This window comes from Bufo gargarizans, chromosome 5, assembly GCF_014858855.1.
Source record: "Bufo gargarizans isolate SCDJY-AF-19 chromosome 5, ASM1485885v1, whole genome shotgun sequence".
Lineage (NCBI taxonomy): Eukaryota > Metazoa > Chordata > Amphibia > Anura > Bufonidae > Bufo > Bufo gargarizans.
This window is the reverse complement of record NC_058084.1, coordinates 15734029-15878207: the sequence shown is the minus strand read 5'-3', so window position 1 is coordinate 15878207 and position 144179 is coordinate 15734029. Positions and strand designations below refer to the sequence as shown.

The 144179-nt window shown below is 47.3% G+C and overlaps 1 protein-coding gene across 5 annotated transcripts; it reads left to right on the top strand.

The window, feature by feature from the left end:
* Positions 1 to 52947: 52947 nt before the first annotated feature.
* PTP4A3 (protein tyrosine phosphatase 4A3) lies at positions 52948 to 118364 on the top strand. 5 transcript variants are annotated; one of them, XM_044293778.1, is made up of 7 exons: positions 52956 to 53039; positions 77019 to 77052; positions 104734 to 105380; positions 111457 to 111549; positions 114905 to 115035; positions 115972 to 116046; positions 116727 to 118364. In XM_044293778.1, exons 3-7 carry the CDS (start codon positions 105276 to 105278, stop codon positions 116842 to 116844), a joined length of 522 nt encoding a protein of 173 aa, XP_044149713.1. In that variant the 5' UTR covers positions 52956 to 53039; positions 77019 to 77052; positions 104734 to 105275; the 3' UTR covers positions 116845 to 118364. The 5 variants fall into 5 exon arrangements, with proteins under 5 accessions (XP_044149715.1, XP_044149713.1, XP_044149712.1 ...); XM_044293780.1 differs by lacking the exon at positions 77019 to 77052 and having other exon boundaries at positions 52948 to 53039; XM_044293777.1 differs by lacking the exons at positions 52956 to 53039; positions 77019 to 77052 and adding an exon at positions 85419 to 85610.
* The last annotated feature ends 25815 nt before the right edge of the window (positions 118365 to 144179 follow it).

Genomic DNA, 144179 nt, shown 5'->3' with positions numbered 1-144179 from the left:
TATAACTACTATAATACTGCTCCTATGTACAAGAATATAACTACTATAATACTGCTCCCTATGTACAAGAATATAACTACTATAATACTGCTCCTATGTACAAGAATATAACTACTATAATACTGCTCCTATGTACAAGAATATAACTACTATAATACTGCCTCCTGTGTACAAGAATATAACTACTATAATACTGCTCCTATGTACAAGAATATAACTACTATAATACTGCTCCTATGTACAAGAATATAACTACTATAGGGGGCGGAGCCGAGCCACGCTGCTGAATGGCCGCACGAGCTTGAGCTCCTCCAGCATTCCGGCTCATTTACCCTATAAAAGCTTGGATTTTACCTGATTATGGGGAAACCTGGCAAAGAAAAGACAAGAGGAAGCTCAGAGTCTACCCCACAGCGCTCCAGACAGCCTGAAATGGAGAAATTTCTCCGGAAAACGCCGAGAGTTGCCGCACAGAAAGGCGCCAATATGGCGGCGTCTATTGCACAGGACTCTGATGCAGGAGAGCTATCCGATGCGGGCAGCGGCTCCGATACTTCAGACAGGAGGCCCAGAGATTCGCCTCTGTCGGAGCGGACCCTTCGTCGGGTCCTTGAATCGGCCCTTACCCCTCTTAAGCAGGACTTGGCGGACATCAAGGACGATATGAAGCACTTAGGCCAGAGAGTGGTCACGCTGGAGGGTACGCAGGACGCCATTTTAACCTATGAAGGTAAAGCGTCAGAAGTGCTAGCGTCCCATAAAGCCCTACTAAATGAGGCATTCCTGAAATTGGAGGACCAGGAGAACCGGAGTCGCCGGCGCAACATACGCATACGCGGCCTACCTGAATCTATTGCAGCAGAGGCCTTACCGACTGTGGCGCGTGAGTTGTTCTCCTCCATGCTGGGGCCAGATAGAGCGGCGGGGATCGTGGTGGAACGCATACACAGGGCGCTGCGCCCTAGGCCTAAACCACAAGAGCCACCACGTGACGTGATTTGCGGCCTATTAAGCTATATTGATACCGCAGCCCTCTTAAAAAGGCAACGTGAGATGGAGGTGTTGGAGTATGAAAACGCGCAGCTACAGATGTTCCAGGATCTGGCGCCATCCACCCTGGCTAAGCGACGCCTATTCAAGCCTCTCCTAGAAGTTCTTAGGAAGACATCGACTCCGTTCCGGTGGCTTTATCCGTTTGGACTGGCTGTCTCCAGGAATGGGAAGCTGCTTACAGTGCGGTCACCTGCGGACCTGGAATCAGTTTGGAGATCCCTGGATGTCCCTCCGGTGGAGATTCCCTCGTGGCTACCAGCCGACCAAGATGGCCCCTTACCTGTCCCGCCGCGAGTGTCTCCTTGGCAGACGGCCTCCGCAAGCAAGTCGGATCGCATGAGTCGCAGCAAGATGGACAGGGCCCTTACTTGAGCCCAGACCAAGGTGCCGTTGTTTATTTTTGCCTGTTAGCAAGGGCTGCCGTTAACGTGCCTTGCCTTCTGTTCATATGTGAGAGATGACTGTCTCCCGGCTTCACAGCCTAGTGTTTACATGGAAGGTTGAGGCCTTCTTTTTGGTTCGCTTTGCTTTTCACAAAGTATGATGTTTTTGGGCCTAGAGTTTTTACAACAAATCACGTTTTAATCGGGACTCTTTTCTCATGTTTTGGGACTATGCCTCTCAGTGGGCATTTTTTCTTTCCCCCCCAACTGCAGGGGAATGGCCGGATCGTTTCCGGTGCTGGAAGTATTTTATGTTTTTGGTCTCTGTTTTTGTAGACCTAGAGGTGTCTCACTTGCCCCCTCGCCACTCCAACCCTGTCTTGGATGGTGATAGGTGAACACCTACCTTTCCTTTAGATGTATATTGCATCTGAGCTGGTTTTTTACCGGCCCACTATGTTGTTGGTTATTTCTCTTAATTTATTTTATTTTACATGTTTTCCCTTTTCCTCCTTCCCTCATCCTGCTCGTATATGCTATACTCTGTTAGACATTTCTATGGGTAATTTGTGCTTTCTCTGCCTAGTACGGATTGTATCATGTCATCAATTGTAGTCGCCTCCCTGAATGCGCACGGGCTGAACGAGCCATGCAAAAGGTCTCACACCCTGTCCCTTCTCCTGAAGGATAGGGTCTCGGTGATCTTCCTCCAGGAGACGCATTTTAGAACGAATAAAATCCCTCGGCTTCCTCCTAAGAGGTTTGCTCAGTGGTTCCATAGTACACATGATTCCACTAGTAGAGGAGTTAGTATAGCTATACACAAAAACCTCCCCTTTAAACATGCAGATACTTCAGCGGACCCTGAGGGCAGGTACATTTTTGTAAAGGGTGTAATTGGTGACTCGCCGGTTACATTCGCCAATCTCTATGCGCCTAATAGAGGCCAAGTACCATGGCTCGTTCAGACCCTGGCCTCCTTATCTGCTTTCACTGATGGGTTGTTGGTTCTGGGGGGCGACTTCAATGTGGCTCTAGAACCAGCTGTTGACACATCATTGGGGAGACCGTCTGTGTCCTACAGGCTCTTGAGAAGGCTTAAAACTTCCCTGAGGAAATTGAAGGTCCTTGATGTTTGGCGTACTATGAACCCTAATGGCCGTGATTATACCTTTTATTCACATGCTAAGATGTCATTCCATAGGTTAGATTATCTGTTCCTGTCTGACTCACATATACGCAATGTCTCTGAGGCCCGGATTGGTAGTATCACGTTGTCCGACCATGCGCCTGTCATCATTAATTTCTCCCTGTCCGGATCAAAGAGAAAGGAGCGCATTTGGCGTCTGAACGACACTCTGATTTTGGATCCTTCCCACGCTCGCAAAATCAGGGCCTCGCTTGCTGAGTTTTTTGTGCTTAATGACACAACGGAGTCACCTCCTTCCCCTTCCACTTTATGGGAGACACATAAGGTAGTTATACGGGGGGAACTAATAGCGTTAGGGGCTTATGTGAAAAAGCGAAGGACACAGGCCTTGGATGCTTTGCTTGCGAAAATTGCTCGCCTGGAATCCTCTCACAAGGAATCTCAGGCTAAGGCCATTCTGACGGAACTCACTGAGGCTAGAGTACATTTGAAAAATCTTTTAAATGTCACCTCTGCTAAGCTGATCCTACGCTCCCGATTTAAAGCCTATGCACATGGGGATAGAGGAAACAGACTGATGTCGGCGATTGCTAAGAAGCAGTTCTCTGACTCCTTTGTTTCCTCTATTACGGACCCCCAAGGCAAAGTACATAAATCCACCCCAGATATAGCTAAGGCCTTCTGTACTTTCTATGAGGCGCTCTACAACCTGCCCCCCCCAGAGGGTGCTGCTGCTACTGATATTTCTGAAGCCACAAATAAATTCCTGCAGAATCTAGACCTCCCCTCCATATCCTCTCTAAAGGCATCTCAGCTAACTAGGCCTGTTACCGATTCAGAGATTCATAAGGTTCTCATGTCCATCCCCTCAGGCAAGAGCCCGGGCCCGGATGGGTTTTCTATTGCTTACTTTAAGTCCTTTAAAGATGTTTTAATCCCTCGTTTCAGGGACCTGTGCAACCACCTCCTCACTGGGGGCTCTTTGGCTCCCCACTCCTTGATGGCGCATATTACGATCTTGCATAAGGAGAATAAGGATCCGACATGCTGCAGCAACTACAGGCCGATCTCTTTGCTTAATTGTGATGTGAAGTGGTGGGCGAAGATCTTAGCGACTAGGCTCCAGGATGTGTTACCCGACATCGTTCATGAAGACCAGGTGGGTTTTGTCCATGGCAGACAGGGGTCTGAGAACACCATAAGGCTTCTTCATCTTGTCAACTGGGCCAAACGATCAGCTAAGCCCTTGGTGTTGGTGAGCACGGATGCGGAGAAGGCCTTCGATAGGGTCAGTTGGCACTTCATGTCCGAGGCCCTGTCGAGGTTCGGGTTACCGGACCAATTTATTAAAGCTATCTATACGTTATACTCGGCCCCCTCTGCCATGGTCAAAGTGAATGGTACACTGTCGCCGCCATTTCGCATCGCTAATGGGACAAGGCAGGGGTGTCCCTTATCCCCTGCATTGTTCGTGCTGGTGATGGAGACCCTACTTTGTAAGATTCGGTTGGACCCGGAGATTGAGGGTCTACGTATCGGTTCCTGTACTCACGTTGCTGCAGCATTCGCGGATGACCTTTTAGTCATGACATCGAACCCCAGGGAGGCCTTGCCCAGGTTGCTGAATGTATTTGAGGATTTTGGGTTCGTTTCGAATTTTAAAATTAATTATGGGAAGTCCATGGCTCTCAATATATCATGTCCACAAAAGGTGATCACTGCTCTTAAACGTGCAACTCCTTTTTCTTGGGCCTCTAGAGACATTGTGTATTTGGGGACGCATATTTCAGCTAATGTGCAGGATCTCATTTCCCTTAACTTTATGCCGCTTCTGCAGAATGTTCGCTCACATTTACAGAACCTGAAACTCCCGTTTGTTTCCTGGGTGGGCCGTAAAAACTACATCAAGACCTTTATTCTCCCCAAATTTTTATACTTGCTGCAATCCCTCCCCATTTGGCTCCCGAATTCATACTTTACTGAAGTCCGCAGGGTGTTCACACGCTTCCTATGGAATGGCAAATCGCCACGTATTGCCTACTCTGTGCTTACTAGGGATAAGAAATTAGGGGGTTTTGGGATGCCAGATGTCAAGCTTTACTACACTGCTGTGCAGCTGGGTAGATGTGTTAATATTATGTCTCGCCAGTCCAACTCCCTTTGTTCTCGTCTTGAAAATGCTCTTTTGACTGACCAGGAACTGTTAGCCATGTGGGGTATAAGGCCTGTTTCAGCTAATCATTGTTATACGTCCCCGGTTTGGAAGGGCATGCTGGTGGAGTGGTCTAAAATGATCCAATCCCGTACTTTTAGCTTCCCGAACGCTTGTATGCCGCTTAGACTTCTTCAATGTCACCTACACCCTGCCGTGTCGCGCCCCTCCGGGATTTGGTCTAGGCTCGCTGACACTGCTCTGCGGGATGTCCTTCTCCCGGATGGTAGCTGGCACTGGGATTCAGTAATGGACCTCCCTGAGGTCAAAGCTACACCCTTTTTCCATCTAGCGAACTTCCAGAGGGATACCAGACTCTGTGTTGGACTCTTCTCTGGTAGTGGCTCCCCCTCCTGGCTGGAAAAGAAGGTTTTGACTACTAGGCCTCTTATTCGGCCGTTATCCCAGTTGTATAAAGAATTGCTCTCCTCCCTGCCCCCGGAGCTTCGTTTCATGGCGTCATGGGAACGTGAACTCTCCATAGCCTTCACGGACCCAGAGAGGGCGTTTATTCTGGCTCATTCGCACGGTTTCAGTCGCTGTGTGAGAATCCAGGAGAACTCATTTAAACTTCTCTGCAGGTGGTACAAAACACCTGAATTTTTGCATAAGCTGAACCCGGAGGTTTCCGAAAAATGTTGGAGATGCGGCACAGACACTGGATCTCTGTCGCATATTTGGTGGTTCTGTCTTAAGATCCGGCCGTTCTGGAGCGCGATTGAGGCTCTAATCAACCAGATATGTGATACTGAGATATCACTAGATGTTAAGCTCATTCTATTATGGTGCCCCAACAAGTCCCTTACACCCACCAAGCATGACCTTCCAACGATGTTGCTCACAGCGGCTAGATTGATCATACCCTTTTTGTGGAAGAACGATTCCCCGCCGACTGTCCTTATGTGGTCTGAGAAGGTGGACCAGATCTACCGTTTTGAGGAGCTAGCGCATTGGGAGACTAACTCTCGCTCTCGCTTCTTGAAGTTGTGGTCTCCATGGAAAGTCTACAGAAACTTTACTTGATGGAGCAGATGTGTATCCCTTCCTTGTTTCCCTCCCCTCCCTCCCCTCCTGATGTCCTCTTTCCCCCCTTTTTCTCTTTTCTTTGATTTCTGTGTATGATTAATGTCAATAACAGCTGGTACTGTTTGCACTTGACATGTATGCTGGATGTATATCTTGTATCCTATTGCCATCATTGTACTGTCATGTGTGGGCTATGGCCTTGATTTTTCTTTCAATAAAAAGAAATTTGGTTAAGAATATAACTACTATAATACTGCTCCTATTTACAAGAATATAACTACTATAATACTGCCTCCTACGTACAAGAATATAACTACTATAATACTGCTCCTATGTACAAGAATATAACTACTATAATACTGCCTCCTATGTACAAGAATATAACTACTATAATACTGCCTCCTATGTACAAGAATATAACTACTATAATACTGCCTCCTATGTACAAGAATATAACTACTATAATACTGCTCCTATGTACAAGAATATAACTACTATAATACTGCCTCCTATGTACAAGAATATAACTACTATAATACTACCTCCTAAGTACAAGAATATAACTACTATAATACTGCTCCTATGTACAAGAATAGAACTACAATAATACTGCCTCCTATGTAGAAGAATAGAACTACTATAATACTGCTCCTATGTACAAGAATATAACTACTATAATACTGCCTCCTATGTACAAGAATATAACTACTATAATACTACCTCCTAAGTACAAGAATATAACTACTATATTACTGCTCCTATGTACAAGAATATAACTACTATAATACTGCCTCCTATGTACAAGAATAGAACTACTATAATACTGCTCCTATGTACAGGAATATAACTACTATAATACTGCCTCCTATGTACAATAATATAACTACTATAATACTGCTCCTATGTACAAGAATATATCTACTATAATACTGCTCCTATGTACAAGAATATAACTACTATAATACTGCTCCTAAATACAAGAATATAACTACTATAATACTGCTCCTATGTACAAGAATATAACTACTATAATACTGCTCCTATGTACAAGAATATAACTACTATAATACTGCTCCTATGTACAAGAATATAACTACTATAATACTGCCTCCTATGTACAAGAATATAACTACTATAATACTGTCTCCTATGTACAAGAATATAACTACTATAATACTGCCTCCTATGTACAAGAATATAACTACTATAATACTGCCTCCTATGTACAAGAATATAACTACTATAATACTGTCTATGTACAAGAATATAACTGCTATAATACTGCCTCCTATGTACAGGAATATAACTACTATAATACTGCTCCTATGTACAGGAATATAACTACTGTAATACGGCCTCCTATGTACAAGAATATAACTACTATAATACTGCTCCTATGTACAAGAATATAACTACTATAATACTGCTCCTATGTACAAGAATATAACTACTATAATACTGCTCCTATGTACAGGAATATAACTACTATAATACTGCTCCTATGTACAAGAATATAACTGCTATAATACTGCCTCCTATGTACAAGGATATAACTACTACAATCCTCTTGTCTATCATATGGGCTGTTATTTTTGTGCTGTATGTACAGGACTCCTCAGTTTCTCTGTGCTTTATTTTTAGGGTCAGTGTCAGGAAACACTCTGTCTTTTGCCACCTGCAGCAGTTCCAGTAAATGTATTTCCCTTTTTGTAAATAATAAAGTAACCCTCCGGCTATATTTATCTGTATGCGGAAGTCTCTGGTCATAATTATTGTTTATTTATAATGCTGCTTTAATAAAACGAGAAAATGATGCAGACAACATGAGCAGCTTCAGAGCTTGAAATTCTACGGAAAACCTAGAAAAATAAACGGGTATTCTAATCTTATAAAGTGATGGCATATTAGTAGGGATCCCACTGATTCTGAGAATAAAGGGGCCGTGGCGCTGGGTTACAGCTTTATCCGTTTTTTGCCTACATAGTAACACTCCCGCCATGCCACGCCGACTCCGCTCCATCAGGGGCTGATTGGTGGGAATACAGGGTGTCGGACCTCCACCGATCAGTCCCCTTTAATAGGTTGGACCAGGGGTTTCAAAGCTCAGGGGGTGAATATATTCGCACTGACAACGTTTTTTTTTTTTTGTTTTGGTGGTAATGTGAGCACCCGCTGCCTCCTACTGCCGCTGACAGCTGCCGAGGTGAGGTCTTGTGGCTGTGAAGTTCTGGGAATCCACTTGCAAGAAAATAAAATGTGAGAAGTTGCTAACGAAGTTTCCAACAGAAAGTGTCAGGGCACAAATAGCATTTCCTGTGAGATTCCTGTCCCTGTCTCACCCCTGGAAACTTCCCCTTCTGCTTATCCAGATGAAACTTTCAGCAGGCCTTATACCCAGGGCTCTTCCATTATAACTCCCAGTATGGAGCCCCAATGGGTCACCCACAGAAGTCTATGGGGCTCAGCTGCACCTCCACATGCTGCCAATTTAAAAGAAAGGCAAATTTTTTTTATCATGCCATATTCACTATACTGAGACAATATGATGGGGGAATCCTCTGCTAGAGACATTGTATGGAGCCTGATTACAGAGCAGCAAGGACGTCGCGTGCCGCCATACTGGTTCCGAGCTGTGGTCTTGTGACGCTGGTGGTCCGGGTCTGCTTGCATCTCCTCTCTCTCATGGTCACGGCCTCTGAAGTACTTACCCTTTCTGCAGCTCCATGCTGCTTTCTGTGCAGCCTGATTTGAACCCTGCCAGATCTCCATATTGACCTTCTGCATGGCTACTGTACTGCATGAACTCTGCCGGGCCTGACCACAGCTTATCCAATGACAACGCTCTTGCCTTTCCCCTTGGTGCCACCCCGATCAGCAACCTTTGAATCAAGACTAGAGGTAGCAGCTTAGTGCCCCCTGCAGCAACGTCCAGATCCCCATACACGGGTGGCAGAGTGAAGACCAGTGGACCACCTCTCTCAATAGCTTCAAGTGACATCCGTTCAGTAGGCACAGTGGGTCCACACCTGCTGCATTACAAGTCTATACTTTAGCAATACGGCGCTCCAGAGGATGGAGTCATGAAGGGGGGCAAATTTCCAATCCACACCTGTACCTGCCTCTCTCTAGTGAACCTCTGAAATGTACTGAAATTGCAAAAGGTTATTAAAGGGATTCTGTCACCTCCCCTCAGCCAAAAAACGATTTTAAAGCAGCCATGCAGCACAGCTTACCTGGATTAGGCTGTGCTCTTTTATCTTGAAATCCGTCCAGCAGTTACTGCAAAAAACGACTTTGATCGATAAGGAAATGTGTCCTGAAGGTGCCCAGAGGGGCGTTTTTTTCTTCTTAGTGAGCCCAGTACCGCCCCTCTTACAGTGCCCAGCCCGCCTTCCTTGTACTTTCTAACCGCCGCCCCCAGCCTGCCACAGCCTCCCCTCCCTCTCCCTCACGCCGAACGAAGTCTCGCACAGGCGCAGTACCCACTGAGGGCTGCGCCTGTGCGATCATCAGGAGGATTGCCGATCGGCTAAATACAATACAGCTTTACTTAATATAATAATACCTAATTTGCCCCAACAAATACTTATTTCTTTCCTGAAGGGAGGGTGGGGAAAGAAATCGCTGGCCGTCTTCACTGTGGCAGGCAGACTGGAGAAAGCGCAGGGTGCAGCAGCCGATCGGCAATCCTCTGCGCTTCCTACCAGGCTGACTGAGGGAAAGAGCGAACATCGGACGTCACTGGGCTCGGCGCATGCCCAGTGACGAGGATGAAGCTGCTGCCCTCAGTCTCCTGATGATCGCACAGGCGCAGCCCTCAGTGGGTACTGCGCCTGTGCGAGAGTTCGTTCGGCGTGAGGGAGGGGGAGGAGAGGCAGGAGAGGCTGTGGCAGGCTGGGGGCGGTTAGACAGTACAAGGAAGGCGGGCTGGGCACTGAAAGAGGGGCGGTACTGGGCTCACTAAGAAGAAAAAAACGCCCCTCTGGGCACCTTCAGGACACATTTCCTTATCGATCAAAGTCGTTTTTTGCAGTAACTGCTGGACGGATTTCAAGATAAAAGAGCACAGCCTAATCCAGGTAAGCTGTGCTTCATGGCTGCTTTTAAATCGTTTTTTGGCTTAGGGGAGGTGACAAAATCCCTTTAAAGGTGATATCACAGACAACCCCTTTAACAGGAGAGTTATTGTGGCCAGACTACCAGAAAACCACTGATTTTTCACACGTTTCATGGCAATTAGCATTACATGGACGGACATTCAAATGAATGGCACTTCAAGTAATTCATGGCTAGGCCGAGTCTGCCAGAACCAGAACTGCTGCTCCCCTAAACAGGGGGCCCGACCACCCTTTATCATTCATATGGTCAGGAACAGAACCCGGGGCCTATTTTGAAGGCCTCTCCTGTATTCATATAGAACCTATGAGCGTATTATATGTGCAAACAGTATATAAAATCTAAGAATATACTGATGTGACGCACAGGAACGGAGAAAAGTCAGGTGGAGGTGCTCACAGTAAAGAGGATCCGCCCTTCCTCTGGCATTGAATATACTGAAAAGAGAAATACTGGGCACTCTCCCTTTATGGTGAATCAAAACACTTTATTGTACATATAATTGATTGGTAAATAAACGCATAATCACTTTAAAACCATCAATTGGAATATAGAATTAATAAAATATAAAATTACTACCTAAAAATACAACACTAAAAGATAGATATAAAATTATAATATATATGTGTATATATTTTCTATTACCACAATAACGCTAAAATAGTGACCAGTCCATAGATATGGAAAAAATTAGAAAGAGTGGAATCCCGACTTCTTGCTGCTAATGATCATGTAGTTGCAGACAGTAATATCACAATAAAGTCAGAGTCCACACTATTAATCCCTTGGAGAAGATTTAGGATGTTGCAGTCAATATAATACACCTAAATGAGTATATTCGCGGCGTCCCGCTTTTACTCACTGTGCAATAAAATCTTCTTAATCGATAATCTTGTGGTCCAAGCGCTCCTCACTACTCCTGCTGTAGACGTATGTTAGGCTTTCGTTCCGGTATCACTCTGGTCCTCTGGCTGCCGCTCCGTAGTCACTTAGAGCCGGCCAGCCCTGGGACTCACAGTGCCTTTCCCCTCGTCGGCTGTCCTGCGACACGATACCTTGTATCCTCGTGCTTTGTGTTTGTAGCCGCCGGCGTGTCGGGGTTTAACAAGTTACGGAATCCTTGGGTAACTTAAAGTGCAACCCAGCCTTGATAGTCCAGCTTATATTTCTTACGGTCGGTCAGGGGGTCTCTTCACCAAACGCGTTTCGGGGTTTGGGACTGAGGAAGGGGCAAAGTACCCCGAAACGCGTTTGGTGAAGAGACCCCCTGACCGACCGTAAGAAATATAAGCTGGACTATCAAGGCTGGGTTGCACTTTAAGTTACCCAAGGATTCCGTAACTTGTTAAACCCCGACACGCCGGCGGCTACAAACACAAAGCACGAGGATACAAGGTATCGTGTCGCAGGACAGCCGACGAGGGGAAAGGCACTGTGAGTCCCAGGGCTGGCCGGCTCTAAGTGACTACGGAGCGGCAGCCAGAGGACCAGAGTGATACCGGAACGAAAGCCTAACATACGTCTACAGCAGGAGTAGTGAGGAGCGCTTGGACCACAAGATTATCGATTAAGAAGATTTTATTGCACAGTGAGTAAAAGCGGGACGCCGCGAATATACTCATTTAGGTGTATTATATTGACTGCAACATCCTAAATCTTCTCCAAGGGATTAATAGTGTGGACTCTGACTTTATTGTGATATTACTGTCTGCAACTACATGATCATTAGCAGCAAGAAGTCGGGATTCCACTCTTTCTAATTTTTTCCATATCTATGGACTGGTCACTATTTTAGCGTTATTGTGGTAATAGAAAATATATACACATATATATTATAATTTTATATCTATCTTTTAGTGTTGTATTTTTAGGTAGTAATTTTATATTTTATTAATTCTATATTCCAATTGATGGTTTTAAAGTGATTATGCGTTTATTTACCAATCAATTATATGTACAATAAAGTGTTTTGATTCACCATAAAGGGAGAGTGCCCAGTATTTCTCTTTTCAGTATATAAAATCTGCAGCGTTTCTGCTAGAAATCCACAGCAGAAAAAATTAAACAAATGCTACCTTGCGGAAATACTGCCGATTTGACGCAGATTTTACTATAGACTTTGCAGAGGGTGAAATCCGCAATAAAGATCCGCAGCATACATGGACATGGAGATTTAAAATCATGTCAATTTCTGCTATGGTTGTTTCTTTTTCCTGCCATAACATTCTTTGCATTTTTTGGTGGGTAGTTTTTTTTTTCAAACATCTATAGGAAAATATAATAAAAAAAAAAAAAAACACTCAGCATGCTGTGACTTAAAGGGGTTCTGCAGTTTTTTTAAACTGGATAGATCATCAGCATCTCATCGGCGGGGGTCCGACACCCGGGACCCCTATCGATCAGCTGTTTGAGAAGGCAGCGGCGCTGGCAGTAGCGCCGCGGCCTTCTCGCTGTTTACCGCAGGCCCAGTGACGTCACGACTAGTATCAATGGCCTGGGCGGGGCTAAGCTCTGTTCACTTGAATGCGCCTAGGCCATGTGACTGATGAAAGTGACGTCACTGGCCTAGGAAAAGCAGCTAGAAGGCAGCAGCACCTGAACATCCCACTAACACCATCAAACCAAAACACCCGATCGACAGGACCTAGTTCCTTTGCCATTCATTCCAATACCCACTCTGGAACCCCCGTATTCTTCACCCCACCATCCATACCACAACGAGTCATCCTCTCATTTCACCCTTGGAACTCCCTCAAGGGTGTCCATTGAACTTTCCTCCAACCTCCTTCAGGTCCATCGATCCTACACCATCCTTGACCGGGTTAGATTCCTCCACCTATGAGGACTCTTTACTCACAATCCACAATAGCAGCAATCCAGAGGATTCACCCAAATCCCCCTATCATATCAACAACGCATCAGTATCTTTTTTTACCGCTTCCGGGGACCCTGACCCCGCAAACAACATATGCCCTCAAACGTCCATCAGGGAACACATCAACAATAACCGATTTTTTTTTAAACCAAAAATGACACAAACCCAAAAAGGCACCAAAAGAAAAAATGCAGACGTGGACGGAGAGGAGGAACTGCCGAACGACACACCAAAAACAAAAGAATCAAAGAAAACTCCTCAGAGCAAACACAGTCCAAAACGGAACAAAACTGCACAATTGTGAAAAATTGTAATCTGTCGGGATGTAACCTCACAGCAGCACAAACCACCCTACTACAAAGAGGGTTATCCTTCTGCCCAGCAGAAAGGTTCAACGAATTTGAATTATTCGTTGATTTAAACTCGTTTATTCGAAAAATTACCCTACAACGACATTTCGCCATTCAAGCCGAACAACCCACCACTAACAAGAAAAAAGATACCACACAAGACCCAGATTTGGATAACACTTTAGATACCGAACTCAAACCGAAATCTTTTAATCCCATTTATCATAGGGGCAACCACATAAACACGTTTTTTTCCCTCGTCTCCAAAGACGTCAGAAACATTAACAAAAATACCAAGATCAAACCAAATCTTACTATGAAGGAAAAAGAGGCCTTGAAAGAACTGAGTAACAACGACAACATCATAATAAGGAGTGCAGATAAAGGAGCTGAGATCGTATTACAAAACAAAGCCGATTACATCAAAGAAGCACATAGGATTCTGAAAGACAGATCATATTACGAACCCCTTCCCCATAACCCACTCGCCGAGGACACAAAGGAATTAGGAGCACTACTAAAACAGGCAGAAAATGACCACGTATTAACCAGTGTTCCCTCTAAGACTTGGCAGCTGCTGAGCGGGGTCGGCTCAGAGCTGGGCACAGCGCCATCAAAAGTGGGCGCTAGGAAAACCTAAGATAAGTGTCACATCAAAGAGCATATAGTGTAACCCCTGCACCGCGCCGTACAATATACAGTATAGTTCATACACCGCGCCGTACAATATACAGTATAGTTCATACACCGCGCCGTACAATATACAGTATAGTTCATACACCGTGCTGTACAATATACAGTATAGTTCATACACCATGCTGTACAATATACAGTATAGTTCATACACCGTGCTGTACAATATACAGTATAGTTCATACACCGTGCTGTACAATATACAGTATAGTTCATACACCGCGCCGTACAATATACAGTATAGTTCATACACCGTGCTGTACAATATACAGTATAGTTCATACACCATGCTGTACAATATACAGTATAGTTCATACACCGTGCTGTACAATATACAGTATAGTTCATACACCGTGCCGTACAATATACAGTATAGTTCATACACCGTGCCGTACAATATACAGTATAGTTCAGGAAGAAAAGAGATAAAATCCAGCTCTTGATAGCAGGGAATCCTTTATTCACAGCGGTATTAAAACTTCCACATATGCAGGGCAGTCAAATCTATGCATTTCGGACATTTACGTGCTGGTCCTTACTCATGATAATGAACAGTATAATTCATACACCGTGCTGTACAATATACAGTATAATCCATACACCATGACGTATAATATACATTATAATCCATAAACCATGCCGTACAATATACCGTACACAATAACCCCACAGTGTAGGTGGTATACTGTATATTGTACAGCATGGTATCTGATCTATACTGTATATTGTACGGCGCGGTGTATGAACTATACTGTATATTGTACAGCACGGTGTATGAACTATACTGTATATTGTACGGCGCGGTGTATGAACTATACTGTATATTGTACAGCACAGTGTATGAACTATACTGTATATTGTACGGCGGAGGTTACACCATGCCGGACAATATAACCCCTGTGCCATGCTGTACAATAAACAGTATAACCCCTACACAGTGTCCCTACACTGCACCTCTCTGTATATATTTCATTATTTTGCCCCTCTCTCCATCTCTGTATATATTTCATAATAATGAAGGATTTGCTGCCAGTGGGCCTCCCCTCATATGACTGGCGTAGGCTCCCTTTTCTGAATTTAACTGCGGTGTGCCTCCCCCCATGAAGCCGGGGTGTGTGCATACATAAATAAATATACCTACTTTTCTCTGCTTATCTGTCAGAACAATCCCGGCCGTCATACCCTCTCCGGCGCCGCGCCATTCAGTCATCCCGCGTGATCCTGCAAGACCTGTGTTGTGACGTCAGTGCCGGGTCTCGCGCTGTCACAGCTGGTGGTGCTGGTGCAGCATCCGAGAGGGTATGGGTATGGGTAGGTGGGAATGGGTTACTTAATGTGCGCACTGGGACTTTAGCACAGCCGGCCAATCGCACTGTGGGCATTATAAAAATAAATTGCACAGAGAGGCCCCGAGCCCCTTACATAAATTCCAGGCAGCAGTGGTGAGCGGACCGGCAGAGGTCCTGAGCGGAGGCATAAAGGAAGCTGCGCGGCCGCGCGCCCGCGCAGCTTACAGGGAACACTGGTATTAACTAGAAAAGAAAGGGAATTCATCACCATCGATCATCCGACTACAGCAATTTTCTATCATTTACCAAAAGTTCATAAAAATATTGAAAATCTGCCGGGGAGACCCATTATATCAGGCATCAACTCCCTCACTAGTAACCTCTCACATTACGTTGATTTATTCCTACAGAAACATGTTATTAACCTCCGTTCTCACCTCAGAGATTCCACTCAACTCTTATCCCTGCTAAAAGACATCAAATGGGACTCAACTTATCGCTGGCTGACACTAGACGTGGCATCTTTATACTGTAACATTCCACACGAGGCAGGTATCAATACATCTAAACATTATCTGGAAACCAACGACCAACTCTCCCCGGAACACAAAACATTCATTACAGATGCCATTCGGTTTATTCTAACACATAATACATTCACATTTGAGAACTGCCTATACAGACCGCAGAACGGAACCGCTATGGGGACGCGTTTCGCGCCGAGCTATGCAAACCTATACATGGGAGGTTTCGAGGAACACTTTATATACAATGACCATCATTGGAACGATATGATCGTGTTTTACAAACGGTATATCGACGATCTCATTATCATCTGGGGAGGTAGTAACGAGGATTTATCTCATACCTCAACACTAACATCTGGAATCTGACCTTCACAGCCAACATTTCTACCACTTCAATTGGATATTTAGATTTACTCCTATTTTTCCGCAATGAAACCATCCAAACAATTTTTTTTTTTTTAAAAGGTAGACGGAAACAATTACCTCGATTACGGAAGTGCACACTATAGAAAAATGGAAACATAATATACCATATAGCCAGTTCAAACGTATAAGGAGAAACTGTTCCACCAAAGATGACTTCACTACACAAAGCCAAACCTGACGTAGCAGATTTCTGAATAAAGGATATCCAAGTAAGATCATTGAGAACGCCTACTCCAGGGCGAGTGCTTTAAGCCAAGAAGAATGCCTAGTGACCAAAGCCAAACCAAGGGAAACAGAAAACCCCAATCAATATAGAACATCATTAATCACTACCTACAATTCCAACCATGATACCCTGAGGGGATGATCCATATCTTAAACCAAATATACCACAAAGACCGAAAATCACGTTTAGAAAACCAAAGTCTCTAAAAAACATTTTGGCCCCGAGTAAACTAAAAAAAGAAGAAACCAGCCCTTACCAGCAAGATCAGTTGGTGCCCTGGTCCTGTGGGCAGCTTAAGGTGCGGCCATACTCTATGCAAGTGCTGCACCAATATTTCCAACAAAATCAGAACCTTTAAGAGCAACCACACCGGCGAGGAATTTTATATCAAAAGTTTCATCAACTGCTCTACATCTTATGTGATATATCTCTTGGAATGCGAATGTGGCTTGCAGTATGTTGACCGGACCATCCAGGCCTTAAGGGAGCGCATTAACAAACACCGGTCAAACATCACTAAGGGATATCTAAAACATAGTGTCTCTAGACACTACCTGGCTACCCATAACCAGGATCCCTCAAAGCTGTCCATCACTCCTTTAGAACATATTGAGGCCCATTGCCCGGATAGATACAGGACTCTTCAAAGACGCGAAATGTTTTGAATTTTCAAGCTCCATACGCTCGAACCCAACGGACTCACTGAAAGTATAGAGAATCTGTGTTTTTAACATCACAACCTCGTGCTCATACACCTCATACTGTCAGGCCTCCCCTAACCAATCAATTAATTACTATTTATTATTACTATTTTTTGCTCTCCTTTCAGATATCCCGCCTGATACCATCTCATGTCAATGGTACAGATCTTCACTACAGATACCCATGCTCAAAACCACAGAACCATCCAAATCTCTCATTTCTTCTTCCATCCCTCACATCCATCTGCACCGCACCCCACACTATCCCCTTTTCATCTGCATCTCACTCTATTCAATCCGGACATACTGCCCTTCCCAAACCATCCATGTTTCCCTCCCATGCCGCTACAGCAGGATACTCCTCGGCCACACTTTCCAGGTAGGCACCTACTCTCCTGTTGTGCCAGCAATCATATCAACACATGGCCATAGGCCAAGAATAACGCCCATACATCCCAGTACAACTGTATCATCATAATTCAATACTATTGTCAATTATATTACCCACATTTGGAAACATATATCTACAAACACACCAGCTAATAAATAATAATACATGGCCACAGGCCAACAGTAACGCCCATTCATCTCAACACACTTGTATTATCATATTTCAATATTATTGTTAACTATATTACCCACAGTTAGAGACATATACCTACAAACACACCAGTTAATAAATAATAAAAACCTAATACAACAAACGCATGATTAAATGGTTATTTGTAACTAGATACGAATTAAACCTCACAATTTTTATTCTTCCTACTATCCCGTGAATTTACCACAGCAGCGCCGATCAGTATTCCTTCTGAAAGGGACTCTTCAGGAGAGTCCACAGCGAGCCTACGGTGACAAGGATACAGGTACCGTCAGTTTACCCTCCTATCACAAAACCTATATACGGTACACTTACACTTGTAAATAAGGCACTAAGGGTCTAGCCTTCCCATCCAGGTGATAGCACCCATTCCCAATTCAGGCTGAAATTTTCATAACTATGCATTTATTCTCTTATCTTCTGATCCATCTAGTCTTAATATTTACATTGATCGGCAGAAGTATTGTCCACCTTTCTGTAGAGACTCCTTGAATTGCATTTTAAACTATGTACTTTTATTTATTTGTTTTTACGTACATTTATACTTGTACGCGTTTACTAAACCGTTCGATGCAAATACACCCCCAACAGGGTTTTTTATCTTCATTTTTTTTATCTTCATCCTTTATTCAATCATTTATTTCATCAATTATTTATTTATGGATCTATTTATTTATTCATCTATGAATTAAAATATATAAAAATATATACACATTGTTTTAGCTATTCTCCTCCAACTATTATGAACTTCTGGCCATTTATATCGCTCATACTATTGTAACAACTATGTTTTTTAGACTTGATAAAGGGGTCCTGAGTACCCCGAAACGCGTCGTCTTTCCAATAAAAAACCTTGTATCCAAGCTCGGGTTGTGATTTGATACTTGTGTCCATCGGCTCACCACACAAACCCAGTGCAGACGAGATCCTCATTGTATACTCGACACTGTTGACCACTCCCTTCTGTTGCAAACTCTCTCATCTCTTGGCATCACTGACCCGGCCCTCTCCTGGATCACATCATACCTCACAGACCGGACGTTTAGCGTCTCCCACTCCCGCACCACCTCCTCGTCTCATGCCCTCTCTTTGGTGTCCCGCAAGGCTCTGTCCTAGGACCCCTGCTCTTCTCTATCTACACTTTTGGCCTGGGACAGCTTATAGAGTCCTATGGCTTTCAGTATCACTCTTATGCTGACGACACACAAATCTACCTCTCTGGTCCAGACATCCCCACCTTACTATCAAGAATCCCACAATGTCTATCTTCTATATCATCCTTCTTCGCCTCTCGCTTTCTAAAACTTAACATGGATAAAACAGAATTCATAATCTTTCCCCCATCTTGCTTAACCCCCCCAACAGACCTATCTACCACGATCAATGGCTGCACACTCTCCCCGGTCAACCAAGTCCACTGCCTTGGAGTGACCTTGGATTCTGCCCTTTCCTTCCGACCACACATCCAAGCCCTTTCCACCACCTGCCGCCTCCAACTCAAAAACATCTCCCGCATCCGCGCTTTCCTTAACTTTGAATCCGCGAAAATGCTTGTACATGCCCTCATCATCTCCCACCTAGACTACTGCAACACTCTCCTCTGAGGCCTTCCATCTAGCACTCTCGCACCCCTCCAATCTATCCTCATTTCTGCTGCCCGACTAATCCACCTCTCACCCTATTATTCCTCTGCCTCTCCCCTCTGCCAATCCCTTCACTGGCTCCCCATTGCCCAACAAATTCACTTCAAAGTACTAACAAATACATACAAGGCCGTCCATAACCTGTCCCCTCCATACATCTCTGAGCTACTTTCCCGATACATTCCCACACGCACTCTCCGATCCTCACAAGACCTCTGTCACGGCCTTTGGTGTGCGCTGTGACACTTATGCCACGCTTGCTGTTGCCTGTGGCAACGTGTTGCAATTTCAGCATGCGGGGGCAGTGTCACGGCCTTTGTGGTGTGTGCCGTGACATGGTTGCCTTGCATGTTGTTGCCTGCGGCAACGTGTAGCTTTTTATGCTGGTGTGTGCACTTCACCTGTCAGTTGTTTCCTCCTCTGTCTGGTGCTGGAGGGGTTAACCACCTTGTTGGGCGTGGTCACTAGGTGGCTAGAGGCCTGGAGTCAGTGGTACTCCAGCCATGGTGTGTGTTGGAGTTATGCTCCTGGTCTTCATGTTCCATCTCCCAGAGTGAGGGCCTCCTAGTGGGACATCGAGGTCTCCAGCGATGTCTTCCCTCCCTTACATGTGTTGTATGTTTGGTGTGGGGTTATGATTTGGTGTGTTGTAATGTCTAGCTTGGTGTTCCATGTCTGGTATGTTTGGTGATATATTCCAGCATGGTTGATTGACTTCCTAGCCTGTATGCAGTGCCGCCTGGGGCTGCCATGTACCTTGCGGCATAGGGGTCCTAGCGGAGTCTGGTGCGCTGGATACCTGTGTGAGTTGCTAGTACGGTGTCCTGTTTGGTGTTAGGGCTCTGGTACGTATTCATGGGTTCCAGTCGTGGTGGCAGCGGCAGGTAAGTGTGTCGTCTTGTTTTCTTGCCTGCCGATTCTCTTGCCGCATATTGTCTTTTCCTTTCCCTGCTTCTAGGCCTTTTGAAACTCCAGTTCTTCCGTGTCCTGGAAGAACAGGGCGCCTCTCCTCAGCTCCTTTGTGCGGGATTCTCAGGGCGACTCAGGGCCTCAGGTATCCAGGGTATGAGCCGTCCTACCATCCAGGTCCGCTCATACGGTGAGGAGTTAGGGCTAGGTATAGGGACGCATTAGGAGGTGACCTTCTCCCTTATCCTTGATTTCAGGCCTAGTTGCTTTCCTTATCCCCCATTCATCGTACGGTGGGGGGTTTTACCCTCTCCCCACCGTGACAACCTCCTTCTTTCCTCTCCTCTTATCGCCTCTTCCCACAATCGACTCCAGGATTTCTCCCGTGCATCCCCCATACTCTGGAACTCGCTACCCCAGCATATTAGACTCTCACCTACAGTGGAATCCTTCAAAAGAAACCTGAAAACCCACCTCTTCAGACAAGCCTACAACCAGTGACCCTGCTGCCTCTATACCGCCATGACCAACTTACCCCGCACCTACTGTGTCCTTCTCCCATACCATGTAGATTGTAAGCCCTCACGGGCAGGGCCTTCTCTCCTTCTGTACCAGTTTGTAACGTGTCTTGTTTATGATTAGTGCAATTGTCTGTATTATGTATGTGCACCGCTTATCATATGTACAGCGCTATGGAATGAATGGCGCTTTATAATAAATAATAATAATAAAAAATTGCCCCAAAGAAGTACATAGCCGTAAAATAGTTAATCCCATCTCTGCCCATTGTATTTTCCCCAGATAAAATCTTTAAAAATAATAATAATAATAACAATCAAGCCTATAAATGACCTCTGATTGCATATTTTCACCTGGTCACCCATGGTCTTTTTTGTCACTCCAGGTGCCCATGAATCGGACCATATGCTCCCAGAGATTCCAGGAGTGCTGTGAGGACATTTAGGCTCCCAACGCTGCTATCTTAGCTGGTATAAGCAGAACCAGGAGTAAAGAGATGCTACCGTAGTCCACGTGGCTGCCACAATCCCCAACAGTAGTGTTGTGAAAGCAGTGATAAGGGCTCTGCGGCTATGTGCCACGTGCAGCACTACAGAACGGCTCCAGGACTGCTATCCAGCTGCCTTACTGTAGAATTCAAGTGGCTGTGTCCCAAAAATGATTCTAAATTTTTCAAACTAGCACCTGGATCTAAAAAAAATTTGCAACTGTATGTCATTAAAAATTTTGTACAGCCAGTGAGTTATTCAATCAAATATACCCGTATAGCACCACCTGCTGTTTGTTCTTTTCCTTATTTCTCTGTCCACCTCACAGAGGTGGTCGCACACACTCAGTTTAAATATTCAACTGTCACCAGCTATATCTTCTATTAGAAGCTGAAGAAGTTACAGGGAAAGAGCTGCAGCAGAAAGGACACGCCCCCTGAGGCTCCAGCCTAAAGAAAATCTAGCACAGAAATTGGAGCAATAAATGAGAAGCCCTCTGGATCCATCGAGTCTTTATACACGTCTATATACCACGACCAGGGAGTGCGGGCATCTAGATTCTTTTTATCCATGACAGACTATGATAGCAACATGGTCGAGTTTATTTTGGTGTTATTGGAATTTATGCTTACACATAATTATTTTCTTTTCATGGACCGCCTCTTCCTACAGCTCCAGGGAACAGCAATGGGAGCATCATGTGCACCCTCTTATGCCAACCTGTTCCTGGGGCTGTGGGAAAGAGAGATTGTCCATAACACTCTTGGATATGATGCCGCACTCCTATGGTCTAGGTATATAGACAATGTATTTTTCTTGTGGCAGGACTCTGTTCCTGCCCTTGAGGAATTTTTGGCTCGTCTCAATACCAACGAACGTAACATCAAACTCACCTGGAAATACAGTCTCACTAATGTTGAATTTTTGGACATTATGATCATGAAGGGCTCTGATGGATATTTGTCCACTAACCTTTTCAGGAAGACCACAGCTGTCAATGCCCTTCTCCACGCCTCTTCTGCACATCATCCGAAAGCAATTCAGGCAATACCCACAGGCCAATTTTTACGAACACGCAGGATTTGTTCCAGTGACGAACATTTTGAACAGCAGGCATCTATTTTGTCACAACGATTCCTCGAAAGAGGATATCAACCTAATATGATCCAGCAAGGCTATGAGAGAGCCAGAAAGACAACAAGAGATTCCCTGCTGGTAAGTAAAATTAAAACAAAAGACAACAGGGACTCAGGGGTTCGATTCATTACCCCATTTAATAACAAATGGCGGTTCATTCAAAATGTCCTGCGAAAGCACTGGCCGGTCCTGCAAACGGATGGAGACCTGGCAGTGTGCCTTACACCATATCCCCAGATTCCATGGAGAAGGTCTCGCAATTTGCGGGACATTCTGACCAAAAGCCATTATGTCCCCAAAACAGCAGGAGGCATATTTGGCAGTAAAGGACCTAGATGGGGATCATTTTCATGTGGGTCATGCAAATATATAGTTCGATCTACTGCCTTCTGTGACTTCAAGATTCTGCACAATATCAACTGCAACACAGAAGCAGTTATATACCTGATTACATGCCCATGCCAACTTATCTATATTGGCATGACGACCAGGGCTCTTAAGGTCCGGGTGTTGGAACATGTTAACAAAATTAAAGCAGCCTCAGAAGTACCCGAAAAAGATTATGATACACTGCAAGCAGTTCCACGGCACTTTCGTAGATTCCACAGGTCTGATCCACAGGGTCTCACAGTGAGAGGTATTGATAGAATCCACTTGGGATCCAGGGGAGGTAATGTCAAACTAGCTCTGCTCCGCAGAGAAACGAGACGGATTGTCATCTTGGACACTGTCACCCCATATGGCTTGAATGAATCTAACAGCTTCTCCTCCTTTCTATCAGAATTGCGCGAATTTTAATCAACAGGGTATAGTAAGTTTTATTATTATTCTTCACTATAATATTCTTTTCTTCTTTTTTTCGAGATTGTCTATTTGGTATACCTGGGATACGGTGGCGGATCTAACCATCTACTAGGAGAAGATACTTTTGGGATGAATGGCAGACCCTGGGTGAACACTTAATTATATGCCTATAGGAAATTGCATTCTATGGTGTATTTTATGCACCTAGTGTATGTGCATCCCCCATATTATAATTGATGTGATACTTGATATTTCCATCTTTGGCGGGTATAGTTTGTAGTTGTGGGTTGGGTCGGGAGTGCCTCGGTCGACCCCATTGGCGGCCCTTGCCGCCGGTGGTGCCGCCCCGGACACTCTCGCCCCTACCCGTTGATATTTGGGCATTGTTTTTCCTGTTTCCCTTTTCCTTTTGATGCTTGCCAATGCGGACAATTGTCCCTGTAGAGTACACCATATTATATAACATTATGTCTTGGTGGTTCTCTTCGTTGTGTGACGGGCCGGTAATGCCATCATTGCAACCATGGTTGGTGTCTCTCCCTTTGCGTCACATCATGTTACTCCTGTATTGTTGGTCTCTGACGTCTGTGACCGCTTGAGACTGTGTCCATTGCTTGGTGGGTTGGGGATGCGCTGGCCGACCCCGCGGTCAGCTTCTGCTGCTGGCGGGGCCATCCTCTGGATCCCCTCCCCACATATCGGTGCTTCATATACGTGTCATGCTCCCACATGTGTGTTTGCACCTATTTAGGGTGTATGCATCACCTTTATTGGTAATATCACCTTCTGAGATGTATTATCTGCTTAGCAGGATGCATTTTCTCACTTTTTATTGATTATGAATTATACGTTTGTGTACACTCTCATCAATACTATTGTACTACTATTATATGTATCAATACACATTATGTTCACTCGGTGTTGCAATCTTTAGATGTTCATGCACTGTTCTTGGTGCGTGAGCCTTTGCAACATCGATCGACTATGTATTTTTATGTAGCACTGTTCCCAGTGCTTCTTATTATATTATGATTTATTTATTCACATATATATTTATTTGTCCATCCAATTCCACCTGGGTTATTTTATTATTGTCGTATATGTATCATGACACCCTGTCATCATGGGTACTGGCGGCTAGGATTTTATTGGATACACCACAGTACTCTGTGGCCTTTTATTTGTGGATGTCTGGGTGTGTGCAAGGGATCATGGGCCTAATATGGATGTTTTCCCGGTTATACGATCTACTCTTCCCTGTTTTGGTGACTATTTACACACACTATATGATTTGTAGTCCTCCTTCTACACTTGATCCGCCTTACGCGATTTGCGGTCCATTGGGTCGCGGATCACGCATGCGCTGCACGGCGTCATCTCAATGTGCTCCGTGACGTCTGCATGCGCGGTACGCGGACGCGCTGAGAGATGGCTCCGTGCATCATGGTGCTTCCGCGCCCGCTCCACAGGTGCTCGCAATCCAGGTAATTAAATTAGACTTTTACCTAGACTATATATACCCTGTCAGTCTGTTACTCAGTACCTCCTGACGAAGCCGCTGAGGTGAAACGCGCGTCAAGGTCTTGTGCTTTGGGCTCACTCTTGCGTTTACCATGTCCTCAGGTACGTTCCATGTATAGTACTATTGTATTTCTATACATGGTCCCACTTCACATCCATGGCCCAGGATACCATCTATACTTTGATATCCAGCGACCGCTTTTATTTGTGACATTTATCATATATGTCTTAGTCTTGGATGTCCATGTTTATAATATTTTCGATGTGCATATACCCCTTGTTGGGTTTATCCTTTATCTGCTACGCAGTATTGATTGTTCATGCACCTAATTATCTTGACCTGTAGGCTATCCATGCTTACTTGTGTGGACGCACATGGTCCCGCAATTGTGTATACTGCCCTATGTTTCTTTGTATACTGTTTTCCATCCTGTCTTTTCCCTTATTTATTATAATCAAGAATAAAGTGATATTTTGATATATTATCTCCACTTGCTTTTTTACCTATATGGACAACCCTATTGACAATCCCAATATCAAATCAGCAAGGTCCGATAGCACCACTGATCAGCTGTGGCCCTGGAAATTATCCAGTATACGGAGCTGGAAGCAGAAGGCTGCATCCACTTGTAGCGAGACCCTGAGGAGCCGCTGCAGAGGATGGGAGTGGTAGTGGCCCTAATGGGGTGTTGTGTCACGGTATACTCCATCGGGCCATTGCATCTTGGAGATTGTTACAGTGGAAAGGTACTGTAGTTTGAAGTATAACAGTCTCTCTTGATTTGACAAATGATAACTTGTGGCACATCCAGCAGTATTAAGTACAAAGTGCAGTTTCTGGCACCAGATGAGGAGGTTTGGTGGCTGGCTGTGTGGCAACTGAATAGCTCTTGCAGGCACTTGTGGATATAAGTGTCCACTGTGTCAGACAGGCTTGACGTTAGTATGGCCTACTTGGTTGTTGTATGTGATGGGTGTCTAACCTGTTTTCCCTCACCAGCAGCAGGGTCTGTAAAGCTGTGGTTTTGCTGATCATTCTGCTGTCTAGCCATACAGAAGCTTGGCAGTCTCCTGGAGTAATGGTTTCACAGAAGAACTAGATACAGTCGCTTGGAGAAGGAGCTCAAGCCTGTTCTTCCTCCCTCCACTCTGCATGGGCTTGAACTCATCCCCCTGGCAGAAAGCAAGACCACCCCACTCCTACCAAGAGCGGAAAACGGGGTGGTTAGCCCTGTTTCTGCCAATCATTCTGCTGGAACACATGGCTTAAACATAACAATACATAAAAAAACATTTGCAGATACCCCCAGGCCTGGGTACTGCATACTGCGTAGGTTCCAGCACGTATGCGGAGCAAGACGGATAAGTCATGACCCACAATGCAAGTCAATGGGGACGGATCCATTTTCTCTGACACAATAGAAAACTGATCCGTCTTGGCCATGTTAAAGATAATAGAACCGGATCCGTTCTTAACGGATGCAGACGGTTGTATTAGCAGTAACAGAAGCGTTTTTTGCTGAACCCTGCCGGATCCAGCAAAAACGCTAGTGTGAAAGTAGCCTTAGATGGGTCCTATCACCAATCAAACATCTAACGTATGGTCTTCCGAAGATAGTGCATGGACTTATGCTATTGTGTGATGATCTGGGGTTAGGTAAGGGGTATGTACAATGCCTGGGGTAAATGCTACATCTGCCACGAGGCAGCACTGCAGAGCTCCGTACAGACACGAAGCAGAACAACGGAGAACAGGAAACCAGCTGAAGATCTGGACAAAAGATATGAAGTCTTAAAGGGGTTGTGCAGCGCAGTTATGGATGACCTATCCTCATCAGAGGCGGTGCAGTGTAATTACAAGTGTGCACTGCATAACCCCTTTAAGGCACACACACCGACTGAGCAGGTAGAGATTGGGAAGAAACTGTTCCTTCCCAATAATTGCCTGCTCATCAGAGGAGGTGAGAGCTGCACTTACATGCAGCAATCACCTCCACTGTATGGGGACGAGCGATGGCTACTGCCATCTCTCATGCCCCTAAGGAGTCATTGTTTCTCGGCAGCACGTCACTGTTCGCACAGCACGATCTGCTGCCAGAAACACTGATTTAGGCGTCTGTATAAATAATGGTTCCACCACATGAACAAGCGTTTTGCTCATTCATCAAGTGATCAGTGGCCCCTTTACACGGGCCCTACTATCGGGACTGAGCGTTTGTGCTAACGTTGGTTTCCCATAATAGGCCTGATAATTGCCCCGTGTAAATCTGGCTTTAAGATATTCTCAGACTGGAGGAGGACATCACAGGTGGAGTGAGATGAATATCCGTAAAAACATTGTATCTCAGCAGTATCCCCTGAATATCCAGACAGAAGGATCCCATCAGGGAGACATCAGCGTCTTCTCCACCACTTCCCATTAATGCTCTGGCTATCAGCTTGGGATATGGATGAAGTCCCATCCCCTTCAACCATTTTCACACACATAAAGTATTTAATTCTTCCCGATAAGATGACAGATATCTGAAGTTCTCAGGGCTGAAGAAAAATGTTATCCACAACCGGATTACAGAACTCTGTGCCTTTGAAGCCTGAGGGCAAGTAGACAGTCATCCATCAATTCCTCCCGAGCACAAGGGAAATCTCGTCCGAGGTTTGCGGGATGATTTTCATTTGAACTTGGTCTGTGAGTGCCGTGACCAAATCTGATCCTTGGCCCCATAGTCTGCAAACGCTATTAACCAGGAATCCTGTCAACTTTCTCTGACCTATTTCAGAAGGAAAACTATCGTAGGAATGACATGTTCAGCTACAGATCACGCATGAACTCAGGAGCCACAGGGTCTCATTCTGAAAAGATGGCCACAGACTCTCGATTTTCATCAAAAAATCCCACAGTCGTTTCAGACTAATCTTCTTGGTCGTAGTCCAGGTTTTGGGCCTGTCCCAGTGTTTCCCGCAAAGTTGTCTCATTCAAGGCAACAGATGTCCCCCTTCCCCCAAAGATATCTCGTACACCACCACAGATGATCCTCCCATCCAACAGAGGTGCCACACACAGTACCCCATGTATACACGGTCACAGATGTGTCAGTGTCTGAACATAGCCCTACAGGCACAACTTCCATCAAGTGGAATAAGTTCCTGAGCTGGGCACTAGAATCGATCAGTCAGACCCTCCTAGGTTGTGCTCTTTATATTATAGTGTTTGTCTTATTTCTTTGGTGCACTTGCCCCCATATTAAAATTCTGCCTGAAATGTTGTACTATGCAGCTACGTAACCCCATATGCAGCAAGCTGCGATGACCAGTGCGTCCCGACATCTATCATCGCTAACAGGAACTTTCAGCAATTTACTCTTCAGTGGTATCGGACCAGATGGGCTACAGTTTGCTCCTCATAGGTGTGGCTACACGGCGATCTTGGTCACGCCCATGGATTGCAGTGCATAGAAATTACCGTAATGGTGCACATTTGCTGCAAAAAAAAGGGGTTGCGGCAAACATGCAAGTTACACTGTGACCCCAATCATTTCTATCCATGGGCAGGACAGCTATCGTACAACCAAGATCACCGCCCTAATGGTTGGGCCTTGCTGTCAGTTCATCGGTTGTCCTTCCTTGGACCAGTTTTGGTAGGTGTTGACCACTGCAAACTGGAGTTTTAATAGTATCTGCCTTTATAACTAGGCCGTGTTGTGTATGGATGATCGGCTGGGGGCACAGGGCAGGGGCACGGCCAGGTTAAATCCCAGGCCCTTCATAGAGCCTTTCGGAGTGGTGGGCAATGGGCAAGGAGCCTGTGGATCCTAAAGTCAAGCAGAAGCGGGACAAGATCAAGTTGGTGAGGAGCCTGGGGAGTGGGGCTGGTGTAACAGATGATGCCGGCCACTGCTGGTACCATGTGCTGGCACTGGAGGATGACATGACAGGTCACACTGGTGCAGAGGAGGGGGCGAGACTTACAGCCTAGGTGGCACTTTATGTCCTGGCATTCTGTTATACATGTGGGATCAGGACACAGTGCCAGTTTATAGCAGTATGCGGGTTAGGCAGCTTATTGTGGTAACTGGGATCTACCAGGCATGATGCTGCTCCTCAACTTTTGCCTTGATGGCACTGGGGGGCAAGCTGGTGGCACTGGGAGGCACCTGATGGCACTGGGGTGGCAGCTGGTGGCAGCTAATAGCACTGGGGTGGCAGCTGATAGCACTGAGAGGGCAGCTGATGGCACTGAGGGGGCAGCTGATGGCTCTGGGGGATAATGGAGCTGATGGCACTGAGGGGGCAGCTGATGGCACTGAGGGGGCAGCTGATGGCACTGGGGCTGATCTCACAGGGGGGGAAAGGTGTTGGGGACTGATGGCAGGGGGTCTGATGAATTTTTATAAAAGAAAACAGTCTATTAATTCATTTTTTTCTTATTAGAATACTCGATTAATCGTAAAAATCGATAGAAACCATTTACTGCAGCCCTAGTCACAATATTTTCTTTATTCCTAGATAGTGTCTTAGTGTATATATGTCACAATAACATTTATTTTTGTAACTATTGTGATGATGTCACAATAGTTGTTTTCATTTATAAGATCCATTCCATTTTGATGTCACAATAGAGTTTTGTATGTCTTTATCCCTAGGATATACTCTATGGTCATGATGTCACAAAGTGTTTTCTTTATTCTTAGGCTGTATTCTATACTGATGATGTCACAAAGTATGTGTGTGTTTATTCCTAGACTGTGTTCTATACTGATGATGTATTTGTATTTATTTTTAAAGAGGACCCGTCACCGCCCCTGACACGCCTGTTTTAATAGCTTCATGCATTCCCCATATAATAACAATTCTAAAACATCTATTCTTATGGCTCTATTCCCTAATTATTTCTGCTAGAAGTTATGAATGAATTGCTAGCAGTCTGCAGTAAGGGTACAGAGGGGAGGTAACCAGTTGGGGGTGTGTCCCTGCACAGTCTGACAATGGCAGCACTGATTGGATAGAGTGAGACTGTGCAGGGACACACCCCCCAATTGGTTACCGCCCCTCTGTACCCTTACTGCAGACTGGTCGCAATTCATTCATAACTTCTAGCAGAAATAATATATAAATAAATAAAGGAACAGCACATCATAGAGCCATAAGAATAGATGCTCCAGAATTGTTATTACATGGGAAATGCATGAAGCTATTAAATGTCAGGAGTTGGGGAGAGGTCCTCTTTAACCACCTCCGGACCGCCTAACGCAGATGTGCGGTCCGGAGGTGGCAGCCCTGCGCAGAGTCACGCATATATGCGTCATCTCGCGAGGGCCGGGATTTCCTGTGAACGCACGCACACAGGCGCGCGCGCTCACAGGAACGGAAGGTAAGCGAGTGGATCTCCAGCCTGCCAGCGGCGATCGCTCGCTGGCAGGCTGGAGATCCGATTTTTTTAACCCCTAACAGGTATATTAGACGCTGTTTTGATAACAGCGTCTAATATACCTGCTACCTGGTCCTCTGGTGGTCCCTTTTGTTAGGATCGACCACCAGAGGACTCAGGTAGCTCAGTACAGTCGCACCAAACACCACACTACACTACACCCCCCCCCCCGTCACTTATTAACCCCTTATAAACCCCTGATCACCCATGATCACCCCATATAAACTCCCTGGTCACCCCCCTGTCATTGATCACCCCCCTGTCAGGCTCCGTTCAGACGTCCGTATGATTTTTACGGATCCACGGATACATGGATCGGATCCGCAAAACGCATACGGACGTCTGAATGGAGCCTTACAGGGGGGTGATCAATGACAAGTGGGTGATCACGCATATAGACTTCCTGATCACTTCCCTGTCATTGATCACCCCTCTGTCATTGATCACCCCCCTGTAAGGCTCCATTCAGACATCCGCATGATTTTTACGGATCCACTGATACATGGATCGGATCCGCAAAACACATGCGGACCTCTAATTGGAGCCTTACAGGGGGGTGATCAATGACAAGGGGGTGATCACGCATATAGACTTCCTGATCACTTCCCTGTCATTGATCACCCCCCTGTCATTGATCACCCCCCTCTGTCATTGATCACCCCCCTGTAAGGCTCCATTCAGACATCCGCATGATTTTTACGGATCCACTAATACATGGATCGGATCCGCAAAACGCATACGGACGTCTGAATGGAGCCTTACAGGGGGGTGATCAATGACAAGTGGGTGATCACGCATATAGACTTCCTGATCACTTCCCTGTCATTGATCACCCTCTGTCATTGATCACCCCCCTGTAAGGCTCCATTCAGACGTCCGCATGATTTTTACGGATCCACTGATACATGGATCGGATCCGCAAAACACATGCGGACGTCTGAATGGAGCCTTACAGGGGGGTGATCAATGACAGGGGGTTGATCACCCCATATAGACTCCCTGATCACCCCCCTGTCATTGATCACCCCCCCTGTAAGGCTCCATTCAGACGTCCGCATGTGTTTTGCGGATCCGATCCATGTATCCGTGGATCCGTAAAAAATCATACGGACGTCTGAATGGAGCCTTACAGGGGGGTGATCAGGGAGTCTATATGGGTGATCACCCCTCTGTCATTGATCACCCCCCCCCCTGTAAGGCTCCATTCAGACGTCCGCATGTGTTTTGCGGATCCGATCCATGTATCCGTGGATCCGTAAAAAATCATACGGACGTCTGAATGGAGCCTTACAGGGGGGTGATCAGGGAGTCTATATGGGTGATCACCCCTCTGTCATTGATCACCCCCCCCTGTAAGGCTCCATTCAGACGTCCGCATGTGTTTTGCGGATCCGATCCATGTATCCGTGGATCCGTAAAAAATCATACGGACGTCTGAATGGAGCCTTACAGGGGGGTGATCAGGGAGTCTATATGGGTGATCACCCCTCTGTCATTGATCACCCCCCCCCTGTAAGGCTCCATTCAGACGTCCGCATGTGTTTTGCGGATCCGATCCATGTATCCGTGGATCCGTAAAAAATCATACGGACGTCTGAATGGAGCCTTACAGGGGGGTGATCAGGGAGTCTATATGGGTGATCACCCCTCTGTCATTGATCACCCCCCCCTGTAAGGCTCCATTCAGACGTCCGCATGTGTTTTGTGGATCCGATCCATGTATCCGTGGATCCGTAAAAAATCATACGGACGTCTGAATGGAGCCTTACAGGGGGGTGATCAGGGAGTCTATATGGGTGATCACCCCTCTGTCATTGATCACCCCCCTGTAAGGCTCTATTCAGACATCCGCATGATTTTTACGGATCCACTAATACATGGATCGGATCCGCAAAACGCATACGAACGTCTGAATGGAGCCTTACAGGGGGGTGATCAATGACAAGTGGGTGATCACGCATATAGACTTCCTGATCACTTCCCTGTCATTGATCACCCCTCTGTCATTGATCACCCCCCTGTAAGGCTCCATTCAGACATCCGCATGATTTTTACGGATCCACTGATACATGGATCGGATCCGCAAAACACATACGGACGTCTGAATGGAGCCTTACAGGGGGGTGATCAATGACAGGCGGGTGATCACCCATATAGATTCCCTGATCACCCCCTGCATTGATCACCCCTCTGTCATTGATCACCCCCCTGTAAGGCTCCATTCAGACGTCCGCATGATTTTTACGGATCCACTGATACATGGATCGGATCCGCAAAACACATGCGGACGTCTGAATGGAGCCTTACAGGGGGGTGATCAATGACAGGGGGTTGATCACCCCATATAGACTCCCTGATCACCCCCCTGTAAGGCTCCATTCAGACGTCCGCATGTGTTTTGCGGATCCGATCCATGTATCCGTGGATCCGTAAAAAATCATACGGACGTCTGAATGGAGCCTTACAGGGGGGTGATCAGGGAGTCTATATGGGTGATCACCCCTCTGTCATTGATCACCCCCCCCCCCTGTAAGGCTCCATTCAGACGTCCGCATGTGTTTGGCGGATCCGATCCATGTATCCGTGGATCCGTAAAAATCATACGGACGTCTGAATGGAGCCTTACAGGGGGGTGATCAGGGAGTCTATATGGGTGATCACCCCTCTGTCATTGATCACCCCCCCCCTGTAAGGCTCCATTCAGACGTCCGCATGTGTTTTGCGGATCCGATCCATGTATCCGTGGATCCGTAAAAAATCATACGGACGTCTGAATGGAGCCTTACAGGGGGGTGATCAGGGAGTCTATATGGGTGATCACCCCTCTGTCATTGATCACCCCCCCCCTGTAAGGCTCCATTCAGACGTCCACATGTGTTTTGCGGATCCGATCCATGTATCCGTGGATCCGTAAAAAATCATACGGACGTCTGAATGGAGCCTTACAGGGGGGTGATCAGGGAGTCTATATGGGTGATCACCCCTCTGTCATTGATCACCCCCCCCCCTGTAAGGCTCCATTCAGACGTCCGCATGTGTTTTGCGGATCCGATCCATGTATCCGTGGATCCGTAAAAAATCATACGGACGTCTGAATGGAGCCTTACAGGGGGGTGATCAGGGAGTCTATATGGGTGATCACCCCTCTGTCATTGATCACCCCCCCTGTAAGGCTCCATTCAGACGTCCGCATGTGTTTTGCGGATCCGATCCATGTATCCATGGATCCGTAAAAATCATACGGACGTCTGAATGGAGCCTTACCAGGGGGGTGATCAGTGACAGGGGGGTGATCAGGGAGTCTATATGGGTGATCACCCCCCTGTCATTGATCACCCCCCTGTCATTGATCACTCCCCCTGTAAGGCTCCATTCAGACATTTTTTTGGCCCAAGTTAGCGGAAATTTTTTGTTTGTTTTTGTTTTTTCTTACAAAGTCTCATATTCCACTAACTTGTGTCAAAAAATAAAATCTCACATGAACTCGCCATACCCCTCACGGAATCCAAATGCGTAAACATTTTTAGACATTTATATTCCAGACTTCTTCTCACGCTTTAGGGCCCCTAAAAAGCCAGGGCAGTATAAATACCCCACATGTGACCCCATTTCGGAAAGAAGACACCCCAAGGTATTCCATGAGGGGCATATTGAGTCCATGAAAGATTGAAATTTTTGTCCTAAGTTAGCGGAAAGTGAGACTTTGTGAGAAAAAAACAAAAAAAATCAATTTCCGCTAACTTATGCAAAAAAAAAAATAATTTCTATGAACTCGCCAGGCCCCTCATTGAATACCTTGGGGTGTCTTCTTTCCAAAGTGGGGTCACATGTGGGGTATTTATACTGCCCTGGCTTTTTAGGGGCCCGAAAGTGTGAGAAGAAGTCTGGGATCCAAATGTCTAAAAATGCCCTCCTAAAAGGAATTTGGGCCCCTTTGCGCATCTAGGCTGCAAAAAAGTGTCACACATCTGGTATCGCCGTACTCAGGAGAAGTTGGGCAATGTGTTTTGGGGTGTCATTTTACATATACCCATGCTGGGTGAGAAAAATATCTTGGTCAAATGCCAACTTTGTATAAAAAAATGGGAAAAGTTGTCTTTTGCCAAGATATTTCTCTCACCCAGCATGGGTATATGTAAAATGACACCCCAAAACACATTCCCCAACTTCTCCCGAGTACGGCGATACCAGATGTGTGACACTTTTTTGCTGCCAAGGTGGGCAAAGGGGCACATATTCCAAAGTGCACCTTTTGGATTTCACCGGCCATTTTTTACACATTTTGATTGCAAAGTTCTTCTCACACATTTGGGCCCCTAAATTGCCAGGGCAGTATAACTACGCCACAAGTGACCCCATTTTGGAAAGAAGACACCCCAAGGTATTCCGTGAGGGGCATGGCGAGTTCCTCGAATTTTTTATTTTTTGTCGCAAGTTAGTGGAATATGAGACTTTGTAAGAAAAAAAAAAAAGAAAAAATCATCATCATTTTCCGCTAACTTGTGACAAAAAATAAAAAGTTCTATGAACTCACTATGCCCATCAGCGAATACCTTAGGGTGTCTACTTTCCGAAATGGGGTCATTTGTGGGGGTTTTCTACTGTCTGGGCATTGTAGAACCTCAGGAATCATGACAGGTGCTCAGAAAGTCAGAGCTGCTTCAAAAAGCGGAAATTCACATTTTTGGACCATAGTGTGTAAACGCTATAACTTTTACCCAAACCATTTTTTTTTTTGCCCAAACATTTTTTTTTATCAAAGACATGTAGAACAATAAATTTGGCGAAAAATGTATATATGGATGTCGTTTTTTTTGCAAAATTTTACAGCTGAAAGTGAAAAATGTCATTTTTTTGCAAAAAATCGTTACATTTTGATTAATAACAAAAAAAGTAAAAATGTCAGCAGCAATGAAATACCACCAAATGAAAGCTCTATTAGTGAGAAGAAAAGGAGGTAAAATTCATTTGGGTGGTAAGTTGCATGACCGAGCGATAAACGGTGAAAGGAGTGTAGTGCAGAAGTGTAAAAAGTGCTCTGGTCATGAAGGGGGTTTCAGCTAGCGGGGCTGAAGTGGTTAAGCTGTGTATGTCATTGTGACAATATGGTCTTTAGTTTTAGGCTGTGTGCTATGGTAATGTCACAAAATAGTGTTTATCTGTATTCCTAGCCCGTCTATTTTTTGTCATGACATCACAATAGTACTGCGTTTGTCTTCAGTCCCAGGCTACAGAATCAGATCAAGCCACCAGAGTACAAGAACATCCTCCAGTAGGCATAGCCTCTTACATAATAATTGGCCCAAAGGTCCAGAAGAAGAAACCCCTATTGCAGCATTGTTAAATGTGTTTGCAGCTATTTCCAAAAATGCCAAAGTATCGCTGCAATTACAGAAAATTGCCTTAATTAAATCTTATTGATACTGACTGATGTTCTACGTGATGGGATTAAAAGTGGACCTGTGCATGTTCTGCGTACGTGGAGTGTAGCATCTCTAGTCCTGATAGCAGACATCACACATACTGGTTACAATTACAGTGCTGCCCATATTCATACCCCTGGCAAATTTTTACTTAAAGTTACTTTTATTCAACCAGCAAGTAATTTTTTGACGGGAAATGACATAGGTGTCTCCCAAAAGATAATAAGACGATGTACAAGAGGCATTATTGTGGAAAAAAACATTGCTCAGCTTTTATTTACATTTGAGCAAAAAGTGTCCAGTCTAAAATGATTCATACCCTTCTCAATAATCAATAGAAAAGCCTTTATTGGCTATTACAGCAATCAAACGCTTCCTATAATTGCAGACCAGCTTTTTGCAGGTCTCCTCATTTTTGCCCATTCATCTTTAGCAATGAGCTCCAAATCTTTCAGGTCGGAGGGTCTTCTTGCCATCACCCTGATCTTTAGCTCCCTCCACAGATTCTCAGTTAGATTCAAGTCTGGACTCTGGCTGGGCCTCTCCAAAACGTTAATGTTGTTGTCCGCTAACCATTTCTTCACTACTTTTGCTGTGTGTTTTGGGTCATTGTCATGCTGAAATGTCCATTGGTGCCCAAGGCCAAGTTTCTCTGCAGACTGCCTGATGTTGTCGTTGAGAATCCTCATGTATTGCTCTTCTTTCATGGTGCCATTTACCGTGATTAGGTTCCCTGGTCCATTGGCTGAAAAACACCCCCAAAGCATTAGGTTCCAACCACCATGTTTGACAGTGGGGGATGGTGTTCTTTGGGTTGAAGGCTTCTCCTTTTTTACGCCAAATGAAGGAAACATCATTGTGACCAAACAATTCAATTTTTGTTTCATCTGACCATAACACAGAAGACCAGAAGTCTTCTTCTTTGTCCAGATGAGCTTTTGTGTGCCTTATCTGGAGAAGTGGCGTCCTCCTTGGTCTGCAGTGTGCAGCATCCGTTGGATCTGCCTTGAGACATTGCCACCAGCAGAGCCCAGATACACCAGGATGGCCTTGGTGGTGATCCTTGGATTCTTTGTCACCTCTCTAACTATCCTCCTGGCCAGCACAGGTTTCACTTTTGGCTTCCGACCACGTCCTCTGAGATTTTCCACAGTGCGGAACATCTTGTATTTTTTGCTCAAATGTAAATAAAAACTGAGAAATGTTTTTTTCCCCAGAATAATGCCTCTTGTACATCGTCCTATTATCTTTTGGGAGACACCTATGTAATTTCCTGTCAAAAAATTACTTGCTGGTTGAATAAAAGTAAATTTAAGTCAAAATTTGCCAGGGGTATGAGTAATTATGGGCAGCACTGTTTATGCCCAGTAGTATATTCCACCCAGAAGATTTTGCAGCACAGACAATATTGAATATAAAATATAAAAATAAGTAGATTTGCAAATAATTGTGGTTAAAAATACCCTATAATTTTGGGTATAAAGATTAATGCAGATGTATATATCTTTATGGTTACAGACTACAATCAAATCGAGTCAGAACCTCCAGCGATCTGTTGACTGCTGGCCATATGCACTCATTACGACCTCAATATTTTCAACAAAAAACATGCAACAAAGCATGTGGACCCACTATGCCAACTAGCCGGTTTCGCTTTGGGTTATCCCTAAGGGCGTTGTCCTGATGGTCCATTGGTATTCATCTTTTAAACCCTGTACAGGAATCTGGACTTTGCTGCAGGGAACCAACCAGGCCGCTACCTCCTGGAATAGTCCCGGTGTAGTTGGCAGCCGACCCCCATTTATAAGAGACACCAGTGCAGAGGACAGAAGGGACAGGAAATACTTGTAGAGAACAGAAAACAGACAAAGGTCAGGGCAGGCAGAGTTTGTATGTATGAAACAGGTCCAACGTCTGGGCAGGCAGCTGAGGATCAGCACGATAAACAGGCAGAGGTTTGGTACACAGGTAGTCAGTCTGAATAGCGAACCTTCCCTGGGAAACGTAGCTCACTAGGAAGCTAATGCTCAAGCACCTTCACACTACGGAAGGTTCCCAATATACCCGGAGAGGGGAAGAATTTGGTCCCCTAAGGGACAGGCTTGGAAGGAGGGCATAGGCTGTGGCCTGCAACAGAGAAGCAACCCACTGCAGGTGGTAAATAAGAGCATGTGGGTCCAGCCAGGAGAAGCAACCCACTGCAGGTGGTAAATAAAAGCATGTGGGTCCAGACAGGAGAAGCAACCCACTGCAGGTGGTAAATAAGAGCATGTGGGTCCAGCCAGGAGAAGCAACCCACTGCAGGTGGTAAATAAGAGCATGTGGGTCCAGCCAGGAGAAGCAACCCACTGCAGGTGGTAAATAAGAGCATGTGGGTCCAGCCAGGAGAAGCAACCCACTGCAAGTGGTAAATAAGAGCATGTGGGTCCAGACAGGAGAAGCAACCCACTGCAGGTGGTAAATAAGAGCATGTGGGTCCAGCCAGGAGAAGCAACCCACTGCAGGTGGTAAATAAGAGCATGTGGGTCCAGCCAGGAGAAGCAACCCACTGCAAGTGGTAAATAAGAGCATGTGGGTCCAGCCAGGAGAAGCAACCCACTGCAGGTGGTAAATAAGAGCATGTGGGTCCAGACAGGAGAAGCAACCCACTGCAGGTGGTAAATAAGAGCATGTGGGTCCAGACAGGAGAAGCAAGCCGCTGCAGGTGGTAAATAAGAGCATGTGGGTCCAGACAGGAGAAGCAACCCACTGCAGGTGGTAAATAAGAGCATGTGGGTCCAGACAGGAGAAGCAACCCACTGCAGGTGGTAAATAAGAGCATGTGGGTCCAGACAGGAGAAGCAACTCACTGCAGGTGGTAAATAAGAGCATGTGGGTCCAGACAGGAGAAGCAACCCACTGCAGGTGGTAAATAAAAGCATGTGGGTCCAGACAGAAGAAGCAACCCACTGCAGGTGGTAAATAAGAGCATGTGGGTCCAGACAGGAGAAGCAACTCACTGCAGGTGGTACATAAGAGCATGTGGGTCCAGACAGGAGAAGCAAGCCGCTGCAGGTGGTAAATAAGAGCATGTGGGTCCAGACAGGAGAAGCAACCCACTGCAGGTGGTAAATAAGAGCATGTGGGTCCAGACAGGAGAAGCAACCCACTGCAGGTGGTAAATAAGAGCATGTGGGTCCAGCCAGGAGAAGCAACCCACTGCAGGTGGTAAATAAGAGCATGTGGGTCCAGACAGGAGAAGCAACCCACTGCAGGTGGTAAATAAGAGCATGTGGGTCCAGACAGGAGAAGCAACCCACTGCAGGTGGTAAATAAGAGCATGTGGGTCCAGCCAGGAGAAGCAACCCACTGCAGGTGGTAAATAAGAGCATGTGGGTCCAGACAGGAGAAGCAACCCACTGCAGGTGGTAAATAAGAGCATGTGGGTCCAGACAGGAGAAGCAACCCACTGCAGGTGGTAAATAAGAGCATGTGGGTCCAGACAGGAGAAGCAACCCACTGCAGGTGGTAAATAAGAGCATGTGGTCCAGCCAGGAGAAGCAACCCACTGCAGGTGGTAAATAAGAGCATGTGGGTCCAGACAGGAGAAGCAACCCACTGCAGGTGGTAAATAAGAGCATGTGGGTCCAGACAGGAGAAGCAACCCACTGCAGGTGGTAAATAAGAGCATGTGGGTCCAGACAGGAGAAGCAACCCACTGCAGGTGGTAAATAAGAGCATGTGGGTCCAGACAGGAGAAGCAACCCACTGCAGGTGGTAAATAAGAGCATGTGGGTCCAGACAGGAGAAGCAACCCACTGCAGGTGGTAAATAAGAGCATGGGTAAGGGTAAGAGATATGGCACCAGTAAACAAATTTGCCACCAATAACTCTAAAGTGACTGCATGCGGCCATCATGGTACCATGGATGTGAAAACCTAAGGTAATGGTCTCCAACATGTGGTTCTCCAGCTGATAAAAACTAACATCTCATGGCATGCTTGGAGTTGTAGTCTTCAAGACTATTGCTCTAAAGAACGCCTCCAGCACCTTGGTGCATACATGCCGTCAATATTACATTTATATTCAAGGTATATAGTTATTCTGAAAAGTATCTCCACTGACGTGTATCATCTGCATTTATTTTCAACCTGGACGAGGCCATTCAGAGATGTGAAATTACTGAGCTCTGCAGGAACTTAACTGCTTGCCTGGGAAATTGCTGCTTATTGTGTGCTATATAATCACACTGCGTCAGTGTAAGAACAGGTTTGGATGGGCTCTAAAAACAGAAGAGATAGTTACAGCGATTTAACAGGAAACAGTCGGATTCCCAGACAACGGTACATTTGGCCCCGGAGCTGGAGAGGACGCTTTGAACTCCGCGCAGAGTGTGTTTGGACTTCCCCACTGTGATACTGCGGTGGTGATACTTCCTCTGTGTGGGCACTGACACTGCTATAAGACATCAGCCACAAGGGAAATCGTATCACAAAAACATCCGTTCAAGTCCAGCGAGGACGTGACACTGACAAGTGCGCCTGGTGGGAAATGAGATAATAAATATGTAATAATAATCGACGTAAAGAGACGATAACAAAAACATTTAAGACTTTTACTAAATACGGTTTTTGTTCTGAATGTTCCTGCCACCATGCCTCAGCTCAGGCTGCCTGAAATGCTAAAGGCCTGTTCACACCTGGGAATTCGCTCGCTTCTGAGAAATCAAAATAACTGGGGAGATCAACAACACAACTTTCCTTCACCATTACTCAATCATATACAGTATGTGCACTTTGCAGATGCAGTTGCTGAAACATGATTACAGACTACACCCGGCGTATGTATAACTCTCCTGCTTCTGTACACGAGCGGTAACACACGTACAGTCTAATCCTGCAGTTATGTATAACTCTTCTCATTCTTACTAACCTCTTTGGTCAGAGTATGCGAGTGTTAGTCTAAATCAGTTATACAGGTCCTTCTAAAAAAATTAGCATATTGTGATAAAGTTCATTATTTTCTGTAATGTACTGATAAACATTAGACTTTCATATATTTTAGATTCATTACACACAACTGAAGTAGTTCAAGCCTTTTATTGTTTTAATATTCCTATCTAAAAAAATTAGCATATCATGAAAAGGTTCTCTAAACGAGCTATTAACCTAATCATCTGAATCAACTAATTAACTCTAAACACCTGCAAAAGATTCCTGAGGCTTTTAAAAACTCCCAGCCTGGTTCATTACTCCAAACCGCAATCATGGGTAAGACTGCCGACCTGACTGCTGTCCAGAAGGCCATCATTGACACCTCAAGCAAGAGGGTAAGACACAGAAAGACATTTCTGAAGGAATAGGCTGTTCCCAGAGCGCTGTATCAAGGCCCCTCAGTGGGAAGTCTGTGGGAAGGAAAAAGTGTGGCAGAAAACGCTGCACAACGAGAAGAGGTGACCGGACCCTGAGGAAGATTGTGGAGAAGGACTGATTCCAGACCTTGGGGGACCTGCGGAAGCAGTGGACTGAGTCTGGAGTAGAAACATCCAGAGCCCCCGTGTACAGGCGTGTGCAGGAAATGGCTACAGGTGCCGCATTCCCCAGAAACAGCGGCAGAAGCGCCTGACCTGGGCTACAGAGAAGCAGCACTGGACTGTTACATGTCATTCGGAAATCAAGGTGCCAGAGTCTGGAGGAAGACTGGGGAGAGGGAAATGCCAAAATGCCTGAAGTCCAGTGTCAAGTCCCCACAGTCAGTGATGGTCTGGGGTGCCATGTCAGCTGCTGGTGTTGGTCCACTGTGTTTTATCAAGGGCAGGGGCAATGCAGCCGCTATCAGGAGATTTTGGAGCACTTCATGCTTCCATCTGCTGAAAAGTTTTATGGAGATGAAGATGTCATTTTTCAGCACGACCTGGCACCTGCTCACAGTGCCAACACCACTGGTAAATGGTTTACTGACCATGGTATTACTGGGCTCAATTGGCCTGCCAACTCTCCTGACCTGAACCCCATAGAGAATCTGTGGGATATTGGGAAGAGAAAGTTGAGAGACGCAAGACCCAACACTCTGGATGAACTTAAGGCCGCTATCGAAGCCTCCTGGGCCTCCATAACACCTCAGCAGTGCCACAGGCTGATTGCCTCCATGCCACGCCGCAGTGAAGCCTCCTGGGCCTCCATAACACCTCAGCAGTGCCACAGGCTGATTGCCTCCATGCCACGCCGCATTGAAGCTTCCTGGGCCTCCATAACACCTCAGCAGTGCCACAGGCTGATGCCTCCATGCCACGCCACATTGAAGCCTCCTGGGCCTCCATAACACCTCAGCAGTGCCACAGGCTGATTGCCTCCATGCCACGCCGCATTGAAGCAGTCATTTCTGCAAAAGGATTCCCCACCAAGTATTGAGTGCAGAACTGAACATAATCATTTGAAGGTTGACTTTTTTTGTATTAAAAACACATTTCTTTTATTGTTCGGATGAAATATGCTAATTTTTTTAGATAGGAATTTGGGGTTTTCATGAGCTGTATGCCAAAATCATCAATATTAAAACAATAAAAGGCTTGAACTACTTCAGTTGGTGTGTAATGAATCTAAAATATATGAAAGTCTAATGTTTATCAGTACATTACAGAAAATAATGAACTTTATCACAAAATGCAATTTTTTTTAGAGGGACCTGTAGCTCCCCGATTAGACTTCTGGGCAGCATTTCCTCCCATAAATCACAGCTTGCATTTTCATATCAATGTGATAGAGGCAGATGGAGTAGACACAGGCAGAGCACTGAGAGGAGAGAGATGGCAGCTTCACAAAGAACACTCCCTGAGCGCTGAACCTGCAGCTCCAAATGCAGGGAACACTCCCTGAGCTCTGAACCTGCAGCTCCAAATGCAGGGAACACTCCCTGAGCTCTGAACCTGCAGCTCCAAATGCAGGGAACACTCCCTGAGCTCTGAACCTGCAGCTCCAAATGCAGGGAATACTCCCTGAGCTCTGAACCTGCAGCTCCAAATGCAGGAAACACTCCCTGAGCTCTGAACCTGCAGCTCCAAATGCAGGGAATACTCCCTGAGCTCTGAACCTGCAGCTCTACATGCTGGGAACACTCACTGAGCTCTAAACCTGCAGCTCCAAATGCAGGGAACACTCCCTGAGCTCTGAACCTGCAGCTCCAAATGCAGGGAACACTCCCCGAGCTCTGAACCTGCAGCTCCAAATGCAGGGAATACTCCCTGAGCTCTGAAACTGCAGCTCCAAATGCAGGAAACACTCCCTGAGTTCTGAACCTGCAGCTCCAAATGCAGGGAATACTCCCTGAGCTCTGAACCTGCAGCTCCAAATACAGGAAACACTCCCTGAGCTCTGAACCTGCAGCTCCAAATGCAGGGAACACTCCCTGAGCTCTGAACCTGCAGCTCCAAATGCAGGGAACACTCCCTGAGCTCTGAACCTGCAGCTCCAAATGCAGGGAACACTCCCTGAGCTCTGAACCTGCAGCTCTACATGCTGGGAACACTCCCTGAGCTCTAAACCTGCAGCTCCAAATGAAGGGAACACTCCCTGAGCTCTGAACCTGCAGCTCCAAATGCAGGGAACACTCCCCGAGCTCTGAACCTGCAGCTCCAAATGCAGGAAACACTCCCTGAGCTCTGAACCTGCAGCTCCAAATGCAGGGAACACTCCCTGAGCTCTGAACCTGCAGCTCCAAATGCAGGGAACACTCTCTGAGCTCTGAACCTGCAGCTCCAAATGCAGGGAACACTCCCTGACCTCTGAACCTGCAGCTCCAAATGCAGGAAACACTCCCTGAACTCTGAACCTGCAGCTCCAAATGCAGGGAACACTCCCTGAGCTCTGAACCTGCAGCTCTACGTGCAGGGAACACTCCCTGAGCACTGAACCTGCAGCTCTACATGCAGGGAACACTCCCTGAGCTCTAAACCTGCAGCTCCAAATGCAGGAAACACTCTCTGAGCTCTGAATCTGAAGCCCCACATGCAGAGAACACTCCCTGAGCTCTGAACCTGCAGCCCCACATGGAGGGAACATTTCCTGAGCTCTGAACCTGCAGCCCCACAAGCAAGGAACACTCCCTGAGCTCTGAACCTGCAGCTCTACATGCTGGGAACACTCCCCGAGCACTGAACCTGCAGCTCTACATGCTGGAAACACTCCCTGAGCGCTGAACTTTTAGCTTCACGTGCAGGGAACACTCCCTGAGCTCTAAACCTGCAGCTCCAAATGCAGGGAAAACTCCCTGAGCTCTGAACTTGTTGCTCCACAAGCAGGAAACACTCCCTGAGCTCTGAATCTGAAGCCCCACATGCAGAGAACACTCCCTGAGCTCTGAACCTGCAGCCCCACATGGAGGGAACATTTCCTGAGCTCTGAACCTGCAGCTCTACATGCTGGGAACACTCCCCGAGCGCTGAACCTGCAGCTCTACATGCTGGGAACACTCCCTGAGCGCTGAACCTTTAGCTCCACGTGCAGGGAACACTCCCTGAGCTTTAAACCTGCAGCTCCAAATGCAGGAAACACTCCCTGAGCTCTGAACTTGTTGCTCCACTAGCAGGAAACACTCACTGAGCTCTGAATCTGAAGCCCCACATGCAGAGAACACTCCCTGAGCTCTTAACCTTTAGCTCCATATGGAGGGAACATTTCCTGAGCTCTGAACCTGCAGCCCTACAAGCAAGGAACACTCCCTGAGCTCAGAACATGCAGCCCGACATGCAGAGAACACTCCCTGAGCTCTGAACCTGCAGCCCGACATGCAGAGAACACTCCCTGAGCTCTGAACCTGCAGCCCCACAAGCAAGAAACAATCTGTGAGCTCTGAACTTGCAGCCCCACTTGCAGAAAACACTCCCTGAGCTCTGAACCTGCCGCTCCATATGCAAAGAATACTCCCTGAGCTTTGATCCTGCAGCTCCACAAGCAGAGACCACTCCCTGAGCTCTGAACCTGCAGCTCCACAAGCAGAAAACACTCCCTGAGCTCTGAACCTGCCGCTCCACAAGCAGGGAACCGTCTCTAAGCTCTCGAATGGCAGCATCACATGCAGAGAACCCTTCCTGAGAGTGGATTCAATCTTAACAAATCTCATCTACATTGTCCAGTAATTTTCCACATGGAAACGGACTTGCGGTGCAGATTGCAAAATTAGAAGCAAGTTAATTTAGATCATGGATTTGTTGTGGATTTTCCCTATTGTCTTGAATGGAGAAGATAAATTCTGCAACAAGTCTGTAATAAAATGTATTCACAGAAAAATCCGCAGCTACAAATTTGAAACCTGTTGACTCTTCTCTTCAGAATCCGCCAGAAAATCTGCAGCGGCAAATCAGTGCAATTTGCAGCAGACTTTTTAAGCCGTCGCTGCCTGTGGGTGTCACTGTCCCCACGCTTCCCGACTCCGTAAACCAGCTGGTGGCTCCATATTTCTTACAGCCTGACGTGTAACGTTGGGATAAACACGGTGTTATCCTGAGAATTTTGTGTACGTGGGCAGATTATACAGGTCACCGGTTGTATCGGCGATGAGTGGCAAACGTAGATATTTATCCACTTGCTAATGCCGGTAATAATTGAATTCATCTCGAGGTGACCTTACAGAAGCATGACCACCTCTGCTCGGCTGGCGTCAGCACCGGCCTGGTGTGAATAGCTCCTGACCTACAGCTAGGATTAGGTTTCCCGGCTTGGTTCCACTGCCTGAAGGAGGGGACTTTAACCCCCGACAGACCAAGCTTTTAATTTTTTCAGTCGACGTGGCTGTAGGAAGGCTTGTTTTTTTATTTTTTGCAGGAGCTGAAGTTTCTATTGGTGCCATTATAGGATTGACCTCTTCCTATTCCATTTTTCGGAAAGCTGGATAAGGAAAAAATATAAATTCTGGCATTGCCTATTAATTTAATAGTTGGGGTCGTTACGGATGCGTTGATACCAGTTATACTTTACTTTAACCCCTTAAGGGCCGGAGTTTTTTTATTTTATTTTTTTTAGTTTTTTTCACGCTCCCTGCCTTTCTAGAGCCATAACTTTTTTTATTTCTCTGTTCACATAGCCATATGAGGGCTTGTTTTTTGTGGGACAAGTTGTACTTTCCAAAGCCACCATATAATATTGCATACGATGTAGTGGGAAGCGGGAAAAAAAATTCCAAATGGAATGAAATTGCAAAAAAATAATTTAAAAAAATGCAATTCCACCACAGTTTTACAGGTTATTTTTTTATTTACGACGTTCCATGTGCGATAAAACTAACCAGTTACTTTTATTCTACAGGTCAGTACGAATCCGGCGATACCTTATACGTCTAGTTTTTCTTGCGTTTTGATAGTGGTAAAAAAAAGTAAAAACTGGGAATTTATTTATTTTTTTGTCTCAATATTTTGACCACTATAACTTTTTTGTAATTACATGTATGGAGCTGTATAGGGGCTAATTTTTTGCGGGGCGATCTGAACTTTTTATTGATACCATTCTGGGGTGTGTATGACTTTTTGATCACTTTTTATTACATCGCTCATTTTTAAAGGTCTGCGCATGCGCAGACCGGAAGGACGGATCCGGCATTTTGAATGGCACTAATACATTCCTATGGAAAAAAATGCTGGATCCGGCATTCAGGCAACTGTTCAGTTTTTTTCGCCGGAGATAAAACGTAGCATGCTACGGTTTTCTCTTTTGCCTGATCAGTCAAAATGACTGAAGACATCCTGACGCATCCTGAACGGATTACTCTCCATTCAGAATGCATGCAGATATGCCTGATCAGTTATTTTCCGGTATAGAGCCCCTGTGACGGAACTCTATGCCGGAAATGAAAAACGCTAATGTGAAAGTAGCCTTACATTTAATATTTTGGTGGGTGGTTTCTTTTTTTTTTTTTTACACTTTTTATTTAATAACTATTTCCCCCTTAGGGGCCAGAACCTGGGATCCTTTCATCCCTTGTCTATTCACCCGGACAGAGCTCTATCAGGGTGAATAGGACCTCACACTCTCCCTGCTGCCCTGTGCATAGTACACACAGCATGGAGCCGACTATGGCAGCCAGTGCTTCAGTAGCATCCGATCGGAGGCCCACGATTACACTGCTGAGGCTCCGATCAGAGGCTGCCACTGCCACCAATTAGAGGAGGTGAGGGGATTCTGGCCACTGCCACCAATGATTTTAATATTGGGGGGTTGAGAGGGGCGGGCACACTGTGCCACCAATGATTTGAATGGGGGGGGCGCGCACTGCACCACCAATGATAATTAACCCTTAATACAGGAGGCGGGTACTCGCAGCAGATCAGTGGCAGTTAACCCCTCAGGTGCCGCACGTGAGGGGTTAACTGCCGCTGATCGCAGCTCCCTGTCAGAGACAGGGTGACGGCAATGTGATTCTGCTGCCGGCACCTGCCTCCTGTATTATTATATGTTAAAGATGACCTTATATGGGTCCAGAATTTAAGTATTAGGCTACACAGCGGCGCCCAGAGATGTCCCAGCACTTACTATTATTCCTGGGTGCCGCTCCGTTTGCCCGCCGTGCCCCATTACTGTCTCCTCTCCTGCTCCACATGCTAATCACTATCGGAGCGATGGGGAGGAGACATGAGCTTCTCTAATGGGCGTTCCTTCTCCCTGCGCTGCGATTGGACAGCGCTACAGCCAGTGAGAAGGAACGCCCACATGATGCCGACCCACTGCGTCCTACCTACCTCCTCCGCTCCCCCAAAGCCACCCTGTCCACCCCGCTCTCCGCCCGCGGGTCACACTCCGGGTAACTCCTTTCCTGCCAGACTGTCCGAGAAGTCCACTTAGAAGCGGCGGAGTGCCGGGAGCGCCCCGGATTACTGGGGGGCAGCCATGTGAGGGCCATGGCGACCTGGGATTTGTCGAGCCCTGTGTTAAACGGGTGGGAAAAACGTGATGTGAACCCGTCCTCAGACGGCAGGCGCACCCGGCCATCCCCATGACCAGGCCGCCTTCTTCCACTGCTCGATAAACCAGTTCTGAGGCCTACCTGCCGATTGTAGGTGCGTTCAGGGGACAGCAGGGGGCGCTCTGACCGGTCTGTAGCTATACAGCAAGCTGCGATGTCCTGACACCTTCCTGTCATCCTCAGCAGCAACTTACTTACAGATCAACCCTATATCTGATCCTATCCTGTGTGATACCGTCTGCTGAGCTGTGTATCTAATCCTATCATGTGTGATACTGCCTGCTGAGCAGTGTATCTAATCCTATCCTGTGTGATACTGTCTGCTGAGCGGTGTATCTAATCCTATCCTGTGTGATACTGTCTGCTGAGCTGTGTATCTAATCCCGTCCTGTGTGATACTGTCTGCTGATCTGTGTATCTAATCCTATCCTGTGTGATACTGTCTGCTGAGCTGTGTATCTAATCCTATCCTGTGTGATACTGTCTGCTGAGCTGTGTATCTAATCCTATCCTGTGTGCTACTGTCTGCTGAGCTGTGTATCTAATCCTATCATGTGTGATACTGACTGCTGAGCTGTGTATCTAATCCTGTCCTGTGTGATACTGTCTGCTGAGCTGTGTATCTAATCCTATCATGTGTGATACTGACTGCTGAGCTGTGTATCTGATCCTAACCTGTGTGATACTGTCTGCTGAGCTGTGTATCTAATCCTATCCTGTGTGATACTGTCTGCTGAGCTGTGTATCTAATCCTATCCTGTGTGATACTGTCTGCTGAGCTGTGTATCTAATCCTATCCTGTGTGATACTGTCTGCTGAGCTGTGTATCTAAGCCTATCCTGTGTGATACTGTCTGCTGAGCTGTGTATCTAATCCTATCCTGTGTGATACTGTCTGCTGAGCTGTGTATCTAATCCTATCCTGTGTGATACTGTCTGCTGAGCTGTGTATCTAATCCTATCCTGTGTGATACTGTCTGCTGAGCTGTGTATCTAATCCTATCCTGTGTGATACTGTCTGCTGAGCTGTGTATCTAATCCTATCCTGTGTGATACTGTCTGCTGAGCTGTGTATCTAATCCTATCCTGTGTGATACTGTCTGCTGAGCTGTGTATCTAATCCTATCCTGTGTGATACTGTCTGCTGAGCTGTGTATCTAATCCTATCCTGTGTGATACTGTCTGCTGAGCTGTGTATCTAATCCTATCCTGTGTGATACTGTCTGCTGAGCTGTGTATCTAATTCCTATCCTGTGTGATACTGTCTGCTGAGCTGTGTATCTAATCCTATCCTGTGTGATACTGTCTGCTGAGCTGTGTATCTAATCCTATCCTGTGTGATACTGTCTGCTGAGCTGTGTATCTATCCATCCTATCCTGTGTGATACTGTCTGCTGAGCTGTGTATCTAATCCTATCCTGTGTGATACTGTCTGCTGAGCTGTGTATCTAATCCTATCCTGTGTGATACTGTCTGCTGAGCTGTGTATCTAATCCTATCCTGTGTGATACTGTCTGCTGAGCTGTGTATCTAATCCTATCCTGTGTGATACTGTCTGCTGAGCTGTGTATCTAATCCTATCCTGTGTGATACTGTCTGCTGAGCTGTGTATCTAATCCTATCCTGTGTGATACTGTCTGCTGAGCTGTGTATCTAATCCTATCCTGTGTGATACTGTCTGCTGAGCTGTGTATCTAATCCTATCCTGTGTGATACTGTCTGCTGAGCTGTGTATCTAATCCTATCCTGTGTGATACTGTCTGCTGAGCTGTGTATCTAATCCTATCCTGTGTGATACTGTCTGCTGAGCTGTGTATCTAATCCTATCCTGTGTGATACTGTCTGCTGAGCTGTGTATCTAATCCTATCCTGTGTGATACTGTCTGCTGAGCTGTGTATCTAATCCTATCCTGTGTGATACTGTCTGCTGAGCTGTGTATCTAATCCTATCCTGTGTGATACTGTCTGCTGAGCTGTGTATCTAATCCTATCCTGTGTGATACTGTCTGCTGAGCTGTGTATCTAATCCTATCCTGTGTGATACTGTCTGCTGAGCTGTGTATCTAATCCTATCCTGTGTGATACTGTCTGCTGAGCTGTGTATCTAATCCTATCCTGTGTGATACTGTCTGCTGAGCTGTGTATCTAATCCTATCCTGTGTGATACTGTCTGCTGAGCTGTGTATCTGATCCTATCCTGTGTGATACTGTCTGCTGAGCTGTGTATCTAATCCTATCCTGTGTGATACTGTCTGCTGAGCTGTGTATCTAATCCCTATCCTGTGTGATACTGTCTGCTGAGCTGTGTATCTAATCCTATCCTGTGTGATACTGTCTGCTGAGCTGTGTATCTAATCCTATCCTGTGTGATACTGTCTGCTGAGCTGTGTATCTAATCCTATCCTGTGTGATACTGTCTGCTGAGCTGTGTATCTAATCCTATCCTGTGTGATACTGTCTGCTGAGCTGTGTATCTAATCCTTCCTGTGTGATACTGTCTGCTGAGCTGTGTATCTAATCCTATCCTGTGTGATACTGTCTGCTGAGCTGTGTATCTAATCCTATCCTGTGTGATACTGTCTGCTGAGCTGTGTATCTAATCCTATCCTGTGTGATACTGTCTGCTGAGCTGTGTATCTAATCCTGTCATGTGTGATACTGTCTGCTGAGCGTGTATCTAATCCTATCCTGTGTGATACTGTCCTGCTGAGCTGTGTATCTAATCCTATCCTGTGTGATACTGTCTGCTGAGCTGTGTATCTAATCCTATCCTGTGTGATACTGTCTGCTGAGCTGTGTATCTAATCCTGTCCTGTGTGATACTGTCTGCTGAGCTGTGTATCTAATCCTATCATGTGTGATACTGACTGCTGAGCTGTGTATCTAATCCTAACCTGTGTGATACTGTCTGCTGAGCTGTGGATCTAATCCTGTCCTGTGTGATACTGTCTGCTGAGCTGTGTATCTATTCCTTATCCTGTGTGATACTGTCTGCTGAGCTGTGTATCTGATCCTATCATGTGTGATACTGTCTGCTGAGCTGTGTATCTAATCCTATCCTGTGTGATACTGTCTGCTGAGCTGTGTATCTAATCCTATCCTGTGTGATACTGTCTGCTGAGCTGTGTATCTAATCCTATCCTGTGTGATACTGTCTGCTGAGCTGTGTATCTAATCCTATCCTGTGTGATACTGTCTGCTGAGCTGTGTATCTGATCCTAATCCTGTGTGATACTGTCTGCTGAGCTGTGTATCTAATCCTATCCTGTGTGATATTGTCTGCTGAGCTGTGTATCTAATCCTATCCTGTGTGATACTGTCTGCTGAGCTGTGTATCTAATCCTATCCTGTGTGATACTGTCTGCTGAGCTGTGTATCTAATCCTATCCTGTGTGATACTGTCTGCTGAGCTGTGTATCTAATCCTATCCTGTGTGATACTGCTGCTGAGCTGTGGTATCTAATCCTATCCTGTGTGATACTGTCTGCTGAGCTGTGTATCTAATCTGTCCTGTGTGATACTGTCTGCTGAGCTGTGTATCTAATCCTATCCTGTGTGATACTGTCTGCTGAGCTGTGTATCTAATCCTATCCTGTGTGATACTGTCTGCTGAGCTGTGTATCTAATCCTGATCCTGTGTGATACTGTCTGCTGAGCTGTGTATCTAATCCTATCCTGTGTGATACTGTCTGCTGAGCTGTGTATCTAATCCTATCCTGTGTGATACTGTCTGCTGAGCTGTGTATCTAATCCTATCCTGTGTGATACTGTCTGCTGAGCTGTGTATCTAATCCTATCCTGTGTGATACTGTCTGCTGAGCTGTGTATCTAATCCTATCCTGTGTGATACTGTCTGCTGAGCTGTGTATCTAATCCTATCCTGTGTGATACTGTCTGCTGAGCTGTGTATCTAATCCTATCCTGTGTGATACTGTCTGCTGAGCTGTGTATCTAATCCTATCCTGTGTGATACTGTCTGCTGAGCTGTGTATCTAATCCTATCCTGTGTGATACTGTCTGCTGAGCTGTGTATCTAATCCTGTCCTGTGTGATACTGTCTGCTGAGCTGTGTATCTAATCCTATCCTGTGTGATACTGTCTGCTGAGCTGTGTATCTAATCCTCTACCTGTGTGATACTGTCCTGCTGAGCTGTGTATCTAATCCTATCCTGTGTGATACTTGTCTGCTGAGCTGTGTATCTAATCCTATCATGTGTGATACTGTCTGCTGAGCCTGTGTATCTAATCCTATCCTGTGTGATACTGTCTGCTGAGCTGTGTATCTAATCCTATCCTGTGTGATACTGTCTGCTGAGCTGTGTATCTAATCCTATCCTGTGTGATACTGCCTGCTGAGCTGTGTATCTAAGCCTATCCTGTGTGATACTGTCTGCTGAGCTGTGTATCTAAGCCTAGTCCTGTGTGATACTGTCTGCTGAGCTGTGTATCTAATCCTATCCTGTGTGATACTGTCCTGCTGAGCTGTGTATCTAATCCTATCCTGTGTGATACTGTCTGCTGAGCTGTGTATCTAATCCTATCCTGTGTGATACTGCCTGCTGAGCCGTGTATCTAATCCTATCCTGTGTGATACTGTCTGCTGAGCCGTGTATATAATCCTGTCCTGTGTGATACTGTCTGCTGAGCTGTGTATCTAATCCTATCCTGTGTGATACTGTCTGATGAGCTGTGTATCTAATCCTATCCTGTGTGATACTGTCTGCTGAGCCGTGTATCTAATCCTGTCCTGTGTGATACTGTCTGCTGAGCTGTGTATCTAATCCTGTCCTGTGTGATACTGTCTGCTGAGCTGTGTATCTAATCCTATCCTGTGTGATACTGTCTGCTGAGCTGTGTATCTAATCCTATCCTGTGTGATACTGTCTGATGAGCTGTGTATCTAATCTATCCTGTGTGATACTGTCTGCTGAGCTGTGTATCTAATCCTATCCTGTGTGATACTGTCTGCTGAGCTGTGTATCTAATCCTATCCTGTGTGATACTGTCTGATGAGCTGTGTATCTAATCCTATCCTGTGTGATACTGTCTGCTGAGCTGTGTATCTGATCCTATCCTGTGTGATACTGTCTGCTGTATCTAAGCCTTCCCATGAGCAGACGGTAGACACCCCCACAGTCAGCGTACCGGACGCCCCCTGCCCTGAGCACCGGAAGGTAGCACCACTCCTGGAGGTGCCCGGTGGGGGAGGGGCCCCTCTGCCGGTGGTCCAGGCGCTGATACTTTCCCGCCCTCTCTCCCCGGTGTCCAGGTCACGTCAGGACAGTCCACAGCTCCTCTACTCCAGGTCACATGACACCCACGTGCTTTCACTGGAGCTTCGCCCAATCAGCGCGTCCAGGGTTACCAAGGGATGGGCGGCGCTTAAACGTAGGCGAGGCGTTAGGCGCACCAAGGGGGCGTGGCGTGCCTGTCGCAAAGACCTTGCAGGGGCGTGGTCACAGGGAAACGAGCGGGGACGTCTGCGTATCGCTCGGGGGGCGTGGTTTGGGAGGGGCGTAAGCTGTCGGGGGCGGGCTGCTCGGTGGCGGGGGAGGCAGTATCGGCACGCAGGTCCTCGGTCGAGCAGCGGAGCAGGAGAGCCGGCTGTGTGGACGGTAAGCTGGCGGCCGCCCGGGGTGGTGACCGACGGTGGGGGAGGGGGAATCACTGCGGGGTTGCCGAGCAACGCGGGAGCTGAGTGTGGAGGCGCCGCTGCTCCTCCTCACACCCTGCTCCTCCACAAAGAGCCCCCGCATGTCTGCCGTGCTGTACGTGTGACATACGGTGCGCCCGACTACATGTGCGGAACCTCACCGCACTGCACGCATGTACAGAGCTGCACATCATATGCCACATATGTGTCCTACATGTCTGCACTGAACCACACATACATACTACATGCCTGCACTGGACCACACATACATACTACATGTCTGCACTGAACCACACATACATACTACATGTCTGCACTGGACCACACATACATACTACATGCCTGCACTGAACCACACATACATACTACATGTCTGCACTGAACCACACATACATACTACATGTCTGCACTGAACCACACATACATACTACATGCCTGCACTGGACCACACATACATACATACTACATGCCTGCACTGGACCACACATACATACATACTACATGCCTGCACTGGACCACACATACATACATACATACTACATGCCTGCACTGGACCACACATACATACATACTACATGCCTGCACTGGACCACACATACATACATACTACATGCCTGCACTGGACCATACATACATACTACATGCCTGCACTGGACCACACATACATACATACATACTACATGCCTGCACTGGACCACACATACATACATACATACTACATGCCTGCACTGGACCACACATACATACATACTACATGCCTGCACTGGACCACACATACATACATACTACATGCCTGCACTGGACCACACATACATACATACTACATGCCTGCACTGGACCACACATACATACATACTACATGCCTGCACTGGACCACACATACATACATACTACATGCCTGCACTGGACCACACATACATACATACTACATGCCTGCACTGGACCGCACATACTGCATGCCTGCACTGGACCGCACATACTGCATGCCTGCACTGGACCGCACATACTACATGCCTGCACTGGGCCGCACATACTGCATGCCTGCACTGGACCGCACATACTGCATGCCTGCACTGGACCGCACATACTGCATGCCTGCACTGGACCGCACATACTGCATGCCTGCACTGGACCGCACATACTGCATGCCTGCACTGGACCGCACATACTGCATGCCTGCACTGGACCGCACATACTGCATGCCTGCACTGGACCGCACATACTGCATGCCTGCACTGGACCGCACATACTGCATGCCTGCACTGGACCGCACATACTGCATGCCTGCACTGGACCGCACATACTGCATGCCTGCACTGGACCGCACATACTGCATGCCTGCACTGGACCGCACATACTGCATGCCTGCACTGGACCGCACATACTGCATGCCTGGCGCTGGACCGCACGTACTGCATGCATTGCGCTGGACCGCACGTACTGCATGCCTGCACTGGACCGCACATACTGCATGCCTGCACTGGACCGCACATACTGCATGCCTGCACTGGACCGCACATACTGCATGCCTGCACTGGACCGCACATACTGCATGCCTGCACTGGACCGCACATACTGCATGCCTGCACTGGACCGCACATACTGCATGCCTGCACTGGACCGCACATACTGCATGCCTGCACTGGACCGCACATACTGCATGCCTGCACTGGACCGCACATACTGCATGCCTGCACTGGACCGCACATACATACATGCCTGCACTGGACCGCACATACATACATGCATGCCTGCACTGGACCGCACATACATACATGCATGCCTGCACTGGACCGCACATTCATACATACATGCCTGCACTGGACCGCACATACATACATGCCTGGCGCTGGACCACACATACATACTACATGCCTGCACTGGACCGCACATACATACATGCCTGGCACTGGACCACACATACTACATGCCTGGCGCTGGACCACACTACACAGATATGCTACATACATGTACCAAGCTACTGATATGCATACATGTACCAAGCTACTGATATGCATACATGTACTGGGCCAAACACACATACTACAAACATGTACAAAACGACACATACTACTTACATGTAACATGTAATGAACTACACATTATACACTACATATATATAGCATGTACTGAGCAATGCAGATATAACACATTCATGTACTGAGCCTTATATGTATACTACATACATGTAACATGTCCCAAGCTACATAGATGTGTTGCATACATGTACTGAACAAATCAAATTCTACATACATATGAGCTATATACTACATACATGTAGCATGTACTGAGCAATGCTGATATTACATTCATGTACTGTCACATGTATACTACATGGATGTAATCTACACATGTACATGTAACCTATACCAAGCTACACAGATATCATACATACATGTACTGAGTCACACACATGCTACTTACACACTAAATCCACCCCAAAAACTGCAGGTGTTACTTGTGGTTTTTGGTGCGGACCTGAACTACAAGTGAAAGGGGTGAAATCCACACAAGACACCATCACCCAGAGCTGACGTCACACGTGACAATCCACACGGCAGGGAGAAATGTCTAATGTCCTGTACTACACACGTGTAATCCGCATTTTGTTATGTGCGATACTTTTCATGTCTTTCCCTCTCCCGTGAGATATGTGATGCCCACAGTTCCCCCTCCCTGATAGATGGTACGATCCGGTGGGTACTTGCTGCTCCTTGATACATTGTTGCCACTTGTCTGGATTATGGCAGTGTAACAGATGGTGGCCCCTCCACAACAATAGCGCCTCGTGCCGCTGGCCGGTGTGGATGTCCCAGTGACATCAGCCCGTGACTCACCCCTTCCTATAAGTGGGTGACGCACCTTCCCTCGGCCTCCTGACGGGCGCTGACCTCTGTCCTGTTAAATCCTCCTGAGGTTACGACGCTGTTCACACTGCAGCCTGCCTGTCAGTGTGGGGTCCTGCCTGTGCTGGGGCGCCTGATCTGTGGGGGTTCATGTCCTTGTCCCCACCATCGAGCCAGTGTGCAGGGTACTATACCCAGGACCTCCGTGTTTTTTTTAATTCTTAATCCAAATTGAGAAGCAGCCCCCGCTTCTCCCCCCAGGAGGACCTTTAAGTTGCACAGCTCATGGACTTCCAGGTGATTTATGTAATGCTTCCTTTCCCCTCTGGGGGCGCTGCAGAGTATCTCCCACTAGCCAGACAGCCTGTGACCAGGGGCATCCTTGCAGCGCTGGGTGCACGGATCTTCTCTGCTGCTGGTGATGCCGCTCCTCGGGGCTTCTGTTTCCCGGAGACTTGATCTCTGGTGACTTTATCCTGGAATATGTCCCGCTGCACAAAGTCACAGAATAGGACTTTTTGGTGTCGGAGAGTATCAGAAGACGGACGTGTTAGACTTAAAGGGGTTCTCCAGGCCACAGATATTCGTGACCTCTCCTCAGATTGGTGGGGCACCTGGCACCTCTACATATGCCACCACTCCATACGCGTCAGTCCCCCACCAATCTGAGGATAGGCCCTGAACATTTGTAACCCAGAAAACCCCTTATGGTATTCCCATCTTGGACATTGCGGGCATATCACCTCTGGGACCCGCACCTATACTGATAATGGAGCCCACAAAGCGCTGGATGGCGCACTGTGCCCTCCATTAATTTCTATGGGACTATCGAAGATAGCTGAGCACTGGCTATTTCCATAAGCCCCATATAAGTGGATGGAGTGGTGGCTGCGCTTGCGCAGTGCACTTCCCATTCATTTCACTTTGCTGGCTCGGTTCTGAGGTGGAACCTGCACCGATCAGAAATTGGGGGCATATTCTAGCGATATGCCCACAATGTCCAAGACGGGCCAGACCTTCAAAGGGATTATCCAACACCAAAAATGCCCCGGCACCTCAGAAAGGTTATCCTTACTCCTTACCCCTCTCCCCGGCACCCTCGTCACTCCTGATGCCCCCCGGTGCCAGATGTTTTGATCCGCGTGACGGGGAGATGCAGCGGCTGTACGGGCATCAGGAGCCACGCGGGTGCCTGGGAGAGGGGTAAGCATAACCTGTATGTGGTGCCTGGGCATTATAGGGTGTCACTTGCTAAACTCTGTGAATTGGCGCCGCTCCAATGCGTAATTTGTTGCTGTATTCCGAATCATCAGGCCAGTAGTTCGGGAGCCGATATGCAGTAGTGTCTGGGTATAGTCAAGGGGGCGGTCCTTGGTACTGGTGCTCTGAGCTAATTTGCATACTTTTTGGATGATTTCCGGACAGTAAGTCTCCATACGCACGTGTCTCCGTAGTGCTCCCTCTGACAAAAGTCTGTGGGTGTTAAAAATGAGCGCTGAACTACCGGAAAACTGTTCCATAACCGCCGCGTGTGAATAAGCCCTAACATACATGATGCAGTGTTTACTCGTACATTGTGCGGTGTTCTGCCCGGTTACTGAACACTTGGCATTGGTTACTTTTTGGCAGTCGTGACGGGTGTGTGATGTGCGGTAAACTCTGTGCGACTTCAGGGGACGCCTTGTGTCTGCAGCCTCGGACTAGCCCTCGCCTAAGGCAGGACTTGTTCTCAGGTCCCATATAAATGCATCCAGTCACACAATGGGTGCGATTCGGGCTGGGGCGACCTCAGAGCTGTACTCGTAAGGCTGGCCGAGGAGCTGTCAGGATGTAGCGGTATATTACGTGGCAGAGTGACTGAAACCGAGCGGTCACATTAGTCAGTCGGGTGCCATCGGTCACACCCTGTGACTGCAACACAGTTGAATTTTTGGTTGAGACTTTGCTACCGTAGAACTCAATGCAAAACATGGATACCGGCCGTGTGCATTTTGCGGATCGCCCGGCCCATAATAGAACGGTCCTATCCTTGTCTGTAATGCGGACGAGAATAGGACATGTTCCATATTTTTGCATATGCCACGGAATGGACATACGGATGCGGACAGCGCGCTTTGAAGTGGATGGGTCCGCATCCAATCTGCAAAAACTGCGAATCGGATGTGGACAAAAAACACTTGTGTGCATGAGCCCTTACTCCCACGAGTTACAACCTGACCATAGGTTTAACCCTTCCGAACTCTCAGCATCTTAGATCCCCGCGGTGCTGGGAGTTGGTGTCGGTTAAACCTGCGCTCGGGCCATAAAGATGAACAGAAAACCCATCCATATTATGCTTCTCTGTAGCCATAATTGGGGCTCATGTACACGAACACGTTTTTTGTCCGTTACGTTTTTGTTTTTTTTGCAGCCCATATGTGGAATAATTCATAAAAAAAATGGAAATGACTGCATTCCGTTTCCGTATGTTTGTTCCACAATAAAATAGGACGCGTCTTATTATGGTCCGCATTACGGGCAAAGATAGGACTGTTCTATTAGGGGCCTTCCGTTCCGCGAAATGGGCACAGCCTGTATCCGTGTTTTACGGACCCTCAATTTGTGGACCGCGAAACGGTCGTGTGCATGAGCCCTAAATCATTTCTTTCTCCTTAACCCAACGTGAACCTCCTGCGTCAGGGTGGCGCCCCACATAGCCGCTACTATGCCACCAAAAGCCCCCTCCAGCACTTCACCTCAGCTCTGAGATCCGTCAGGCTGTTCCGGCACAGAGCATCCTGCTGGATCCTCACCGCCGGATCCACATTGACTCTAATGGTGTCCGGCAAGGATCCGGCCTTTTTCTGACATGCAGATGCCAGCTTTCGGCTGAACAAAAACCATTGCATGCAACAGCCGACAGCTAGCATTTGCGCCAGATCTCTGAAGCGAAGATGTGAATGAGGCCTTAGAAGAAGCAGAGCTGCAGTGTAAAGCATGGGTGGGGACTGACCGGCAGCCGGGTTTTTCTTTTCTTCAATAGCAATAAAAATAGGTTGATGCATCAACGTTTTTTTAGCTGAAAGGCACAAAGTTTGGCGCGTATCTATGCCAGGTGTGGATTTAGTGTTCTCACTTTAGGACAGTCCAAAATGCACCAAATATATCGCGGCTTGTGACTTTTTTAATAAGTTTGGCTCCAGAGAACGGTGGTCTTAAAATCGGGGGCCTTTGTGTCTCATTTCCTCGGTGTTCAAGGCCTCACTGCTTGCTGTCAGTGAACAGAAAATAAATCTATGGAGAGAGACTGCTGCAATTTCTGGTTCCACAAAACAAGCCAAACCTTGACGTTTGTCCTAAATTCACCCGGTTCTCCTCGTGCCGCGCCTCCACCGCTCCCCTTTCAATCCTACAGGTCCTTCTTCAGAGTGAAGCTGAAAGAGTTGTGGCATCGGCGGGGTCCACCCTCCAGATAAACCGTCAGTGTTAGGGGGTTGGAGTTCCCCTTTAAGGCTCGGTTCACACGAGGTTTGGGTTGCGCACTGAAGGTTTGTGGATTTACGGGCCGAGCCTGACGTGAGCTGGGTGTATCGCCGGTACGTGCCCCGGCCGGATGCTCCAGAGGCACAGTAACCTAGTTTCTGGGTGACTCATGCAGTTTTTGTGCCATTTGGCTGAGCCTCTACGTGTTCGTCATCATTGGCTGACGGTTTCTGTTGCGGTGCACAATTCACAAAAAGCAAGCAGTGTTGTGGGGAAGAAATGGAGGTGTCACAACTGGTGCCCACCACTCTGGACCAGCCATCTTCTTCCTGTGGCTCTCTAGGTGTTGCGAAACTACAACCCCCAGCATATTCTGATGGGGAAAAGGTGTCCTTAAATCGGGTGTCATACTGGTGGACATAATGTCCTGTTCCACCCTAATGTCTGTCTGTCCTCCGTGCATGGCCGCATGTACTACCTAGCAGTCAGTGCCCTTGCTCTCGCATTCTCTTCCCAAGCAGTATTTGGCTGTTTCCGTGGCAACCCTCCCCTCACCAAGGTGTTTCGTATATGCCTGATGGATAGCGGAGCTCGCGTCTCCCCGCTGTGGATACAAGGCCATTAGGCTGTGTTCACATTTGCAGATTTGCTACTTTTTGTGATGCGAGTTGCATGAAGCTGTCACCTGACCCAGGGGCCCGGCGGAAACCCAGCAGGAGCGCATGCCGAAAGTCCGCAGCGCTGCACGGTAGCAGCAGCGTGGTGGCGGAGGTCAGACCCTCGCCAGTCGGGTTTTCACTTGGATTCTGCCCCTAGTAAATCCTCTTGAAATGCGCCCACGAACCACCTTCACTTGATTTCAATGGGAATTGTGTGTCGCAGCTTTATCCATGGAGTTTTGAAATCCGCTAAAAACAAAACGGCACTTGTTGAAGTGAATGCCGTGCGGGGAAGACGGCAGGTTAGCGCAGGCGGATGCGCACCATTGGGTTAGGCCTCTTGCACACGAATTGTGCCGGCCGAGCCCGTGCTGCGCACCATAGCGCCGCCACATGCGGATCACGGACCCATTCACTTAAATGGGGTGCACTGCTTAAAAGTAGTGCATGCCCTACTTTTTTGCGGCGCGGAGGCCCGGACAGAAATCCCACGGAAGCACTCCGTGGGATTATGTGCCTCCGTTCTGCACCGATCTTCCGGATTGTGGACCCATTCAAGTTAATGGGTCTGTAACCGTGATACTTGCGGCCGGTGCCCGTGTATTGTGGACTCGCTGTTTTTGCCGGCCGGTATACGTCCGTGGCCGGGCAATGGAAGTGTACATGCGGCCTTAAACTGCACGTGGATCCCCGTCTGGTATTAGGCAGATTTCTGGTGTAAAGGGCTTACTGTGTGAGCATATCCCTAAAGGGACATTCAGGAAATTTCTGCCGCTAGTTTGTGCATCTTCTCTGCAGATTTTGCTGCCATCATCATCTTTTGCAACGTAAGGCTATATGCGCAAAAAAAAACACGTAAATCGCATTCACTTTGCTGTATTATCGCATGTGATCTGCACGGTGCGGGGTCTGACGCACAAATCTGCGCGCTATTCGGCAGGCCTGCTGATGTCTCGGACCTGCACGTGTGACCGCGAGCCTCGTCGTTCAGGTGTCAGAGAAGGCAATAATGTGGGCACGTCTTTACACCTGTGCCCGGCTGCAGGCGGTCAGGGATCCCCCCCATCATGATGGCGGATCGCCGGGTTCTCCTCTGTGTCTTGGCATTCACTTGTGTTACTCATCATTTCTCACAGGGCGTCGTCTTTGAAGTGAACAGATAAATGACTTGTGGTCACGACCAGAGCGCTCTGCGGCTTTATAGGAATGTCACATTTCCTTCCACCGTGGAGAGAGTCGCTTTCCGCAATCTTGCGCTGTAGCGAGCGGGGCGAGCAGTAGAGGTTTTCAGTGCTTGTCGCTGGTGACGAGCGGAGATCTGACAAGCAAATAACAGAATAAACTTCATATCAAACCTAACCACCCCCCCCCACGGCTTCATTCACATAGGTTTTTTTTCTTTTATGGCTGCATTCACAAGATCATATTTTCGCTCCGCGTCCAATCTCTGTGTTTTTTTTTTTTTTTGGGCGATGGCACCCGGACCCATTCATTGTTATGGGGCTGCAAAAATGCGGACAGAACACAAATGTCATCCGATTGCTGCCCGCATGCGTGTGGCCACAAACTAGGGAACATGTCCTATTCTTTTCCATTTTGCGGACAAGAATAGACATTTTTACAATGGGGGCCGAGAAATGTGCGCAATGCACACAGACCGCGTCCTTATTTTGTGGATACCATCATGTGAATGTAACCTAATGGTGCTAAAAACTGGACTTTTATTTATTTTTTCTTTGATCTTGTTACATGAAAGTCTGTAAAATACTAAATGCTTTACACTGTAGGGGCAGAAACGTGATACAAAAACTTTGGTCATGTAAAAAAAAAAAAAAAAAATACTGTGAAAAATGACACACAGTATTTAGTTGTTTTTCATAATTTTTTTTTTTTTACATGACCAAAATTTTTTTTTTTTATCACGTTTCTGCCCCTACAGTGTAAAGCATTTAGTATTTTACAGACTTTCATGTAACAGGATCAGAGAAAATATTATGTAAAGTAGGGGTGGGCGATATGGCCTAAAATCTATATTGCGATATAATTTGAAGCATGTGCGATATATATTGCGATATAATATTTTCTTCTGTATGTATACAAATTACAAAACTTGCCCCAGAGGCAGTGCCATCAGCCCCATGGCATTTGCCATCATCATCATCATACATGATTGTCCCTCAGAGGCAGTGCCATCGGCCCCATGGCATTTGCCTTCATCATACATGATTGTCCCTCAGAGGCAGTGCCATCGGCCCCATGGCATTTGCCTTCATCATACATGATTGGCCCTCAGAGGCAGTGCCATCAGCCCCATGGAATTTGCCATCATCATCATACATGATCGTCCCTCAGAGGCAGTGCCATCAGCCCCATGGCCATCCTTTGCAAATAGATCCCCCACCCCAGAAGGATTGCTATACTTACCTTTCCTGCAGGGTGCTCGGCAGTCCGCAGGTGTCGCGTCTTCTTCCCAGCATGCATTGGGCGGGACCTGACGTCACACATAGCGTCAGCCAACAGGCGGTGAGAAGCTTCTTCAATTCGCTACAGCTCCGTGGTCATATCGCGGTCCGGCAATATATGCGATATGGACAAAATCTGTATCGTTGCACAGATTCATATCGCATATATTGCCCACCCCTAATGTAAAGCCACTTTTAAGGTGCAGCCATACAATGTTTATTTTTTTGTAGACTGGACCCAAAAATTCCACACCCAGACCATACTGTGATTTGAAATAAACGCCAAGAGATTAAAAAAATGCAAGGAAGTGGTCGTAAAAGAGCGATACAACGGATACCGCGTAGACACAGCATTTAAAAAAATATATATATAAAAAACACCTTTTAAAGGGGATGATGTCTAGGCCTGGTCTCTCCTTCCTGGTCCGCTCTCAACGCACAGGGACAGCCAGCTCAGCCAGTCAGCGCCCCCCCCCTCGGCCAGTGATTGGCTGCGTGTGAGCAGCGGACACCCCGGGATCGCTGGGTATCCCTTTCTAGCAAAGTTTTCGGCTCAGGTTATGTAGTTACGTTTGGCCAAATGTAAGTCGCAGAAAGACTGTTATAATGAAACCTAAAGTATGGGGGGCGCTATTTTTTGCCTTGTCAAAAAGTCCAAAATATAAACTTGACATTGGACAGGATGGCCGTGAATAATAAGCCCTCGGGTTTGACCTCCTGGTGAGCAGAGACGCGTGCGGCCGCGGTACGGTCTCCCGTCAGGCTCTGTTCGGTGTAATTACGACGTAGCGATTAGGTGATTATATGTTGCGGCGGTGAATCGCCTTGTTCCTCTCCGCGTGAATCTGGTAATGGCTGTTTTTACAGAACGGTTTCAGACTTTTGTGCTCTTAGATGACGACGACGCCTTAGAACACGGAACGCGCTGCTGCCTTTCCCACACGATCGCCGTCCTGCAAAATAACAGCCTGTCTTCTGTGGAAGAGAAATGACCTTTTGTTTTTTATTTTTCCCAGTGATCTATTGCACCACTACGTAGGTGTATTCACCTGCAAATCAGGGCAATGACCCCCGGCCGGGGAGGACGGAGCCGCATGTACTGGGTCTGTACACATTAGAGGACAGGTGGCTAGTTTCATCAGAATCCTTGACGCAACAGATGTCGGAGGAAAGAAAGATCAGTCCTACTGTACTTAAACATGCCCAATCCATTGCTCTCACAGCAGAAAAGCCTGCAACGGAGGTTCTAAGCTGAGCATGCACGTGTGTGGAGGGGTCGGCAGTTGACGGTGTGCGTCCACCTTTACGTAGCAGCATCCATGCAGACATCATTCACCACCACTAGGACCTACAATTTCATTTGGGGTTCTCCACTTTTGACAATTTTTTATTTATTTTTTGTTATAAGGATCTACTGACAGTGATCATCTGCAGGGGGACCCGACAACAAGTGTCGACCTCCCGCACAGCGCCACCACTGGAGAAATGAGGCACTACACAGTTCCCCTTGGAATTAATGGGGAATTCCGTTTTATATTAAAGGGGTTATCCAAGAGTATAAAAAGCTCTCCCATATGCCGGGCCCCTCGCAAAAAAATATATTTACCTGTTCCCCGATCTGTAACGTTGTACTCGGCTGTCAAAAACTGGACCAACCCTAGAAATGAATGTAGCGGCCGAGCACATGCCAGACCGGCCACTTTGTTCATTTTGGAGGTTCTCCGCTGGGTACTGCGCCCCCCCCATTTTCATGATCAATGGGAGTCCCAGCGGTAGGACCTCCACCGATTTAATGGTTATCCTGTACTCTGTGGATAAAGGATAACTTAAAGGGGTTTTCCCATATTTTGATACTGATGACCTCAAGATAGGTCATCAGTATCTGATCGGTGGGGGTCCGACACCCAAGACCTCTGCCCATCAGCTGTTTAAGAAGGCAGCGGGGCTCTTGCCGTACATTGTATAGCAGTGCTCGATATCGTGCTCGGCCCCGTTCACTTCATTCTTAGGAACGTTGGAGATGCCCTAGGTCGGACCCCAAGAATGACGGGGCGGCGGCACTGGTGTAGACCTGCATCCCCTTCATCGTCTTTCCCAGCCATCCCCCCCCATGCACGGCAAACGTAGCTCTGCGTGAAAGGGGCCATAGTGGGGTCCCCTGTACATCGGGTGACCAAGAGTGCTGCTCTGCAGAGAAACCCAGCGAGGAGGGTGCAGCACTGGATCAGTCCCCCATTATCATAAAGTGATAGCATATCCTATTGATTGAGTCAAAAGACTGCCCCTTTAAGTCCCATGATTTTTTTACAAGGATTTTGGCCCAAAAAGCGTCGCGAAAGAAAATATCCTAATCCCATTGATTTTAATGTTAATTTGCACCATAGGTCATTTGACGTCTTCATTCGTGCATGGAGTTGATAATGGACATGTCATTTCTTACCATGTCCTTCATACTGGACATACAGCCGGTGGCCACGTGTGGGTCATCTCCACTGAACGGGGCTAAAGGGCGTCAGGTACAAATGTAAAGTAAGGACATACACTTCTCCTCCTTCCTTCTAGACCCTCCACCCTTCGGGGTCATGCGCTGTAGGGTCCATTACCTCCAGGGTCCCCATGGTTGGACAGCACAGGAGGCCTTCATGTCCTGCTGCAGATCTGGTTCTGTCTGCAGATCGTTGCTTGCTTTTTCCCAGTCTTTTTGTACGTTGCGGAGCTTTCTCACAGGCCCCGGAGGTTTACTGTTCCCATGTCCATTATAAAAGCTGTGTTTGTGTAACATGCCATGCCACCGATGGAATGCAGTGTTAATGGGGGTCGCCCCGGAGCTCAGGACCATCCAGTTTTACTGGAGCTCCGCTTATTGACATTGCCAGTCGCAGCCAAGTGTAAGAGCGACTTGGCACAGGATGGTTTACCTTGGGTCAGAAATATCCAAGTTTTACTTTATGGAAAGGATATGGAAGAAGAGAAACACATTTTAATATCCTTTTCAGGATTGTATTGGCTTTTGCTCATTTCTGCCTTGAGCTTTGGCAGTTGGATGGATCTCTTCAGTCGAGATTTGGGAGTTTGTGTTCGGTTGAATACATGCATCTGCATTTTACTTGGGGGTTTTTCCACCTTAAATAAGTTCTGTACCTTTTTAAAATGTAGCAGGGTTGAGGAAAAAGGCGAGGGAGCGCCTGTCCCGATTCACCGAAGAGTACTTGTAGGGGAAAATGTCAGGCATATCTGATTGTTTGCTGTATTTTTTTATGGTGCAGAAGACCCCAACATATTAGGAATGTGGAGGATGTAGTCTTCGTCATACAGGGTGATGTATGTCACCCTGTCAAGGCTCCCGTGTATATTAGCCAGATCTTCAGGACTCATTTGTCGTGGTGTAATACCATATTTCTCCTGCAGTGGCCACTGTAGGGAAAATGCGTAGCTGCCACCTGCGTTCATCAGTGATTACAGCTGATCCCTATGGTTTAAAGGGGTTATCCAAGATGCGTCACAATCCTGTGCGACCTCCACTTCCAGGATCATGTGCCATACATTGGGCTTGTGATCCAAGCCTGAGATTACAACCTGCAGCGCAAGCTTGACTCTGAATCTCTTGCCAAAGCGCTAGCGAGAGATTCAGACTTGCGCATTCGCTGCAGGTTTTAACCCCTGGCCGAGATCACGTGTCAAGAAGAGGCGACCACACGGATGGCTGCACATCTTGGATAACGCCCTTTAAGGCTAGGTTTCAATGTTCAGGTTTTTGGATCCAAAGCCGGCGATCATGACCAGAGGACTCATCTGCAGAAATATATATCGCGAGATTTTCTTCATCTCGCTTCTATGGCATTTACTGCATCAAAATACTAAGCCGAACTCTATGTGCCTCATTAACAGAGTGATAGAAGTGAGACAATGTAAGTCTTGCAATCTTTGCAGAAACTTCAGAAAGACCTCCGCGGAGGACATACGTTTTACAGTAATGAGGAGCCCACATTAAGGGGGTATTCCAGTGGGGGCATATCCTAGCCAGAGTGGGGAGGGTCTCCCCAGGTCCGGCCACCACCAAGCACTCTTCCCGTAGTAGTGAATGGGAGCGCACTGCACTTGCTCGGCCACCGCTCTTGTTCATTTCTATGGGGCCGACGGAAATAGCTGAGCCAGCACTCGGCTATTTTCGGCGGCCCCTTAGAAATGAATGGAGGGCAGCTGCCCTCCACCACTTTCGGGGCTCTGTTCTCAGTGTAGGTGTGGGTCCCACCTCTGGAACCCACACCTATCAGACAAAGGGGACAAATCCTACCCCTTTAAGGTAGATTTTAAAAGAATCTGGTTTGGATACAGAAATCCGAACCCGATTCGCAAAACACTACTCGCAACCCATTCCTGGCTTTGGCTTCAAAACTGCATCCAGCCCAGCCTAACATTCGGGTCTCGCCAGCATTAGCAGATCGTGGCGGCATAAATGTCAGCTGCATGTAGCGGTATTTGTCCAACCCAAACCCGGCATTTATTATTTATAGTTAATGGGGATCCGGTGGCTCCCGGCACTATCTGGCTAGGCCGGATACGGTGAAATCCAGCAGGTTGTTCCTCCGCCAGAACAGTCTGCTGGATCCCAAAAGCGGATGTGGACATCCCCTTAAGCTGCTGGACCAACAGCAATATTAATGACCTATCTTCAGGGTAGGCAATCAACTTCTGAACAATGGGGTCTGACCTTCAGCTCCCCTCCATCAGCTCCCCTCCAATCAACTGGGGCTTTAAGGCTTAGGGCTCTCAATAGTATACCAACCACAGCGCCGTCCTTCGTATAGTGGCTGCGCTTGGTACTGCAGTTCATCTCATTCACTTGAATGGGACTGACGGCAGTAAGACTGGTAGATGTGACATCAGAGACTGAGGTAGAGGCCCTTCCAACAGCTGATCGGAGAGGGTGCTGGCACCCGGACCGCCACTGATCAGATTTTAATAACGTATCCCAAGGTTAGGTCATCGATATTTAAAGGGAGTCTGTCAGCAGATTTACCCCTTTTTAACAGTTGCCATTATGCTGTAGCCGCAAAACAGACGATTAACACAGTACCTTGATACGCTTTGGTGGACATTTAAATCTGCCAAAAACGAACTTTGATGAGGGCTCGCAAGTGCCCAGGGCGGAGTCCACCGTGTTGGAGCCCAGGCAGCTCTGCCTCTTCGGCTCTTATCCCCGCCCAGCCTCCTCCTCTGCTCGCCTATCTGTTGTCTCTCCCCCTCAGCGAGATCCCGCGCCGACGCGATGACTTCCTTGGCCGGGGCATGCGCACTGCAATGCCCATTGCTGACACGGCATCGCAGTAGCTTATGCGCATGCCCCGACCAAGGAAGTCATCGCGTCGGCGCGGGATCTCGCTGAGGGGGAGAGACAACAGATAGGCGAGCAGAGGAGGAGGCTGGGCGGGGATAAGAGCCGAAGAGGCAGAGCTGCCTGGGCTCCAACACGGTGGACTCCGCCCTGGGCACTTGCGAGCCCTCATCAAAGTTCGTTTTTGGCAGATTTAAATGTCCACCAAAGCGTATCAAGGTACTGTGTTAATCGTCTGTTTTGCGGCTACAGCATAATGGCAACTGTTAAAAAGGGGTAAATCTGCTGACAGACTCCCTTTAAAGGGATCTCACCTCAGACATAGGGGGCATATCACTAGGATATTTCCCCCCCCAATGTCAGATAGGAGCAGGTCCTCTCTGGGACCTTCAGCTATCGTTAGAACAGAGCCAGCAAAGAGAAGGTGGGCGCATCGAGCATGTGACCCGCACCTATCAGACATTGGGGGCATATCCTAGCAGTATGCCCCCAATGTCTGAGGTGAGGCAACCCTTTTAAGCCCTGGATAACCCCTTTTAAGGGTATGTCCCACATAACGGCCACAAAGACGAAAACAACCCTAACGTGCTAGTTGGTGCAGTGGAGAAGTGTCTAGTAAACTCAGGCTACTTTCACATTAGCGTTTCTATTTTCCAGTGTTGAAACCCGTCATAGGGTCTCAATACTGGAAAAAAAAAAAAACGCTTCCGTTTTGTCCTATTTCATTGTCAATGGGGACAAAACGTAACTGAACAGAACGGAGCGCTCTAAAATGCATTCTGTTTCGTTTGGTTGCATTCTCATACCGGAGAGCAGCACGCTGCGGTTTTCTTTCAGTCATTGGATGCGGAGCAAGACGGATCCGTCATGACCCACAATGCAAGTCAATGCGGACGGATCCGTTTTCTCTGACACAATAAAGAACGGATCCGTCCCCCATTGTCTTTTTCAATGGAGTTCTTAACGGATGCAGACGGTTGTATTGTCAGTAACGGAAGCGTTTTTGCTAAACCCTGCCGGATCCAGCAGAAACGCTAGTGTGAAAGTAGCCTTAGGAGTGCTGCGAGTTTTGGTGGGTAAGGCAAACTTTTGAATCCCCTCTAAGACCAGAGAGCAAATGGTGATTTGGGGGGGGGGGGGGGCGCTCCAGCTGCGGCAGAGGACTGAGACTTGTTCCCATGAGCCAGCCTGCCACCCACAACATCTCCTCACCAAGGACTTGCCGTTTCTCCCTCCGCCGCACGGTGTGGATTTTATATTTGCGTAAGACCCATTTTTTCCCTTGACTTTGCTGATGTCTTCACCCTGTCTGTGACCTTGGAGGGCCGAGCATACGAGAGCAGTTGGGGCAGGAATATCGGACGCACACACCCAGCTGCTGCTGTCCTGTTCGCTGCTGGATTCTTACCCTTGCACTGGGGTCGGGCTGGAAAGGCCACATCAGCTGGTAAATTTAGTCTATGTCGTTGGCAGGTTTCCTGCCCCCATGAAACATTCCTTACCTTGCAGATTATGTGACAATCTAAACCAGCAAAGGACGGATTGTGCTGGACACCTTGGAAGAATCAGATCAGGAGCCATGTTCTCTGGGCCCAGGTCTTTGGGGGGGTCCCTCCACTGTTTGGGGTTTCCATTGGTTAAGAGCAAGTCCAGTATCACTTGTCGGCTTGTGTCGGTGATATCTTCAAGACTTGAGGTGTCCATACACCTTCTATAGCCGTCTGCCGATCACTCGTTCAGTCAGCACATGCTCGGTTGAAATTTAACTTGCTCGACCCTTATCCAGTTTAATTTTTTTTCGTAGCCAGTTCTCGTAGAACATCAATAATAAAAATAAAAAGTTTTTTTTTTTTTAAATCACAAAAAGTTACATCACAGGTTAATGCTGCCATGGTCTCCCCAGTATTTAGCTTAGGGATTTGCGTTAAATTCTAGGGGCCATCTCCGGCTAGTTAAGGGCAGAAATTCCACCGATTGTGCCCGAAGACCATTGACATTGTTGACGAGGGCTACTGGAACCTGAAAGGAGACCAGGACTAGGTGGTGCAGGAACCGTTTGTGGGGTCCTTTTTTATTACCCGATAAGTCATACGGAGGCATGAGCCGACAGCACTGGGGTCTCATTGCAATCCATGGATCCAATGCTGAGAGGCCAGGAAACCTGCCACCTGAAAATGCGTTGTCCAGAGCTGATGACCCCTTAGCAGGGAACGGTTTAGGGTCCGTTCACATGGCCAGCACTTTAAATAGAAATGCCTTTTCTTGTCCGTGTCTGCGGACAAGAATAGGACATGTTCTATTTTTTTTGCGGAACGGAAGTGCGGATGCGGACAGCACACTGTGATGTCCGCATCTTTTGCGGCCCAGTTGAAAATAGATGGGTCTAGATCTGTTCCGCACCCATTTTGCGAACGGGTGAATGGACCCTTATAATGTAGGATTCCCAAGAGTTCTTGCTTTGCTGTCACTTCTGAAAATGAACGCTGATGGCCGCTCCCAGCCTCGGACACCCCGAATGTCATTTTCTGACACGTGAGGTTTCGGTATCGGATTTCTCACAACTGACCGGTGTGTCGTATCACGATCACGTTGGTTCTGCTCCAGTAGCTAGACAGATCCTAACTATGCAAGGTTTCTTTCCATTGTAGCTTGTGAGACTCCAGAGTTTTGGCATGTTGCTTTGCTATTCCATAAACGTCATATTGTCCGGTTCGGACTTCCCAAGAGAAGCGGAGCGCGTAACTCGCCAATCTCCAGCAGTCCTGTAGACCTGAATGGAGCGAGAGATGAGACGTTTTTCATCAGGACATCGCCAGGCCGCCGGTGAGCCGTCTGCATGGCCTCAATGTGCTACGATGGCCTGCAGCATCTCCGGACAGGTCTCCCATCAAGCACGTCTGGGACGTCATCGGTCGGCAATGGTAAAGGTGGCTGCCAGCAGCAGATCTTGATGATTTATGTGTCCGAGTGCATTCAGCATTCCAGAACATTCCTCAGACAACCATTTATAACGTGTTGATGGCATGTGCGTATTTCTGCAGGTGGTGCTCAATACTGAATGTTTTTGTTTCCATTTTTTTATCATTAACGTGTCTGTCGATCCTTTGATTTCCACTATTCCCCAACTTTTACTTCTTGGTGCTGCCGTGTCCATGTTGAGGAGCATTTGTAGACTTCTGGTTTCCACAGTACCTTCTTGCTGAGCTTCGTAGGACCTCCTGAGTGTCATGTCACGACTGTTCCTTCTACCTTCACCATAGTCATTAAAAGCTTTTCCAATGCTTGACTTCACTAAGTTTTGTGTTCTGCGGAGCGGCTTCACCGTGGTACGAGGTTAATCAGCCAGAAGTCTTTAGTTCCTGGAGGTAGACCTGCAGACCCAACATGAAGACTCCAAAGTTGGCAGCTCTCGACACTGCCCGTTGTCTGTCTTCTGCGTGGCGGCGGCACATATTGTAAAGAATGCCTGAACACCGTGGAATGCGGCAGCCAGTTACCGCAGTGTGTGAATGCCTCCTTATTGTGTCGGCACGCCTCCTGTAATATGCTGGTCTTTCCGGTGCCACAGTCATATCTCTTAAGTGTGAATAGAGAAAGGAAGAGAAACGTCTTTGATGCGGAGAAAGGCTTGGAATGTGGGCCAGTGTTCTCCGGCCGGGCATTATACCCAGCTCTTAGTCGGCAGCTGGTCTTTGAGGGGCCGGCATTGTGCCTGTAATTCCCACTTCATCCTCACCAGATACTTGGAATGCCTTTGAAGTCCTCCCCAGCCCCCAACATTCAGTCCGCCTGTGCAATGAGAAGCTGATCTGTGCAATTTCCAGCAGCCATTGCCCGTAAAGTGTACAACTTGCGGTCTGTCCCTCACTAGATATAATGTTGCATTTACACACGCCAACTGGGCAGGCAATGATTGGGAAGGAACCTTTCCTTCCAGATAATTGCCTGCTCATCAGAGGAGGTGCGAGATGCGTTTACAGGCAGCAATCGCCTCCACTGTGTGGAGACAAGGGGCCATGGCTGCAGTCGCTCCTCCCTGTATAGATGCATTGTTTCTGGCTAGCAGGTCGCTGTTTATGCAGCACGATCTTCTGCCCAGAAACAATGATTTTGGTGTCCGCATAAACCATTATTTCACAATTTTCTTGTTCATTGGGTGATTGGTGGCACCGTTACAGGGGAACGAACGCTCATATGAATGTTCATTCCCAATAATCTGCCAGACAATAGTCCTGTGTAAAGCATTAATTTTATAATCAGTTGTCATTTCTCACTTTTACTTTATTATGTAGTCAACCGGGTACTTTATAGTGTTAACACTGCCCTTAATTTACTCCATTATTCTTGTATTTTTATTAATGCCATTATAATGACCACTATGGGAAAGACAATGACTATTAGATTACTGCCTATGTACAAGAATATAACTACTATAATACTGCTCCTATGTACAAGAATATAACTACTATAATACTGCCTCCTATGTACAAGAATATAACTACTATAATACTGCCTCCTATGTACAAGAATATAACTACTATAATACTGCTCCTATGTACAAGAATATAACTACTATAATACTGCCTCCTATGTACAAGAATATAACTACTATAATACTGCTCCTATGTACAAGAATATAACTACTATAATACTGCTCCTATGTACAAGAATATAACTACTATAATACTGCTCCTCTGTACAAGAATATAACTACTATAATACTGCTCCTATGTACAAGAATATAACTACTATAATACTGCTCCTATGTACAAGAATATAACTACTATAATACGCCTCCTATGTACAAGAATATATCTACTTTAATACTGCCTCCTATATACAAGAATATATCTACTATAATACTGCTCCTATGTACAAGAACATAACTACTATAATACTGCCTTCTATGTACAAGAATATAACTACTATAATACTGCTCCTATGTACAAGAATATAACTACTATAATACTGCTCCTATGTACAAGAATATAACTACTATAATACTGCTCCTCTGTACAGGAATATAACTACTATAATACTGCTCCTATGTACATGAGCACTTTGCTTGGTTTGCTCATGTCTGGGTTCCTCACATTTGCAGCTGTTGAATGACTACAAGTCCCAGCATGGTATTGGTTGTGATGGCTGCAGCTAATATCAGGCCACATATTGACTACAGCTGATCTGTGGACTCTGGCCACTAATATTCAGTGTAAATTGTATAATTTGACCATATGTTTCCATGTTAATTGACTTCCTCTAGTTGTTGGGTTCTGATCTGTTTTGGACTCTTAGTTCCCTTTTATCTTTGACTTTTCGCTCTCTATATATATATATATATATATATTTGTGTGTTTTTTATTGAGTGTTAAAATGAACCAACTTCTAGGTTCCTGGGAAATATTGAGCCTCCTCGTCTGGCAGCAGAACTTTTCATGGTTCACACAGGAACTCTGAGAGATGGCTGGACCGTCCCGAGCTCTAAACCCCAGGTCAGGTTCTGTCGTGATCAGCGGCTGGTGAATTGGCTTGTGTACTGAAAGAGTCTGTCCTCGCTGCTCTGAAGGTTGCCAGAAAACGCTTGGGGTCTCCAAAGCAAAGAGCGAGCCAAGACCTCTACTATTTATTTTGACATAAAAATACATGTGCCCAGCAAACGGGAGGCTGTGAGGGTATCTATAGCCGCGCTGACGCGATTCCCCTCGCTGAGGCACACACCATCTGGATTCCCAGTACAGGGGGGTAGTATGTCATCCTTTTATGATTGCTGCTTATGAATTCCTAATATACAAATTTTAAAATCCTCCCAAGGACTCGCTGCCTAATCAGTTTAGGAAATCTTGTTTACGTTTCCCCAGTATCTCATCAGACTCGGGTGTTTTATTTTATTTTTTATTTTCACTGTATCACTTTATAATTCAGGACAACAAGTGGACTGAAGCGAGGCAGTGACAACCGTACTGAGCACAAGAGTATTCTGCTTAGTGAACCAACACTGCACTACTGTACTCTGTATTCAAATATGTGTCTACTATAATACTGCTCCTATGTACAAGAATATAACTGCTATAATACTGCTCCTATGTACAAGAATATAACTACTATAATACTGCTCCTATGTACAAGAATATAACTACTATAATACTGCTCCTATGTACAAGAATATAACTACTATAATACTGCCTCCTATGTACAAGAATATAACTACTATAATACTGCTCCTATGTACAAGAATATAACTACTATAATACTACTCCTATGTACAAGAATATAACTGCTATAATACTGCTCCTATGTACAAGAATATAACTACTATAATACTGCTCCTATGTACAAGAATATAACTACTATAATACTGCTCCTATGTACAAGAATATAACTACTATAATACTGCCTCCTATGTACAAGAATATAACTACTATAATACTGCTCCTATGTACAAGAATATAACTACTATAATACTACTCCTATGTACAAGAATATAACTACTATAATACTGCTCCTATGTACAAGAATATAACTACTATAATACTGCTCCTATGTACAAGAATATAACTACTATAATACTGCCTCCTATGTACAAGAATATAACTACTATAATAGTAATATTCTTGTACATAGGAGGCACTATTATAGTAGTTATATTCTTGCACATAGGAGGCAGTATTATAATAGTAATATTCTTGTACATAGGAGGCACTATTATAATACTGCCTCCTATGTGCAAGAATATAACTACTATAATACTGTTCCTATGTACAAGAATATAACTACTATAATACTGCCTCCTGTGTGCAGGAATATAACTACTATAATACTGCCTCCTGTGTGCAGGAATATAACTACTATAATACTGCCTCCTGTGTACAGGAATATAACTACTATAATACTGCCTCCTGTGTACAGGAATATAACTACTATAATACTGCCTCCTGTCTACAGGAATATAACTACTGTAATACTGCTCTCTGCACAGACAGGAGTATTGTCATGTAGCACTGAGTATTTTCGGCAGTCATTGGCAGTAGGTTCTCATCGGCTGATGTCAGGGTCGCAGTTTTACCTTTTGTATATGTATGTGACTCTTCTTGGCTTTGAGCGCTTTGCGGTGATTTTCACGGCGCTCTGTGTGGGAATGTGAGCTGTGCTGCGGGGCATCTGAAGATTTCAAAAGCTTCCTGCACATTTTTCCTTGGTTTATAATGACTGAACTGCAGAGAATTGCAGCTGAAAGTGAATGTACATCAGGAGCAAAAGTATACCGACGCCTGGGTGCGCGCTGTCCACGTGTGCTGAGGGGACGCTGCTGGAGCGGCGGTTTGTGTGGATCCAGCAGGAATATTCCTTGGTATATTACCTGATTCCAGAGGACTGCGTTCATAGCTCTTCTAAGCTGAAATCTGAATTTCCTGGAAAAGCTGTGAATCTTCAAGGGTTAACCTTTCCCGTATCCGCAGGAGTGTGTGATCGGTGGAGGCCCGAATCCTGGGGTCCCCGACTATCACGAGGATAGGGGCCTGTGGCGGATACATGTGCGCTGCTGCTGCCAGAGACAGCCAAGCGCCATAGTCTTAAGTAGCTCCGTAAAGATGAACGGAGCCGCAGCTCGCTTGACTACCGCTCCTTTGAATTCTGGGGGTGTAGTATCCGGTTCTCATTATCAGTGGGGTCACAGCCGTCCACTCCTCACCGATCAGGAACTTATCCCTCTTTCTGTGTATAGCTGATAGGTTTAACCCTTAAAGGAGTTGTCTCACTTCAGCTTGATTTATTTTTCCATCACATTATGCACTTCTCGTTTCCATGGCTATGACCACCCTTGAATCCATCAGCGGTGGTCGGGCTTGCACACTATGGGGAAAAAGCATCTGCCTCACTGGTCGCTGGGACCGCGATAACGCACATAGACTTTTTTTTTTTTTGGGGTTTTCTGGGATTACAATATTAAAATTGATAGCCGCTGATATCACGCTTCCTTTCTGCACGCAATTTAGCCACTGCTCGATGCGCGGCGCCTGGTATACAGTGAAGAGCGCTGCGGCCCTTACAAACAGCTAACTTGGGGGGGGAGGGGGGGTCGGACCGCCACCAATATGATATCGATGCCCTGTCTTAAAGTATGGGCCATCAGGATTCTGAATCCCACAAACCCCTTTAACTAATGAAGTTCCTCCAGTTTCTTAAAGGGGTTTTAGATGAACAGTCCATCTGTCCGCAGTTCTGTCCCTATGACACCGGCTGACCTGTTACATGTGCGCTCGGCAGCTGTGTTGGTCCCATGTTCATATGTGCCGCATTGATGAGAAATATGATGTTTTATTATATGCAAATGAGCCTCGAGGAGCAACGGGGGCGTTACCATTACACCTAGAGGCTCTGCTCTCTCTGCAACTGCCGCTCCCTCTGCACTTTGCCAGGACCAGATGTGGTGATGTTTTCATTGTCTGGTCCTGTCAAAGTGCAGGGAGCGGCAGTTGCACAGAGAGCAGAGCCTCTAGGTGTAATGGTAACGCCCCCGTTGCTCCTCGAGGCTCATTTGCACATAATAAAACATCATATTTCTCAGCCATGCGGACACATATGAACATGGGACCAACACGGACGCCTTCAGCTGCCGAGCGCACATGTAACAGGTCAGCCGGTGTCATAGGGACAGAACTGCAGACAGATGCCCTTTAAATCTCTGTGAAAAATTCTACAACTTTCAAATAAATTTCATTTCATAATTCCTTACGGTTTTCAAGATCTCTGCTTGCTGTCGGTTTATGAGAACACTCTCTAGTTTCCATTCAGAGGCAGTTGCCTTGTCCGTAGCCTGTCCTGCACAATGGTATCCAGTGCAGACAAGGCTTTAATGGGGATCATGTGCTGCGCTCACCGCTCTGCCGGATTGTTACTGTATCCGCCATTCACCTTACAGCAGGTGCTGCACCTACCTGCCATACAGACACTATGGGGCATTGCACTGTGCTGGGAACACAGAAGGTGGCATCATCTTAGCGTTGTGACGGGGCCCCCGCGGACACAACTTTGCTTGTAGACCCTAGAAATGCCTAATCCACTGCTTTGCGATGAGGCCGCCCCTTTAAGCGGTTCTTGGTCGCTGACACTTTGTAGATTATTGCGGTACACTGTATCGGTCAGTGACGAGGCTTTGTGCTTCTTTATCTGTTACAGGGAGGTTCGGAGCTTCAGGACGGGACATTGGTCGGTAAGTGATCGTCATGGTTTTATAGGTTTCCTTCAGCGTTCAATACTTACTGTCTATAGGGAGTAAAACGTCTTGTTGTCGTAGTTTCCCTTTAACCCCTTATTGACCGCCCACAGTGTTTTGGCTTTGGTACACGGACACCCCTGCAGTTGAACAGGTTGAGTTAAGTTAGTGCAAGAGGGCTGCTTTTTTATTTTATTTGCGCCATTCTTGTCCTTGGGCCACATCTAGACCTGTCCACTCGGAGCCATGATGTGGTCGGGGGGGGGGGGGGACGAGTAAAAGGTCGCTATCTACAGTTTTAAAGTGGAAAGACCAGGGTCCTCCCCGCAGCACAGAGTATTTTAAGGAGATTGTGTTGATCTTGTGAGGAGGTCACAGACTGGGTGTTACTTACTGGAAGGAGCAGGTTCCCCTGCAGCACAGAGGATTTCAGGAGAGGAGTGTGCTAATCTTGTGAGGAGGACACAGACTGAGAGTTACCTGGTGGAAGGAGCAGGGCCCACAGCAGCACAGAGGATTTCAGGAGAGGAGTGTGCTGGTCTTTTGGAGAGGACACAGACTGAGGGTTACCTAGTGCAAGGGGCAGGGTCCACAGCAGAACAGAGGATTTCAGGAGAGGAGTGTGCTGCTCTTGTGGGAGGAGCAGAGTCCACAGCAGAACAGAGGATTTCAGGAGAGGAGTGTGCTGGTCTTGTGGGAGGAGCAGAGTCCACAGCAGCACAGAATAAACTCTGTGTGTCGGCCGCGTCTCTGGTGCCGACCTGGACTTTCCTGACCCGAAGTGACGGTACCCTAGTAATTTATGATCCAGGCAGTCTTGATCGGACCACGGCTCTGCGGTACTGTACCCACATGATGATGGGCCCTGCAGTAGCTCCGTGATCAGATCCGAACTGACTGGATCATACATGACTGCGGTGGTCCGTGGTTGGCCCCGGTGATGCAGCCGACACACAGAACGTGTTTCCCTGGCCGATCTCTTACCTAGTGAGAGGAGACATTCCCAGAAGCACAGAGTGTTTCAGAAGGGTATTGTTCTGTCCGTTATTATTCCACCTCCTGACCCTTGTGTAGAGCGATCAGGCAGATGCCTTCTGTTGCTCCTGTAACCTTGGTGAGATATTTCGGGAGGGTGTCGCAGGCTCTTGCACCTCTTCACGTCACGCTGCTAATGCATCAGTTCTCAGTAACTCCGGAACATTGTGTTTCCGAGGATTTGCTTCGGCTAAGAATAAAACACTGCGTGGCGTTTATGCAAATCTAATTATTTTTGTTTCTTTTTTTTTTTTTGAGCCAGAATATTCTCATTTTTATTCTGCTGAAAATCCGGCTGTGGGTACGGATCGGGGCAGAGGGATCATCAAAGCTCGGCCGTCTCCCATGACCCCGGTGTGGCCTTATCCGTCAGTGATGTCATAGGGAGCCCCACGGGCACCAGACGCAGGGCATTTATCATCACTTGGATATTACCTATTTATATGAAACCACTGATGCCACACTTACATCAGGGCAGGAGAAGGTTAACATAATGGAGGATATTTTTCTTGCCGTTGTAATTTTTTATTTGGTTTTGTATAGTCAATGAGAAAAATGAAATCGCAAAAGCTGGGGTCGTGGAGTCCCATATGCGAGTGGAGCAGCGTTGCACATGGGTGGCCAATTCGATTCACTTCTGCTGGAGATGGCACAAAGATGTGGATGGAGAGGCGACTGCGCATGCGCTACTCTGTGACGTTTGTTTTTGTGATCACTGTAGGTCCCAGTGATCAGACATTTATCATTTAGGCCTCATGCACACGAACGTGTGCCGGCCGGGCCTGTGCTGCGAACCGCCAATTGCAGTCGGCAATGAACGGGCCCCGACTATAGGGCCGCCGCTTGAGGATCGCAAATGGTGTCCGCACCGCAGAAAAGTAGTGCATGCACTATTTGCAGAGGCACGGACAGAAACCATTTCCATGGGGTTCCTGCTGCTGTATAAAAAGGCTCTCAGAGGCTACTTTTGGGTAGTGTACCTCTTGGTGAGAGATCGTTGATTGCTAGACATGCCTGTACAATGACATTTGCCCAGTTGACAGACTTGAATAAAGGGGCACATTATTGGACTGAGAGAAGCAGGATGGTCATTTCGTCAAATTGCCCACCATCTAGGCTGTTCTGTCAATGTGGAGCAAAATGCAACCCCCCCCCATTCACTCTGATTAGCTGCGGTGCAGGCAGCACTACTCTGCAATCTTTGACCGCCTTAGCCTGCATGTGAGACTACCTCGAAAAATCCATTTTGCCCAGAGAGGGCCATATTATGTTAGTTCTGATGTAGTAACTGACAACTCTTTGAACCCAGAAATGTGCTCCGTGTAGTTGTCGCTTCTCTTCTTCCACGCAGTATATTACTCAGTAGGGGGTGAAGGTGAGTGCTGGAGAAGTGTCCTGTGCTCCACGATGGCAAAATCATTCAGAATTGATGTTGCTGTATTTTTTTCTTCATGGAAGTCTCCTATGTAATACAACCCAGATCCGTGTGTCCAGGATGCTGCTATCTTCTCCCATGCAAACTGCCTTGTGTGTGCGTTCCTCCAGGTCCGCACCCTGTGTGATCTGCTCTCTTTGGATGCTTTTGCCCCTCTCCACACTGTGATTTTCCATGTGAAACCTCCTCCACCTCCCTACTGCAGACTCTAAGGGCTTATGCACTCTGCCATAGCCGTTTTTATGGTCTGCAAATTGCGGATCGTCAAAACACGGATACCGATTGTGTCCAGCCCGCTATAGAACTGTCCGTAATACGGACAAGAATAGGACACATTCTATTATTTCTTTATTTTTATTTTTTAAGTGTCAGATGGAATGGACGTATCGCATGACCCATTGAAGTGAATGGGTTCCCATCCGATCTGCAAAAACTGAGGGGAAAAAGCCATACGGTCGTGTGCATCAACCCTAACACTGAGAGGGGGAAGGAGGAGAGCAGATAGAGCCGCGCTGGATTTGTGTCGGAATCTGCATCGTCAGCAGCTAGGTGAAGGACTTGCACGCGCTCTGCAGAAACAAAATGACAGAGAATTTTTAATGCAGATTTATTTGGAAAGTTGCTTCATTTTGCATTTAAGAATCAAAGAAACAATAAAAAAAATAATTCAATGCACAGGTGTGAACGGTGTAGACATTTCTCTAATTCTTCTGTGTAGAATGTGAGCAACACCCAGAGCCCTTCCTGCATCAATCACACACAGAGCACTTCAGGCAATGCTTTCCCGTGCGGTTGCATCCTCCTCCTCCTCCTCCTCCTCCAGTATGTACATGTGCCGGAAGGACGTCCATGTGCTCCCCTTCCCGATCCCCGGCCAGCGAGTACTGCAGGGTGGTCCTCTGATTAAAACCTTCTCCTCACATTCTTGTCGAGCTCCACAATGACTCTCTGTGGAGGTTTTGAATTAATGCGTTCCTGCGCTGACATGGCGGCGGCTGGGAGTCGGGGGAGGGGGGGGGGCACGCTCCGGTTATGACGGCGGCAGATTTTGCCACTAATTCCACAGCAAATCTGTCGCAAAGGCGTAATATGTTCCCTGCAGATTTTGCCAAGGATTTTAATAGTGAAATCCGCCAGAAGAATCGGCGTACTCCGGATTTAAATTCCGCACTACACGCGGATATTTTTTTTTGTGGATGAGATTTGCAGCATATTTTCTGCCTGCAAATCTGGAGGCGCCATTTCCTCTCCGTTTGGACTTAGCCTAAGGGGCTCATTCAGACGACCGTTCTGTTTTGCGGAAGCCGGCCGTGTGCGCTCCGCACATGGCCTGCACGATCATAGAAAATGCCCGTTCTTTTTTTGCGGGTGCGCGGAACGTAACTACGTATGCAGAAAGTACATGGTGTGCTGTCCGCATCTTTTGCGGCCCCGTTGACGGCCATGTTAATGGGCCCTATGGGCTCTTTCACAGGAGCGTATGCCGTGCGTGTAATCTGCTGCGTGAAAGAGAGCCAAACCGCGTTCCGGACAGCAGAGACTCGGAGCACTAACAGGACTGGTAACGCTCTGCCCCTCTGGGATCTTTTTACTACAAAATCACAATGACAACTTTACCTCACTGTGAATTTGTAGTAAAAAGATCCCAGAGGGGCGCAGAGCGTTATCAGTCATGTTACTGCTCCGAGTCTCTGCTGTCCGGAACGCGGCTTGGCTCTCTTTCACGCAGCAGATTGCCCGCACGCCATCCTCTCCTGTGAAAGTGCCCTGAGGCTGGGTTCACACCTGGGCGTTTTACAGCGCGTTCCTACGCGCTGTAAAACGCTCAACAAGGAGAAACCAATGATTCCCTATGGGAATGGTTCTCACCTGGGCGTTTTACAGCGCGTACGATCGCGCTGTAAAATGCCCAACGCCCCAAGAAGTGCATGAGCTTCTTTGGGGCGTCTTGTCGCGCGTTCCCGTACATAGACTTCCGGGAACGCGCGACAATGGGCGTTCGCTTCTCTCTGTATGCGCGATTGCAAACGCCGGTACAATCGCGCATACAGAGCGCTCCATCGCGAACGCTCAAGTGTGAACCCAGCGTAAGGGTTTCTGCCATGCAGTTTTGCAAATGAGCGTCTCCTGTGCTAGCTGCCGAACAGCTGCAATTAGCGGTAAAATGAGTGTATTACGTGGCCAACCACTCATGTCGCCGAGCGCTGTGTAATACCGCACGTCCCCTGGGCGATCACAGCTGATCTGTAAGGAGCAGAGGGTTTGTTACAATGTATCCAGAGCGGACCATCATGTTGGTTAAAGATATCAACAGCACCTATGTCTTCTGATCGTTTGCTACAGTGTATCAGGGGGGGGGAAATGTATCAAGCCAGAGAACAGACTGTTAAAAGGGTTTTCTGAGACTTTACGACTGATGACATGTCCTCTGGATAGGTTACCAATATCTGATCGGTGGGGGTCCGACACCCAGGACCCCCGCCGATCAGCTGTTTGAGAAGGCACCGGTGCTCCTGTGAGTGCAGCCTTCCCGCAGCTCGTAAAGCACAGCGCCGTACATAGTATAGTGGTCGTGCTTGGTATCGCAGCTCATTGAGGCTGAGCCGCTCCTAGGCCACGTGACTGATGAACGTGTCGTCGCTGGCCTAGAAATAGCAGCGTTAAGGCTGTGGCGCTATTGCGAGCACCAGTGCCTTCTCAACCGGCTGGTCGGTGGGGGTCCCAGGTGTCAGACCCCCACAGATCATCAGATACTGAGGATAGGTCATCAGTATTAACTTCTCAGAAAACCCTTTTCCATGGTTACGACCACCCTGCGATCCAGCTGTCGTGGTCATACTTGCACACTATAGTAAAAAGCACTAGCCTTTGTGCGGTGCCACGGTCCCGGCCACCAGGGAGGCCTGCACTTTTTACTATAGCGTGCTAGTTCGACCACCACTGATAGATTTGCAGGGTGGTCGTAACCATGGAAACGAGCAGTGTATAATGTGATGGGGAAATGAATCCAGCCAGTGAAGGAAGCAGTATGGACAATCACAATACATTAGTAAGTGCCTTGTATTAACTTTCACTACATATAACGCTGGGTTCACACCTAGGCGTTTCTCAAACGCGCGTTTCTATGCGCGTTTTTGTTGCGCGTTTTATGCGCTTTTTTTTAATAGTGAACGTGCGTTTGATGCGCGTTTGGGTGATTGACAGCAGTGTTGTCCAAAGAGTCTATGGCCCAAACGCGCATCAAACGCGCCAAAAAAAGCTCCTGTACTTGTTTGAGCGTCGGGCGTTTTACAGCGCGATCGTACGCGCTGTAAAACGCCCAGGTGTGAACCCTTCCCATAGGGAATCATTGGTTCTTGCCTGTTGAGCGTTTTACAGCACGTAGGAACGCGCTGTAAAACGCTCAGGTGTGAACCCAGCGTTATACATGTTTGCTGATGTGAGAGAACCACTTTAAGCTACATGCACGCGGCCGTATGTGTTTTGCGGTCTGGAAAAAAAAAAATATATTGATATCTGTATGCCATCCGTTTTTTTTTTTTGTTTTTGTTTTTTTGCGGATCTATTGTAACAATGTCTAAAACTGACAAAAATAGGACATGTTCTATTTTTTTATTTTTTCTCTGCGGGGCTACGGAACGGACGTACTGATGCGGACAGCACACGGCGTGCTGTCCGCATTTTTTGCGCACCCATTGAAATGAATGTGTCCGCATCCTATCCGCAAAAAAAAAAAAGGAACGGACACGGAAACAAACAACGTTTGTGTGCATGTAGCAGAAGGTTGTCCACACTGTAGCAAACCCACAGCCGTGAGAAGTATTCTGCCTCTGCAAACTTTTTCCTGTTCACTGACTGCAAGCACAGATCTTGAAAAAGGGGAAGAATTGAAAGTCAGATTACGTTGCTGGACTTGTTCTCCTATTCAGTGTTCTCAGAAACTCTGCTTCCGCAATTGTCGCAGACGCAGCCGGTGCTATGTGGCTCAGTATATGCGCCATCTGGCGTGCGCTCAGGTACGCGGACCGATAGCGGGAAGGACCTTCCCGAGTGCGCCGGTCACACTCCACCTGACCCCATATGGCGGTGACGATCGTCATTGCCAGTAAGCATCTGCTCTGTGTACGTTATACGGCACATGATGGCGGTAACACAGAACAGCTGTAGCGAGCTGGACTCCTCTGTGGACCCCCCTCCCGGGGTTTTTTTTATTTTAATTTTTTTAGGGGTTGCATTGACATCACTAATTAAACCCAGACAGAGATGGAGAACAGCAGGAAATGCCTGGAGTCCCTCGCTCCGCTCCAAAACACTCCGCTACTTTCTAAAGACAAAAAAAAAAATCTTGAACTGAATGCAAGAGCTGCAGTAAAAACTGACACAAAAGCCATCTATAGCTTCCTGTAGCCAACCCCTCATGCTGCCAACTTATCTGATGCCTTTAAGGGGTCGTGGGCATAGGGATTGGGTCTGGCATGGCTTGTGCCCCCTGCCCTCCATTGACACTACATCTCGTGGTTGTGTTAGATAGCAGGAGGGGAGGGTAAGTGACTGCCATTCAGAGTCTGTGGAAAGCTGTGTGACTAGTCCTGTGCGCGACACTCAGCTCTGCTACATATCTGCATACGGATTTCTTTGTCTGCACGTGGTCAGTGAGCACCACTATCGTTTGCGGTTACCATGGCCTGATGCAGAGCGGTGTTTGTCGTTTAGCTCAGCTCGTCGACTTTAACCCCTTGCCTGCTACATCTGTAACGACTGGCCAGATTTGGGAGACGCAGCAGATTTGAGTTTTGGTGATTTAAGCTTCATATCGGTGGTTTTACATAGGACTGCAGCTAACGTGAACCCTGCTGCTTTGTCTTCAGAGAGTTCTGATGATGCCTCCCCGAGGAGCATGTTCGGCTCTGCTGCATCATTCCATTTATGTTGTGAGTTACTTTACTGGAATCTTAGTAACATACATAGATTGTAAAGCCTCATTCACACGTCCGTGAATGTAAGGGCTCCGTGCTGCGGACCGCAAATTGCTGTCTGCAATGCACGGGCTGCCGAATGCGGATCGCGGACCCATTCACTTGAATGGGGTCCGCGATCTGTATCTGACGGTCCGCACTGCAATGAATGGGTGCGCCTGCTGTCCGTGGAGAACACGTACAGCACAAGTATGCGTAACCCTGACGTGTGAGGCTTTAGGCCTCATGCACACGGCCGTTGGGCTTGCACACTTGAATGGGTCCGTAATTCCGGAGATGCGGAACGGATCCCTGGAAGCACTACGGAGTGCTTCCGTGGTTTTTTTTTCTGTTCCGCCAATAAATGACATGACGTATATATTTTTTTGCGGTGCGGAGAGACCACGGACCCATTCAAGTTGAATGGGTCCGGCCGGGTGCACGGATGTTGCCCGTGCAGCATGAGGCCTTAGGCTGGAAAGAGACATCTGTCCGTCCAGTTCAGTCCGTTCTCCTGCAGGTTGAATCCCCGGACCTCTTGCTGTATAATCAGCGTCCTGGGCGCCGCTGATCCCTGCCAGGTGTAGCCACACGTTCAGGTTGTTTTGAAGCAGTTTTTGGATTTAAAAAATAAAGCCCATCTGTCCTTTATACGTTCACTTCTTTTATGATCCACTCTTTAATTTATGCTTCAAAAGCTGCATCCAAAACCCTAAATGTGCGGCGGCCCCTTTACCGCGCTGTGTTTGTCGTGCCGCAGGTTTCTCCCAGCCGCACTTAGTTCTTTCTTTCTTTCCTGATCGCTCTCCTTCCAAGGCAGGAAAAAGCTTCTGACGTTAGCAAAACGCTTGACGGTTCCCAGCTGCTGATAGGAGGGAAATCCCAAGGATGGGGGGCGCCCAGCACGCCGCGCAGCCCACATCTGCTGCACCACAGTGACTGGAGGTGCAGGGGCTCAGCCGGCAGGTGTGCGCAGCTCATTATGTGGTAGCATGGGCTCGGGGTAAAGCTCTGGCGGCATCGTTGCTGGACTGAGACCCGGCTGGAGGCTTTTCTGGGCTGGAAGTTGGGATTTGTACAAAATCCAGAAGTGAAAATCCGCGGGGGTCCCGGGTCTGTCAGCCCGGCGGGTATGTTGTGTTAACATCCTAGTTCATGCTTGTTACATTATCGCTAGTATCGTCAGTGATTAGTGGCCTTTGTAGTATTATCTTGTTATAAGTTTTTTAGATTTTGTTTTTCCTGTTTATAGTTTGTGGTAATCGGCTTCTCAGGAAAAGCGGACAAGTCTTTGCTGATGTTTATTTGCACTTTTGTGCCTTTTGCAGCATTTGCTGTACTTTTGTGTGTTTTGTGGGGGGTTAATGCATTATATTTTATTTTTTTTATTTTATTTTTAATCTTTCTCACATTTCAAGTGCAGCATGTGGAAACTGTAGCTTTTTTTTTTTTGTATTTATTATTTTTTTTTTGGCTACACACAACAGTGAAATAAAACTGCTGTTAAAAAACAGGCTATCCATCCATGAAAACTTTTGGACTGCCGTTATTTACAGTCCGTCCATAACCCATAGACGGTCATTGTCATTGTTCCTCAAACAGAGGTGTGACTGTAGCTTTATGGCCCCTTAGTATGCCCTCCGAGATATACGCAATATGTCCCGGAGCGGCATTGATCGTGCGCACAGCATCATAGATTACAGTGATGTTCTGCACGTCGGGCCGCACTCATAAGATGCAGGACATTAGCCCCGCGGGCCGACGCGCAGAGCTTTTTTGTAATCTACGATGCTGTGCGCTCCGGTGCGCACGATGTATGCCGCTCCAGGACATATGGCCCGCTCACGGACCGTATATCTCAGAGGGCATACAGTCGTGGGCATGGGCCCTTAGAGCTCATGCACACGACCGTCGCCTGTTTTGCAGTCTGCCAATTGCGGATCCACAAAACACGGATACCAGTCGTGCGGGTTCCGCATTTTGCGTCCGCCCCTCTATAGAACTGTCCTATCCTATCATCGGGTGAAATGATCTTTCTTGCAGCACGTTGATGGATGATTTCTGGACAGCAGATGGTGCGGTGTGAACAGCGACTTACTGCTCAGAAAACACGGTGGGGGGGGGGGGAAGCGTTGTAGAAAGTAGAGACCCTAGTTTATCCAATTTGCACCACTTTTTCAACAGGTCCTAGGCGCAGACAAATGAGTAAATCTGGGCCGCTTTTTTTTTTTCAAGTTATTTTTTGCACAGACGGCCAGAAAAAAAAAACATGCGGTTATTCTGACAGACAAAATTCATGTGTGTAAGGATCCTTAAGGGGTTGTGAAGAATTAGAAAACAGATCTGCTTTCTTCCCCAAAAAAAAAAAAGTGCAAGATTTTAACCCACAGGCTGCGGGCGTTAACGCAGCTCAGCTCCAATGGAGCGGAGCCGCAATACCAGACACAACCTGTGGACAGGAGTGGTGCTGTTTCCAGAAGAAAGCACTTTTTTTTTTAAATAGGAACAAACCCTTTATTATGCGATGCTCTCCAACTCCTGTCAGACGTTATTAGAGGGGGGTCTGCGTCCTACCCCCATCAGATGCTGATACGATGGGGGGGGCATACAGCGTCTCTCAGGTATTCACCTGTCCTTCAGCCAACAGAGGGCCATAGAGAGATGAGAGGGGCTTCGTGGTCAGGAGGGGTAGCGAGCACCTGTCTGAGGCAGGACCGTCTTCTGGATCCTCGCCCCATCAGACGTCAGAAGAGCCCCCTCCTTTCTCCAGTCAAAGCCGGCTTATTGTCAGGCCTGGAGCCAGGGCGCCTAGACATTGCTTTTTGGGTCACTGGCGCCTTATTGTCGCTGCTGCCCCAGATTTAGGTGTCGGTCCTGTTATCTTCATGGCTCGGTGTCCATTACCCGAGTCCGTCACACAGGACAAGCCTTTATGGATTGACCTAATTGGCTGCAGCACCGAGGCGCCTTCTGATGTCGTAACCGTCGCTTGTCCCGATTTACCAATGTCTTATCATCTACCATTCCCCAGGTGGCCCCGCTGAGACGTTGGGCATCCATCTGGACTGGGCCCTCCATGCTGTCCAGTCTCAGGATGGCACTAACTAGCCGTCCATGTGCTCTTTTCAGGGCTATGGACATCTGGGGGTCCCTCCCAGGACCACCCTCCGAATCAGAATGGAGAGCAGGCCGTCCATGTAATACTACAGCAGCCGCTGCGAGGGAGATGCCCGTCAGGCCGCTGCTTCCAGTTCTAAAAGGGAATTTCTACCATTGGGTAACCCCCTTTAAGAAGATGTCGTATTACTGAGCTGATCAGCTTCCCTACATTATCTTTTTGGAGCCGAATGTAATCTATAATCCACCTCCGGGCTCAGGCTGCTGTCCCGTCCCCTACCCATGCTTTATACTGCAGCTCTGCTCCATGAGGGAACAACTATGATCAGCGACTCCAGCCTCGTTGCAATATTGGAGTCGCAAAAGGTTCAGAGCTTGTTGTTTCCTCGGGCACCAAGGCCTCGGGCGATGATAAAACCGCCACAATATACCTTGTGAGCGGAGTGAGGGTCCAGTCGGGGGTTCTGGACGCGGAGGGTCACATAATAGCCCAGTGTTTTCCAGCTGCCGGTAATCATTCCCAGGTGTTCAGTCCAGCGGATCACCGTGATGTCACCCGGATATCGTGTGGGGTCTCGTGTGCTCTGGTGTCATCCAGAAAATCCGCTAATACAGTGTGCTGCAGGTGGAAGCTCCCCGGCTGTGGCTGAACTACTACTCCCAGCAGGGCCGACTGTCGGGGCAGCCTCGTCCTTAATGAAGTCCCTGAAAACCCCTTTAAAACAATCTCCTCCTCCTCCTTGCCTACCTTTTCCTTCTCGTGTCGTGATACTGTCCCCGTCACTTACTGTCCTGTCCTCGCTGACATCGCCACAGGAGTGAACAGGTCACTGCTACAGACTGCTGAAATACTCTGTGCTGCTGAGCACCCTGCTACTTACTACTGTTGTGCGCTGAGCATATGTTCACATGGAGATTACTTTTTGCTGTAAAACCCGCAGTTTGCGTTGTTGCAAAATTCACCCTTGGGTTAGTCTCATTTAAAAGGGGTTTTCCCAGACTTTTATACAGATGACCTACCCTCCGTATACCTCATCATTATCTGATCGGTGGGGGTCCGACACCCAGGACCCCCGCCAATCAGCTGTACGAGAAGGGCTGCTCGCAGTATCGCTGCGGACTCCCAACAGCTCACCAAGCACAGCGCCGTCCATTGTACAGTGGCTGTACTTGGTATTGCGCTGAGCTGCACCTACGCCATGTGACATTGCCAAGGCAAAGCCTCCTTAAACAGCCGATCGGCGGGGGTCCCGTGTGTCGGACCCCTATCAATCGGCTACTGATGACCTATCTGGAGGAGAAGGAGATAACACCTTTAATGCAGTTTCCAGGTCAAGAATGGACATATCAATTATTTTTTCCCCTTAAAATGGAATTCAGTTCCGCAGACAGAGAAGAATGTGCCACGTGGGGAAAAAATGGCACCATTTCCAATAAAAAAAAATAATGGGAAACTTATTGTAAGATTTTTTTTGGGCGTAGATTTCCCCTTGGAAAAACTGTGCCCTAAAAACACTTTGTGCCCCCACACGAGATTGGCCCACTCCTCATCTGAAATCCTCTGTGCTTCTGGGGTCACTCCTTTAGTTGTCCCAGCGGTATTGCCTGCTCCTACATTTCGAGGTCATAGATTTGGTGTGTGATCCGGCGTCGTCATAAAATACCGGAGATCAGCGGCCGCCTGCCTGGTGGAAGGCATAACCATTGCCGCCGTTCAGTTCATTTCCGAATGGAAGGTCCAAAATCTGAGCAACCTGGTAAAGACCCTCATCATCCGCTCCCCCTGTCCTCGCATGACCTCGCCGGGTCGTGGCACACGTGCGCTGGAAATAAAGGAAGGTGCGAGAGCCCTGCTCTGTGTATATAGAGGGGGGAAGGGTTTATGGGATTGCTCTGCCCCGCTCTGCTCACACCAGACGCTCTGAAATTTTAGGGTGTTTTTTTTATTTATTTTTTCTGCGCCATTTTTCTAGCAGTATGAAAACTTATTCAAATCTGTGCAAATAGTCGCCCTCTCCGATGTGTCCCGTCGGTCTGTACCGGATCTGCTTTACAGCTTCTCTGTTCATAGAAAATGACTTGTGGTTTTCTAAGGCCCCTTTCACACGAGCGAGTTTTCCGCGTGGGCGAACGTTGTTTTTCACGCATAGAAGCGAATGGGGCTACGTGAAAAACGCATCGCCATCTGCAAGCAAGTGCGGACGGGATACGTTTTTCACGGATGGTTGCTAGGCGATGTTTGTGAACCTTCATTTTTTTTTAATCATGCGCGTGAAAAACCCATCGCACCTGCACGGGAAAAAACTGAACGCAATCGCAGACTAAACTGACCGAACTTGCTTGCGAAATGGTGCGAGTTTTCCTGAACGCACCCAGACCTAATCCGTATCGTTTGTGTGCACTTTTCAGTTCTTCACTGTTCTCAAGATGGCTGCTTGCTGTCAGTGAGTGGCAGTGCTGAGGTGGAAGAGCCGTGCACACTGGTGGTTTGTTATTATTCACATTGTTACCATTGTATCTAGGCTAAAGAATTCTACCTGCACTGATACATTGTAACAAACCGGAAAGAGCCCCGTGTTCTCCTCTGAATTGAGTCAGTCACACGGCTGTGATGCGGTCATATATGCCATATCCTATCAGTAGAAGCCCCCCTTTGGGGTCCACGTTAATAGAGGGTGGTCCCTCCGCTGTCTGATCTTGGTCCTGATCTATGCATTATGTGAACCGTGCAATGCTTTGTGTCTCCTTTGGGGGGGGGCTCTGCTACAGATATTTGGGGTTCAGGACAGCGGGGTGCCCCTTTTTGTCTCTTATCCTGAGCTTTAATATCTTGTGATCCTATTTGCTCGGGTCTGTTTCTGTGCTGACGCGTCGTGTTTACTGCAGATGCCACTAGTGGCCCCCGGGGGGCAGGGTGTATCTGAGGGCCCGTTCTTGGCACACATGGTGATTGGTGTTTGTTATTCCCATGCAGACATTGGACTCCTGACTAAAGCAGAAATACTGTGCACTGAAAACCTTCCGCGACTAATGCTCCGAAACGTTTTCTCTCGATTCCTCGCCATTTTCGAGATCTCCGCTTGATGTCTGTGAAGGGAAACGTTCATATTTCCATTCATGTAATGCACGGGGTTAGAAAAAAAAGTCTGCTTCCTACCAGAAACGGCGCCCCCATCATCCCAGAAGTCGTGTTTGGTGTTCACTCCACTGAAGTGAATTAAGCTGCAATACCGCACACGACCTCTGGACAGAGGTGGCACTGTTTTTTGATAGAACACAGCCATGTTTTTAACATTCTGGACAGCCCCTTTTAAGATGTCAAAATTTGCGATCCGGACTCCGGGCAGATCGACTTTCGTGGACGTGACAGGTTGGATGGTGGAGTATGGCAGGAGCCAGTAGACTGTGCCAGCAGGTTAGAGCTGCACACGTGGTCGTTGTAAGGCCGCTGGCGGTGCCAGTGCACAGACACAGCTCGCCGGTGCGGTCGCTGCACATCAGGCGGCCTCTGCTTTCTTGTTTCTTATTGAGCCTGAGCTACATGCTGTGCGCCACGCACTGTGAAAACGGCGGATTATCTGCCTAATATAGCACCAGCGCCTGCGCTGTCCAATCCAGAGCCCCCTGTACACCCACCCCAGTCTGTGCGGGGGACCTGGCTAATATTCAGCAGACGTCTTAGGACCTGATTAATGAACCCCTTAATACACTGTCCATATCTGAACACGGATTGGTTCTTGGGTCCAATGTTCTTATATCGTTACAGGGGTCCGAGCTCTTTTATTTTTTAATTCTTTCTAATACGGAGCTACAAATCTTTAGCTTTAAAGGTAAATTATAAATATGGTGCTCTCTACAGTCACCACTAGAGGGAGCTCACTGAATATAGGTTTTATCCAGCAGGACTCGCATGGGCTATATTTCTAGCTTTTCAGTGCCGAGTGCTCCTCTGTTTTCCAGTGCTGGCCCCGCCCCCTTAGTGCATTGAAGCCTTCATTTGCATAAATAATAATTTGTTTTTGTTTTTTGTTTTTTTCTCATGGGATGACTAAACCAATTTTCACGATACCGGTATCATTTTAATTATTTTCAGTAAAAGTGCCTGGGCTGCAGTACCAAGCACAGCCACTAGACCATGCCCGGCGCTGTGCTCGGTATAGTGTGAAGAGGCCACAGCCCCTTCACACAGTGGATCAGCGAGGGTGCTGTTCGCCGGACCCCCCACTAATCTGGTATTGACAACTTCTCCTGAGGATGGGTCATCAGAATGTAAGTCCTGGACGACAGCCCCTTTAAGAGCACTCCACCGGCTGTCTCATTTGGGAAAACAAACATCTGTTAGACATCAGTAAAGCGGAAGCGGCCTCGTCCGGGGTTACGTAACAGGAAGTTGTATTTCCAGGTCACTTTCTGCTCTTGGCGTTGGCAGCGGTTGCGGAGCGTTGATGCCTCCTGCGGGGTCCTCATCAGGGGATTTCCTGGGGATTGATGTCTTTGTTCTACAGTCGAGTTTATTTCGGTGTCTTCTAGGTCCAGTTGTGCTGCGGATGAGGGAGAGATCTGGCGGAGGGGGGGGGTGGGTGGAAGGGGGCCGCGTACCTTGGGCGCTGCAGACGGAGCATATAAGGTAAAAACTGAAGCCTCCTCCTGGAGAAGACGCAGGTCAGTCCCATGTAACCTGGTGTACGTGTGATGTGAGCTCAGGTTACACGGGACGTGCCAGCGCTGGGTGGGTGGCTGAGCCTATATTTGGCTGGAGCACAAGCAGACGCTCACCCGTCTCCTACCTGACCTGAGATACTCTGCAGACTGTAGCTGCCATCTTTACAAGGGGCCTCATCCGAAGTCAGGCTGTGTTCGGTTCCCCTACAGCACCCCCGCAGGCCAAACTAAGCATTACCTAGTTCTTATTGGGATCCGTGGGCCGCCCATGTAAGGTACGGACACGCAGACCCCTCCAGAGAGAGATGCACTTTAGAATGGGTAATGATTTAACATGTTTGTAGTCTGTCACTATGGAGTCACATAGGTCTGCCTAGGAGCTGTAAACCCAAAACAGTAGGAGCCTTATAGCCAGGCTGGAGGGTATGTTTTACACAGCAAGGCCCGCCATGTCCAGCCTGTGGTGGAGTTGTAGGGGAACCAAACTGTTTTTTACATGTTTGTACCAACTCCGCAGATTATAGCTGATTGGTTGGGGTCCTTCCCTTGGGGGATAACCAAAAAGAGAATTATGGTTTAAAGGGGTACTCCCATTTTAGACTTGGCGCTAGGATATGCTATCAAGGTCAGATAGGCGTGGGACCTGCTCCAAACCGAAGTGAACAGAGGACACGCTGCGCATGCGCAGCCACCCTCAATGGGACTTCTGAAAACAGCTGAGCCCTTGGCCGGCCATTTTTAGAACTCCCGTAGCAGTGAATGGAGAACACGCCATGCGTGCGCTCTCCTCCACTTCGGGGGCCCTGTTCTGCAGATAGGAGCAGGACCCAAAGGAATGTAAAGGTGTCGTCTCCCGTCACACATTGGTGGCATCTTAGTGATCTGCCACCAATGTGTGAGGGGAGACAACCCCTTTAAATTCCTATGTTTCTTAGAAGGGTTTTCCAGGATTAGCAAATACATTGTCGGCTCTCTCCCCAAAACAGCGCCATACCTGTCCGCAGGTTGTGTGTGGTATTACAGCTCTGCGCCATTCACTTCTCTGGACAGAGGTGACGCTTCTCATGTTTTTATAATCCTGGACAACCCCTTTAAGAGTTTGTCCCGGCCTTTTGAGTAATGTCACCCTGTGTTTTCGTCATTTAACTTCTGAAACTTGATACCAAGTAGCCGCCACTTTACCTAAATCAAAACAAGGTTACTGCTGCCATGGCGACGGAGAAACTGTTGTCACCGAAGACTGCGGGATGATTTCTCTAGTGAAGTCTTTGCTGAACCTGGTCCCGTGCTCCCTGTGCACATAGACTTCCCTCCTGACTCCGTCAGTTATGTAACTCGTCCTTGTTTGTCTTGTGTGAAGGTGTTTGGTTTTACGTGGGTGGGGGGGTTGTCAGTGCTTCCCTCTTAAAGGGGTTGTCCACTTTGGACAGTCTCTTTTTGTTAGAAGGCTGATCACCGGATATTCCACCGACAGGATTTAGTTCAGGAGGCGACCTTGCTACGAGTGCACAGTTTCTCTGCAGCGCCCCCACAGGCGAAATGAAGTACTACGCAATTCTCTATTCAAATCTATCTATTGAGTCCTCCAGAGCAAGCAACTCCTTTTGTAGCTACTCGTTGCTCTGACTAATAGATGAGGGTCCCGAGACCCCCCATCTAGGAGCCAAGAACCACTTAATAGTTTTCCAAAATTCTGACCCTGTTAAACAGCTGCAGAGCTTGTTGAGGGGGGTTCTGCCCTGCACCTGGAAATGACTAGGGTGGGCTTTATTTTTTATGTATGTAAGGCTGCTTTCAGTCACAGCAAGCAGGGATCTTGAAAACGGTGCTGAACTGGAACACAAAAATAGAAAACCGTATAATGTTTTAGACTATGATTAAGCTCTACAGCATGTACTGCGTAGAGGGCAGTTAAGGAAGAGGGCGCTTTCTTAAAGGAGACAGACCCTTGTTTAAGACGCCTCTTCAGTGTGTAGTAAATTCTAATCCCGAGCAGGCTCCATGTTTTCCTTGCACCCTGAGCATAAGTGTGGGTGCGGGAGGACAGAGCAGGGACGGTCGGGTGTCCTCACCCCTGTGGTCATGTGATATAATCACGTGGCCTCGGGAGGTGGTCAGGTGCTATAATGTCTCCTGGTGACCTGTGCGCGAGTGGCCTGAGGATAACCTGGAGCCATTACTTTGCGTGGTGTGGAAGTAGCAGTGACTTTTGGGGGGTCTTTTATGAACATTTTTACGCCAAAAAATATATTGCATGACCCCCCTTTTTGCAACTCCTTGAACGCACTTTGCGACAATATTTAGTAGCACAGACGCTTTGCGCCGAAGGGGCAGGCCCGGACTTAAGCCCTGGCAAATTTTACCAAAATTATAAATGGGGCACAAACTGCTGGGGGTGCGCCTAATGCCTCGTCCAAAAGGAGGAGTGAAAAGCTGCTCTTTGTAAATGACCCCCCATTGAGATCCGCTTGGGGTGAGTCTGGCCGCCTCCGTGCCTCTCTGCCCCTTAAGCCTCCGGTATTCTGATAACGCAGCGATCGCTTCTTGGGCTGGGGGGGGGGGGGGCGCGTCTCATGCTTTCTGTAGGGGGATGGGAATCTTCGGCGTGCACTGCTGGGGAGGAGTGGGTTACACGTTGTAATACTTTACACCTTGATTGTGTCTGCAGGGTTTTTGTATTACAACCCCCACCGTACGGCCCAGCTGTTACCATGGCAGCAGAGGGTTTCTAAATGGCACGATTAGCACGCGGCCGACGGTAGAGGTATACGGATCTGTATCAGTAATCGGGATGAATCTCACGCCTTTTACCCCCACACACCTCAAATTGTACAAAAAGATTCCCGTTTGTTGGCGACTTCTGCACCTGCGCAGCCCACACTGCAGGTGTGTATACCGCCTATAGATGGGGGCTATCGGAAGGTACTGCTGATATCGGACATGTGCAGCCATTATTCTCCAGACCACACTCGCCTGTACTACTCTCCTTGGGGGTCATTTACAGAGGCAGTTTTACGCCCGTCTTTCATTTCTCCAGTGGCTGATAACAGGGAGCGATAGACTGCATGCACCTGCAGCACATGGAGAGAACACGGACTATAGGAGTAGTGTCCCTTTTAAATAAGTTCCGGATTTCTGCGCCCCTCCAGCGGCTTCCCCCCCCCCCCCCCCCCCCCCCCGGGTCTGGTGCTTTCTCGGTGATAGGAGTTCCCGCACACAATACAATGGAGATGGCGCAGCAGCATTATCCCGGACAGCGCTGCGTGCCAAATGTGTGAATAAGGGCTCATGCACACAAACGTATTTTCTTTCCGCTTCCATTTATTTATTATTTGCGGACCGTATGGGGAACCATTCACTTAAATGAGTCCGCAAAAAACAACGGAAAGTACTCCGTGTGCATTCTGTTTCCGTATTTCCGTTTTGCAAAAAAGTAATGCATGTCCTATTACTGTCCGCAAATCGGGGTCTGAGGCCCCATTCAAGTCAAAAAAATGCGGATCCGTACTGTAGAAATGCTATGCCCAGCCCATATTGCTCATGTGTTTGCTGATTCATAAGTTACTTACTCCACAAAAAAAGGATCGCGTACGGATATGTTTTGTGGAATAACGGAACGGAAGAGGACTTAAATCAGAGAAGAAGAAAAAAAAAAACTCAGATGCGCAACAACAGATCTGTGAAAAACGGACCGCAAAACAACAGTCGTGTGTATGAGCCCGAAGTCGTGTGTGATCTCCCCTGAGTCATCCATTCCTGCAGAGAACCTGAAGCCGCTCGCTGGGAGGAGGAGGAGGAGGAAGAAAAGCGTATTTGTGCAGGGATTAGTTACTGTAAGAGTCTTAAAAGTGCATGTAGTGTGTGACATGAGGCGGCCAGCGCTGTCAGCGTCATGTGCTCGGAGCAGGCAGCTGTGACTGGTTCTGTGCAGAGCCCTGTACACGGCTGAGGAGTCGTCCCAGCACTCCCAGCCTCTCCTGCCAGAAGGGATCCTCTCGCCGCCGCTCCCAGGTCTGTATATACACGACTAGGGTGTTACATTGTATCCGCTATAGGGGGCCCTGCCTCACCACTACCGGTCCCAGGTGTAACATCGCCACCATCTGTACCAGTTCTATAGGATGTTACATTGTATCCGGACCGCTATAGGGGGCCCTGCCTCACCACTACCTTTCCCAGGTGTAACATCGCCCCCATCTGTACCAGTTCTATAGGATGTTACATTGTATCCGGACCGCTATAGGGGGCCCTGCCTCACCACTACCTTTCCCAGGTGTAACATCGCCACCATCTGTACCAGTTCTATAGGATGTTACATTGTATCCGGACCGCTATAGGGGGCCCTGCCTCACCACTACCTTTCCCAGGTGTAACATCGCCCCCATCTGTACCAGTTCTATAGGATGTTACATTGAGGGGCGACTTGTTACATTGTATCAGCTACATAAAGATGGGGACCCAGTCTCACCACCACCTGTCCCAAATCTGTAGGGTGTCACATTGAGGGGCGACTTGTTACGTTGTATCAGCGCCATAATCCGGACCCTCTCACCACCGCCGGACGCAGGTATGGCCTATAGGATGTTGCATTGTATTTCCTATGTAATAATGGAGATCCTCTGACTGTAGAGGTTTATAGGGATGTGATGGATCTGTACAGAAAATCTCTATATTCCGGGAAGTTGTTACATTGTATCTGCTACATGACGGCAGGGAGCCTCTATTCCATTATATCTTGTTACATAATGATGGGGGTCCTCTACAGCGCCCCCTCTCGCAGGTCTCTGTATAAGGGCTCATTCAGACTGCCGTATACGGTCCACAAAAATACGGATCTGTTTTTTGCGGACAGTTCACCATGTCCGCCAAAAAAACAGATTGAATTCTGTTTTGTTTTTTTTTGTTTTTTTTGCTGATCCTGATTTTCACTGACAAGTATAGGACATGTTTTTTTTTTGTTTTTTTTTTATTTGTGTTTTTTTGCTGAGCTGTGCAATTGAAGAAAAGGGCCCCATAGAAGTGAATGGGACAGCATCTAATCCGCAAAAAAATGGATCCGCATTTTTGTGGACAGCATACGGCCATCTGAATGAGCCCTAAATCTTAGGGCTGATGCACACGACCATTGTTGTTTTAGTGTCCGTTTTTCACGGCTCCGTGGTTCCGTATCTGAGTTTTTTTTTTTCTCTCTGATTTAAGTCTACTTCCATTCCGTTATTCCATAAAACATATCTATATGGTTTCCGTATGTGATCCGTTTTTTGCGGAACGGAAACAGTAACTTATTAGTCACCAAACACATGAGCAATATGGGCTGGGCATAGCATTTCTACAGTATGGATCCGCAAAATACGGATGACATACGAATGTGTTCCGTGTGCGTTCCATATTTTTTGCGGACCTATTGACTTGAATGGGGCCTTGGACCGTGATTTGCGGCCAATAATAGGACATGCACTACTTTTTTGCGGAACGGAAACGGAATGCACACAGAGTACTTTCCGTTGTTTTTCCGGACCCATTGAAGTGAATGGTTTTGCATACGGTCCGCAAAAAGAACGGAAGCAGAAAGAAAATGCGTTCGTGTGCATGAGCCCTTATACAGTAGGATAGACATTGAGGGGAAGTTGATACTTTGTATCTGCTAGCCCCGGGTCTGTATGCATAACCTCCATAAATACTGGGGGGGGGGGGGGGGGGGGGTTACAATATCGCTGTAGGTAAATGCACTAACAGATGAGTGGTGGAGGAAGTGTCCTGGATCTGCACATATCAAGCCTCTTGTGTTCCCCCCCCCCCCCCCCAACCCCTATAGACACCACGTTACTTTGTGTCTGCCGACATATTGGATGCTGGACGTAGGATGGTGTGAGGCTTTGTATCAGTCTCTCCCTGTTTGCGCTGCAGCGGGAGCCATGGCCTGGCGGCAGGTGACGGCAGGCGCGGAGGGGGCCACCCTAATTGTGTATTTGCTGTTTGTATAGATGGTGTCACTGATCGGGTGCGTCAAATGAAGTGATTGTCACGTAGAACTTGGCACTTCTGTTAATATCGGAGGCTATATGGTGCACCCCTCATCTCTCCCGTCATACCTCCTCATACATACACCCGGATTCACATTGTAAAAATCTCGTCGCTGTTTTTCACGTTTCTCGTGTAGTAGCTGTGGACTGATCAGGTTCTAGGACTTCCCGGGTCCTTTACAACCTCAGCGGTGACTTTTAACCCCTGGGGGTGTTTGGGGCCACGATGGGCCCAGAGCAGAAAACTCTCCCCTTTTAGCATTGTCCTACGTTACTCCGAGGAGCCCCTTTAAGTCTCCACAGTTTCTAAAAATCCAGGTACAGGCGTATTGTAATAAAGGGAGCAGAAAGCGGCAGATGGGGGTGGTAGTTTTATGGTGTGGGCAACTTCCATTCTGTGTGACAGGAGCCTGGCGCCCGTCCAAAAAGGCACTTGTTTCATGCGAAATCTGTAATATTTGGTGCATAGAGATGTGCACTTTTTGAAAGGAGGGAGGGTTTATTTTTATTTTTTTATTTATTATTATTTTTTTCTGTTTCCCTTTCTGTGTGTGTGTGTGCGTGTGTGTGTGTGTGTGGTTTCTTATCCAAGCCATATTGGTGATAAAGCTGTGCCCGCATTCCAGGCTGTTCTGGGTGCCGTGCCCGTTTTCTCAGACCTGACGCCCGGCGGTGCGCTCACCAGGCTTGCACTGTGTGCTACATAATGACCCCGAGCCGCACTATAGAAGTACGTTCCGCATTAGCAGGGCCAGCTGATCGTCATGTTACATGTCAGGTGCTGTTATGGGACTGACGGCAGACGTGCTGTGGGGGGTCAGGGTGGGACAGTGTGATTGCGGTCTATTGCTCCCTGGTATCAGACTGAGGGGGGGTGACTGGAGGGCTCCTTAAGGGGATGAGTGCAGAAAACCTCCTGCCCCATATCTGCAGAGAACCTTCACAGGTGTGACCGATCTCAACCGTTCCTCTTATAACACTGCTGCCTTTAAGGACCGGTCTGAGCCTCCGCCTGTATCTATAGGGGCTTGTATGTTGTGTAGGTGACTGTTCTCTAATCCTCCGAGGGCTTGGGCATCGCTCTGGGCTGTTGGATTTCATCCTGCCTAATCCTTATTATTTTCCTCTTGAGGAGATGAGCTGTCCCCTTTGTGGACACTTGCATGCTCAGCCGAGCCAGAGGACCTCTCGTGTGCACACGCTGCCGTCACACCGTTCAAATTGTGCATGTTTTGCAGCAATTTTACAAAGTTATGGTAAAAAAAAAAATGTTTTTAGCTGCGCCTTGTGAATACAGCCTAAAGAACCAGGTCCGATTGTACGTTGGTCGGGATCTGACCAGAACCATGAAAATACAGAGTCAGAGTGATTCTGTACGTCCGACTCCCTGGGGGTCACCCTTCTGTTAGCTATGATATAAAGCTACTATGTATATATGGCTGACGCGCTCGGCGGCTGCTTCCCTCAGAATGCAATCTTTATTTTTTAGTTACTAATTATATACAAAAAAAATCTCATTTTATAGAAATCTGCAGAACCCCTAAAGCTCCTCCGCTGTGGGCTGCCGTGTAAATCTGTGCCGACACCCCCGGCCGGTATCCTGAGCGTGACCGCAGCGATGCCTGGAGTCGTCTGCCGGGTCACGGGCCCTGGAGGCCACGTTATGGGAAGGGCTGTCCGGGGCCCGCCTGCAGCAGCACTGTGGGGCCTTTAGTTCTGGTCACATTCCCTTTCTTCAGAGAAAGCGAAACATTCGGTGCTTTGTATATAATGTCGTCGCTTTAGTCGGATCTACACATATGTTCCAATGGATGCACAGACAGCAAACTGTGCAAGATATAGCAGAGCTGGGCAGGGTAATCGGAGAGCTGTTATCTGTGGTGTTACATAGGACTGCAGGTGACATCTGCTACGTTATCTGTACGCAGAGAGTTATCACTGTTATCTGTAGTGTTACATAGGACTGCAGGTGACATCTGCTACATTATCTGTACGCAGAGAGTTATCACTGTGTTATCTGTGGTGTTACATAGGACTGCAGGAAACCTCTACTACATTATCTGTAGGCGGGGGGGGGGGGGGGGGGCAGAGCTTGACTCAGGGATTCGTTGGAGTTCTGTAATGTCCAGGCTCAGGCTCCACGCGCTTAGGTCCTGCATAAACGGGGCTTATTCACACCTTGCGGGTTCTTCTGATGCACTAACACTTGTGAGGTTTTCCTACACTTGTTTGCAGTCTAGGAGGTACTCTGAGCTTAAGAACCTGGGCTGACACATTGTACCAAACTTTCATTACAGGAGAGAAGTTTGATCTGATGTTAATGCATCCTCCTTTTAAGGGCTTGTTCACATGAACGTAAGGGCTCCGTGCTGTGGACCGCAAATTGCGGTCTGCAATACACGGGCACCGACCGCGGGGCAGCCGCATGTGGATCACAGACCCATCTCAGAACAAGTTCCATCTTTTTGCGGAACGGAACACCACAGAAGCACTCCGTAGTGCTTCCGTGGGGTTCCATTCCGTGCGTCCGTTCCGCACCGGATTTGCGGACCCCTTCAAGTGAATAGGTCCGCTTCCGTGATGCGGAATGCACGCGGCTGGTGACCCACCCGTGTAGTGCGGAACCTCCGTATGTGGCCCGCACTATGGCCATGTGAACAAGCCCTAACAGTGGTGTTGAGTCTGGACAAGTTTGTAGCCTCTGGTCTGGACAAAAAATTGTATTCACTGACAGCAAGTAGAGCTCTTGAAAATGGCAATGAAATAAAACAGAGTATATTCGAATCGAAAGATGCCATACTTTGAATTCTACAAGGATGACAGTGATTGTCTGAAACTTAAGACCATGCAGGGTGGCTGGGGAGGGCGAGACTGTCAAGAAGAACCCCACTTACCTATCCAATGGATCCTGGTTCTCCCTGCCCCGCTCGGCTAAGAGAACTGCATGTCTGCTCACGTAGCTGAGCATAGCAGGCAGAACCAGGAGCCTGCTCCGCTCAGCTAAGAGAACTGCATGTCGGCTCACGTAGCTGAGCATAGCAGGCAGAACCAGGAGCCTGCTCCGCTCAGCTAAGAGAACTGCATGTCGGCTCACGTAGCTGAGCATAGCAGGCAGAACCAGGAGCCTGCTCCGCTCAGCTAAGAGAACTGCATGTCGGCTCATGTAGCTGAGCATAGCTGGCAGAACCAGGAGCCTGCTCCGCTCAGCTAAGAGAACTGAATGTCGGCTCATGTAGCTGAGCATAGCGAGCAGAACCAGGAGGCTTCTCCGCTCAGCTAAGAGAACTGCATGTCGGCTCACGTAGCTGAGCATAGCAGGCAGAACCAGGAGCCTGCTCCGCTCAGCTAAGAGAACTGCATGTCGGCTCATGTAGCTGAGAATAGCAGGCAGAACCAGGAGCCTGCTCTGCTCAGCTAAGAGAACTGCATGTCGGCTCACGTAGCTGAGAATAGCAGGCAGAACCAGGAGCCTGCTCCGCTCAGCTAAGAGAACTGCATGTCGGCTCATGTAGCTGAGCATGGCAGGCAGAACCAGGAGCCTGCTCCGCTCAGCTAAGAGAACTGCATGTCGGCTCATGTAGCTGAGCATAGCAGGCAGAACCAGGAGCCTGCTCCGCTCAGCTAAGAGAACTGCATGTTGTCTCACGTAGCTGAGCATAGCAGGCAGAACCAGGAGCCTGCTCCGCTCGGCTAATCCTGGCACAGTACTGGTAAAACTCGAAAAATTTGAATATCGTGCAAAAGTCCATTTATTTCAGTAATGCAAATTAAAAGTAGAATATTGTGAAAAGGTTCAATATTCTCGGCTCAGTGTCACACTGTAGTCAGCTAATTAATCCATACCCCCTGAGCAAAGGGGACCTGAGATTGTGACTTTAGGGTTTCATAAGCTGTAGCCATAATCATCCAAATTATAACAAATAAGGCTTGAAATCTCTCGCTTTCCCTGTAATGAGTCTCATGTGTTAGTTCCACTTTTTTGCATTACTGAAATAAATGAACTTTGCACGATATTCTAATTTTTGGAGTTTCACCTGTGCAGGGTACCCATGTGCTTTGCCAGCAGTTAGTAATTGTCCAGGGAGTACGGGCAGGAGCAGAAATGAGCGCTCCAGCCCGTACTCCCTGCGCTGCTGCGGCCCCATTCATGAAAGGAGTACTCTGTACACCGATTTATTTATTTTTTAGGGGGTTAGAGGCAACAAATTAAAAGTTAGTACAAAAGTTTAGTTACTCTTTAAAGCCCCTTTAAAGGGGTTGTCTCGTCTCGCCGCTACTAGGGTGGACCGCAGACAGCGGAGCGGCCCAGTGCTCGCTGTTACGGTAGCTCCTATTGCAATGTTTGGCAGCTATGGAAACAGCATAGCACAGCAAACTATGCTGATCCCCGTCCACCTGGTGGTCAGGACTTGGTGTCCTCTCACCTTTTTTAAGCTCTGTTTGCTTCAAACCAGAAAACCCTTTGAACGGGGGGGATTCCCGGACACCGACCGTACAGGGGAGCGGCAGTGAATGGGGCGGCTGCAGTTCTCAGCACAGAGGAGCGCTGCTCTGCGGGGAAAAAGCGTAAAGGGAATGCAGCACTACATGAGCGCTGCATCCCCTTCATACTCGTTTAGGATCCCAGAGTGCCGCTCAAAGTGCTGTATCTACGGTGAATGGGAGGCGTAGTGATCCCCCTGCCCCTCCAATGGAGCGCCCTAATCTCCTCCAGAGAAGCGCGCTCCTGACACGTCACTGCTAAATAGCGCTCACTGCATCACCAGGAATAGGGATCAGAAGCCATTGACCCATCCTTTCCTGATTTTCGGGTTTTCCCAGTGGTCATTGTATCAGTCGTGCTAATAATAGGCCACCACGCGCCTGTCACTTCCAGAATGATGTCACCTCCTATTGTTCCGCGCTCGCCCTCTCGACCTGTCATTTGATGAACATGAGTTGTGTGTCTCACCCCGGGGCTTCCATGTGATCAATACACGGCTAAATATAGAGGCCCCTGAAGGGAAGCCGTGACCCAGGCCACGGGGGCTGCTCCTCCGAACTTCTCACCGGAGGCTCCACCACAAACAGCAGCTGAACGGAAACCAGCTGCAAACCTGGAGAACGTGAGGTTATATGCACTACCAGACGTGGGCAAGACCTGTGGGCGCCCCTAGCTGAGACTACAACTCCCAGAATGCACCTTTCACTTCCATGGGAGTTACAAGAACAGCCGAGTGAGGCTGTACTTTCACACCGTCGGCAGAGCAACGCAGCAGAGTTCTAGCTGTTCACCGCCGGAGCCCATTGACTATAATGACGGGGATCGGGCTGCTCCCTGGATTTTATGGCGGGATGTAGCGGGACAAAAACTGTTGCGTGCAGCTATATTTGTCCAGCCGGATCCCGTTATAATCTATAGGGTCCAGTAAACACGCAGCACCATCCGGCTATGCAGGATCCGAATAGATGCCAGAAACCATCTTTGCCAGAACACCCTGCTGGATTGCTCTGTCTGTGTGAAAGAAGCCCAGGTGTATATGCTGGGAGTTGTAGTTTCACAGCAGCTGGAGTGCCGACTGTTGCGGATCCCTGAACTATGGAAGGAGTCGCTAGTCTGGAGAGACATTCGATTGTGGAACATGGTTGACAGGATTTGACGTATTACCTTGGCTTTAATTCACCGCCATATGGTGTCACTGTAAGGGAGTCTTATTCTGTGACTTGGGATTCAGAAAACAGCGTGCTTGCTCCAAAGTTGCTTCATTTTTTTATTTTTTTACAGCATAAGTATTTTGCTGTCTTCCAATTCTGAGTGTGCACTTGCACAACAGGGTTCATGTATGAGTAAGGTCCACTCTAATGTGCCGCCATATGGTGCCGCGGTAAGGAAATTGTATTCTGTGACGTAGGATTCAGAAACTGACTTGCATGCCACAAATTTGCTTAATTTTTTGCTGTATGCCTAATTCTGATCGTGGGGTTCATGTATGAGTAAGGGGCTGCTTTAATGTGCCGCCATATAGTGCAGCAGCTGTAGGGGGATTTTATTCTTCCCTAGAAGCAATGTTAAGAATAGCCTTAAGACGGAATGCAATGGCACGTGCCACGTGGGTCGAGGAATAATGTGGGCAGGCTAGGGGCATCGTATCGCCGATCCATAAAGACTTAAAGGGGCCCTGCAGTTTGAATGGAGCTTAGCCCCGCCCAGGCCAGTGACAGGTGGGATGCCGAGCAGAAGACCCCCCTGATATTGGTCTATCCTGAACCCGGAAAACTGTTTTAAAATAGTCTTTTCATACGAAATTTACTGTATAGTTAATGTAGGTAGTTCCCCTGTTGGCCACTAGATGCCAGCATAGCACAACTTTTTGTACATCTTGCTTTCCAGACTGCTGTGAAGTGTGAACCCCACTGCTGCCCTGTCCCATAATAGACATGTCGCTAACTTTTCTTTCTGTTTCTCCTACAGTTCTGACGTTGGCAATATATGGAGCTGCTGAGAAACACCTTTGAATACTGTCACGCCCAACACCATCTCTCCGCATGAATCACACGCTTTGCCCGTCGCTCAGGAGCCGGGTCGTGGGCAGCGCACACCATTAGAGGCCTCTGCGCGCGGATCTCCCCCTGCAAAAGACTCTTGTGTCCACGGAGCCCTGTTCTCCAGTCACAGTCCGTCCCGGCGGTAAAATTCACAGTTTATCCAGATGGGGTAACGTGATCGGTCCAAAGGGATCATCTGTTGTTGCCTCTGAACTGCCAGGAGTCGCCACAAAGAGAGGTTTTTTTTTCTTCTTCTTCTACTCTACGGAAGGAAAAAATCTTGGAACTTAAGAGTCAAGAAGATTTGGATACTGAGCCTTGCGGACGGACGGTCTCGGAGCCGTTACCTTTCAGCCTCCCGACCCTTTTTACTGGTTTGGGAATTATTATATTTTTTTTTTTAGATATTTTGCACAATATTTGTGTTGAGTTTTTTGTACGTTTTTATCTCCTCCTTTGTATCTCGCCATGGCTCGGATTAATCGCCCGGCTCCAGTGGAAGTCTGCTATAAAAACATGCGCTTCCTGATCACCCACAACCCCACAAATGCCACGCTGAACACCTTCATCGAGGTGAGTGGAGACTGTAGGCCGTTCACTGTCAGTCTGCAGGGTTTTTATGCTTGTCCCATGGGTATGGCTTTACTTTCAGAGGAGGGAGACTCCTGCTGCAGCCACTGGCTTACAGCTACCATAGGACAGTGAGGAGGAGGAGGGAGGACATGGCTCATCTCCTGGGACAGAAGGAAATGAGTTCTTATTTTATAGATTTTATGTATTTCTTTATAGTTTTGAGCTGGGATATTTTTTTTTTCTGTGTTTTCTTGGCCAGTATGTATTCTCTTATTATATTTTTATGGACTGGTGGACATGCTCCCAACCTGAATGTGTGGTATGATACTGGTCACTTTTCAGACCTGGCCGCTTCTGCTCCGTGTCCCGTACACTTTACGCTGTGCCGGATTACCACACTTTCCAGGCTAAAGGACTTTCACTGTATATTGTAGACATTATTGCATCCACTATGATACAGATATAGACCGTAGAGACGAGCATTTGCGGATACATCTGGCGCCGCTTCTCTCCAGGGGGTTTATTCTTGTAAATCCTGCTCGTATTACAGACGACAGTTGTCATTGGAGGCCATTTTTGGTCTCCCAGAGTCATTGGATTGTCGTTGGATCCAGAATTATTGGGATCTGCTAGTGTCTGTGCCCAGCTTTAGGTGCCGCCTGAGGCCAAGGCAGCCCCTTTCGCTTGAATGGGAGCTAAGCTGCAGTAACCCGACACGGCCACTACACGGTGGGTGGAGCTGTCTAGTGCCGGTGGCTGCTGCAGGCAGCTGATCGTGAGGTGGGGGCCCCCACCAATCTGATACTGATGACCTATCATAAGTGTCTAGATCCCAGAAAACCCCCTTTAAGGGAATAGGGGGAGGGGAAGCATGACCGATAGCAGCATGCAGACTAGTCCCATGGAAATGAGGTTAGACCACATACAGATTATCGTAGGCTGCAAATCCGCCACAGAAATCCGAGGGTCCGCCAAGGATTTCTGCCACGGTTTCCACTGCATGTACACAACGTTTTTTATTTTGCATAGAGATTTTAAAATGCATGTATATTAGTGAGTGGTTATGACTGGTTAGCAAATTTTGGGGGATCGGGGAAGCCATTTTTAACAATCATTTGAAAATGGACCCAGTTTACGGTCAAATCGCATGTCTGCTCAGTGTTCCTAAAATGCAAGACCCCAGAGTGCCGTGGTGTATGACCGGATTGCAAGTGGCAGCCAGCAGATTTTTTATTTTTTTTGCATGCAGCTCTAGGTGTGACTGGAGCATTAGACTTCATGTGACGGACGTGCGCTTCCCTTTAAGAGGCCGGTCCTGAGGGGTCTATTGTTTATAACGCTCCTCGGAGCACTTGTCACCATGTGTACAGCCAGGCACTTGGCAGCGGGCAGCACGCAGCTATTTTTGTGCAGCCTGCGTAAACCGCCATCATCTGAGGTCCCCGAGCGGCATTTACCAGAAGGTGGATCGCTTCCAAACACGGCTCTCGGCTTTATTGGATGTTTGGGAACCTAAACTGATGAGGACTAAAAATAAATTGGAGTTGGAGAGCGCAATAAGAGCCGGAGTTATCATCCGACCGTGGCAATCAATCTCGCCGAGGTTACTGCTCGTATTAACCCCGTGCAGCCAAGCAGGTGTGCAAAAAATAAATAAAAAATCTGCAAGGGAAGAACATGAAGGCCGAGGAACACGGGAAGATCACAGCAGAGGTCGGCAACTACAACTCCTAGCATGCACACTTACTAGACTGTTCTTGAAAGTGAATGGAGCATGCTGGAAGTTGTAGTTTCACAAAAGCTGGTGTGCCGGAGGTTACTGACCCCTGGATTAGACCCATAATCAACTTTACACATCCAAAGCTGCCACGAAACTCTTCAGCTTTATATTCTGTAGCTTTTATTTTAGTTCAGGCCATCGGTAGCTGAAGCCGTGCTTCTCCCACACTGCAGGTGCCCTGTGTGTACACGGACTTAGCAGGAGGATGAACCAGATCTCCCAGCCATTCCTCGCCTTGTTATCCCGTGACTAATGTAAAAAATAAAAATGAGACGTCCTATAGGACATGACAGTCTCTTTCTAACAAAGCTAGAGCCAGCTCTGTACCTCACATGGGTCTAGAGATCTCCCCATTCATTGCTCTGCTAGATTTATATCAAGCTGGCAGCTCAGGAGGCGTGTCCGTGCTCTCCCGATCGCGGCTCAGGAGGCGTGTCCGTGCTCTCCCGATCGCGGCTCAGGAGGCGTGTCCGTGCTCTCCCGATCGCGGCTCAGGAGGCGTGTCCGTGCTCTCCCGATCGCGGCTCAGGAGGCGTGTCCACAGATACATTTTATGGAATAACTAAGTGGCTATACTACATTTATGATTACATACAATTACAAAAGAAATCGGATCCAGATGCTGGTTTCAAAGGGGTTATCCAATACTATATACCAGTGGTGTCGAACCTTTTAGAGGCCGAGTGCCCAAACTGCAACCCAAAACCCACTTATTTATCGTAAAGTGCCAACACGGCAATTTAACCTGAACACTATAGTTCAATATAGTATATATTCCATGTACTTTATCATTTAGCTATTAAAGCCTGCCTACATTCAGTGCGCTGCCTGTGCTGTTCATAGTGCGCCCTGTGCTGATGAATGGCAGGAAAAGTCTAAGGCATATTGGTACACCATAGACTTTTCTCACAGTGCGAGTGCCCACAGAGAGGGCTCTGAGTGCCGCCTCTGGCACCCGTGCCATAGGTTCGCCATCACTGCTATATACTTACCTGGCTCCCTGCTCCTGGTCCCCACACCACCGCTGCTGCTTCTCCCCGTGCATGGATGAAAACGTCGGGGGGAGGGGAGCAGCCAATGGCAGGCGGGGATGAGCCTCATACGGAGCGGCGTAGGGAGCCAGGCAAGAATATTCATTGTGAGGGGCCCAGCATTTTTCGTGGGACAACCCCTTTAAGGAACTGTCCCACGTTCTGCAGCTTTCTATAGCCATAAGTTGATTTTATTTTTAACCCATTTTTAAGATCTCTGCTTGCTGCTGATCATCCTTGTTTGCCACAGTTGTATCCAGACCCAGTGATGCCATTTTGCTAAGTTTTGTCGTCCCTTTTATGATCGGACGGGGTGCGGCCGCTGGGACCTCCTCCGCGCCTGAGGATGAAGGGTCCGCAGCGCTGTTTTACTGCTGGGGCTCTGCTATGCAGGAAACCGCAGCACGGCGCCATTCAAGTGCGAGGAGGCGGCTGCAGGGTGGACGGGAGCGGCGCTGCAGCTGAATCAGCAGGGTAGCCCCTTCATTCTCCATGTCGGTGGGGAACCAGAGGTCAGGCCCCTTCCGATCATGAAGTGATGGCGTATCCTATTCCGTCACAGATGGAAATGCCCCCAAAGTAACACAGACCTCTCTCCTGGTTAGAGACTTGGATACGTGTTCTCTGTATTGATACATTGTTACCAGTCTGTTCGTAGCCCATTGTCTAGACTGGATACATTAGCAACAAACCCTTCCAAGTCTACATAGGTTTTTAGCCTCTAAATGTAAGCAGGAAAGTTCCCATTCACTGACAGCAAGCAACATGGTGTAATTTGGTTAGGAAATGAAGCTGACCGTATGTTCGGTAATAGCAGACTTCATACAGCGATGATCCTTTATTCGCACACTCTTGTGGGGGCGATGCCTTTAACGATCCATCCGCCCTCGTGTTTTCAGGGTACCATACACTTGGTGCCAGCAGGAAGGAGCTGCGTTATTGTGCTCAGAGCTGTAATCCGTGATTTGCATGTATAGTCTTTGTTTCTGTACATGCAAAGTCTTTGTGCCGCCGCGTCCTGCTGCCCGACCTTCACCCTGTTCTTATCCGACATCCTGACACATTCGCTGCATTAGAATCCGGATGAAATTCTCCAGTAGTTGTTGTCGGTTTCTGATAATTATATTTCGTGGACTGTAGATGTCAGATATCGTCACACGTGACCTCGCCGGCTGACTGTGCTGAGCATCTGGGAGTCTTCAGCCTCTAATGTGTAGCATACGGATCTCCAGGGTTTAGCTTATGATACATTGGCCGGGGCTCGGCCAGATCATCGCTAACGTGCATTCATGGGTATGGTGATCTGGCTGTGTAATAGTGCCGCCGATTACCAAGCAAACACTCGTTCATCGGGCAATCTGGATTTTTAAAGCGTGCTTAATTATTTGCCGTCCACAGATCGTGTTGTGAAAGGACAGATTTATCGGGGGATAGCGGGTATAGTGAACGGAGATCAGCATTCACAGTTTATGTAATCTACACATTGTAAATACCCAACATTACTGATCCTGAGTTACATCCTGTATTATACTCCAGAGCTGCACTCACTATTCTGCTGGTGCAGTCGCTGTGTACATTACTTATCCTGTACTGATCCTGGGTTACATGCTGTATTATACTCCAGAGCAGCGCTCGGTATTCTGCTGGTGCAGTCACTGTGTACTTACATTACTTATCCTGTACTGATCCTGAGTTACATCCTGTATTATACTCCAGAGCTGCACTCACTCTTCTGCTGGTGCAGTCACTGTGTACATACATTACTTATCCTGTACTGATCCTGAGTTACATGCTGTATTATACTCCAGAGCTGCACTCACTATTCTGCTGGTGCAGTCACTGTGTACATACATTACATTACTTATCCTGTACTGATCCTGAGTTACATCCTGTATTATACTCCAGAGCTGCACTCACTATTCTGCTGGTGCAGTCACTGTGTACATACATTACTTATCCTGTACTGATCCTGAGTTACATGCTGTATTATACTCCAGAGCTGCACTCACTATTCTGCTGGTGCAGTCACTGTGTACATACATTACTTATCCTGTACTGATCCTGAGTTACATCCTGTATTATACTCCAGAGCTGCACTCACTATTCTGCTGGTGTAGTCACTGTGTACATACATTACATTACTTATCCTGTACTGATCCTGGGTTACATCCTGTATTATACTCCAGAGCAGCACTCACTATTCTGCTGGTGCAGTCACTGTGTACATACATTACTTATCCTGTACTGATCCTGAGTTACATCCTGTATTATACTCCAGAGCTGCACTCACTATTCTGCTGGTGTAGTCACTGTGTACATACATTACATTACTTATCCTGTACTGATCCTGGGTTACATCCTGTATTATACTCCAGAGCAGCACTCACTATTCTGCTGGTGCAGTCACTGTGTACATACATTACATTACTTATCCTGTACTGATCCTGAGTTACATCCTCTATTCCACTCCAGAGCTGCATTCACTATTCTGCTGGTGCAGTCACTGTGTACATACATTACATTACATTACTTATCCTGTACTGATCCTGGGTTACATCCTGTATTATACTCCAGAGCTGCACTCACTATTCTGCTGGTGCAGTTACTGTGTACATACATTACTTATCCTGTACTGATCCTGAGTTACATCCTGCATTATACTGCAGAGCTGCACTCACTATTCTGCTGGTGCAGTCACTGTGTACATACATTACTTATCCTGTACTGATCCTGGGTTGCATCCTGTATTATACTCCAGAGCTGCACTCACTATTCTGCTGGTAGAGCCACTTTGTACAGACGTTAAATAACTTGAGCTACTTTCATGCTGTACTTGCGGTGTAGTTCCAGCAGGCTGTTCTGGCAGAGCACAGTCTGCCGGCGTTCTCTGTATCCAGTATTGCCGGATGTTACCGCAATGCCCGTCGGCGTCATTCACTATGGGGTGGAGATCTGGCTACAACTCCTGTGTCTTTCAGAATCCCACATCTGTGTACTGTATCTACATTACATGTTCCCTTTTAGACTAGTTTCTACCATACAGTGCACAAACTGCTATTGCAGCACTGAAGCCATCAGCAGTGTGCTGTTGATGGATCCCTTCTCACATATAGTTGTATGACGGTGTGATGGTGTCCTGTCCGGGGTCTGTGGGAGAAGCAGAGCGGTTTTCCTAAGTCTGTATCTAAATCTCACGGAGCTGTGATCAGAGTCCTGCTGCCTCCTTCACCTTCTCTTACCGTCTGTCTTTCTATGTCTCTCCTAGGATCTGAAGAAGTACGGGGCCACCACAGTGGTGAGAGTGTGCGAGGTGACCTACGACAAGACTCCTCTGGAGAAAGATGGAATCACTGTCATGGTAAGTGCATCGTCTCTCTTAAAGGGGCAGTAACCCTTACGTCAAGCTTCTTATAATAGTTAAAGGGGTTCTATTATCTCGTACATTGGGGACATACTGCTAGCTTATGCCCCCAATGTCTGATAGTTGCAGGTCCCCATAGAAGTGGATGGAGCTCGGCTATTTTCGGCACTCCCTTAGAAATTAATGGATGGCGGGCGTCCATGCGCGGTCCCGTCTCCTTCACTTTGTGGGGCCCACACCTATCGGACATTGAGTCCTATCCTAGCAATATGTCCCCAATGTATGGGAGGAGACACCCCCTTTAAGTAGTGGTAGAAGAGCAGTGGCTGATATCAGCCTCCCCAAATGGATGTAGATATCTCTGCACATATGGCGCATAGATCATGGCGGGGATTTTAGGAAGAGGAGCAACACTTAGGGCACTTTCACACTAGCGTTGTTAGATTCCGGCAAGCCGTATACAAACGGAAAACCTTTAAAATACCGGATCTGTCACATCCGGTATCATTCGGAATACATTTTTTCAAAGATCAAAAGAGAAACCCGCTCCGCAGACCGGAAAACCGGATGCGGCGATGCAGCTATTTCCGGAACACTTGGTAATACATCTCAATGGAAATTAAGTACGGTATTATTTTGGGATTTTTCGCCGGAAAAAATACCTCAGCATGCTGTAGTATTTTGTCCGGTCAAATACCGTACAAGGGACGGAACGGAAGACATCCTGATGCACTGAACGGATTGCTTTCTATTCAGAATGCATTAGGACAAAACCGTGTTGTGTTTTTTTTTTTTTTTTTTTTTGAGAGCCTTTACCGGATTTCAATACCGGAAAAGAATAACGCTAGTGTGAAAGTACCCTTATAATCCATGATACTCATATACCAGTAGAGCAGTAGGAGGAACTTCCAGGATGCCCCCCTTCCCCAGGACAGTTGTTTGTTTTTGGTTTGTATTTATTTATACCTTGTTTTTTTTATTGCATTTTGTTTTTTATAACTTTTTTATTTTGGTGTTTTTATAAAAAAAAAAAAAAATACAATTATGACTCTCTTTGGGTTTGGATTTTATTGAATCTTATTTTATTAGTTTTTTTTTTTATACATATAAATACTTCTTCTACCATAAATGTGAGCGCTAGGGCGGTGCAGTGGACATTTTACATCGGGTACCCCCGGTGAAGGCGGAGAGACCCTTTACCGTTATGTAATATTGCAGAGCCTATCAATGCCATTGATTACACGCTTGAAACACCCTGGTGGCAGTGTGGTCGCCGGGCATCCAGTGGTTGCAATCTGCCCCAATGGGTTCATGCCATCCAGCCAGGGTGAGGGACAAGATGGACTTGATGGGTGCTAGGCGAGTATATTCAGGACTCGAGAAAAGCTGGGCGACAACTAAAATGAAGGACGCTGGTGACTGATATCACTGTGCCAGTTATATTCTAGACCAGGGGTCAGCAACCTCCAGTACACCAGCTTTTGTGAAACTACAACTCCCAGCATGCATACTTGTTTAGCTCTTCTCAGACCTCCCATAGAAATGAATAGGGGATGCTGGGAATTGTAGTTTCACAACAGCTGGAGTGGAGAAGGTTGCTGACCCCTGTTCTAGACCGTCCAGGCATTGCAGAGCAGCCTGATAATTCAGTACCAGGCTCTGCCCAGATTCCTGGATGGCATTCTTCTTGGCAGTGCCAGCCTATGCTGATGGGCAATTTTCTAGTCTGCTGCCCTTTGCTATACAAGGATTCCAGGAAGAGTCGATCGACCCTCGTTCTGCGTTGGTCTGTAGCCGCCGCCGCTCGTTAATCTTGCAGATTTGTCCCAGAACATCACATACTCTGATGCATCTGCTCATGGAGATGGCATTGACATAAAACGCCTTTATCTCTTCCCCGGCCGCCCGCATGTTTCCAGGCCTCTATAAATAGCAGACCTTGCTGCAGCCGCTGATGTCCCGGCTATATTAGTCTCTCTAATGAGAGCTCCGGCGCTGCGCGGTGGGGGCGTGATGCCGGGCAGCAGACGGTACAGCTATCCTCCAGGCAGTCAGATACAAGGATGGGGGGGGGGGGGGCAGTGAAGGCCACGTGTTTTACACCCATAGAGATATGTGATGGGTGCAATTCTATAGGTTTGAAAATCTGCAACTTGCCCTCAAATCCATACATTCTTTTTTCCCGCACTGATACATTGTAGCAAACTATAAGGACATTGCATAGATTTGTGCTGATCATTGTTTAGACTGGGTACCATTGTAGCAAACCCTCTGCTGCGAGAAGTAGTTATGGACAGGTTTACAGGCCAGTCTTGTGTTAAACAGGACTTTCAGGCTCCGAGCATAAAGAAGAATGTTTCCTTTCCCTGAAAGCGAGCGGAGATCTTGAAAATGGTGAAGAGTTGATGCACAAATTGTAACGGAGTTGCAGTGGTTAATTATTATTTATAGAAAACCCCTGTTCAACCCCCCCCCCCCCCCCCGGAGCGGACCTGCCGTGGTAATCCTACTTATCTGATCCTTGCTGCTGGGTTCCAGATCCATTGCTCCCTGCATGCGCCGCATGTCTCGGGTCACCCCTAGTCCACATCCAATTTGACAAGGGTCACCTGGCCACAACGGTGACGAGTCACCCATGCGTGATATCACTGATCACATGATGACACGTCACCACTGTGGCCAGTCCTTGGCTACAGTGGCCACATGACCCATGTCGCGTCAGATGTTGTTGTAGGGAGACCCCAAAACCTGTGGCGGCCAAGTGGGAGCAATGGAGCTGGAACCCAGAAGAGGAGATCTGGTAAGTATTAATCCCACCACGGGTCTGGCCTCGCTGGGGGAGGGGGGTCTGCAGAAAAGGTCCCCAGGAGTGAACGGAAGGAAACGCCCGCTACGTTGTGCTCGTAGATTTTAGTTAGCAGATCTCAGCATGTTTCCTTGGGTGGTATCATTACCCTCCTTACATACTATCTCCAGACCTCATGTAGGGAATCCTGCTTTTTAAAGTGACAGTACACATGTCAACTAGTGGAGGGGGTGGTGCAAGGCTTTCTATGCTCAAACTGTAGGATATAAAGGGCATTATCCCTACTAAATGCAGTTTCATTATTCCGGATTCTCAGCTGTGTGAGGCGGGAGAGCTAGGTTTACTCTAGGGGTGTCTTTGTGGTGTCTGCTCTGTACTCCATGATCAGTCAGTAACACATCCTCAATCGTCAAAAATTCCTTCTAGAAGATGTAGCTGCAGCTTCCCTCTTTTTCTCTGAGACTGCTTGCTGTGAGAGGGGAGAAAGAGCAGTGGGTAGAAACTTAGCGGCTGTTTCTTGTACTCAATGTTTATTCTGAATTGCAGGATTGGCCTTTTGATGATGGCGCACCTCCTCCCAACAAGATTGTGGATGATTGGCTCAACTTGCTGAAAGCAAAATTCTGTGAAGATCCAGGATGCTGTGTGGCGGTGCACTGCGTAGCTGGACTGGGCAGGTGAGCAGCAGCACCACCACTGGTTTATAGCCATCGTCGTGATTTGCAAAGTCAACAATGAGACAAGGATCCCTCTGTTAACATTCCTGGCATTTGCAGACACCTGTATACAGTACCTTGGTTGGGTTCTCAGGTCTTCTGCAGCAGTCAGCATGTGCAATTGCTGGCACTGGCTGCAAGGAAGATTAATTCTTCTTAGTTTTCTCACTGGTTTCTACCTGGAAACCATCAGCAAGCTGATACTGGCGGATTTGTTGTTCTTATTGTCTGTTATGTGAAGAGTTGCACTCTGAATAGCCTGTTCGTGGTTATGTTTTGGGTGGGACTCCTCTAAAGCGGTCAATGAGCATTATATAAAAATATTTGAGGAAGTTGACCAGTGACACCCGTCTGAGCATCCCGAGCTCTGCCAAACCCAGCCTGCAGAATGTGGGAAAATACGATGTGGTGTGGAGTCTCGCCAGAAGAAGGGCTTATCTACTGACCCACAAACTCTCAGTATCCAGACTGTAGTCCACGACACGTCGTACCGGAGATCAGTATGAGAGGATAATGAATGACCCCTTTGGGGTCCATTTTTCAAGTCTCCGGCTCTGCAGAGGGGATTCTCCTGCGGGGTGTGGTGCTTTATTTTGGCTACGGAGATGACTGCAATTCCCGGGCCGTTTGCCAGAACATCTGGGAATTTAATTAGACCAGACTAGGTCACAAGGTCACGGCGAGCCCCATGAAGATCATGAGGCGTTTCAGCCCAAGCTCATCTTGAAGTAGAATTTATGGCCAAAAATTTGTCAGGCGGTGGTTCCCTCTATAGACTGTGTGCAGCTGTTATCAGAGATGAAACGGCCTCACGTTCCGGCTTGTGTCCGACCATCAGAAATTATTGTAAATGTGTATGGTGAAAGGTTGTAATGCATCCATTGTGCTGTTTCTCAGGGCTCCCGTCCTGGTCGCTCTGGCGCTCATTGAGAGTGGAATGAAGTATGAAGATGCCATTCAGTTCATCCGGCAGTAAGTGTTTTGGCTTGTTCCTGACGAAGGTTTGCCTCTCTCTCCCCCTTCCCTTCCTGACGAAGGTTTGCCTCTCTCTCCCCCTTCCCTTCCTGACAAAGGTTTGTCTCCCCCTTCCCTTCCTGACAAAGGTTTGTCTCCCCCTTCCCTTCCTGACAAAGGTTTGTCTCCCCCTTCCCTTCCTGACAAAGGTTTGTCTCCCCCTTCCCTTCCTGACAAAGGTTTGTCTCCCCCTTCCCTTCCTGACAAAGGTTTGTCTCCCCCTTCCCTTCCTGACAAAGGTTTGCCTCTCTCCCCCTTCCCTTCCTGACAAAGGTTTGCTCTCTCCCCTTCCCTTCCTGACAAAGGTTTGCCTCTCTCTCCCCCTTCCCTTCCTGACAAAGGTTTGCCTCTCTCTCCCCCTTCCCTTCCTGACAAAGGTTTGCCTCTCTCTCCCCCTTCCCTTCCTGACAAAGGTTTGCCTCCCCTCCCCCTTCCCTTCTCCCTTCCTGCCGAAGGTTTGCCTCCCTCTCCCCCTTCCCCTTCCTGCCGAAGGTTTGCCTCCCCTCCCCAAACTGACCATGCACCAGTCACATTCTGATCCGTACACCTGGACTCTCCCTCTATACTGTTATATTTTATATCTACCCTTCGCTCTTACTTTGTAGCACATCATTGACGCCTATGTGTTTCACTTGCAGAAAGCGCAGAGGCGCCATTAACAGCAAGCAACTGACGTACCTGGAAAAATATCGGCCAAAGCAGAGACTACGGTTCAAAGACCCCCATAACCACAAAAACAAGTGCTGCATCATGTAAATGCCCCGACGTACTGCCAAAGTACACACACAGGCACCCCACCGCCACCCTCCGTAACACGAGCTTCATCTATGAAGTCAGCAGCTTCCTCCAACCAGTTATTTTCCATCTCCATGAACATTATGTGTACTAGAAGTTACAGCAATAGCATACAAGGGGTTGAGGCAGGTATGTCTGAGCCAGGTGAGGCTACACTATAGGAGATCGAATATTGCGTACCAGCAGATAACACAGCCACGCGCTGGGAGACGGTGTGAGTGATTTTGCCTTCTGGTACATTATATATGTATGTGTGCATGTTTTTTTTTTATTATTATTGCTGCCCCCTTGTGGTTAAAGGGTGCATTCATCATTATGCATGACCCATCGGCAGTGTGCAACACACCGTAAGAAGCATACATTTTGAAGCCTTACTTTTTACTGATTCTGCTCTCACCAGACGATCATTGCGTAAGTTTCATTTAGAATTATCTAAAGAATTTGTAAGTGCCGCCAGCGACCACAGCGGGGAGGAAAAATTTGGGTTTGGCCTCTACTCAAACCACATCTGGTTTCATGTGTCCCTTTCTAGAAGACTTGGGATTTCCAGCATCTAGTTTGTAAAATACGAGCAGATTTTAGTTGTGTTTTTTGTTTTGTTCAAATTTTTTATTTTTCACATCCTGTACAAATCTTTTGCTAGCTGACTGAATGTTTCTTGGTACACGGTTTTTATAATGGGTCACAAAAGCCTTGAAGTCACAAGCGGAAAGGGGTGAGCAGCGTATGGTCTGATAAATATCTGTGAGGACCTCCAGAGGGTTAAAAAAAAATTAAAATAATACAAAAACTTTTAAAAAAAAAAGAACTTTATAAAAATGTTGAGATTGTGGCTCACATGTACAAATGTCTGTTACATTTTTTTTTTCTCGTCTTTTATTGAACTACTTTTGGAAAACAGTTCCTTAACAACTGTATGAATTTGAAGGGTAACTTAAGGAAGTGATCTCTCTTCCTGCGAGAGTCTAAAAATGAAAATACAAAAATTCCGACGGTGGTTCCATAGCCGAAAGTCTGCAGCACCTGCTTCGTATAGCACTTGTCTTTACAGGTGAAATCTACCTCTTCCTGCAGAGGGTTATGCAACAGCCGTCGTCGCACACAGGTCTCAACACGGCGCGCGTCAGAAAGCTCAGTGCTGAATTTTATTTTAATTTTTTTGTTCTATTTTTTATTTTAAGCATTGAGTTGGTATAAATAAAATGAAGCCGCTGTGAAAGCCGTATATGTATCGGAAGCGCATTTATATAAGTCACGTGTTCCACAAGGCGGCTTACCAGAGGATTTCTTGTATCGTGCAAGGAATCGGGGTTGTTGTGTTTTTTTTTTTTTTTTTGTATTTTTAACATTCTTCTAGGACAGTATTGTCCAATCATGGAGTTTGTCTGTAACACTTTGACTTATAATTATGCCCATGTATTGATGTTTTCGGAATAAAATAAATGGCACTGGAGTTTATTATTAAACTGAAAAAAAAATAATCTGTGTTTTTTGTTTTTTTCCTTTCTTTATTTTTGCTTTTGTCTTCAAGGAATCTCTAGATGACGTAAAGACATTAATGCGCCTTTGTGTAATTCTTGAAACAGAAAATAATTAAAAAAAAATACCAACTCTATAATATTTCTATTCACAATTTGGTAAAATTTTTAATTTTGTCTTTTTTTTTTTTCCATGTAAACACAGGTAAAAAAAAAAATCTTCATAGTCTCACCATTAGACTTCATGCACACGAAAGTATTTTCTTTCTGTGTCCGTTCTGTTTTTTTTGTGGACCGTTTACGGAACCATTCATTTCAATGGGTCCGCCAAAAATACAGAAGTTACTGTGTGCATTCTATTTCCGTATGTCCGTTCTGCAAAAAAAAAAATAGAACATGTCCTATTATTGTCCGCATTACGGACAAGGATAGGACTGTTCTATTAGGGGCCGGCTGTTCCGTTCTGCAAAGTACGGAATGCACACGGACGTCATCCGTATTTTTTGCGGATCGAAAAATACATACGGTCGTGTGCACGAGGCCTTAAACTGTAGGTGGAAATGACCACTTCACATTTTAAAACTCTAGTGCAATACAATGCAAGTTACTAAATACACGCGGTATATCCACAGCCTAAGATTTTATGTTTATTACTGGAGTATATACCCAGCGATGTCCGGGTGTACGTCTATCTATAGAAATATTTTCTAATATTACCTAGAAATGCTCCTTGTTGTCTTTGGCTCATTCAGAACTAAAGAAAACATCCACCATTTTTATTTATTTAAAGGCCCTCACATATTTGTTGGCTGAATCTGCTATGCTCGGCAGGTTCCGCCAACAGCTTGTGCATGGGGAGCTCCCGAGATAATATGCGGGTTAAATTAAATATTTTTGCCTAATCCTTTTTGTTCTCGCGAGAGATAAGCCGCTGCCAGAAGTCTCTCCTCACCCCATTACGTACACTTTCAGCCACGCTGAATGTGTATGGGGCACCCGAGAGAGAGCTGATCGATCGGCCACCAGCTATTAAACCTATACGGCAGCTCTAACACTTCGCCTGCAAACTTTGCAAAACCCACTGCTGCCCCAGGTGCCCACTCAGAGAGACGACCTGTTTCTTAAATTTCAGCCTGCCTCATCTCCTTGCATTTCAGATTTACCTCTCATCTCCCTGCACGTGCAGTTTAGGAGACAGTTTGCCAAAGCAACCAATCACAGCACAGCTTTTATTTACTACTCCCATCGTGCCTCGACAGCCAGCAGCCATCAGGTCATGATGGGAGTTGTAGCTTTACAACAACAGCTGGAGACATCAGAGGCAGAGTGAGAAGCAATGCCTAGTTACATTAGTGTACAAGATGCATTGGTTAATGTGGGCAACTGTTTGTCTTTTAGACAGCACACGTGGGGACATGACCACCCTAAATGATAAAGGACCTTATTTTCTGGCCAAATGCAGGGAGAGGCAGATTGAGAAGCGCTTTGGTTCCTGTGAGCAACAAACAGTTTGCCTCTCATCTCCCTGCATGTGGAGGGGAGATGAGAGGCAGCAGTTACTGTCACATTAGTATATACATTTTTTTATGCACTCTGCATCAAAACACATTATGTTGTTACAGCTTCCAGAACCCTGTTGGCTGGACTTGGTTAAAGGGGTTGTGCAGGATTAAGGAAAAAAAACATGTCTGCCTTCTTCCAAAAACAGCGCCGCATCTGTTCATGGTAACCCTGCTTCATTGAAGTTAATGAGATTGAGCTGCAATACCACACTTAACCTATGAACAGAGGTGGCGCTGTTGGAGCAGCTTTGTTTTATTAAGCCACTGTTTAGCTAGTGCTGTGAATTTTTCGCATGCAAATCTGCGGGGAAAAAAAAAAATCCACATGACCTGCATGTGGCTAAATGAGCTTTTACTGCAGCGGCTTGTGGGATTGTGCCGCCCGCCTCCCTGCTGCCACGTTTCTGGTGGGAGAGTTGATCACTGAAGGGGCTGTCAGGATATTGGGAAGAAATGTGAGATCTGGTCATTTTTCACAGATTATTATTATATATATATTTTTTTTTTATGCAGTGCCATTTTGCAAAGTCACTTTTTATTTATTTATTTTTTTCCTGCCCTTCTGGGAATTCCAGCTATTTGCCCGACATTCTGCTCACGGGTTCGCCTCAATACTGTGCATTGTCCTCTTCTTGGAATGACTTAAGCTTCATAAGCACATTTCTCTGTGAGCGCGGCGTCTCTATAATCCGCAGATCCACCTTCTCGCCCCTTTTCGTCCAACAGTTTTACGTTGGCAAATCGATGAATAATTCTACAAAGCTCATTCTGCTGCGTGCAATGTGATCTAATCAGAGTGGAGTTCGCCATTCGTGGCTGAGATCAGAATACCCGTCGTATACAGCTGGGCTTGTTGTCTCTATAACTCCCATCTTCCTCTATAGGATTTACTGAAATCCCACCCTCTCCTGGTCATGTCCACTGCGTATTCTGATCCGCATATTGTAAAGATTTTTACATTATGGAAAAACAAAAATTTAAAATTTTTAACTAGTAATAGGCAGAAATATGCACAATTTACAGGTGAGCTTAAAGGGGATGTTTGTTAGGGCACCTCCTGTCTATATGATGTATGGATTTTATTCAGAAGGTCTTCTAGAGCAGGGGTCGGCAACCTCCAGCACTACAACTCCCAGCAGCATACACACTTGCTCACATGTTCTCAGAATGCCTATAGGAGTGAATGGAGCATGCTGGGAATTGTAGTTTCACAACCACTGGAGTGCCGGAGGTTGCTGACCCCCTGTCCTAGAGGAAAGCAGCTGATCGCCAGCCAGTCCTCAGTTAAAGGGGTATTTTAATCTCAGCAATAAGTTTTTTTTTTTTTTTTCATGTGACACAAATTTTTTGCAACCATTTTCCCTTATAGAAAAGACTAGTAAAAGCTGTGAAATAAATAAATGCCATGGACACCAACAAAATCACTGCAAGTAAAAAAAAAAAATCTGTATTGTGCTTCTTAAAGAGGACCCCTCTCCGCTCCTGACACGGCTTTTTTTTTTTTAAAAAAAAAAGCTTCATGCATTCCCCATGTAATAACAATTCTGGAGCATCTATTCTTATGGCTCTATGTTGTGCTGTTCCTTTATTATTCCTGCTAGAAGTTATAAATTAATTGCTAGCAGTCTGCAGTAAGAGTACAGAGGGGCGGTAACCTGTGGGGGGTGGGGAATAGATGCTCCAGAATTATTACATGGGGAACGCATGAAGCTATTAAGACAAGCGTGTCAGGGGTGGTGACAGGTCCTGTTTAAGTTCGTTAGACTTGCAGCTAACTTCTGAAGGCAGCAACAGGTGTGATATACCTGTTGCCCCCCCAAAAAAACTGATTGAGTGATGTGATATGCCTTCTTCCACAAAATTCTAATTGAGGGCTGCGATATACCTGTTGCCCCAAATAAACAGGGTGGTGTGATATAACTTGTGGGGGGAAAAAATTGAGGGGTGTGATATACCTGTTTCCAGAAAATATTGATTGAGGCCTGCGAAATACCTGCTTCAACAAAATACTAATTGAGGTCTGCGATATACCTGCTTCCACAAAATACTGATTAAGGAGATTTATATACCTACTCCCACAAAATACTGATTGAGGCCAGCGATATACCTGCTTCCACAGAATACTGATTATACCTGTTTCCACCAAATATTGATTGAGGCCTGTGATATACCTGCTTCCACAAAAAATTGATAAAGGGGTTTGATATACCTGCTTCCACAAAATACTGATTAAGGTCTGCGATATACCTGCTTCCACAAGATACTGATTAAGGGGTTTGATATACCTGCTTCCACCAAATATTGTTTGAGCCTGCGAGATATCTGAGGAAAGGGATTTAGGAGTAATTATTTCAGAAGACTTAAAGGTGGGAAGACAATGTAATAGAGCAGCACGAAATGCTAGCAGAATGCTTGGATGTATAGGGAGAGGTATAAGCAGTAGAAAGAGTGAAGTGCTTATGCCGCTGTACAGAACACTGGTGAGACCTCACTTGGAGTATTGTGCGCAGTACTGGAGGCCATATCTCCAGAAGGATATAGATACTCTAGAGAGAGTTCAGAGAAGAGCTACTAAACTAGTACATGGATCGCAGGATAAAACTTACCAGGAAAGGTTAAAGGACCTTAACATGTATAGCTTGGAAGAAAGAAGAGACAGAGGGGATATGATAGAAACTGCTAAATACATAAAGGGAATCAACTCGGTAAAGGAGGAGAGCATATTTAAAAGAAGAAAAACTACCACAAGAGGACACAGTTTTAAATTAGAGGGGCAAAGGTTTAAAAGTAATATCAGGAAGTATTACTTTACTGAGAGAGTAGTGGATGCATGGAATAGCCTTCCTGCAGAAGTGGTAGCTGCAAATACAGTGAAGGAGTTTAAGCATGCATGGGATAGGCATAAGGCTATCCTTCATATAAGATAGGGCCAGGGACTATTCATAGGATTCAGATATATTGGGCAGACTAGATGGGCCAAATGGTTCTTATCTGCCGACACATTCTATGTTTCTACTCCATCCTCCGTCTCCTGCTCGGCTGACTCCTCCTTTTCCAATGCTACCGCCTCTTCCGCTGCGCCCCCCAAGCTCCCCAGAACCTATTCGACGTGCCAGGTGAGACGTTGCCATGCTGTGCTGCGGCTGTTGTGCCTGGCTAACCCCGCTCAATTTGAGAGTTGGTAAAGTGGTGTGCGACAATGGTGCCAATCTGCTGAGCGCGCTGAAACAGGGCAAAATGACACACATACTGTGCATGGCACACATCCTGAAATTAGTCGTGCAGCGATTCGTTGCCAAATACCCCGGTGTCCAGGACGTCCTGCGGCAGGTCAGGAAAATCTGTGGCCAGCAGACGTCTAGTTTGTGACAGCCCGACATGCTGGATCTCCACCTTGTATATGCTTGATAGGCTGGTCTAGCACCAACGTGCCGTTAACGACTACCTGTACAAACTCTGCGGCAGGACAGGTTCTGGGGAGCTTGGTTTCTTTTCACCGTGCCAGTGGCTGCTCATGCGCGACGCATGCAGACTTCTGAGGCCATTTGATGAGATCACCAAACTAGTCAGTCGCAGCCAGGGCGCCATCAGTGACATCGTACCTTACACCTTCTTTCTGGAGCGTGCATTGGGTTGTGTCATTGATCAAGCCGTCGAGGAGCAGGAGCTGGAAGATGAGGAAGTCGCAATGCTGGATGAATTCCCAGGGGGGCTACTCCATCTGAGACAAGTCAGCAGGAGTCTAAAGAGGAGGAGGAGGAGGAGGAGGATGGTGGCTGGGGGGAGGAGGAGCAAGAATAGCAGACTTTGAGGGTGACTTTAAACTTTTCAGGGATCCCTGGTGTTGTCCGTGGCTGTGGGTAGGAGACCGAGGACGACATTCTCTTGGGCGATAAGCAGGAGCCATGGCGCTCCACCGCTTCCAATTTAGTGCAAATGGGGGTCTTCATGCTCCAGTATTTGAAGAGGGACCCCTGTATAAAAAGCATAAAGAGAAAGGACCAGTACTGGGTGGCAACGTACTTAGACCCCTGGTACAAGCACAAAATGGCGGACATGTTTCCAGCATTACAAAGGGCTGGCAGAATGCAGCATTTCAAGGCCTTACTGTGAGAGCTGCTGCATTCTTCTGTTGAGTGCGCTGGCAGAGGAATTTCCACCCACAGCGAAACAGGTGCGGGTACCAATCCTACCGCGCCAGCAAGAAGAGGGCGGTTTGAAGATGTGTTGGTCACTTTGGATATGAGATCATTCTTTCAGCCAACCCATCGACAGCCGCCCTCCGGATCCAGCCTCAGGGAACGCCTAGACCGACATGTGTCCGACTTCATCGGGTTAACGGCAGATGAGGACGATCTGAGAAGTGAAGAACCCCTGGACTACTGGGTGTGCAGGCTTGATCTGTGGCCAGAGCTGGCACAATTTCCAAGGAACTCTTGGCTTGCCCCTTGTCGAGTGTCCTGTCTGAAAGGACGTTCGGCGCAGCAGGGGGGATCGTGACCGATAAGCGCACTCGCCTAGCTCATGACAGTGTGGACTACCTCACATTTCTAAAAATGAATGAGGCATGGATCTCGGAGGAACTCAACACCTGTGATGACTACGTGTAATTGAATTTCCTCATGCCAGCCCACACATATCCGCCACCACCCAGAACAAAGAATGCTCCTTGTCTTATGTATATACAGTGGCATAAAAGGCCTTTTCTGTCAGGTGAATGCCTAATTTTTGGGGCCTCTACTCCAGTGGCCTACAGTAAAATTTTTATCCAGTGACCACCTAATGTACCTCCAGCCACATCATCACAAGTTCTTTTCTGTCAGGTGAATGCCCGATGTTTTGGGCCTGTACTCCCGTGGCCTAAAATAAAAATGTTCTAGGCTCCAGCAGGGCATTTTCTGTGTGAATTTTTGCCATTGCTCCCCCTCTGGTATGTCACTGTCCATGTTGTGGGACTATTTGTGCTCTTCTAGTAAGTATTTGGTGGCTGCAAATATGACCTGAAGGTTTTTCAGGTTCGCCTGCCATTAGAGTTAATGGGGCCCGCCGCGAACGCGTGGTTCCCAAACATTTCTTCGTCCATCACTAATGACTGCTGTTTGCTGCTCAGGTGCGGACCCATTCACTTCAATGGGGCCACAAAAGATCGGTACAGCACTCCGCCTGATGTCCGCATCCGTTGCTCCGTTCCGTGCCCCGCAAAAAAAAATATAGAACATGTCCTATTGTTGTCCATTTTGCGGACAAGAATAGGCATTTCTATCATGGGCCGCGTGTTCCGTTCCGCAAAGTGTTGGACGCACACGGCCGGCATCCATGTTTTGCGAATCCACAATTTGCAGACCGCAAAACACGGCGCAGTCGTGTGCATGAGCCCTAATACTGTGGGGTCCCGTTACAAGAGCAGTGTCCACGATGGGAAACCACGCCCCAACATGGAGCACGTTTCTCATAGTCAACTCGCTCGTCTGAAACTGCCTTAAAGGGGCACTCCGGGCAAATCATTTACAAGGCATGGAAAGAAGCGCTGTCATGCTTCACCTCCTCAGGACCCACACGGAATGCACACGGACGTCATCCTTATTTTTTGTAGATCCTTTTTTGGGAACCGCAAAATACATACGGTCGTGTGCATGAGCCCTTAGTGTCGGGAGCAGAGTGTTCTCTGTGCATGGAAAGGACGTTTCTGGGTCGGGGTCCGCACTCTTGTGCCTTATGAAAGGTGTTTTTACTGAACCCCTCCCCATGTGCTCCGTGTCCGCTCGGATTCAGTTCTCCCGAGCTAACAAGCCAAGTAATCTTCAAGGTGGGGGGGGGGGGGGGGGGTGAAGGAATGTTAAGTAGTCCGACATGTGTGGAAACCTTACCCATGTCATGAGGATATCCTATATATGTAGCCGCCCGACTCTGGGGCCCCGGGTTCTGCAGAATTTAGTCAGGAGATGAAATTATATCCGTGTGACCCAGGACATGTGGTGATCAGAACTTCCATGGAATGAAGGTCTTGGTGTCCTGACAGTAAATGGTGGTTATTGATAAGTATGGGGGGTTCATATATTTTGGTAACGTCATTATAACTTTATAGAGTAACAAATACTTGGCTCGAAGGCCTCCCCTTCAATAAAAACAAAAATAATTATATATATAATCTGAATATGATATAAAATTCTGAGAAAATTGAGTGGCGTCCAGCATGGCCGCCGTATACCGGGGTGGTCAGAATCAGAAACGGCAGACCGCAAGTAATGACCCCCATCCTGCGATCATTACATCGATTACAAGTTTAGCCATTAATACTTGATTGAATAGTTAGAGAATCTTCCAGTATATTTTCTGTATCAGTTCCTTGTGGCTTTCAAGACCTCTCCTTGCTGTCAGTGAATGGGAACTTATATTGTTTATTTCTAGGGGATACCTGGTCGTGTGCAGGACACCCAGGAGCTTAGACACAGATCTGACAACTGCACTGTGACCCTGCCGTGTCACAGAGCAACTTCACGCCTCTAGCCCCACTCATTGAAAGTTGAACCCCCTTCACTGCCCTAGGCCACCAGGGATACTGATATAAACTTCATCACTGCCCTAGACCACCAGGGATACTGATATGAACTTCATCACTGCCCTAGACCACCAGGGATACTGATATAAACTTCATCATTGCCCTAGACCACCAGGGATACTGATATAAACTTCATCATTGCCCTAGACCACCAGGGATACTGATATGAACTTCATCACTGCCCTAGACCACCAGGGATACTGATATAAACTTCATCACTGCCCTAAACCACCAGGGATACTGATATAAACTTCATCACTGCCCTAGACCACCAGGGATACTGATATAAACTTCATCACTGCCCTAGACCACCAGGGATACTGATATAAACTTCATCACTGCCATAGACCACCAGGGATACTGATGTAAACTTTATCACTGCCCTAGACCTCCAGGGATACTGATATAAACTTGATCACTGCCCTAGACCACCAGGGATACTGATATAAACTTGATCACTGCCCTAGACCACCAGGGATACTGATATAAACTTCATCACTGCCCTAGACCACCAGGGATACTGATATAAACTTCATCATTGCCCTAGACTACCAGGGATACTGATATAAACTTCATCACTGCCCTAGACCACCAGGGATACTGATATAAACTTCATCATTGCCCTAGACCACCAGGGATACTGATATAAACTTCATCACTGCCCTAGACCACCAGGGATACTTATATAAACTATATCACTGCCCTAGACCACCAGGGATACTGATATAAACTTCATCACTGCCCTAGACCACCAGGGATACTGATATAAACTTCATCACTGCCCTAGACCACCAGGGATACTTATATAAACTATATCACTGCCCTAGACCACCAGGGATACTTATATAAACTATATCACTGCCCTAGACCACCAGGGATACTGATATAAACGTCATCACTGCCCTAGACCACCAGGGATACTGATATAAACTTCATCATTGCCCTAGACCACCAGGGATACTGATATAAACTTCATCACTGCCCTAGACCACCATGGATACTGATATAAACTTCATCACTGCCCTAGACCACCAGGGATACTGATATAAACTTCATCACTGCCCTAGACCACCAGGGATACTAATATAAACGTTATCACTGCCCTAGACCACCAGGGATACTGATATAAACGTCATCACTGCCCTAGACCACTAGGGATACTGATATAAACTTCATCACTGCCCTAGACCACCAGGGATACTGATATAAACTTCATCACTGCCCTAGACCACCAGGGATACTGATATAAACTTCATCACTGCCCTAGACCACCAGGGATACTGATATAAACTTCATCACTGCCCTAGACCACCAGGGATACTGATATAAACTTCATCACTGCCCTAGACCACCAGGGATACTGATATAAACTTCATCACTGCCCTAGACTACCAGGGATACTGATATAAACTTCATCACTGCCCTAGACCACCAGGGATATTTGCATGAACACTTTTCACCGCCCTGGACCACCAGGGATGCAGAGTTGAACCCCTTCACTGCCCTAGACCACCAGGGAGGTAAATGCTAATGTTTTCTGCACTAGGCTTTGGTCCTTTATGGTCCTCTGCTATACAGCTGATTATTATACTCGTGGTTCTGTATGGCCCAGCTTCGACAGAGCAGAACCCGAGGTGCTAACTGCCCCAAACACTAATACAAAAGTAAGAAAAGCAGCAATCTCGCAACCCCCTAAGGACCAGTGACCAGGATCCATAGTTGAGGCAAAAAATAGAAAAAGAGGCAGCACTCCAAAAAATCCAGTGTCAGTTCCGTTTTTTTAGCTATAGTGGAAGCAGAGGCGGCAGCTGCGGGGCCCAAACTCTGAGGAGGACTATGAGATTTTATAGTCAGGGTACCCGCAAGAGTGACATGTATACAATATATACATGAAGGAAACAGACGGGCCTGGTCTGAGAGGGCGATCTTGACTAGCCGCAGAAGTGAGGGTTTTGCGGACCGTAACATACATACGGTGGTGTGCATGAGCCCTTACAGAGATCCTGCAGGCAGGGGGAGGGAAGGCGAGGAAGACGCCACCACGTAGTTGATATATTCACCTTTAATTATAAGTACGTAAGGGAATACACTAATCTATTCCGTGCCCGTCCTGTTATAATGTTTATCATCGTCCCTTCTATTTCTGTACTCGGACACGGAAAAATGTGTTTCCTTATTAGCATTTGCACATCCTTCCTGGGCTGACAGCCGGCCATGAGCCGATGCTCCGCACCTGGCCGGGCACAATGCATCCTGGGAGATCACTGAGATTCTTCAACTGTCTTGTATAATTATTGTATTGTCATAAATCTAATCTGCAAATCATAGAATCGGAGCGAGAATACTTTGTATCTGTCCACTATTGTTACATGTATCCCTTCAAGGGACACTAAGCCTGCCCATTACTGGCCCCTAGTATCTGCCAACATACACTACAAAAAGTTATGGCTATTGGGTACATTTTATGGAAAACGTAAAAAGTTCCGGCTCCAGTGATGATAGATCATAAAAGTCGGGCATTTAAGTAGAAGCAACAATGGAGATTTCCTCATCTCAAACAAAAGCCGACCCCAGTGCTGGGTATACCGCCACAAAATGTCAGTGTCTCAGTAACTTGTCCTGTGGCCTTGAGCATCAATTACAGCTTGACAACCACGTCTCCTGCTGTTCACAAGTCGACACACCTGCCCACGCTGTGACACCACCACCACCAAAGGCTGGCCGATGCATAGCGCTCTCCTTGACGTCTCCAACATTTCTGCTCAGCATGAATCAACTTCCATCGGTGAACAGCAATGGGGCCCACCGGTCCCTTGCCTAACGTAGATGCTCCCTGGCCCATGCCTGTGCCTGGTGGTGTGGTCGTCCAGCACGTAGACCACGCTCTGTGACACTCTAAGCTCAGTCTAGTCAATACAGAACTGCCCTACACTTTGTGAATGGTACTGCGACAAGTCCATACTACCTGAAGAACTTCATTAGTCCAGTCATTGTGCCTCTGCATGAACAACACAGGCCTAATGTCATCTTCATGGACAAGAACGCGCCAGTTTATTGAGGTCACATCGTTAGGAAATGGCTGCTGGAGACTGGGGGACCTCAAATGGAGTGGCCTGCACTTTCTCCAGTTGAATCCCATTGAACACCTATGGGATCAGGCTTGTAAGGCCTCTTGCACATACGGCGGGTCCACAATACACAGGCACCGGCCCGTGTGCACTCACAGAAGCACGGATCGGAACCCCACGGACTGCTTCCGTGGTGTTTCTGTCCGTCCCTCCACACCGCAAAATGGACCCAATCAAGTTGAATGGGTCTCGTCCCGGCCGCTGCACGGACGGTGCCCGTGCATTGGGGACCGCAAATTGCGGTCCCCAATGCACGGAACGGACCCATAACCGCCATGTGCAACAGGCCTTACTCTGTACCCCAGAACCTCAATGACCTGAGGGCATCCCTTCAAGTAGAGTGGCGGTATACCCAGCACTGGGGTCGGCTTTTGTTTCCATAAATTGTTTGAGATGAGGAAATCACCTTTGCTGCTTTTTCTTAAATGCCCGACTTGACATAATAATAATAATAACAGTTTTAGTAGGTATTATACCACTTTAATTTAGAATAATCCCTATTTCCCAGCTTTATTGTTTGTATGTGTAATCCTGTGCTGCCATACCTCTATGTTTTTGTTTGCTTCCTGCATGCTAGCTTTATGGCTGTGCACCTGCGACTATGAATGTGCTAGTCTAAATTTCCTTGTAGTTTTATGATATAATATCACTGGAGCCAGAACTTTTTACGTTTTCCATAAATTTCACCCAAAAGCCAAATATCCTGAACTTTTTGTGAGTAGCGTATATTGGCTGATATCAGAGGACAATAGCTTATGCTGACCCGTCCACTGTTCAGCCGCCTATAACCTGTTATACATGTAACATTAGGGGACATTAGGGATCCCCCTATATAGAAATAAAGTTGAATGATAAAATTGTTCTACCTGCATCCACCACTAGGGGGAGCTTACTTCGTACTGCTCATATATTGCGCTCAATAGCACCACAGTATGCAGTAAGCTCCCCCTAGTGGCGGCTACAGGAAGATAGAATTCTATCATGTATGTCTAGGTAAGGTGTTTGGAGTGCTGTTTCAGAAAAGTGGAGCACAGAATTTTAGAAAATGGTGATGACGGGTTAACATCCACTTTAATGAAAGTTACTGGAGCCAGGAATAAAACTGCATCCTGCTAATTACACATTAAGTTCCCCCCTGGAGACATTGATCAGATCAGTCCGTGCAGTTCTATGATGGATACATTACAAGGTTTAGACGAATTGTGAATGTTGCCAGATCAGATAGAGCCTTGTCTGTGATAAGTGATGTAGAGCAGCGAGCGCCATACTGGAGTTACACCATTACCATATCAATGTCCTGCTACCTGCCCTACGTGAGGGACCCAACCAGCATCTGTCACTGGGGACGTCCTCTACACAACGTCACATTGGTCTCATGAACGTTCCTACAGGACCTTCCATAACCTCAGGCTACTGTGCACATCAGTCATAGGCTGCCATCTAGTGGGCATTAGAGATGGACACAGCTGTGTATTCAGCTGCTCGAAACTCCCCAGCAAACTGTAGCAGGGGCTGGTGAGTAACTACAGGACAATACAGGACCAAAGTGCAGGTCAGATGGTAGGTGCTCAGGTAAGTGGGGGTACGATGAAAAGAAGTCCATGAAAATGTGGCGGTCTCGTCAGGACAAGCCCTATAAATAATAGATATAAACAGACAAGGGGGGCATTTCTGGGGCCCTGTCATGCTTCTAATATCCACCCCATCCCACCCCTAAGCTCTGCCCCTGAAGAGAAGTGCAGCCTGGGCACATCTAGCTGAGAAGGTCCCCGATCCCCTGTGCAGCTGAACCGGCTACATAGATGGTGTGTCCACCCCTTTTTCCACTTGTGGCTAACAGGGGCCACTGATCTCTTAGGGCCCAAGCATTTGCATGGTTTGTGTAGTGGTAAAGTCTGCCTCTTAGCGCCTTTCTCTGAGGGCCAGAGCTGAGAGTTGCTGAATAGGACCATGTCCCGTTCTGCTGGACCCAGCCAGCCCAGGAATACATGATAATAATACAGTTGGCTGCAGGGGAACTGGATGGCAAAAGAAAAATCATTCCAGCAACTACAGCTGATCTCCAGGGCCGAACCTGCAGCTGTCTGTAGAGGAGGAGTTCTTTTCACTACCTTCAACATTGTATGGGATTTAAAGGGCATCTGTCAGCAGTTCTGTCCCTATGACACTGGCTGACCTGTTACATGCGCACTCGGCAGCTGAAGGCATCTGTGTTGGTCCCGTGTTCATATGTGTCCGCATTGCTGAGAAAAATGATGTTTTAATATATGCAGATTAGCATCTAGGAGCAATGGGGGCGTTGCCATTACACCTAGAGGCTCTGCTCTCTCTGTAACTGTTGTGCCTCCTGCACTTTGATTGACAGAGCCAGGGATGATCATGTTTACATTGCCTGGCACTGGCAAGTGTAGAGGGCGCAGCAGTTGCAGAGAGAGCAGAGCTTCTAGGTGTAATGGTAACGCCCCCGTTGCTCCCAGACACTAATTTGCATATATTAAAAGATAATTTTTTTCAGCAATGAGGGCACATATGAACATGGGACCAACACAGACACCTTCACCTGCCGAGCGCACATGTAACAGGTCAGCCGGTGTCATAGGGACAGAACTGCTGACAGATTGCTGTAAGACAAAAGGCTGTCTCATTGTTCTCTTTGGCATAGCTAAGCCCCACCCTTGAGGAGTCTGCCAGAATAAAATGGAATGGATTTAGAAGGAATTTAGCTCCTGTCTTCACTGCAGGATTTCTATAAAACGTGGTGTTTTTTTTTTTGATTTTTGCTTACTTGTATAATTCATTTCCAGGTTTACTATTGTGGATTTCTGTCTCTGCCACCAGGGGAGCAAAACGAGGCAGGATTGATATTATGTCAATGAGACGTTATAAAGTTGTATTTAGTTTTCCCCCTTAAAGTAGGCTATTCAATGGAACCAACCAGACAAACCTGATGCACAATGAATAGTGCAAGATCCAAGGGGGGGGCAGATCATATCATAGGGATTTAAAGTATATCAAAAAGCATTTCTGTCTCTGCACTGGACATAACAAATTGTATCAGTTTTGTCCATATTTTTTATTTATTTTAAAGTTAGTTACATTGATTATCCTGCAAACCAAATCTCCAAAGGCAGATCTGTATTCCATAATATAGCTATAATCATCCTGCCTATCTGAAAACCGGTCCGAATGGTGCGGGTCCTGCAATGAAGGACAAGATTGCTGTGCAGTGAGCACTGCTACATATTTTAAAATATAGCTATGAATAATGCACAATATGTATACAAGTATGAAACACATAAAAATCAATAATAAGACAATACACTAGGCGGCGCTAAAATGCAAAGAAAAAACTCTGAAAAATATTGTTTAACAAGTAGCCAAGCAGGAGGTGATTTATAGTATATGGATACATCCTAATTCCCCTAATTATAATAATCCTGACAGAGGAGGCAATTTTTAAGTTTTATATTCTGTTTAAAAAAAACAAAAGAGGAACAAAAAATATTTTTGAGGAGGTAATACAGATGTAATTAAAGGAGCTCAGTTTAGTAAAAGTGGAACAAGTATATACGATCTGCCACCAATATGATGTATTTTATGCTGCTCACACAGTAAGAACAAACTAAGAAATAGAATTAAAATAGTAATGAGAATGCAGCTCTGGTGTTAGAGTGCAGTATATTCATACACGGTCCAGTCCCATTATTCTTCTGACTAGAGATAGCCTTGCGGTTCGCCGCGATGTTCGCATGCGCCATATTCTTTTGCATTGCGCTGAACTTTGACCCATGACACATCCATCAGGTGGTACAGAATAGCCAATTGAGACGTTTCAGCACATGGACATACCCCCTATCCTATAAATAGGCTCGATCTGGCTGCCATTTTACATTCTGTGTTTTGCCAGTGTAGGGAGAGGTTGCTTTGTGGAGCAGGGACAGACTGTTAGGGACATCAAACGCTAGCTAATAGGCCCACAAAAGTCCTTTAACCCCTTAGGGACACAGCCTTTTTACACCTTAGGACCAGGCCATTTTTTGAAAATCTGACCAGTGTCACTTTAAGTGATGATAACTTTAAAACGCTTTGACTTATCCAGGCCATTCTGAGATTGTTTTTTCGTCACATATTGTACTTCATGACACTGGTAAAATAAAGTTAAAAAAAATATTTTTTTTTTGCATAAAAAAATGTCAAATTTACCAAAAATTGGGAAAAATTAGCAAATTTCAAAGTTTCAGTTTCTCTACTTCTGTAATACATAGTAATATCCTTAAAAATTGTGATGACTTTACATTCCCCATATGTCTACTTCATGTTTGAATTATTTTGGGAATGATATTTTATTTTTTGGGGATGTTACAAGGCTTAGAAGTTTAGAAGCAAATCTTGAAATTTTTCAGAAATTTACAAAAACCCAATTTTTAGGGACCACTACAGGTCTGAAGTCACTTTGCGAGGCTTACATAATAGAAACCACCCAAAAATGACCCCATTCTATAAACTACACCCCTCAAGGTATTCAAAACTGATTTTACAAACTTTGTTAACCTTTTAGGTGTTGCACAAGAGTTATTGGCAAATGGGGATGAAATTTGGGAATTTCATTTTATTGCCTAATTTTCCATTTTAACCAATTTTTTCCACTAACAAAGCAAGGGTTAACAGCCAAACAAGAGTGTATCTTTATTGCCCTGACTCTGCCGTTTACAGAAACACGCCATATGTGGCCGTAAACTACTGTACGGCCACACAGCGGGGCGTAGAGTGAAAGGTGCGCCGTTTGGTTTTTGGAAGGCAGGTTTTGCTGGACTGGTTTTTTGACACCATGTCCCATTTGAAGCCCCCCTGATGCACCCCTAGAGTAGAAACTCCATAAAAGTGACCCCATCTAAGAAACTACACCCCTCAAGGTATTCAAAACAGATTTTACAAACTTTGTTAACCCTTTAGGTGTTGCACAAGAGTTATTGGCAAATGGGGATGAAATTTGAGAATTTCATTTTTTTGCCTAATTTTCCATTTTAACCCATTTTTTCCACTAACAAAGCAAGGGTTAACAGCCAAACAAGACTGTATCTTTATTGCCCTGACTCTGCCATTTACAGAAACACCCAATATGTGTCCGTAAACTACTGTACGGCCACACAGCGGGGCGTAGAGTGAAAGGTGCGCCGTATGGTTTTTGGAAGGCATGTTTTGCTGGACAGTTTTTTTGACACCATGTTCCATTTGAAGCCCCCCTGATGCACCCCTAGAGTAGAAACTCCAAAAAAGTGACCCCGTCTAAGAAACTACACCCCTCAAGGTATACAAAACTGATTTTACAAACTTTGTTAACCCTTTAGGTGTTGCACAAGATTTAATGGAAAATAGAGATACAATTTCAAAATTTCACTTTTTTGGCAGATTTTCCATTTTAATATTTTTTTTCCAGTTACAAAGCAAGGGTTAACAGCCAAACAAAACTTATTATTCATGGCCCTAATTCTGTAGTTTACAGAAACACCCCATATGTGGACGTAAACCGCTGTACGGTCACACGGCAGGGCGCAGAAGGAAAGGAATGCCATACGGTTTTTGGAAGGCAGATTTTGCTGGACTGTTTTTTTTGACACCATGTCCCATTTGAAGCCCCCTGATGCACCCCTAGAGTAGAAACTCCAAAAAAGTGACCCCATTTTAGAAACTACGGGATAGGGTGGCAGTTTTGTTGGTACAAGTTTAGGGTACATATGATTTTTGGTTGCTCTATATTACACTTTTTGTGCGGCAAGGTAACAAGAAATTGCTTTTTTGGCACCGTTTTTTTTTTTGTTATTTACACCATTCATCTGACAGGTTAGATCATGTGGTAATTTTATAGAGCAGGTTGTCACGGACGCGGTGATACCCAATATGTATACAATTTTTTTTATTTATGTACGTTTTACACAATAATTTCATTTTTAAAACAAAAAAAATGTTTTAGTGTCTCCATAGTCTAAGAGCCATAGTTTTTTAAATTTTTGGGCGATTATCTTATGTAGGGTCTCATTTTTTGTGGGATGAGATGACGGTTTGATTGACACTATTTTGGGGTGCACATGACTTTTTGATTGCTTGCTATTACACTTTTTGTGACGGAAGATGACAAAAAATGGCTTTTTTTACACCGTTTTTATTTTTATTTTTTTACGGTGGTCATCTGAGGGGTTAGGTCATGTGATATTTTTATAGAGCCGGTCAATACGGACGCGGCGATACCTAATATGTATACTTTTTTTTTATTTATGTAAGTTTTACACAATGATTTCATTTTTGAAACAAAAGAAATCATGTTTTAGTGTTTCCATAGTCTAAGAGCCATAACTTTTTCAGTTTTTGGGCGATTATCATGGGTAGGGTATGATTTTTGCGGGATGAGATAACGGTTTGATTGTTACAATTTTGGCGTAGATGCGACTTTTTTGATCACTTTTATTACCTTTTTTGGGAAGTAAGGTGGGCAAAATTCCAATTTCATCATAGTTTTTAATTTTTTATTTTTATGGCGTTCACCGTTCGGGTAAAGTAACATTACCGTTTTATAGATCAGGTCGTTACGGACGCGGCGATACCAAACATGTGTAGGGAATTTTATTTTTTTCATTTTTAATCAGTGATAAATGTGTTTTTTTATTTTTACTTTATTTTTCACTTTTTTTTTGACCCAGACCCACTTGGTTCTTGAAGATCCAGTGGGTCTGATGTCTGCATAATACAGTACAGTACAATATATATTGTACTGTACTGTATTTTACTTACACTTTGTCTGAACAGATCTATGCTTTCAGCACAGATCTGTTCAGAACCATGGACAGCAGGACGCCTGAGAAGGCGTCCTGTTGCCATGGGAACCTTCCCCGTCTGCTCAGTAGTGGCCAGAACTGCGCAGACGGGGAAGGGTAAGGACGGGGCTTGGGGGGCTCTCTGGGGGCTCTCTCCATTCGGGGGACTGCAAAGGCACAGCAGCCCCCCGATGGGAGAGGGAGGGAGCTCCCTCTTACTGTTAACCTTTTCCATACAGCGGTCCGTACGGACCGCTGTATGGAAAGGGTTAAACGGCTGACATCGCATCACCGATGTCAGCCGTTTATACCAGGGTGCCAGCAATGTGCTGGCACCCTGGTATACCCACTAGACGCCAACGATTACGCAATGGGAGGCGGGCGGGGGATCGCGATCCCGCCTACCGCACCGCCCGCCTCCCGCACCGCCCGCAACCCTCCCCCTGCACCTCCCACCGTGCTCGAACAACTCAGGGGTGCAGGGGGGAGGGATACAGGAAACCATTTTTAATCCTAAAGTTTCTGATCCCCGCGGTCAGGGACCGCGGGGATCAGAAACTGCAGAAATCGCAGCAAACCGCAGATCTGAATTGACCTGCGGTTTGCCGCGATCGCCGACATGGGGGGGTCACAGGACCCCCCCGCGCATTTAGCCTAGGTGCCTGCTCAATGATTTGAGCAGGCGCCGGGTTCCGATCACTGCCAGCCGCACGGCAGTGATCGAAAATGCACAGGGCGTACATGTACGCCCTGTGTCCTTAAGTACCAGGGCACAAGGGCGTACCTGTACGCCCTGTGTCCTTAAGGGGTTAAAGGACTGGTATAGGTGTGCTTTCGATAGGTGTTATATACTTATAATATACTTTCTATGTTAGAAAGTATATTATAGTACATTTGTATTGTGCAGCAGTTGTGTACGGTTCTGCTGCGATACCGCAGCTATATAGAGGGTCAAACGCTATTGGAATAACTAATTGCAACGGGTGTGATAAACCTGTTGCACCCCCAAAAAAACTGATTGAGGGGTGCAATATACCTGCTTCCACAAAATACTGATTAAGGGGTTTGATACACCCACTTCCACCAAATACTGATTGCGGCCTGCGATACACCTGCTTCCACAAAATACTGATTGAGGGGTGCGATATACCTGCTTCCACCAAATATTGATTAAGAGGTTCTATATACCTGCTTCCACAAAATACTGATTGAGGGGTGCAATATACCTGCTTCCAGAAAATATTGATCAAGGGGTTTGATATATCTGCTTCCATAAAATATAGATTGAGGGTTGCGATATACCTGCTTCCACCAAATATTGATATGGGGTTCTATATACCTGCTTCCACAAAATACTGATTAAGGGAATTGATTTACCTGCTTTCACCAAATATTGATTGAGGCCTGCGATATACCTGATTCGGAAAAATACTGATTAAGGGGTTTGATATACCTGCTTCCACAAAATACAGATTGAGGGGTTCGATATACCTGCTTCCACCAAACATTGATTAAGGGGTTCTATATACCTGCTTCCACAAAATACTGATTGAGTGGTGCGATATACTTGCTTCTACAAAATACTGATTAAAGGGTTTGATATACCTGCTTCCACAAAATACTGATTGAGGCCTGCGATACACCTGCTTCCACAAAATACTGATTAAGGGGATTGATATACCTGCTTCCACCAAATATTGATAGAGGCCTGCGATACACCTGCTTCTACAAAATATTTATTAAGGGGTTTGATATACCTGCCTACACCCAATACTGGATGAGGCCTGTGAGATACCTGCTTCCACAAAATACTGATTAAAGGGATTGATATACCTGCTTCCACGAAATATTAATTGAGGCCTGCGATACACCAGCTTCCACAAAATACTAATTAAGGGGATTGATATACCTGCTTCCACAAAATACTGATTAAAGGGTTTGATATACCAGCTTCCAACAAATACTGATTAAGGCCTGTGATACACCTGCTTCCACAAAATACTGATTGAGGGGTGTGATATGCCTGCTTCCACCAAATATTGATTGAGGCCTGCGATACACCCGCTTCCACAAAATATTGATTAAGGGGTTTGATATACCTGTTTCCACAAAATACAGATTGAGGGGTGCGATATACCTGCTTCCACCAAATATTAAATAAGGGGTTCTATATACCTGCTTCCACAAAATACAGATTGAGGGGTGTGATATACCTGCTTTCACAAAATATTGATTAAGGGGTTCTATAAAACTGTTTCCACAAAATACTGATTGAGGGGTGCGATATACCTGCTTCCACAAAATACTGATTAAGGGGCTTGATATCCCTGCTTCCACAAAATACAGATTGAGGGGTGCGATATACCTGCTTCCACCAAATATTGATAAAGAGGTTCTATATACCTCCTTCCGCAAAATACTGATTGAGGGGTGCTATATACCTGCTTCCACAAAATACTGATTAAGGGAATTGATATACCGGCTTCCACAAAATATTGATTAAGTCCTGCGATACACCTGCTTCCACAAAATACTGATTGAGGGGTGCTATATACTGGCTTCCACCAAATACTAATTGAGGCCTGCAATATACCTGCGTCCACAAATACTGCTCTTCTCTAGGGACTTTGGCAAAGGGTCATTTTGAAAATGACAGGCAGAGGAAGAGGCGGGCCGTTCCGCAGGGTTGGTAGGGGTGGGGCAGGTGCACAAGTGGGAAGTTGGAGAAGGTGCGTGCGATTACGTCAAAGGACGCACCAGAGTTGGTTGAGTGTCTCACTCAGCCTTCCGCTTCTGCACCCTCCTCATTCTCTGTATCTGCACCCTCCTCACTCTCTGCTGTGTGCAACTCCCAACGACACCACCACCACCATAGCCCCTACACTCGAGTCAAAGGAATTATTTTCCCATCCATTCCCAGACCACACCGATGCGCAGCCATTCTTGGCATCGGATGAGGAAGTGGAGGTAGCAACGGCCGCCACCCAGCGGTCTGACGACAGTACCCAGATCAGCCCAAGGAGGGAGGTCCCTGCTGTTGCTGCCTACTCCATGATCTCTAATGCCAGTGGTGGTGAAGGTGACGATGATGACGTGTTGATGGACATCATGTAGGTGCCCACAAGAGAGGAAGAGGAGGGGAGTTCAGATGGAGAGATGGAGAGATGGAGCAGCAGATAGGGAGGAGAAGGAGGAGAAGCAGGCAGAACTCGCAGTGCACAGGAGGCAAAAAGCAGACTGCAAATGTATCTGGAGCGAGCCATCCACCATGCACGGTCACATCTGGCGCTCCCAGGACGCCGGCACATGGCTCCTCAGTGTGGGCTTTTCTTAATGTGTCAGCTGCTGACAATAGTGTTGCCATTTGCAGCCTGTGCTGTCAACGTATAAGTCGCGGTAAGCCCAACACTCACCTAGGGACGACCGCCTTAAGAAGGCACCTGGCCTCCCATCACCGAGCCCAGTGGGAGCAACGCCATCAGAACCCACAAAGCCACACTACTAGCGCTCCATGTCCTGCCTGTTCTTCTCCTCTCTCCTCCCATTTGTCCTCCACTCCACCTTCCACCGTGCCGTCTTCTCGTTCATCTGGTAGAACGCAGGCTTCCGTGACCCAAATGTTCGAGTGTAAAAAGTTGATGACGCCAGATAACCCTCTTGCCCAACAGCTGACCGCTGGCTTGTCGGAACTGCTAGCCCGCCAACTACTGCCATATAAACTGGTGGACTCAGCTGCCTCTAGTGGGCATTGGCACACTGCAATGGAAAGTCCCCGGAAGGAAATATTTCTCCCAGAAGGGCATCCCAGAGCTATATGGCCACGTTCAGCGGCAAGTAAATATATCTCTGGCACACAGTATTGGTGCCAAGATATATCTGACCACAGACACGTGGTCTAGCAAACATGGGCAGGTGTCATGGAACCATGAACCAGACGTACAACAAGAGATAAGTGGAAAATAAGAAGGTTTTATTGAAGAGCAAGCCGTAAGCAAAGTCCGAACGGATGGCTAAACCGAAGCAGGGTCTTGCGGAGACAGAGGTCAGGAACCAGAAGGGTAGTCAGACGAAGCCAGGAACAGGAACCAACGGGGTAGTCAGACGAAGCCGGAATCAGGAACCAACGGGGTAGTCAGACGAAGCCGGAATCAGGAACCAACGGGGTAGTCAGACGAGGCCAGGATCAGGAACCAGAAGCAGCAGCAGTCTTGGAAGCATGTGAACACAGGAGGACCAAGCAAGGAACTGAAGCCACAGACCTCCTATATATATGAGCTGGGCATCCAGCTCCTCCCAGTGGGAAGGAGGAGCCGCAGGGTGGGAGGCTACAAGAAAACCCAGAAACCAAGATGGCCGCCAGCACATGTCAAACGAAGGGAACAGCAAGGAGGTAAGACCATGACAGTACCTCCCCCTCAAGGGCCCCTCCTCCGCGGAGTAAGGAACGGTTTCTGAGGGAAGCGTGCGTGGAAGGCTCGGAGCAAGACAGGAGCATGGACATCTGCGGAGGGAACCCAGGAACGCTCCTCTGGACCATAACCACGCCAATGGACCAAAAACTGCACCCGACCGCGGACCAGGCGTGAGTCCAGGATATTGCTCACCTCATACTCCTCACGATTGCCCACTTGGACCGGACGAGGCCGAGGAATCGAGGAAGTGAAACGATTACACACCAGTGGCTTCAACAGGGAGACATGAAACACGTTGGAGATCCGCATGCCAGGAGGAAGCGCAAGGGCATAGGCTACCGGGTTTACCCTGCGAAGCACTCGGAAGGGACCAACAAAGCGAGGCGCCAGCTTGGGAGTGGGCACTCGAAGGTTGAGGTTGCGGGTGGACAACCATACGCGGTCTCCGACCTGGTAGGAAGGAGCGGGCGCTCGTCTGCGATCAGCCTGGAGTTTCTGGCGCTGCGCAGAGACCTCAAGGGACCTCTGGATCTGTACCCAAGAAGCACGTAGGACGGAAAGGTGATCCTCCACAGCCGGAATATCCTGGGGAGAGAATACCTCCGGTAACACGGCAGGTTGGAACCCATAATTGGCCATGAAGGGAGACGTCCCAGAGGAAGAGTTCACCGCCGTGTTCCTGGCAAACTCAGCCCAAGGCAGGAGGTCAACCCAATTGTCTTGGTGATCGGAGACATAGCAACGAAGGAATTGCTCCAAGGCCTGATTGGATCGTTCTGCGGCCCCATTGGACTGAGGGTGGTAGGCCGAGGAGAAAGAGAGATGAATCCCCAACTGGGAGCAAAAGGCGCGCCAGAACCTGGACACAAACTGACTCCCCCGATCCGACACAATCTCCTTGGGCAAACCGTGCAACCGGAAGACCTCCCTGGCAAAAATCGAGGCCAACTCTTGTGCAGAGGGTAACTTCTTGAGAGGAACACAGTGGCACATTTTGGAAAACCGATCCACAATCATGAGAATGACCGTATGGCCTCGGGATGCAGGGAGGTCCACAATGAAATCCATCCCCAGGTGTGACCATGGACGCTCCCCGGTGGCTATGGGTTGCAAAAGGCCCAACGGAAGGTGCCGAGGGGACTTACTCTGGGCACAAACGGAGCATGCCGCTACATATGCGGCGATGTCGGAACGTAGAGAAGGCCACCAGAACAGACGTGAGACCGCCCAGGACAGCTGATTCTTTCCAGGGTGCCCCGCGGCCTTGGAGTTATGGTAGGTTCGCAACAACCGAGTGCGCAACTCCTCAGGCACAAAACATCTGCCGTTGGGTCTCCCAGAGGGAGCACCAGATTGAGCCGCCAAAATCTGCTCACCCAGAGGAGAAGTCAGGCTGGTGCGAATAGCGGCCAGGATCTGATTCGGGGGTATGACCGTAGTCGGAATCGACTCCTCCCCGGACAGCTCGGAGTACTGCCGTGATAAGGCATCCGCTCTGATGTTCTTGGAGCCGGGTAGGTAGGAGACCACGTAATTAAAACGTGACAAGAACAGAGCCCATCTGGCCTGACGTGGTGTCAATCTCTTGGCCTCAGAGAGGTAGGTCAGATTCTTGTGGTCCGTCAGGATGAGAACCGGAACCACCGAGCCCTCGAGCAAGTGCCTCCATTCTTTAAGGGCCTGCACGATGGCCAATAACTCCCTGTCACCAATCTGATAGTTGCACTCCGCGGAAGACAGTTTCCGGGAGTAAAACCCACAAGGAAGCAGAGGACCCTCTGGTGTTCTACGCTGAGACAGGAGGGCGCCTACTCCCGTCTCAGACGCGTCCACCTCGAGGACAAAAGGCAACCCAGGGTTGGGATGCGACAGAATCGGAGCCGACACAAAGGCGGACTTTAGAGCCTCAAAAGCTCGGATGGCCTCGAGCGGCCAGACCTGAGGATTACTGCCCTTCCTGGTCAGATCCGTGAGAGGCTTGGCTAGCATGGAAAAGTCCCTGATGAACTTCCGATAATAATTGGCGAAGCCCAAAAAGCGCTGCAGGGCACGAAGCCCACTGGGCTGGGGCCACTGTAAGACAGCCGAAACCTTCTCAGGATCCATGGAGAACCCCTCAGCGGAAATGATGTAACCTAAGAAGGTTACCTGGGATCGGTGAAATTCGCATTTCTCAAGCTTACCGAACAGCTTGTTCTCTCGTAAGCGTTGCAACACTCGTCTGACATCCAGAATGTGGGCCTCCATGGATGCAGAATATACCAAGATGTCATCCAAATAGACCACCACACACTGCTGCAACAGGTCACGGAAAACATCGTTGATGAATTCCTGGAAGACTGCGGGCGCATTGCACAACCCAAAGGGCATAACCAAGGATTCATAATGACCGGTCCTGGTGTTAAACGCGGTCTTCCACTCATCGCCCGCCTTGATCCTTACCAGGTTATATGCCGCCCTCAGGTCGAGTTTGGTAAAGACCGTGGCCCCTTTGAGGCGATCGAACCGCTCGGAAATCAAGGGTATCGGGTAAGCGTTCTTGATCGTGATGCGATTGAGACCCCTGTAATCGATGCAAGGCCTCAACTCGCCGCCCTTCTTTTTCACAAAGAAAAATCCAGCCCCTGCCGGGGACGAGGATTTGCGAATGTGTCCGCGTGAAAGCGCCTCCCTCACGTACTCCTCCATGGCCTCATTCTCCGCTACCGACAGTGGATAGACTTTGCCACGAGGAGGAACGGCACCGGATTGTAACTCTATGGCACAATCGTATGGGCGGTGCGGAGGTAGGGCAACCGCGCGCACCTTATCGAATACATCCCGGTACTCTTCGTATTCAGGAGGCAACAGAGAGTCCGAGGAAGTACACAGCAACTTGACAGGCCCATGGATGCAACTAGCCCCACACTGCGGTGACCACGAGAGGATCTCGACCGATCTCCAATCGAAAGTCGGATTATGCTTCTGGAGCCAGGGGTACCCCAAGACCACCGAGTAGTGTGGAGACGAAATAACCTGGAGACAGACCGACTCTCTGTGAACGGCACCAATGGCTATCCCCACTGGAAGGGTCTCATGAGTCACGTGTGGCGGCAGAAGGGGTCTGCCGTCTATCGCCTCAAGAGCCAGTGGGGAACCTCGAGGCTGCAGAGGAATGGAATTGGCGGCAACGAACACTCTATCAATGAACAAACCACCAGCACCAGAGTCCACCAACGCCTGGGTCGTCACCGAGCCCCCGACCCAGGAGAGGACAACCGTGATCAGTGGTTTGTCAACACGGGAAACCGGGGACGAGGAGACTCCACCCAAGATCTGCCCCCGACAGGACCTCAGGTGCGAGCGTTC

Coding starts and splice junctions, on each gene's coding strand:
- PTP4A3 (XM_044293780.1), top strand. CDS start 105,276: ATGGCTCGGATTAATCGCCCGGCTCCAGTGGAAGTCTGCTATAAAAAC. Junction 111,550..114,904: donor AAGATGGAATCACTGTCATG/GTAAGTGCATCG, acceptor TCTGAATTGCAG/GATTGGCCTTTTGATGATGG. Junction 115,036..115,971: donor TGCGTAGCTGGACTGGGCAG/GTGAGCAGCAGC, acceptor GCTGTTTCTCAG/GGCTCCCGTCCTGGTCGCTC.